A 144,179-nucleotide genomic window follows, 5' to 3' on the forward strand; every position below is an offset into this window, starting at 1 on the left:
TTGCGGCAAAAAACGCTGTAAAAAATTGCGTGACTTTGAGGTCGCAAAAGTGTGAAAGGGGCCTTCAGTAATTAGGGTATAGTGTACCCCCTTTCAATGCAGATAGACCAGCATGCCCCCTTTCAATGCACAGTGACCAGCGTGCCCCCTATTAATGCACAGTGACCAGCGTGCCCCCTTTCAATGCACAGTGACCAGCGTGCCCCCTTTCAATGCAGTGACCAGTGTACATGCCCCCTTCAATGCAATGACCAGTGTACATGCCCTCTTCAATGCAGTGACCAGCGTACATGCCCCCTTCAATGCAGAGATCAGCCTACATGCCCCCATTGCAGAGACCAGCATACATGCCCCCTTCAATGCAGTGACCAGCATACCATTCCGCCAATGCAGAGATCAGCGTACATGCCCCCCAATGCAGTGACAAGTGTACATGCCCCCAATGCAGTGACCAGGGTGCGTGCCCCCTTCAATGCAGTGACCAGCGTACATGCCCCCAATGTAGTGACCAGCGTACATGCCCCCAATGTAGTGACCAGCGTACATGCCCCCAATGTAGTGACCAGCGTACATGCCCCCAATGTAGTGACCAGCATACATGCCCCCAATGTAGTGACCAGCATACATGCCCCCAATGTAGTGACCAGCATACATGCCCCCAATGTAGTGACCAGCATACATGCCCCCAATGTAGTGACCAGCGTAAATGCCCCCAATGTAGTGACAAGCATACATGCCCCCAATGAAGAGTACATGCCCTTTAATGCAGAGTACATTCCCCCAATGCAGAGATCAGCGTGCGTGCCCCCTTACTTACCTGGAGCAGCGGCGGCGGCGATCGGCTTCTCCTCAGTCCCCCGAACGGCTTCTTTTCCTTGGTCCCGGCGCGTCTCCTCCAGTCCTTCCGGTCCTGCCTCCTCCTCGGCCAGTGGCATAGTGTTTGCCTTGCGGCCAATCAGGAAGCGCGTATCGGACGCGCTTCCTGATTGGCCAGGAGGAGGATCTGTGTGACAATAGCAAATTTTAATTCGCTCTTGTCACACAATGGGTGGGCTCGGGACTCACTGCTCTGCGCCCCGGGTCCACCCTTTGCATCGCCCTATTAGTGCCTCTGGCTCTAATCAGGTGATGAAAAAAAAAATTCCCATTGAACTCCATGTGTCCGGCGCCCCTGCATGCAGATTAGGGGGCAGGACGCATGGATGGGGGGGGCGGCGCCCCTAAGGAACCGGCCGTCACTGGTAGATACTGAAGAGTTACCTATTTCTAAAATCTCTAAAGAACTCTCTTTGTAAGATCTCTGTACTGAGTTTACGGGACTGCACACCTGGTGTGTTCATTATGAGGGGTTCCCACCAGCTCTTAGGTCAGTTCCCAGGTGTGCACATCTGCTGTGCCCAATATGATGGGCTCCAACCTTCCTGCACTGAGTTCCTGGGTTTCTACACCTGCTTTGTCCATTATGAGGTGTTCTCACCATTTCTGCACTGAGTTCCTGGGTTTCTACACCTGCTTTGTCCATTATGAGGTGTTCCCATCATTCCTGCACTAAGTTCCTGAGTCTCTAATCCTGTTGTGTCCATTATGAGGGGTTCCAAGTATCCCTGCACTCTGGGTCTCTATGCCTGTTGTGTCCATTATGAGGGATTCCCACCATTCCTGCACTGAGTTCCTGGTTCTGCACACTTTCTGTGTCTATTATGAGGGATTCCCATCATCCCAGTGCTGAGTTCCTGGTTGTGCACAACTTCTATGTCTATTATGAGGGGTTCCCCACCCCTCTGCTGAGTTCCTGGTTCTGCACACCTTCTATGTCTATTATGAGGGGTTCCCATCATCCCAGTGCTGAGTTCCTGGTTCTGCACAACTTCTATGTCTATTATGAGGGGTTCCCCACCCCTGTGCCGAGTTCCCAGTTCTGCACACCTTGTGTGTCTATTATGAGGGGTTCCCCACCCCTGTGCTGAGTTCCTGGTTCTGCACAACTTCTATGTCTATTATGAGGGGTTCCCCACCCCTGTGCTGAGTTCCTGGTTCTGCACACCTTCTATGTCTATTATGAGGGGTTCCCATCATCCCAGTGCTGAGTTCCCGGTTCTGCACACCTTGTGTGTCTATTATGAGGGGTTCCCATCATCTCAGTGCTGAGTTCCTGGTTCTGCACAACTTCTGTGTTTATTATGAGGGGTTCCCCACCCCTGTGCTGAGTTCCCGGTTCTGCACAACTTCTATGTCTATTATGAGAGGTTCCCCACCCCTGTGCTGAGTTCCTGGTTCTGCACAACTTCTATGTCTATTATGAGGGGTTCCCCACCCCTGTGCCGAGTGCCCAGTTCTGCACACCTTGTGTGTCTATTATGAGGGGTTCCCCACCCCAGTGCTGAGTTCCTGGTTCTGCACAACTTCTATGTCTATTATGAAGGGTTCCCCACCCCTGTGCTGAGTTCCCGGTTCTGCACAACTTCTATGTCTATTATGAAGGGTTCCCCACCCCTGTGCTGAGTTCCCGGTTCTGCACAACTTCTATGTCTATTATGAGGGGTTCCCCACCCCTGTGCTGAGTTCCTGGTTCTGCACACCTTCTATGTCTATTATGAGGGGTTCCCATCATCCCAGTGCTGAGTTCCCGGTTCTGCACATCTTGTGTGTCTATTATGAGGGGTTCCCATCATCTCAGTGCTGAGTTCCTGGTTCTGCACAACTTCTGTGTTTATTATGAGGGGTTCCCCACCCCTCTGCTAAGTTCCTGGTTCTGCACACCTTCTATGTCTATTATGAGGGGTTCCCATCATCCCAGTGCTGAGTTCCTGGTTCTGCACAACTTCTATGTCTATTATGAGGGGTTCCCCACCCCTGTGCCGAGTTCCCAGTTCTGCACACCTTGTGTGTCTATTATGAGGGGTTCCCCACCCCTGTGCTGAGTTCCTGGTTCTGCACAACTTCTATGTCTATTATGAGGGGTTCCCCACCCCAGTGCTGAGTTCCTGGTTCTGCACAACTTCTATGTCTATTATGAGGGGTTCCCCACCCCTGTGCTGAGTTCCCGGTTCTGCACAACTTCTATGTCTATTATGAGGGGTTCCCCACCCCTGTGCTGAGTTCCTGGTTCTGCACACCTTCTGTGTCTATTATGAGGGGTTCCCATCATCCCAGTGCTGAGTTCCTGGTTCTGCACACCTGTTGTACCCATTATGAGGGGCCCCATCCTTAGAAGTTTTGGGTGCTCACACTAACATCAAGTTGGGTGGGAACATTTGCAGTTGGAGGGCAGTAAAAACAGGTGGTACAGCTGCGTTTTTCCTACTCCCCCTCAAGCTGCAAAGACAGGGGTGTACACTTGCTGGTGCATGGCTTTTATACACACGCATGTATAATAATATTATTATACAGGATTTATATAGCACCAACAGTTTACGCAGAGCTTTACAATTAAAAAGGGGACGGTACAATTACAATACAGTTCCATACAGAAGGAATAGGAGGGCCCTGCTCATGGAGCTTACAATCTAAAGGGAGGGGGAGGTGTTACAAAAGGTAATAGCTGCAGGGGATGATCTGATGGTGGTGAATCAAGTAAGAGGAGTAGGCTTCCCTGAATAAGTGAGTTTTCAAGGATTGCCTAAAGGTGGACAGGGTAGGAGCTGACCAGACATACTGGGGCAGGGAGTTCCAGAGGATAGGAGAGGCTCTGTGGAAGCTCTGGAGGCGAGCATGGAAGGAGGTGAAAAAAAAAAATTCATAATACTAACCACAACATACAAAGCCATCCACAACATCACCCCCAGCTACATCGCCAACCTCATCTGCAGATGTCACCCAAATCGTCCTCTCTGCTCCTCCCAAGACTTCTCTAGCAGGAAGTCTTGGGAGGAGCAGAGAGGACGATTTGGGTGACATCTGCAGATGAGGTTGGCGATGTAGCTGGGGGTGATGTTGTGGATGGCTTTGTACGTTGTGGTTAGTATTATGAATTTTTTTTTTCAAATATTTTATTTATGGAAAAGGAATAACAGTCGAAAAGCAAACAGTATTGCATATATGTCAAAAGCGTACGACAAACATAGCATCGAGATGAGAATCAAACTGAATCACTAGGTCAGTGGACAATGAGGTTCCTAGTGTAGCCGTAGGGCCCCGCCCCGTTACCGGGGAAAGGGCTAACATAGCCATCTGGAACCAAAATTAGCCAGACATTACCTCGAACATATGGAAGAACTGTAGCTGGAGAGGTAATCCTTCCCGGCAGTCATTCCCTGATTTTAACAAGAAGTCAGGAGAGATGAAAGAAGCAGAATAGAACTCAGACAAGATAGAGAGAGAGGGCAAGGAGATAGGGATGGGAGGTAGGAAGGGCGGGGGAGGGGGGGGGGAAGAGGAACAGAGGGGTAAGCCCCCCGCATGGACGCCCCCACAGGCGGCTCCAGGTTTAGAGTTAGCCACACATCAGAGACCTGCCCTTGTCAGATAGTACAAAGACATTCCAGGGTGTCCGGGATAGCCCGGTCCGATAACTCTCCCAGGAGAGTCCGGACATCCTGCCAAAAGGTTCGGAGGCGGGGGCAGGACCAGAAAATGTGGAGCATCGTGCCAACCTCACCCTGACATCTCCAACAGAGGTCCGTCGTGTCCGGGAAAAGAACCCCAATCGAAAGGAGCCACCACCCGACATCAGCTCCTCTATTGTCGGCCAACGGGATCCCCTGAGGAAGTGAACGGCATTAGAGATACCCCTGGCTACCAGCCCGCGGAACGCCGAGTCTTCCAACCCTGGAGAAAACTCCGGGTTACCCAAGTGTAGCGGGGTTAAATATGCCTAAAGACACTGTTTGATATGTGGGAAGGAACTAGGCTCCCTCTAGTGGTAGCTGCATGGAATTTCCCGGGCTGTGACTTCCTTTTCACAAGATGAAGAAACTACATCTCCCACGCTGCTTTGCAAGATCCAGGGTGCACGGCTGCACCGCACGGCACTATGGGGGAAGTTATTTAAAGGAAGAGAGAAGCGCGCGGAGGGGGGCTTTTCTGCGCTGGACTCTGAGGAACCAGCGAGCGAGAGTGAAGGACTGGTGCTGGATATTGGGCCAAAGCCTCTTAGCCTGGAGGGACGACGTGGAACCGTCCCATCTCAAGCACGAGGCACATTCCTGGAGGTCATACTGCTGTTTGCAGAGACCGGAAGTCATCCGCCAGAAGGACCTTGCGCGGCTGGCACATAGCCAAAGGACTGAGACCGCAGTGGAAGCGCGCGAAGGGGAAACTTCTGTTGGTGAGAGGGCACATGCCCAATAACTGACTTTATCTGCCGAAGAGATAGTTTTATCTACAGATAGCGGTAGCGCAACAGGAGGTGATAAAACCCCGGGGTTTATCAGCATACTCTCTCAGGAGACTCCTAGACAAACAATAAGGTCTGAAAAGGAGTCGCCAGAGGCTTATCTCTCTTGCAGAAGTTATTGCTCAGTTACGCAGACACCCTGCGGTGACAACTAACAGCTCGTTGTTTTTCTCTCTCTTGATCTTCATTCCTAAATTTGGATTACAAATGAGCTCTATTCAATAACCTTGCTAGCGAAGATCAACAAGAAAGAAGAGAACTCTGGGGGAGGGATTCAGATAGGCCTACCTATCTGGTACTGTGTCTAGCCTTAGAGAAGGAGGAGTGTGGGGGTATTCTTTTATCCTTTTTAAAGCTGTTTTAAATAACCTTTTATGGACTTGTATTGTATTGTATTGTATCTCCCCTATTCAATTTGATATATAGTAAACTAAGTTTGGTTAATTACAATCCTGTGTGCTGTTCCATTGTGTCACCCAGAAGGACTACCATTCAAGAAGGTAACAAGGTATTGTTGCATATTGAAGTATTGTATTCCAATCTGCGTATCCATTTGATAGTCCAGTCCTATTCTGGGTCAGTTGTGCCTGAGGAGGGATCGAGCCAATTTGATTGGGTTGTTAGGCAGGGTGTAGACCCAATAATATAATTAGCAGCTCCTGCGGGGGTGGTGCTACACGTGGGGGCTCGTCCGGGATTTCTACAGTCCTGCAACACAACCCTCTCAGCCCCAGAATCCCCTCCCACGCAGAAATGGATCCTGCCGCTGCTGCTGAGTGGTGCAAGGAAGAGAATGTCATAGTGGAAAATGGCCTGGTGGTTGAAATCAAGGGAGAAGCCTGGACTGAAGAAAAGCTCCTCCCTGTTTTAAGGGCACTATCCACAGACAGGAAATTCTGGGTGATTGACATAAAAACCGACACCACTGCCCCACACACGTATGCACTGTGTGAGTGGAGGAAAGGGGTCCCTGATTATTTCAATGGAAACAGTGTAAAAACTATTGACCAAACAGAACTTTTCCTGATACATCCAGGAGTTCCTACTGCGGGTCCCTCCTCTACCACTCCTGGGGTATCCAGCCAAGAAAAAGGTGTCCAAGAAGGGCATCCTGAGTCATCACCTTTGTCGACTTTTAGCTCAGAACTGTGTGCTGTTCTGGGGGAGATTGTAGCAAAATGTAGTAAGGACTCCTCGAGCTATCTGATGACTGGATACAGGAAGCTCCGGACATTCTCTGGGAAACAGCCTGTGCCTTCAGCAGAAGATGGGTTCGAAGAGTGGTTAGATACCGCCACTCAGGCTTTGGAGGAATGGGAGGTACCAGAACAGCATAAGAAGCAGAGAATCACAGAGAGTTTAAGGGGACCTGCATTAGAGGCTGTACGTAATCTAAAGCTTAGCAAGAAGAACTGCACTGCACAGGATTATTTGGACATTCTGCAAGATGTGTTTGGTCGGACGGAGAACGCGGCTGAACTCCTCTACCAGTTAGACCACTGTTATCAAGAAGAGGGGGAGAAGTTGTCCGAATTCATTAAACATCTGGATAGGATTATCCACCAGATCCTGTTAACCACTTAAGCCCCGGAAGATTTTACCCCCATTCCGACCAGGGGGTATTTTGCGATTCGGCACTGCGTGACTTTAACGGACAATTGCGCGGTCGTGCGACGCTGTACCTAAACGAATTTGGCGTCCTTTTTTTCCCACAAACAGAGCTTTCTTTTGGTGGTATTTGATCACCTGTGCGATTTTTTGATCACGCGCTATAAACAAAAAAAAGAGCGTCAATTTTGCAAAAATAGCAATATTTTTCACATTTTTTTATATGAAATTCCCCAAAAAAAAATTTAAAAATCAAAATTTTTTTACTTTTTCGGCCAATTTGTTTTATGCTACCTATGTTTGGTAAAAAAAAAAAAAAATCGCAAAAAGCGTATTTTGATTGGTTTGCGCAAAAGTTATTGCGTTTACTAACTACGGGAAAGATTTCTGTCATTTTTGTTGTTTTTTTTTTTAACGTGTAATGGCGGCGATCTGCGATTTTTTTTGCGGTACTGCGACATTGGGGCGGACAGATCGGACCCTTGACTGACATTTTTGACACTTTTGGGGTTACCAGTGACATTTCTACAGTAATCAGTGCTATATATATGCACTGTTACTGTAAAAATACACTGGTAGTGAAGGGGTTAACTTTATTTGGGAGGGAGGGGCTGTGTGTATCCCTAGGGGCGTGCTTTCTACTGTGATTGGCTGGGGCTTGAGCTGTATGGACACTGATCAACGGATCTACATACTAGATCCGAGTGATCAGTATCCTAACAGCAAGGAGAATGACAGGTGGCTTGTTTACACAAGCTGCCTGACATTCTCCCTCTCCCCCGCCGATCGCCGAGTGACCGGCGGACATCGGGTACGCCGGTCACACGCGCGGGGGGGTCCGTGACCACGCGGGAGCGGGAGCGCGCCTCCGGGGGTGCGCGCTCGCTCCCTAGACCCTCACAAGCTAGTGACGTAGCCCTACGTCACTTTGCCTGTGAGGGGCTGACTGCCGACGTAGATCGGCGTTAGGCAGTCGGCAAGTTGTTAAAGAAAGGAATAGACCCCCGGAAAATAGATGAGACTCGTGCACGACAGGTTCTGAAAGGGGCTCAACCTTTAGATCCCATTGCCATACTGTTACGAACTCGTCAAGATGGCGGCATTCTAGAATACCCCGACCTGATTCGAATGGTCAGAGAGGAAGAGGTCATGTTGGACAACAAGAAGAAAAGTCGGCAGTTTGACTCAACTGCCCGGGTTAGAGTGATAAGTGTGGAAGAGGGCGACTCTCAAGTTGAACTCCTAAAGACCCAAGTGTCTCAGTTGATAGAAATGGTGTCTATCCTGACTGGTCAGGTATCCACTCTACCCAAGGGGAGTATATCGGAGAGGCCAGATGAACCTGTTAGTCTCAGCACAGATCCAGAGCCACGGCCTGCAAGATTGTTAACTTGTTTCAACTGCGGGGGAGTTGGACATGTTAGAAGGGTATGTCCCAGCTCAGGAAAGGCTGCCACGAAACCTCGCGAGCCAGCGGGAAACTTCAGAGGACACCGGTGAAGGAGTCAACCGGGTGTCCGCCAGTCTTAAGGGACTCCAGGAGTGGTGCAGGATCAGGGAAACCGAGTCAGGGGGTCAGGCCCAAATATAACATCCCCAGTTCTAGACTCCGGGTTACTGAGGGAAGGAAAATCAATGCACGCCGGGTTCAGCGGGGGCCCAGATCAAGGAAGAAAAAGGAGAAGAGGGCCAGGGTACAGAGAACTGAATCAGATAACAAGGCTACATCAAGAGAATTCCCAACTAACTTGGTCGGGCCCTCCCCAGTGGTCTCGGTTCAGGTAGAAGGAATTTACGCAAGAGCCCTCCTTGATACAGGGGCCCAGGTGACTCTTTTGTATAGAGACTTCTATGATAAATATCTTACCCATCTACCTTTGCAGAAGTTGGAAGATCTGGAGATATGGGGTATCGGGACCCAAAGTTTTCCCTATGACGGGTATCTGCCAATCAAGTTGACCTTTGATCCATCAGTGGCTGGTGAAGCGGAAACCTTCGACACCTTAGCGGTGGTCTGTCCTCGTCCACCAGGGGCCAACAAAAGCTCTCTCATCGTAGGAACAAACACTGATCTGGTAAGGCGCCTTCTGATACAACTGGTCCAGGGACAAGATGCTCAGGCGCCAAGGATCCATCCCATGCTACGGCAGGCCTACCAACGATTAGTGTTGGAGCAAGAGACCCCCGCAGAAGGAGTTGGACGACTCTGGAAGCTGGACAGAGCAGAAAAGGTCTTACAGCCAGGAGAGGTGGCCTGTTTTAAGGCTTCTGTTAAACTCACATGGCAACAGCCGGGTCCCTTCATTATCTTTGAATCAGGTCAAAAGGAGAGACAGAGAGGGATAGAAGTGATCCCTGAGGTGATCCCTTTGAAGGTGTTACAGGAAAACCGTGGAAGGGTTTTAGTGAGTGTCAGAAACACCTCTATTACACCGGTGAAGGTACCGGCCAGAGTGCTCCTGGGCCAAGTCAACCCGGCTACCCCAGTTGCCCCCATTGATTTCAAAGAAAAGGAACAGGGTGAAGCGGTTATAGAGGAGCTCTGCTCTGGAAACGCTGCCCTCCCGCCGGAATGGGTGAAGAGGGCCAAGGCACAACTTGCTTGATGGAGGGAAATATTCTCTAAGGACGAGTTTGATGTGGGATGTGCCAGGAGTGCCACTCATAAGATCCGCCTGAGTGAGGACAAACCTTTCAGGGAGAGAGTCCGGCGAGTCCCCTTAGGTGACTTAGAAGATCTACGTCAACAGCTGGCAGAGCTCAAAAAGATCGGGATTATCCGAGAATCCAGGAGCCCGTATGCTTCCCCGATAGTGGTAGTCCGGAAGAAAAATGGATCTTTGAGGCTTTGTATCGACTACCGAACGCTGAACAGAAGAACCATCCCAGACCAGTATACCACTCCTCGAATCGAAGATGCCCTACAGAGTCTGTCAGGAGCAAAGTGGTTCAGTGTGATGGACCTAAAGAGTGGGTATTATCAGATCCCCATGCACCCTGAAGATCGGGAGAAAACAGCCTTCATCACCCCTGTGGGGTTCTTTGAGTTCAATCGCATGCCTCAGGGGTTGTCCGGGGCCCCTGCTACCTTCCAAAGGCTGATGGAAAGGACCGTTGGAGATATGAATTTGATAGAGGTACTGGTATACTTGGATGATGTTATCGTGTTTGGCAGAACTTTGGAAGAACACGAGGAGAGGTTGGAAAAGGTCTTGAAGAGGCTACATGAAGAAGGTCTGAAACTTTCTCCTGAGAAGTGCCAATTCTATCAGTCCTCGGTCCATTACCTGGGCCATATCGTGTCTGGAGAAGGGGTGGCCACTGACCCGGACAAGCTGGATGCTGTTGCTTCCTGGCCGAGACCCACAAATGTGACCGAACTCCGGTCATTCCTGGGCTTTTGCTCCTATTACAGGAGGTTTGTGGAGGGGTTCGCCCAGATTGCCCGACCCCTAAATGAGCTCCTGAAGAATGAAGAAGATGATGTCCCTGAGTTGGTAAAGCCGGTGAAGTCCACCATGGGACCCCGGAAGGCTAAGGAATCCATCCAGGATCAGTGGACCCCGGAATGCGAAGGGGCCTTTGTCCAGCTGAAGGAAACCCTAACCACTGCCCCTGTGTTGGCCTATGCGGACCCCACAAAACCATATGAACTGCATGTTGATGCCAGCCGAGATGGGCTGGGGGGGTACTTTATCAGGAGCATGAGGGTCATCTGCGACCTGTTGCCTATGTGAGCAGAATCCTACTGCCTGCTGAAAGGAATTATCCTACTCACAAACTTGAATTCTTGGCCTTGAAGTGGGCTGTGGTTGACAAATTGAAAGACTACCTGTACGGAGCTGAATTCATTGTCAAGACAGATAATAATCCCCTCACCTATCTGTTGACTACGGCCAAGCTGGATGCAACAGGACATCGATGGTTGGCTGCCCTCTCTAGCTTCAATTTTAGCCTGAAGTATCGGCCAGGAATCGGAAATAGGGATGCAGATGCCCTATCCAGAAGGTTGCATGTTCCACAGGAACCTGCGGAAGAATGGACTCATTTGGCTCCAGAAGGGGTGCGTGCCCTATATCAGGGAACTGAATTTCGATCCCGAGGAGGGTCAAGAGCAGAAGAGATTGGGGTTTCGGCTATCGGAGTACCCAAATGCTACTGCCAGGTGACCCAGGTTGAAGGGGAGGATTTGCCCCGGCTGTCCAAAAGGGACTTGCGGAAGGAGCAGTTGGAAGACCCTTTGGGAAAACTTCTCTTGGAAGCCTTGGAGATCCAGAGCCCTGAGTTGCTTCTAACTGACTCCCCTCAGGGGGCCCGTCTGTTACATAGAGAGTGGACCCGGTTACAGATCAGAGAAGGAGTGGTCTACCGGAGAGGTCCATCTGAAGATCTGGAGGAGAAGTGGCAACTGTTCTTACCAGCTAAATATAGAGAGGGAGTTCTGGCCGCTCTTCATGATAATCATGGCCATCTGGGGCCCGAAAGAACCTTTCGGCTTGTTAGGGACAGGTTCTACTGGCCTTGTATGAGGGCCGAAGTTGAAGGATACTGTCATTCTTGTGCCCGGTGTATACAGAGGAAGACTCTGCCACGTCAAGCAGCCCCAATGGGCCATCTACAAAGCCAGGGACCCATGGAGCTGGTGTGCATTGATTTCCTTTGCTTAGAGCCTGATTTGAGTGGCCAGGGGAATGTTCTTGTGGTAACAGACCATTTTACCAGATACGCTCAAGCATTCCCAACAAGGGATCAGAAGGCCTCAACGGTAGCCAAAGTTCTTGTAGAGAAGTTTTTTGTACATTATGGGTTACCACAACGCCTCCATTCTGATCAGGGAAGGGACTTCGAAAGTAGACTGATCAAGAGACTGTTGGAGATGTTGGGCATTCAAAAGACTAAAACCACTCCCTACCATCCACAAGGGGATGCCCAGCCTGAACGATTTAACAGGACTCTCTTGGATATGTTGGGAACTTTGAGCTCAGAGAAGAAACAGCATTGGGGCAAGCATGTAGCTGCCATTGTGCATGCCTACAACAGCACTGTCAGTGATGCTACTGGATATTCCCCTTATCGGCTGATGTTTGGAAGGGAGGCTCGGTTACCAGTGGATTTGGCCTTTGGCATTTCGCCTGATCATACCTCTTCAGCATCGCATAGAGGATATGTGGACCGACTGCGGAAGAGTCTGAAAGCGGCCTATGACAAGGCCCAGGCTACATCTGATCAACGTGGACTGCGGAATAAAAAAAGTTTCGACCTAAAAGTTCGGATCCATGACCTGCAGCCAGGGGACAGGGTTTTGTTGAGAAACTTGGGTGTCCCGGGAAAACACAAGTTGGCAGACCGCTGGAAGTCCCAACCTTATGTTATCTGTAAGCAACTGCCAAACCTTCCTGTGTACCAAATTCGGCCTGAGGGAAGTGTGGGTCCATTGAAGGCTTGGCATCGGAACCATTTGCTGCCTCTCTCTGAAGCGGTTCGTATGCCCCCTGTGGAAGACTTGTCAGAGGCCCCTTCGACTTCTCGCCGGTCCAGACCAGTTACCAGATCTCAGACGACGCTCCCAGATGAGGGAGAGGGAAGTTCTCTATCTGAAGATTTGGAAGATGAAGAGGAGGTACCCGACTGGTTGTGGTCATCTCAGTTGCCAGAACCCACACCTGCCTCCCTGTCTTCATCTGATTTGGCTGATAGAGGAGCCCTTCGGGCAGAAGCCCCTGAATTCATACCCTTTCATATGCTTCCAGAAGAAGCAGCTGAGGATGAAGATCCTGAGGAGGAGGTTGCACCTTTCTCTGAAGAAGAACTGACCGCTCTTGAACCATCAGGTTCCTCTGTGTTGGAACATGAGGAGGTGGACATAGAAGAATCCTCAGAAGTGCCTGATCCTAGTACCTCTGAGAGCATGCCTCCACGGGAACAGAGGGAAAGGAGAGTCATTCACCCACCTAAGAGACTGACCTATGATCAATTGGGTGAATGTTCGGAAGAAGCTGTTTTTACCTCCAAAAGATCTCCTGACCAGCCTAGCTCCTCCACTGTAGATCTGGTGGGGGACAACCCTAGCTCACCCCCAGGCACAACTGTATAAGCCACCCAAGTTTCGGGGGGTCTGTGAGAGATCATGAGAACAAAGTATTGAAGTAGAAAACGTTTGCATTTAAGTTTGTACATAAGGATATTGGGTTTGGCCATTATAATAAGCACAGTTTTTGATGTTCACAGTTTGGTTTACTTTGTGAGTTAATGTTTGTGCACATTTTGTTGCTCTGACCTCACTATATGTTTTTTTCTTTCTCACCTTTTGATGTTTTTTTTTTACAACACAAACTTTAAGATGTAAGTGTTTAAGAAATTGCAAATGCACATGTGCTTTTTAGGGGAGCACTATATGAAAGCACTAGAAATCAGCACTATATTAACACTGTAGAAATCACTTATTTGCTTATTAATTGCACTTTATCGTTTTACTGTTGCACTGTTATCAGAATACAAAATTGGATACATTCAGATTGACTTATTTCAGCAAAATGTTAATGTTTTTGTTGTATAATGCCAACCTATGCACTAGGGTACATACTGTTGACCTCTTTGGGGACCAAAGTTTCTCAAGTGGGGGGAGTGTGTAGCGGGGTTAAATATGCCTAAAGACACTGTTTGATATGTGGGAAGGAACTAGGCTCCCTCTAGTGGTAGCTGCATGGAATTTCCCGGGCTGTGACTTCCTTTTCACAAGATGAAGAAACTACATCTCCCACGCTGCTTTGCAAGATCCAGGGTGCACGGCTGCACCGCACGGCACTATGGGGGAAGTTATTTAAAGGAAGAGAGAAGCGCGCGGAGGGGGGCTTTTCTGCGCTGGACTCTGAGGAACCAGCGAGCAAGAGTGAAGGACTGGTGCTGGATATTGGGCCAAAGCCTCTTAGCCTGGAGGGACGACGTGGAACCGTCCCATCTCAAGCACGAGGCACATTCCTGGAGGTCATACTGCTGTTTGCAGAGACCGGAAGTCATCCGCCAGAAGGACCTCGCGCGGCTGGCACATAGCCAAAGGACTGAGACCGCAGTGGAAGCGCGCGAAGGGGAAACTTCTGTTGGTGAGAGGGCACATGCCCAATAACTGACTTTATCTGCCGAAGAGATAGTTTTATCTACAGATAGCGGTAGCGCAACAGGAGGTGATAAAACCCCGGGGTTTATCAGCATACTCTCTCAGGAGACTCATAGACAAACAATAAGGTCTGAAAAGGAGTCGCCAGAGGCTTATCTCTCTTGCAGAAGTTATTGCTCAGTTACGCAGACACCCTGCGGTGACAACTAACAGCTCGTTGTTTTTCTCTCTCTTGATCTTCATTCCTAAATTTGGATTACAAATGAGCTCTATTCAATAACCTTGCTAGCGAAGATCAACAAGAAAGAAGAGAACTCTGGGGGAGGGATTCAGATAGGCCTACCTATCTGGTACTGTGTCTAGCCTTAGAGAAGGAGGAGTGTGGGGGTATTCTTTTATCCTTTTTAAAGCTGTTTTAAATAACCTTTTATGGACTTGTATTGTATTGTATTGTATTGTATTGTATTGTATTGTATTGTATCTCCCCTATTCAATTTGATATATAGTAAACTAAGTTTGGTTAATTACAATCCTGTGTGCTGTTCCATTGTGTCACCCAGAAGGACTACCATTCAAGAAGGTAACAAGGTATTGTTGCATATTGAAGTATTGTATTCCAATCTGCGTATCCATTTGATAGTCCAGTCCTATTCTGGGTCAGTTGTGCCTGAGGAGGGATCGAGCCAATTTGATTGGGTTGTTAGGCAGGGTGTAGACCCAATAATATAATTAGCAGCTCCTGCGGGGGTGGTGCTACACAAGACAGGGTAAAGTGGGGACGTCCGCGTGGAGATGGATGGGTGGGACAGGAGGCGACGAGTGGTATCTATCGTCACGCCAATCGTAGGGTGTGCTTGGAGACATCGGGGAAGTTCCCCGTTGACCCACGGCAGTCCCTCCAGGGAGGCAGTGGTCTGCCCCCTTTCCAACTGTACCCACAGTTTACCAGCACTGTGCCTCTGCCAATCAATTAACCGGCCAAGGTGGACCGCTTGGTGGTATCTTGCCACGTCGGGAAGGGCCAGTCTCCCAAAGTGCTTCGGCAAAGTCAACTGGGCACGAGAAAGCCGAGGCCTCCCGTATTATTATGAATTTTATACAATGGGCTAGGGGAAGCCAGTAAGGAGATTTTTCGAGAGGAGCAGCAGTCACGGATTGGATAGAAAGGTGTATTAGTCTAGCAGCAGCATTCATAATAGACTGAAGTGGAGCCTGTGTAAAGGTAGGCCAGTGAAGAGGAAGTTGCAGTAATCAAGGCGAAAAATTACCAAGAAGTAAAAAAGTTGTTTTGTTGTGATGTTAGCCAGGAGGGGGCGAAATCTGGAAATGTTGGGGAGGCAGGGGTGTAACTACAGGGATTGCAGGGGTTGCAATTGCAACCGGGCCCCATGCTCCAAGGGGCCTGTGCGGCTCTCCTGTACACCTGGATAGGGGGGGGGGGCAGCATGTAGAGAAATCACTGTCATACGTTTTCCTCCTGTAGCTGCAGGAGGAAAATGGAGGAGATTGGTTCCTCTGTATGTGGCCCCCGCCGCTCCTCCTATCCAGTTCACTTGTGTTCTGCTATCTCTGGGCCCCTGTATGCTCCCTCCCCTCTCCTGTCAGCTGCTGCAGGGTATGTGTTGCAATAGAGAACTAGGAATGTGTCGGTAAATATGTAATTTAGCAGAACTTGTGAAAGGGTCCTGCTGCGGGACCGTAATAAAGGGCCCTGCAATGAGATTAAAGGGCCCCAGGATCAGTGGGAAGAGGCCCAGGCTTGAAGGGAAGTGCCACGGCCAGGGGCCTGGGGGCCCTTCATGTTTTCTTGCACCGGGGCCCTGAAGGTTCTAGTTACGCCTCTGTGTGGAGGTTAAGGCAGCAAAATTAAAAGAAATGTATGGCTTCCCCCCCCCCCCCCTGATTATACTTACCTAGGTGGATGCAGCATCTGCCCCCCAGCGCCTCTACACTGAGAACCGAGTGATCAAACACCGCCTTCTATCTCCGGCTCTCTGCTCTGCCCCCTCCCCACTCATTGGAACGCTAAGCTGTGGAGGGACGGGGAGCAGCCGGCTCAGGCTCTCAGCCGCTCACTAAATGGCTGAGCTGGGTGTCAGTCCAGGCACCTGGCAGATCCCGACTTCTATTGTTGTGATGACGCGGTGCCTGGACAGACTTCTGTGATGTCAGCAGACAGCGGATTTCAGCCCGCTCTCTGCTGAAAACGGGTCACAGGAGTACAAACCTAATTGCACTCCTGTGATCCATAGGAGATGTATAGACAAACGAGCTTTGGCTGTACATCTCCTTTAAGCCAGTGATTGGATGTGGGGGCCGAATTAGAGGTCAGAGTCTATGAGTACACCCAGCACCCTGGCATGCGTGTAGGGACCAATGGTTGTGCCGTTGATCTTAATGGTAAAGTCATAGGGAGGGCATCGGGGAGTAGGAAAAATTACAAGCTCAGTTTTAGAAAGATTGAGTTTGAGAAAGTAGTGTGACATCCATACTATGTTGCTCAGTAAGTCTGTTATACATGAGATTGAGTTGAGTTGAGGATGGAAGAGATAGATCTGGGTGTCGTTAGCGTAAAGGTGGTATTGGAAGCTGAGGTTATTAACTGGTCCCGGGAAGAGGTATAGAGGGAGAATAGGAGGGGCCCAAGGACAGAGACTTGGGGTACCCCAACAGAAATAGGAAGAGGAATGGAGGAGATGGTGTTGTATGTGACACGGAAAGTGTGCTGAGATAGGTAGGAGAAGAACAGGAAAGAACAGAGAAGGCCAAAGGAGTGGAGTTTATTGAGGATGAGTAGTTGGTCAGCTATGTCAAAGGCAGCAGAAAGGTCTAAGAGTAGGAGTATGGAGTACTGGCTGTTGGTTTTAGCAGTTCTCTCCTAGGGACTACACCCCCCATAATTCCAGGTGATTCCCAGCAGTGTTTCCTCTCCCAGGCTGCATAGCAGCCAATCCCAGTGTTCTCTGCTGTCCTGGGTGGTAGGTGGGTTCTTCTTCTGCAGCTAAATGCATGCGGGTGCAGGTGCTACAGTAACATGTTGCACCCTGAACATGGGTGTAACATGTTACAAAAGGTGAACTTATCCTTTAAAGCGGAGTTCCACCCTGGAATACTTTTCTTTAATAAAAATACCCCCGGGACAGTCAGGGCTAGTACATTCCACAATGGATAGCCTCTGATCTGTCCCGGGCTGCACTTACCTTTTAGGACAAATAATTACCTTGAAAAAGTATTGTCCAGCGCTGCCATCTCAGGTGTGGGCAGCTTGAAGCCAGCGCGATCCTCTTCTGCGTCCTCTTCCGTCTTCTTCGGTCCCACGATGCACTGCACCGGCCCCGCCGTCACTTCTGGTGCGCGCGCGTCATCCCTCCACAGCTTCTGGGCATGCCCAGAAGCTGTTTAGAAGGGAATGACGCGCGCGCGCCGGAACTGACGTCGGGGCCGGTGCAGGCGCAATGATTCCTGGGAGCGATGACGTTCAGCTCCCAGGAATCATTGCAAAGCCAGGAAGTGACAACGGGCCGTGGCCGCCGAGGGGAGGAAGAAGGAAGCAAGGTAAGTATTTTCTTCTCTACGAGGTAAGTAAAAAAAAAAAAAAAAATGCGATTATCCATTTGTTTTTCAGGTGACCCGGAGCGAGAAGATGGAGGTAAGTATAATTTTAGGGTGGAACTCCACTTTAAGCTTTGACAAAAAAAAAACTCCTGAAAGCTGATTGGTTTCTATGCAGAGCTGCAGCAGATGTTGCATGCTCCAGTTTTAGTAAATACCCCCCCCCCCCCCAATATGTCAGAAATGTATGTGTTTATCTCAGATTTATTTATTTTACCTGTGTTGTTCTGTAGGGACCAGATGTGAGACAAAAGAGCTCATGAGATGAGTGAATCACTCAGCAGCAGTGATGTGTGAAGAAGGGGGTGACAGGTCCTCCTCTTGCACCCAGCCCTCCGCACAGGAGCACGTGGCTCTCAGCGTCCCCGGTCACCATGGAGACCACCCGGAAGTGATGAGTGAGCTGTCTATGGCAGGGAGCTGTCTGCAGGGTGAGTGTGTGATTAGATCTCCGTGTATGCTGGGAGGACAGATCGGTGTCTGATTTGTAAGGGGAAAGGATGGCTGGCAGCACAGAATGGGATTTATATTTGGTTCTGCATTGTGCTGCTGCCATTCATTCTCCAGGCTGCAGAATTGCTGGGAGTCTATTGCATCCCTGCACTGCAGAATGATTACATGGATGTGGACTGTAGATCGGGAGAACCATCTGCAGGTGGGACAATAAGATATAGGCTGTGAATGGGATACAGGCTGGTTATAGGATGTATAAATATATATATATATATATATATATATATATATATATATATATACACACATGCTAAATATAGAGATAAAGATATTCGTATATGTCTGGAGCTTTATTATGAGCAGATAAGCAGCTCCTCCTGCTGGCCACTAAGCTGCATTACACTAATCACTATGGCAGAACACCAACAATCTATTGTCTCTGGTCTGTGTATCTTCAGCGATCTGATCTCTGTTTTCTCTTTTCTCATTCAGGGCCATGTCTGGGAAAATGAAGTGGGTGACGGACATCGAGAAGTCAGTTTTAATTAATAATTTTGAAAAGAGAGCATGGGTCCAGGTGTCAGAGAACGAAGACTGGAATTTCTACTGGTGAGGGTTTAAATAGGAAAGAATTCCTGCCTGACAAATGTTTAGATGTATAAATAACAATAGGTAGGTGGGCCCAGTAAAAAAATCAAAGTAGATCAAAACCCAAGCACCAAAATCTCACGTCATTTTAAATATATTCATGCAATTTCAGTCATTTCAAATCTATTTAAATTTACAACGAATATGAAAATAATCTTCTTTTCTTGATTTAAAAAGAAAATAAAATCACTGAAGGTCCTTAACTTGGGCACTTTGTGTTATGGGTAACAGCTCCTTGTCCCTGCCTCCACATTGCTCACATGTGTTGCCCACATAAAATTAAAATGTATACAGTGAGGGCCTATTCATACTTATCTGTTTTGATGCAGCAAAAATGAAAACAAATGTATGTCAGATAGAAATCCCTTTCTCTTCTATGGGGTTGGTTCACATCTTTACAATTCATATTAGAGTGGAAGACAAAGGGAGGTTCTATTGGCCTATTCACACCTACACATGTGCTCGACCATACATGTTGCACACGTTGCAATGGAACAGGGTACATCCAGCTGGAAAGTCTTTTGGTGAACAGCATTATGTTGAAATATCAGAAACAGTTAAATGCAATCACTGTGCTGTGGTAGGTACAGTATGTATATGAAAAGGATGGATTTGGCTGCTGCTATGTATATGCAGTACATCTTACTATTATTTACAATTACAGCTAAGTAAATACACACAGAGACTTTTAAAAACAGTAGAGTCTATTTAGTATGGTAAAGCAATTGTGTATCACGTACCTGGTGACGAATGAAATGTCATAAAGGCCTCTCTTGCACCTCCTGCCCAGCACTCCTGAAGGTAGAGACAGAGAGTGTGAGGGCACAGAGAGGCATGAGTGCCAGAGTAGCTGGCTGGTGAAGTCCGCACTTTGGTGGATGAAGCTGGGGGTTGCAGTTCTAGGAAGAGGATACTGAAGCAGCTTTGCACAGGATACTGAAGCAGCTTGGCACCAGAGCAGGGGATGGTACCAGAGCCGATATGCAGGCAGCGACCAGCAGCAGCCGGATAACAGGGGACAAAGTCAGCAGACAAAGCAAAATCCAGGAAGCAGGCCAAGGTCGGTAACCGCTGGGCAGCACAGTACAGAATCAGCAGGCAAAGAAAAGTCCAGTAAACAGACAGAGTTCAAAGAGATTATGTGAACAAAGTTAATGCAGGAGCAAAGGCGGAGGCCGAGTAATACACAGGTAAGCAGGTTCAGTGGATCAGGAACACAGGTACAAGCTGAAGACCATTCAGCAACTGCTCATGGTGACAGGCTGGTTTAAATAGGCAGCTGGGCGCCAAGTATGCAAGATAATTTGTATGTGCACGTGAGTGTGCGCACAAATGCGAGCACGTTGAATAGGAATAGTACATCTTTGCCTAGAAGTATTAGCACGTGACCAATGCACACACGCACAAATATTAGCATAAGCTCCCACTGGTTTTCTGGTGCTCAGAATCTGGTTTACCGTATATTGTGTCTCTGTAGTCAGTCTATACATACTCACAATCCTTGCTGAGAAATCATTCTCTGAAGTCCACACTAAAACCAACAATTCCAGGAGTGTCGATCTCCTAGGCCAGTCTGCAGATCTTACTGGTTCCTCCCATTGACCTTCACCCTTCATAGGATACAATAGTTATGTGATGGTCAGGAGGATGCAGCGAGAGATGTAGGGCACCCAGAAGATTGACACTTCCAAAAATGTTGGTTGTTGTACAGACTTTGGAGAATTTTTGTTTTTTTTGCATCAGAGAAGAGTTTGGCAGCACAGGCAGCAAGAACAGAGTATTTACTGGTGACCTGTACATGTATGGCTTGGTTTAAAGGTCTGACTATAAAAAATGATTTAAAGCTGAACTTCTGTTTTCATTGCATATCTTTTAGACCCAGTGCCACCATCTGGGTCTCCATGCTTCACTATGTAGTACCGGCAAATAATGGCTGGTGGGAGTCAGCAGGGTGCTGTACATAGCTTCCTGAAAACATAACATCACCCTGCCTCAGTACTCCTCCCAAGAGCCCTCAGCCCTGATAAAAATAGTGGTCTGACTCTAATGCCTCGTACACACACAATGATTATCGGCCGACCGATCGACCGACTTTTGTTTTGTTGGTTGGAATGTGCCTAGACTGCACACGAATTTTCTCGGCCAACAAAAAAATCTACTTCAGAAGTGATGTCATGTGCTGGTTTACTTTCCCTGTGTTTTTTCTTCTCTGAGCATGCCCAGTCTTGCTCATCAGATTTTTGTCTGCCGAAATCTGTACTGACTGACGGAAAATCGGCCGTTGTGTTGACGGCCAACAAAAATTTTATAGCCTGCACACCAGATTTTTTTCAGCCGAAAAGTCGGAGTTGGTTGTCGGAAGCATCATACTAACAAGCCGAAAATCGGCCGATCCGACGTTGGCCGAAAATTCCCGGCCAATAATCGATGCGTGTGTACGAGGCATTAGGAGGAGTTATGCAAATATCAAAATATCTTGATGGATGGATGGATGGATGTCAGTCTGGAGGAATGGGCATTCTAGTCAGACTGTATTTTCATGCAGACCGTCCTAGGTAATTCCAGTATGTGATGCTGAGCCTCCATGATTCAAAGAACTTAAATCCAATGAATGAAAGGAAAGGACAAGAGTCAGGCTGGGGAGGAAACAGGTGGATGATGTTGGACGTCCTCCAGCCAGAAAATGGACAGGCTCTTTGTGACTTCCTGCAGCTTCTAATGCACATTGTGGTGCAGTGACATCAGAGTAAGGAGTTTCAGTACAGGAGAGGAGCCTGTACAACTGTGCAAGACTGAAGGGAAGGCTGAAGTTAAGCTTTAATAGAGTGAATCTATTTTGGCCTTAGGGTAGAAACATTGCTTAATGCAGGCTTTTGTTACTCTTCAAATTGACTTCGATATCCGTTTGGACTCCTTGGATTGGACTGTACTTGGAGGTTGAGGTAACAGAACGCAGAGGATCCCAGCACGGCAGGATCATAGAACTAACCATTAACCCACTATAATATATAACTGTAGGTTTAGTAAAAGTAGTAAGCAACCTTCTTACTTTCCTGATTCCTGTTTCAGGATGAGCGTTCAGACCATCAGAAACTGTTTCAGTGTGGAGACTGGGTTCAGACTGTCTGATGACCAAATTGTCAATCACTTCCCAAACCACTATGAGCTGACCAGGAAGGATTTAATGGTGAAGAACATTAAACGTTACAGGAAAGAAATGGAGAAAGAAGGAAGCCCACTGGCAGAGAAGGATGAAAATGGCAAATATCTGTACTTGGGTAAGTGATTATATAGCTGAACTACAGCTAAATCCAGTTTAAGTACATACAGGTGAAGTGTATTACTGTTACGAAGTGTTGCTAGCCCAGGCAACATTTCCAGACTATAGAAAAAGAGAGGACATACAGAAGAAAATGCCCAAAAGCGCCATATACCATAGAGTATAGAGGTATAGATTGAGTAATTTTTCCAGAAAACGCACCCACAGAGTTCCAAGTAAAAAAATATAAGTTTATTGAATCCAGGAACAAGGGAGCTAAAATAAACAAAAACCTTCCACCACACCACCATAGAAAACTGACTATGTAGTCGCTAAAAACATGCACACCACATGCATCCGCTGCAAAAATTCATCATCATAAATTATCTGAAACTTCTTTTTTTTATTAATATTAGCTGTCCAGTTGCATATCGGTGAGTTCATTATGTTTCATGGATACCCATTATTTGGGGCTATCAGTTTAATATAATTGTCCAAGATAATCCAAACTGATTTTTACCAAGCTGGTCCGAGCCCTTGTTTTGATTGATTTGTTATACATCTGTGGGCAATATTCCATGACACTACCGCTCTCCACCAGTTTTGCCCTTCTTCCAGTCTGAGCACAGAGCACTTGAGGGTGGCAAACAGTTCATCTGTTGTTGCTTTCCCATGGTGTTACTCTGCTCATTAACTGGATTTTAATTTGCTCCTTGTATGCTATAAATATTCATTTGTTCAGATAATTTATGATGGTGAATTTTTGCAGCGGATGCATGTGGTGTGCATGTTTTTAGCGACTACATAGTCAATTTTCTATGGTGGTGTGGTGGAAGGTTTTTTGTTTATTTTAGCTCCCTTGTTCCTGTATTCAATAAACTTATATTTTTTCTTGGAACTCTGAGGATGCGTTTTTTGGAAAAATTACTCAATCTATACCTCTATACTCTATACAGTATATGGCGCTTTTGGGCATTTTCTTCTGTATGTCCTCCTCTTTTTCTATATATGCTTCTTTGCCATATGAGTATCACTCTGTTGACTTAATTTAGATTTTACAAGAGTGAGCAGGTATTATCAATCAATATTATTGTGAACACTAGCTTGGCTTTCCAGCAATTCTGCTTTTTTCAACCGGACTAACTATGTAACTATTCTAACTGCCTGTAAAAGGAAGATGCTTATACTTACCTATTCTGAGGGCACTCCAGTCCGGTTACATGAACTTACATGATAAATATTGCAGCGCTAAATAAATTAAGTTCAAAGTAAATCATTAAAATTTAATACATTTGTTTGTATACTAAAGTATATAGTGGCAGATGAAAAAAAAAAGTCCCTTGAAGTAATATCCAAAGAAATGTGATTTGTTTAACCACTTTACTACCGGAGGATTTTGCTGTCTTACGTCCAGGCCACTTTTTGCGATTCGGCGCTGTGCGACTTTAAGGCTACATTCACACCTGAGCGTAGCGTTTTAGCGCGATGTTTACCGCGATTTTACCACGATTTTTGTGCAGGCGTTTTTAGATTGAATAGAGACCAATGGAAAACGCCTGTAATCTGCCCAAAAAGAAGCTCATGTACTTTTTTGAGCGTTGGGCGTTTTGCTCAAAGCGTCAAAATGGTCAGATGTGAACAGGGGCCATTGAAATGAATAGGATTTGTCTTGTTGGGCGTTTTGAGAGCTGATCCTAGAGCAGAAAAACTCCCCAAAAACGCCCCAAAACGCCTACATGTGAACGGAGCCTAACTGAAAATTGCGCGGTCGTGCGACGCCTTACCCTAACTAAATGTACGTCCTTTTTTTCTCACAAATAGAGCTTTCTTTTGGTGGTATTTGATCACCTGTGCGATTTTTTACTTTTTGCGCTATAAACAAAAAAATAGCATTTATTTTGAAAAAATAACAATATTTTTAACATTTTTTTTATATGAAATTCCCCCCATAAAAATGTAAAAATCAAATTTTTTAAAATTTATGGCCAATTTTGTTTTCTGCTACCCATGTTTGGTAAAAATGAAAATAAGCGTATTTTGCTTGGTTTGCCCAAAAGTTATTGCGTTTACTAACTACGGGAAAGATTTCTGTCATTTTTGGTGTTTTTTTTTTTAACGCGTAATGGCGATCTGCGATTTTTTTTTTTTTTTGCGGGACTGCGACATTGCGGCGGACAGATCGGACCCTTGACTGACATTTTTAACACTTTTGGGGGTACCAGTGACATTACTGCAGTAATGAGTGCTATATATATGCACTGTTACTGTAAAAATGACCCTGGCAGGTAAGGGGTTAATTTTATTGGAGAGGGAGGGGTTAAGGTATGCCCGGTGCTTACTAACGTGTGGGGGGGGGGAGGTGACTGAGTGACACAAGGACAGATCGCATGTTCAGCTATGCTGAACACTGCAATCTGTCACTCCCTGTCACTTAGGAGATCCGCCCGCTCTGTTTACACAAGCGGGCGGATCTCCAAACTCGATTCCCCGACGATCGGGAAAGAGCAGCGGCGATCGCCGCTGCTCCTCCCCTGGCCCGACTCCCGCTGTGACTGAAAACAGTGGGAGCGTGCCTCCGGCGGCGCGCGAGCGCCGCCTACAGGGGGAGGAGTCCAGCGACATAGGTCTACGTCGCTGGACGATAACGAGCCACATTGCTGCAGTAGCAGTAATGTGAGCAGTGGCCAAGTGGTTAAATCATGGGTGTCCAACTTTTTGGCTTCTCTGGGCCACATTGAGTGTAGAGAAATTTTCTCGGGCCCCATATAAAATATATACTATAGTTAAGTTATATAAGTAATAAAATGCCGCTGCGCCCTTCCCGCCTGGCGGCACCCCCCGCACTAATTTTAACACAACTAGAGGATGATCAAATGGAATCGGTATACGGAGGTTTACTTCTTCTATTAAAGGAACACTCTAACCACCATGACCACTTCAGTTATTCAGTGATTTGAAGTGGTCATGGTGGTAGGAGTCAGAAACACTGCACATGCTAACATCCCCTCCCCTCCGAGGCAGCCTCTGCCTATCGTTAGTTGGAAGCCACTATGGCCATGCCCCGACCTGACTTCCTTCCTCCCCAGCAACAAAAAAAATTGTCAGGGGGCAGTGGGCCGCATTGCCTGGGGTTCTGGGCCGCATGTGGCCCCCCGGGCCGCAGGTTGGACATGCCTGGTTTAAATGAATATCCAACTGGTGCACCTCCATGTTATAGGAGTCTAGACAAGCGTTTAAATAATGATCCAGCACTCAAAGTGAATTCCTCAGTGGTTAGACCAGAAAGGAAGGTAACATCGCTGGCCAAACAAACCTCAGGTTTTCCTCAGACGTGAGCAAAAGGGAAGAAAAGGGGTCCACATAGTGTAAAATCGTAAAACACTTTTATTTTGAAAAAAGATTACAAAACACAGCAATCCAGTGAATAGTCAGAGGTCAAAATGGTGGTTCCCAGGACAAAAACGACTTGTATACAAACTCAATTGGCATGGTTAGTTCAGAAATAGACCACGTCCTACATGTTTTGTGTGACAAGATTAATTTACTGCATTGTATTTATGGAGAGCAGCACAGTCAACCTAGGCTGCACTTCTGCTTTAGACTACAAACCACTTCCCCGCTCCTCATTCTTATCACATAGTAATTAGGTGTTTTAAAGTATGTTGTTACGATAGTTGGGCAAGCTGAATTCTTGTAGGATCAACAGGTATTTATCTGTGCTTGAGCTAAATGTACTTAGCCTGAGAAAAGAAAATGAATGCAGCCACTGCATCGGTTTACCTGTCTTGGTGTAAGGGGTGTAGAGATTGTGTACATCAGTGGTCCTCAACTCCGGTCCTCAGGGCCCACTAACAGGCCAGATTTTAAGTATTACCTTGGGGAGATGCAGACTAGAATACTGCAATCACTGAGCAGCAAATGATATCACCTGGGATGTATTTCAGTTATCTTGCAAACCTGGCCTGTTAGTTGGCCCTGTAGGCCTGGGTTGATGACCACTGGTGTACATTGTAACTTGTCCAGGAAGGCACAGTCAAGATAGACTTCTACACAATAATAAAGATTCTCCTGCACCATTTTTATTAGAGTTCAGAGCAGTGCTCAGTGAACTGCAGCTTCTGTGGACACCAGGCCCAGCAGTAGCAGACAGATGTAACAGACATAACGGTCTACAATGGCTTAGAGAGGTAGGAGGAGGCGGCGTCCAAGGAAGTTAGAAGAAGGGACAAATGGGCCAGTTCTTGGCTAAGCTTAGGACTAAAATCACCAGGCTAGGTATTCCATCACTCTTTCTGGCGAATGTTCATTTACATTGGCTAGAAGAAATAACAACAAAATTGGTCTGATTCAACTGAATGTTTGTTAGATGTAGAACTGTTGTGTTTTTCTCCTGAGAAAAAATGAATGAAAAAACAATTCTGAACTTTGCTTTCTAACTTGATCGGATGCTACTTTTCTGAATAATAATAATAATAATCACTAGTCGGGGAGAACTCGAGGAGGTAAGCTTTGTATTTTTACTAACAAATGTTGCTACACAAACCGTTTTCCAGCTTGCAGTCACTGTAGAATATCTAACATATAAAGTGGGCCACATGAGTTTACAGTAGTGTTCATTATTGCCATCTATGTTCCCCCAAGCGCTAAGGCAAATGATGCACCGAAGGAACTTCATGATAACCTTGCTCATTTAAAAAAGTCACCCAGAGGCTCTCTATATGATTGCTGTGCTGCAGTTTTAGTCATGTCAATGTGACAGAGTTTCTACCAAAGTTTAATTAGTATGTCACTATTGCCACCCGAGGAGTGATCACACTTTATTGAGTATATACAAATAGACAGGGGACATATAGAGCTATCCATTGTCCATTTCCATCATGTTTGTTCCTGCCTACCACCCCTTCCTAAAAGTTAGTAAACCTACAACTAAGACTTTTATGGTGTGGCCGAGTGATGCTGCGGCAATGCCATAGGACGATTTTGAACATATACTAATTGTCACATCTTTAAAGAGGCAGCAAGGTATGGACCTGGAGGAATATGCATAATTTGTAATGGGCTTGTTCTGGAAATTCTATAGATCAGCAGCTCCTATTCTTATATTGATAAGTGGTTCCAAATTAATTATTGGGGCATTGGGAGCATCACAGATTACATGGACAGAGATGCCTAATGTCCAAGAGATCCTTCTCTTCCTCTGAGCACTTCTTTTTATGCTAGTTTTAAGTATTCCAACACTTCCCCTGAATCCAAGTTCGCCCCTCCACAGGGTAAGCTGTCCCTCAAGGTGACTGTAGCAAAGGTGAGGAGGTCCCTGCAGAAAGTTACCCCTGGATAATATAACCAGGCCTGATCCTTAGGGACTGTGCATACCAGTTTTTAGGGGTGTTGTTGGGCATCTTTAACACCCTTTCTAACAAAACTCTCCCCATGTCATAAAATTGCTACAATTGTTCCCATTCCAAAGAGCAAAACAGTCTTCTATCTAAATGACTATCACCCAGTAATTCAGTAATTATAAAGTGCTCCAAAAGGCTGGTAATGGCACACAAAAAAGAAGACAATTGACTTTAGAGTGGCCCCCAATCAGTATTCATACAGACAGTGCTGATCCATTGCAGATGCTATCTCATTAGTAGGTTTACTTAACTCCTACCTACTTGGAGAATAGGCATTCTTATGTTAGACCTCTTTCTTTATCGTACATCAGGGGACACAGAGCTGGTAATAATAACTATTTGGGTTATACACCACCTATAGGTGAATGGACACTGGTAAGCAATAGACACGAAGTTCCTCCTATATAACCCCTCCCATACAGGAAGAACATCAGTTTTTTTGCTAGTGTCTTGAAGGTGGTGGTCATGGCTGTTAAAGCTCTCCAAGTTTCGTGTTGTCCCAGAAAAAGGGGCGATCTAATCGCATCCATTCAAATGGCTAAGCGCTAAAAGGATGGTACCCGAGCCTCGGAAGCCGAAGACCAGAGGTTCAGCCCAGAGGCGTAACTAGAACCTTCAGGGCCCCGATGCAAGAAACCATGAAGGGCCCCCCAGACCCCTGGCCGGGGCCCTTCCCTTCAAGCCCGGGGCTCTTCCCACTAATCCTGGGGCTCTTTAATCTCATTGCATGGCCTTTTATTATGGTCCCGCATCAGGATCCTTTCACAAGTTCTGCAGTGGGCCCCCTTCCTGCAACCTTGGGGCCTCCCCACAGTGGTGAAATGCCAGGGCCCGGTCGCAAGTGTGACCTTTGAGATCCTAGAAGTTCACCCACTGGTTTGCTACCGGGCCCCCTGGAGCATGGGGCCCGGTAGCGATTGCAACCCCTGTAGTTACGCCCCTGGTTCAGCCTGTAATGTAGAAACTCAAATTGACCAGCGCTATGGGGTGTATAACTGTAACCGTTTAGGTGTGAGCTGCCACCAACCTACCCCTGGAAGACCAGGGGTCAGACAAATGAGTGAAAGATGTTGTTGGTATATGGCGCTACCTTTTCAAACCAAAAAATGGATGCACTCACGTGCTTTGCTCAGTATTGATAGCGTATAAAATTAAATAAAATTCATACACATATAGCTAGTGTATTTTAATAGAAGTAGATAAAGTGCACCGTGCAGTTTAGATCAAAATGAAAGTGCAAATATTGCCTATATAAGGTGCTAAGTTTTTGTGCAAATAAAGATTACTGTACCAGTGTTCAAAGTATTTTATAGGCTTTATTAGTAAAAAAGTGCTTATTTAGTGTAAGTAGTACAGATAAAAGGTGGGTAACTCCAAGATACTGTGAAAACCTCTATCTGGAGGTTCTATAAGTGCACTAAAAATCAAATTATACACATAGATCTGAGAAACAAAATCTATATATACCCCAAATTGGGGTTGGGATTAAAACTGTGAGATGGTAGGAAATTACTCCCAGTGCTCTAACTCAATCGTGAATGCCAGTTGCTAGCGGCGTGAGATACCGTTCGGTGGGGGTGCTGATAGTGCCTATACCCGTGGCCCCCCAACAGGTACTGCACTCACCCTTCCGATTCCCCCTTTTTTCTGGTTTGAAAAGGTAGCGCCATATACCAACAACATCTTTCACTCATCAGCCTGTAATGTGGCCCTTTTGGCGCTGGACCCTGGGAAATGTAACCCTGGTTAAATACTTACCCAAGGTGATTTCAGCAGGGTGCTCTACAGTTCCAAGGGAGTGGACCCCATATAACAGGGGGACCCATTCCTTGATGGTCATGGACGGAGCTCGCTGTAGTAGGTGAAGTTTGGGTCCTATTCAGGATCCTGCGGCGGGACGGGTAAGTGTTCCTTTTCCGTTTTTGCAAAAAAAAAAAGATGTTTGTTGGGAAAGGAATAGCACAAAATTTTCTTTAGCCGCAGTACTGTTTTTCTGCCACAAGATGGCGCTCTTTGGCAGGTTTGTTTGTCTGCATTACAGATCTCGGTCAGCTTGGTCCATGTGCTAAAATGCGCGTGTTCCCCCTGGCGCATGCACAGCGAGGAGCGGCGCTCGTGAAGTTTTTTTCAACTGAATGCTCCTCAGGCAGAGGAGCTTAGGATCTCTTGCTGGATAGTCGGCTGATCAGGGGAAGCGTTGCATGTCTAATAATATCTGTTTGGGCATGTTGTTACAGTACATGGCAAGGAATAGGGTGTTTTTTTTTCTGTCATAGCTTTTAATGCTGGATCACAGTAGATCTACCTTGGTGCAAACTTTTTTAATTCTGGGTCTTCTTTATGTTTAAAGCAATGTCTTTCAGAAAAAGAAGCTGGGGAGCAGCAGGGAAAGGGTCAAATACCCCCGCACCAGGAATAAATTCTCCTAGTCCGGTTCCCACTGCATTTTCTTCCTCAGAAATACCTGAAGCTACTGGCCAATCTGAGCCTTTACGTCGTCTATCAGATATTGTTGCTACCTCTGATGCTCCTGTTTCTCCCTATGTTACTAAGGATGACTTGGCATCTGCCCTGGCTAGCCTAGAGGGTAAAATAGCTGGGTTGATTTCTTCTGTTTCTCAGGGTGGGAAGAAAAGGGATAGATCCCCTTCTCCTGCACCTGGGCCCAGGAAAGAGGTAAGGCCTATAGCCCTAGATCCTACGGGGGCTTCTGGTCTAGAACCAGATTGGGCAGTTGAAGATGATGAGGAGGTAGCCATTGGTGACATGGAGGAGTCACAGGCTGAACATATTTCTTCTTCAGAGGATTATGATTGTGAGGAACATCTTATGGCATCTCAGTCCCTAAGATTGCTGACTCAATCCCTTACTGAAATGGTGCGGGTTGGGTTTGAATTGCCTCCTTCGGCGGTATCTGAGGCCTCCTGTTCCTCGCTAGGCTCTTTATGTCCCCAGCAGGGTGTTCAGGCCTTTCCTTTTCACCCCCTGCTGCAGCAGATGGTGTATGCAGATTGGAATTTTCCTGACAGGTTGTTCATGCCTCCAAAGAGATTTTCTTTTGCTATATCCTATGGAGGAGAATTTCAAGAAAAAGTGGGCTGTGCTGTCTGTTGACGCTGCCATCTCCTCTGTGAATAGGAATTTAACCTGTCCAGTTGATCATGCCCAAGTGTTTAAGAATCCAGCATATAAGAAACTGGAGTCCTTATTTAAGACTTCCTTTGCTGTTGCTGGCTCTGCTGTTCGGCCAGCTATTGCAGCTATATATAAGGGTCCGTTAGTCATTGAAGGACCCTTTTAAGAGGCTATCTAAGGCTCTGCCTATTCGGAGTGAATCTGCGGATGTTTCAACAGAGATCTCTCGTGCTTAAGGATTCTATCCAACAAGTATCCCGGGTGACCCTCCTCTCTGTTATTATGCGCAGAGTTCTGTGTCTGAAAAATTAGTCTGCAGAAATGCCTTTTACAAAATTGTTGACAGCTTTCCCCTTTTATGGGGAACGTCTTTTTGGTGAGGATCTGGATAAATATACCCACAAAATGTCGGGGGGGGGGAGTGCATTATTATCTGGAAAGAGAAGGAATAAAAACCCGTATTTTAAGACTCCGAGTGTCACTGTCCCTACCAATACAGCATCATTGATGCAGTTTCGACGGCCTCAGCCGTCAGGTTTCAGAAGGCTTCAAGGTCAAAAGAAGCCCTGGGTCCAAAAGCCTGGTAAAACAAGTTCTAAGTCCACCATATGAAGGGGCACCCCCACTCACTCGGGTGGTGGGAAAACTTTTACAGTTTTAAAAAACGTGGGAACGAGTGGTTTAAGACAGGTGGGTCTTATCCACTGTAGGTCGGGGCTACATGATGATAGTTTCGAGAGTTTTCTCCCTATCGGTTTCTGGGCTCAAATATTCCTACATGCCCAGAAAAAATGAGGCCCTTGTTCCAGGCCTTAGAACACCTGTGGATCCAGGGTGTAATTGTGGAGTTTCCAGTCAGGGAAAGATTCACAGGGTTTTATTCAAACCTCTTTACAGTGCCAAAACCAAATGGCGAGGTGAGACCCATTCTGGATCTCAAGGCTCTGAATCAATATTTGACGGTATGGTCTTTTCCCATGGAATCACTCCGCTCGGTAGTAGCCTTTCTAGGAAGAGGAAACTTTATGGCCTCCATAGATATCAGGGATGCGTACCTTCATTTGCCAATCTTAAGGCCCCATCAAAAATTTCTGCATTTCGCATTGGGCGGTGCCATTTCTAATTGTGGCCCTGCCTTTCGGCCTTGCTACAGCTCCTCGAGTGTTTACAAAGGTTTTGGCGCCGGTGTTGGCTTCTCTAAGGGCTCAAGGCATCTCAGTAATAGGATACCACCACGACCTAATGCTCAAGAATCATTCAAGCCCAGGTCTGACACAAGATGCGTCTCTTACAATCCAGTTCTTAGAGAGTCTGGGTTGGATTATCAAAAGTATCAACAGAGAAAAGTTGGCCTTAAGGCCTGTTCAGGTCCTGAAATATCTAGGTTTAGTTTAAACACCGCTCAAGCAAAGATTTTCTTGCCATCAGAGAAGGTTCTGGCTCTAAAGAAGCTAGTTTGGTTCGTAAGAGGGAAAAAGTTTCCCTCCATTCGACTGGGCATGAGGCTGCTAGGCAAAATGGTGTCCTCCACTCCAGACTGTTTCAGAACAGTATTCTTTCAGCTTGGAACAAGAAGGTCCAAGCTTTTGATTGCCCAATGTTCCCTCCCCCCAAGGGTAAGGCGGGATCTGATGAACTCAATTAAAGGGACTCTTTTCTGCCGGTAGCCTGGAAAGTGGTAACCACAGATGCCACCCTTCTGGGCTGGGGTGCTATCCTGGAGGATCTGTCTACCCAGGGTACGTGGTCTCGGGCGGAAAAGATTTTACCCATCAATATTCTGGAAATCCAAACTGCCCGTTTGGCACTGAATTATTGGACGTCCAGACTACAGGGATGTCCTGTCAGGATTCAGTCAGACAACTCGACCCTAGTGGCTTATACCAACCATCAGGGCGGCACCAGGAGCAAGTCGATTCAGAAGGAGGTGAACCATATCCTATCATGGGCAGAATATGTTCCATGTCTGTCAGCAATATTCATTCCAGGGGTGGACAACTGGCAGGTGGACTTTTTAAGTAACCTGCAGCTGTGTCCAGGGGAATGGTCCCTACACCCCGAAGTGTTTTGGCTGATCTGTCAATGTTGGGGTACTCCCGATGTAGATCTGTTGGCATCCAGGTTCAACAACAAACTGGACAACTTTGTTTCCAGATCCAATAGATGCTCCGGTGACTCCTTGGTCATGGTTCAATCTAATTTATGCATTTCCACCAGTTCAGCTTCTACCTCGGCTGCTGAACAGGATACAGGTGGAGGGGAAACCGGTGATCCTGGTGGCCCCAGTGTGGCCCAGGAGGTCTTGGTACACAGAAATTGTAAGGTTAGCAGTGGGGAAGCCATGGTTGCTGCCATGATCTGCTATTTCAAGGTCCCATATTTCATCCTGCTTTACGGTCGTAGAATTTGATAGTCTGGCTATTAAAACCAGAATATTAAGAGACCCGGGGGGTCTCGGCTTCGGTTCTGGCCACATTGATCAATGCCAGGAAGCCTGTTTTCTAGGAAAATCTATTACAGAGTTTGGAAAGCCTATATCTCTTGGTTTGAATGCAAGAAATGGCATCCTCGAAAGTATGTTATTGGGAGAATTCTTGCCTTTCTTCGGTTAGGGGTGGACTTGAAATTGGCATTAGGAACCATTAAAGGACAAGTCTCCGCCTTGTCAATTTTTTTCCAGAGACCGTTGGCTACGCACTCACGTTCTATACAGAGTGTTTCGCCTTCCCTGATTTACCCATTCCCACTACCTTCCAAAAAAATATATATATATGATCGACATCGGTTTTTCATTGTGGATACCGATATTATGGCCATTGGTATCGGCCGATATGGCCTGATATTATGTACATTTGAAGTTTTGGGGAAAAAGACCATTTTTGACACAAATCTGGTACTGAACATGTTAATTTTTGTTTAATATTTAATGGCTGGCTTGCTGGCACCCTGTGATAGATGGCTGGCTGGCACCCTGTGGTGGGTGGGTGGCTGGCTGGCTGGCACCCTGTGGTGGGTGGCTGGCTGGCACCCTGTGGTGGGTGGCTGGCTGGCTGGCACCCTGTGGTGGGTGGCTGGCTTGCTGGCACCCTGTGGTGGGTGGCTGGCTTGCTGGCACCCTGTGGTGGGTTGCTGGCTTGCTAGCACCCTGTGCTGGGTGGCTGGCTGTCTGGCACCCTGTGCTGGGTGGCTGGCTGTCTGGCACCCTGTGCTGGGTGGCTGGCTGTCTGGCATCCTGTGGTGGGTGGCTGGCTTGCTGGCACCCTGTGGTGGTGGGTGGCTGGCTTGCTGGCACCCTGTGGTGGTGGGTGGCTGGCTGGCTGGCTGTCTGGCACCCTGTGGTGATGGGTGGCTGGCTGGCTGTCTGGCACCCTGTGGTGGTGGGTGGCTGGCTGTCTGGCACCCTGTGGTGGTGGTTGGCTGGCTTGCTGGCACCCTGTGGTGGTGGGTGGCTGGCTTGCTGGCACCCTGTGGTGGTGGGTGGCTGGCTGGCTTGCTGGCACCCTGTGGTGGTGAGTGGCTGGCTTGCTGGCACCCTGTGGTGGTGGGTGGCTGGCTTGCTGGCAACCTGTGGTGGTGGGTGGCTGGCTTGCTGGCACCCTGTGGTGGTGGGTGGCTGGCTTGCTGGCACCCTGTGGTGGTGGGTGGCTGGCTTGCTGGCACCCTGTGGTGGTGAGTGGCTGGCTTGCTGGCACCCTGTGGTGGTGAGTGGCTGTCTTGCTGGCACCCTGTGCTGGGTGGCTGGCTGTCTGGCACCCTGTGGTGGTGGGTGGCTGGCTGTCTGGCACCCTGTGGTGGTGGGTGGCTGGCTTGCAGGCACCCTGTGGTGGTGGGTGGCTGGCTTGCAGGCACCCTGGGGTGGTGGGTGGCTGGCTTGCAGGCACCCTGGGGTGGTGGGTGGCTGGCTTGCAGGCACCCTGTGGTGGTGGGTGGCTGGCTGGCTGTCTGGCACCCTGTGGTGGTGGGTGGCTGGCTGTCTGGCACCCTGTGGTGGTGGGTGGCTGGCTGTCTGGCACCCTGTGGTGGTGGGTGGCTGGCTTGCTGGCACCCTGTGATGGTGGGTGGCTGGCTTGCTGGCACCCTGTGGTGGTGGGTGGCTGGCTTGCTAGCACCCTGTGGTGGTGGGTGGCTGGCTGTCTGGCACCCTGTGGTGGTGGGTGGGTGGCTTGCTGGCACCCTGTGGTGGTGGGTGGCTGGCTGGCTGGCACCCTGGGGTGGTGGGTGGCTGGCTGGCTGGCACCCTGGGGCGGTGGGTGGCTGGCTGGCACCCTGGGGTGGTGGGTGGCTGGCTGGCACCCTGGGGTGGTGGGTGGCTGGCTGGCTGGCACCCTGTGGTGGTGGCTGGCTGGTATCGGGCTGCTGTGGGTGGGTGTATGGCTGTGATACACTCCCGCGTGACTAGTGCCGACTCCAGACGAGGCTGTCCAAGGCGAGGGAGGCTGCCTAAGAAGGCAGAATGATGGCAATATCTAACTTTCGGGGCCGATTCCGATATATTGGGGAAAGTGCATATATATAATATACAGTATAGGCTATTACTTCTCTGAAAATGCTTGTTGTATTGTATTGTTTTCTATTTTTTTTTTTTTAATAATTTTTTTAAGTTTTTAAGAACAATAAACAGTGGCGAAGATGAAATCCAAAACTCAAATTTTCATTTGTATAATGATATTACCATAGAGAAGACACTCAAGAATGCATAATACATTGAAGTGCTCTACAAAAGCCGTGAAGTACCAGGAAGAGAAGAGGAAGGATGGAGATACAAGTGTCATCGGGCTCTGGAGATTTTGCTTATGCCGTGTGAAACATGAAAACATCTTGAAGTGGAGAGAGAGAGAGAGAGGCAGAAAAGAGAGGGGAAATAAGGTGAAGTGGAAGCAGTTAGAAAGAAGGATGGGAGCAAGTCAGGCAGGACTGGTAGGGGGGTAACGCCGCTCTTAGGAATCGAGGCACTGAGGTCATTATCATTAAAGGTCCAACAATCTGTGGTCAAAGTCAGGCTGTAGATAAACCACAGTTCACAAATATGGCGGAATTTGGACATATTGCCATGAAACCTAGCATTCTCCATTTTCTTTTTTTTTTTTTTTGGCTTTACCAAGCCCCAGTGACCCTTGCAGCAAGTAAAACACATGTACTTTTTTGGTTCAAATGGTACAGCCAATCTTGGGAGAGTCAGCACATTCTCATCTGCACAGTAGCTCCGCTGAGAGCTGAACAAGACACCATTCCTAATTCCATTTTGCATTTTCCTGTCTCTTACAGACTTTGTGCCCGTCACCTTCATGCTCCCAGCAGATTACAACCTGTTTGTGGAAGAGTTCCGGAAAAACCCTTCCAGCACCTGGATAATGAAACCTTGTGGGAAAGCTCAAGGGAAGGGAATATTCCTGATCAACAAACTCTCCCAGATTAAAAAATGGTCCAGAGACAGCAAGACCTCCTCGTGAGTAACCCGCATCATTCCAGATGCATTTATGACTCTTGATTTGTTAGCTCTGTTTTTATATGTAAACTGTCACCTTAAAGTAGAACTAAACCCATCGATCTAACTGTTTTTCTAAAACCATTACATTCAATGCATGAGAGGGATACTTTGTTACTCTTACTCAGAGTTGTATAAGTACTCGAAACCCATACTTGAGTAAAAGTACAAGTGCTCGATCAAAAAGTGACTTGAGTAGAAGTGGAAGTGCTCGATCAAAAAGTGACTTGAGTAGAAGTACTAAAGTATTCAACATTTTTTGTACTTAAGTATTGCAAGTAGTTTTTTTAAAAATTTTGCTACTCAAGTACTGAAAGTAAAAGTACCAGTAGTTTTAAAAGAAAATTGCTACTCAAGTACTGAAAGTAAAAGTACAAGTACTGTTTTGTAGTTATTCAAGAAAGAAGTCAAAAGTTTGAACATCATATTGTTTTTTATTATTTCAAATGCAGCTTTTATTTATACATACAGTAGCATTTATTTTCGTATGCGCTGATAATACACATGTTTTGAGCTTCATGAAACCTGCCATCTACTGTTCTGGCAGTGGTAATTTTTATAATTGTAACGAGTAACTATGCAGCACAAAAAAAAAATATTGGAGTAGAAGTATTGAAATCATTGAAAAAATGTAGTGAAGTAAAAGTGGAAGTAGGAGAAAAAAATTCTACTCTAGGAAAGTACAGATACCGCCTTTCGGTACTTAAGTACAGTAGTGAAGTAGTTCTACTTAGTTACTATACATCTCTGCTCTTACTTTTTTTTTTTTTTTTTAATTTAACCAGCGGGTCGAGCAGGAAAAAAACAACTCGGTCCCCCCATCCACATATATGAGGTGAATGAGGGAATCGTCCCTGATGAGCTATTGTGTTCTGACAGCGAAGAGACAGAATACATTGATCAGTGCTGCAGTCTTATTACCTGCGCAGCTGATAGAGCAGGAAAAGTCCAACAGGACGGTTGTACAGAAGGTGATTGGTAGATCGAATTCTGTACAACCACTGTGCCCATACATGGATAAAAAGTTGGCCGGTCCCTGCTGAACCAGGCACATTTTGATCCATGTATGGCTGGCTTTATCTTGGAGTGTGACTGTAAAATGATAATAGCTGTAGTAAAGTTCTAATCACTTTCATCTATAGATAACCCAATGTTTATTTTGATCACCTTTTGCTCTGATGCATTCCTGAAACTTTTACTTGTTAGTCTGATTGTTATTACTCCTGTACATAATAACTATAAAAAAAAATAAAAGTAGTTTTCCACAAATGTTTTTTTAAGTTGAACTCCAGGCAGAGCGCTAAATATATACATTTTTTTTATCTGAAAAAAAATATAGATTATACATTAATCAGTTTTGTCTGCCACAGGAAATGTTCTTCTGAGATTTACACAGCTCTGCTCCATAACATAGGAGAGGGGGACGTAATCTTTTCCTTCTGTAATTTAGTCATACTAACAGGTCTTATCTCTCCCAAGCTTGAGATTGGACAGTGAATAGAGAAACACCAGTCTGATAAGCTCATCTCTTTGTCACTCTGCTATCTCCTCCTATTAGCTTGTTCCTTGCACTTCAGCACAACTGAATGGCTTCTTGTGCTGCTTCTCCACGTCCCAGTCTGAGCTCTGCTGTACAAGGGATTGCAAGAGGCTAATACCAACTCAAATTCAGGCACTTACACTGCTTGCATTAAAAAAAATAAGGGCTGTTTTAATTTAAAAATATAAATTGATTTATGCCTTGTATTCTTTATTTGTCTGGAGTTCAGCTTTCATGAATTAGTGTTATTTTTGGTGATCATTTTAGATACAAATAGTCCTAAATCTCTGATTTTTGTTTAGGTTTGTGTCACAGTCTTCCAAAGAAGCCTATGTTATCTCTTTGTATATCGACAATCCTTTGCTGATCGGAGGGAAAAAATTTGACCTGCGCCTCTATGTCCTTGTCACCACCTATCGACCGCTCAAGTGTTACATGTAAGAGGTTTTATATATGATTTTGATTATGATCAGTGGGGACTCTGTCATCCCGAGGGATTTTTGACAAAGATGAATGTAAAATGTTTCATTTGTTCTATCATTATCACACCCCAACAGGTGAAATCTGATGATCACTTCCAAAGCTCCTAACTATGCACTCAATCCTAGAAAAACTGTAAGCACTCAAGTTAAAGAGGAAGTAACCCCCCCCCCCCCACAAAAAAAACCCTGTAAGACAAAGGCATAATGAGCTAGTATGCATCGCACATGCGCGGGAGTGATGTAATCGCGCCTCTGGCTAATCAGATGGCTGGAGGAAGCGAACCAGGAAGGCCAAACATGTCGGACGGCACTGCGGGGGCTTCGTTCTAAGGTAAATATTTCATAATGAGCTAGTATGCATCGCATACTAGCTCATTATGAAATATTTACCTTAGAACGAAGCCCCTGCAGTGCCGCCCGCTCAGCGACAGAACGGCCGACATGTTTGGCCTTCCTGGTTCGCTTCCGCCAGCCATCTGATTGGCCGGAGGCACGATTACATCACTCTCGCGCATGTGTGCGGGAGCCGCCGTTCACGGCACAGGGCTCTGAAGCATCGGCACGGGTGGCCGTTCCTTCAGAGCGCATGCGCCGATTACGTCATCTGCTGCATTAACAGTAAATATCTCCTAAACGGTGCAAGTTTAGGAGATATTTACAGTACCTATAGGTAAGCCTTATTAAAGGCTTACCTATAGGTACAAGTTCTAAGAGAGGGTTTACAACCTCTTTAATGTAAATCACCTATATAGTAAGTTAAATCCTAAACCTGTTTTGCGCTATAGTAAAAATCCTCATCCACTTGCAAAAGCTCTCCAGTAATGTATAAAGCAAGCAAAAACTGCCAAAATGTGTGATTCAATATAAAGTGCAATAACAAAATAGTCCTTAAAAGTAAGTGAATGACAGTCCACATAAAAACACATTTGTTTCTTTCCACAAATAGATTTTCCAGCAATTGATAGATGTGCAGATTGCACCACTCCCGTGTTCACTCAAATTCACCCCAATTCACCCCAAGTGGACAGAGCATCACAAGTTCCGATGGACCCTAAGGCCCTTTCACACAAGCTTTCTGGTCATGTCCACTTCTCCGTTTTTCAGGCAGACCTGATTGGAAGCTCCATGTGGGTCTATGGGCAGGCTAACATAAATAGACTTATACACATATAAAAACAATGCCACGCTAAAATTGGTGTATAAGGATCCAACATGTGTTATAACACATAATAAAATCACAAATCTCTATTGTAAATACTATGTATATACATGTATGTAAAAAGTAATAACAATTAGCAAAAGTGCATTGTAAAAACAATAGTGCAAAGAAGTCTTTCAATATAGGTCCAAAAGTGCTTCCACTTTTCACTAAAAGAAAGTGCAACAGTGCAAAATATACCGCTGAATGAATAAATCAAAGTGTCCAAATCCGAATGATGAATTCCATATAGAAAAGAGAGTTCTGTGAACCAAACTGGAAAGAAGGAAAGGATACCTCCAGTGCTCCAATCACCAAATAGGAAATCTTGGGAGCGCTTACCAGAAATAGTGGACTCCATTAGCAATGGCAAAGAGTCCATTGAGCATTGGGTATAAAACTCGCTGAAACGACCATTGATGTATGGTCCCTCTTTCACTGGATCAGGTGCTCAAAGAGATAAAGAAGCTCCACATAGTGTAATAACGTCCAAAAACTGACATTTATTGAAATGTAAAAAACGTACATTTTCCATAAGAACAGCAAGCATTAGATAAGATCACATGTGTCTCGAATGGGCACAGTGTTGAGGAGAAAGCTCACTATAACCCTGGATCCTGAGCCGGTCCGGAGAATAAAACTGAAAAGGACTACGTCCGTTTGTGTTTTTCCCGGATTGGAGGTAGCCTGATGTATAGAGGCTGAAAGAGAGACGAACCCCGCCTGCAGTCACGGGGGGGGCTCTGGTGTTGGGAGGCAGGTGATTAGGAGCATGTTACATGTTACATCCTAAATATGGGTGTAATATGTAACAAATTCCTGAAGTTGAACCTATCCTTTATTGCAGGGGCAAGGCAACCTTTCAGAGGTTGAGATCTACTTGTACAACATGAAGGAAATCAAAGAACCTCTGGGGCACCAAGAGCAGTGTCTTCTGACCCCCTTTACATCACCCCCCCCCCCCCCCCCCCAAAGTAGTATCCGCTGCTCCCCTTCACATCACCCCCCAACAGTAGTGTCCACCTCTGACCCCCCAAAGCAGTGTCCTCTGCCCCCCTCATTCACATCACACCCCCCCCCCCCTCACTGTAGTGTGATCAGGAGACAGCATATTTCTGGATGGAAGGCAGAAGCGGGAGCTGCCAGAATTAACTTTTCATAATAACAACTTTGTGATTGGTTGCTGGGACAGCCTAGCAACCAATCGCTGAGGCAGCTCCCGACAATGCCCCCCCTTCAGCACTATGCTGCCTCCCGCTCTCCTGCCCTGCAGTAAACATGAGCGAGAAAGAGAGCGGCTGAGGCTGGGGGGAGGCAGAGCCATGCTCACCATCTACATGTCAGCTCCCCATGGTCGAATGGTAGATTGCGATCGATAGCTTGCTGACCAATACTTTAATGTATTACGATGCCTTTCATGTCTAGTACTGAAGCCATATACAGTGACATTTTTACCTTGTCAAACGACAAACCTTTATCTATATACAATGGGGAAAATAATTATTTGATCTCCTGCAGATTTTGTTTTCCCACATACAAAGAAATAAAGGGTCTATTCAGTGTTTTGGCTGAGGTTTTCATCCAAGATTGTACAATACATGGCCCCATCCATTGGTCCTCAATGTGGCAAAGTCAGCCTGTACCTTTAGCAGAGAAACAGTCCCAAAGCATCATGTTTCCACCTTTCTGCTTGACTGTAGGGATGGTGTTCTTAGGGTCATACTCAGCATTTTTCTTCCTCCAGAGATGTCGCTGCCCATGCAATACAGACGGCCCCCGGGTTACAAACATCCAACTTACAAACGACTCCTACTTACAAACGGAGGGAGACAACAGGAAGTGAGAGGAAATCTCCCCCTAGGAAGGGAAATTCACTCCTGTAAGAGTTCTCATGGGAAAAAGGTGACTTCGCTGAAGCTTTATCACCCATCCTTGTTTCCACAACAACCCAAAATTCTCAAAATCCAATTGTCATAGGGACAGAATTTGAGGTGAAATCTTCTGAACAGGGCTAGAGACAGCAAAACAAATGGTACAGGGGTGTTACCCTTCCCTATGCTATCCAAAAACTTAAACATTATTCTTTTGGCTGAAGCTAAACTTAAAAAATGTACCTGTTCCGATTTACAAACAAATTGGACTTAAGAACAAACCTACAGTCTCTATCTTGTTTGTAACCCGGGGACCGCCTGTATGCCTCAAACAATGTCAGCAGGCATCGAAAAACCACGCAGGAGGACCTTTCAAACAGTGTTATCGGGGTCTTAGGGCTGTTTTGTCCTGTATTTTTCTCCTTTTCATCATCATGTGTTTTAGTGATGAACACCTTTTAGTTACAAAGATATGAAAAATGCGTCATCATGCAGAATATAACAGCCAATGTTTTTTTATTATCCGTTGCAACAATAATAATGTGCTTCTTTGTAGGTACAAGCTGGGATTTTGTCGGTTCTGTACTGTAAAATATACCCCAAGCACTAGTGAGCTGGATAATATGTTTGTACATCTAACAAATGTTGCTATTCAGAAGCATGGGGTAAGAACCCTTTTTTTTTTTGTCTTAGTGCAGTTTTTTTTCCCTATCCAAACTTTTTTTATTTTTTTTGTTTTAATTTGTTTTGGATAGGCTGGAGAATAGTTTGAACTTGTTATTTTTATTTCTTCTTCCTGGGTACATTTCTCCTCATTTCCTAGCTAGTGGACAAGGTGTCAGGGGGACAGAAGCAAAATCTCCCCCAGTAGGTACAAAGATAAAACACTTTTTTTAGTAGGACATAGAAGGGTTGGAGCCTTCAAAATTCTATATAGCTTTCTGTGGTTTCCTGTACCATTGGAACTCATTTCTCTAAAGCTGAATATCACATACCTTTGCAGACCCAAATATTATATTGTAAATGTGCAGTGACCTCACCACTATGCTGTACATAGCCTGTGCAGGGAGCAGAGCTGTGGGAGGGAACCAACAGGCCACACCCATTACAGGCTGCCTGCAGAAAACTACAGGAAGGGCGGAGACAAGACCATTCACCTTGTACAAGGAGAGAGAACAGCAGTGACTGGTCCTTATTACAGGAAGCTCCTGCACAGAGGCAAAGTTTTATACTGCATTACTGCACAGATCTGGAAGAAATACAAAAAGTACATTGAGATTCAAGTAATGGTACACATGCTTCTTGTACTTCAATAATATTTACTTATCCCGGAGTTCAGCTTTAATTTTTTATGCTAATATCACAGAGCAAAAAAGCAAGGGACATTCTCCAAATAGTCACAGACAGCAATAATCTAATTGAAGTTTTATTGCATTTCCTTTCTATCCATACTAGAAATCAAAAGTTTTTGAGAGTTGAACTCTGTAGATGTAAACCCTAACAGAATGCCATTTAGTTTGCTAAAGTACTGTGTATTTGAAACAATGGAATTTTTTTTTTATTATAAAATACTTATTAATAAGTATTTATTTTTTCATCTTTTGTGTCTTGGTGCTGATGATCTCCTGCAGCCTCTTTGCTGTCACTTCCTGTCTACATACATTCCAGTGATGGCTGCATGGCATTTCTCAGGGCAGGTTTCCTGATGGTGGCAAGCACTGGAAGCCCGTATGATTCGGTGACAAAACAGAAATGCAATCGGGAGGCTGGGAATGAGCATTGCCATCCAATAACAGGAAGTGTCTAAACAAGAACCTTTATAACAGGGTCACCAAGTATTCATTTTTGTGAAAGCTGCAGATTTTAAAATATTGAAAATGACTTATGATACGCTATGAACATGTTAAAGCTTCTAGAAGATTTGCTGATTAGGTTTACATCTACTAAAGTGAACTTTATTGTCTTTCCATGTAAAACAAAGTATAGGTTTTATTATAGAACTCCACTAGGTGTTACTTGTACCTGATATGCCTGTATATTGTACAGTAAGTCCGATCCTTTCTTTTTTGCTTGAAAACTTTTGAATTGTTCTTGCATGTTTCACTCCACCTGATAAGCAAGTTGTAGCTGAGAATGTCTGAACCAGGAATAAAGTGCTTAGTTCCAATGGTGCACTGGAGCTTCATGAGCTGTACAGGACACTACTACTCCTTGATTCAGTGAAGAAGGTGGCACAGACACATACTTGGTGAAGGCTTTGCCGTTTTTCATTGGGCTTTGGGATTTTTTTTTTCATACAAAAGTTCTGATCGATGTCAATTTTTCAGTTGGACCCGATCAGACCTTCTCTTCTCCTCTATGGAGTACCAGATGTAAATGGACTTGTGTCCGTTACATCTGCCTACCTCCAGGTACAATTCCATTCAGCAAAAAAAAAAAAAAAGCATAAGGGGATATATCCCCCTCCCTCTGGCCTGATCAGATCAGAGGGCAGTTGGGTATAAATGGACAGCTGGTTCGATTACATCCAGGTGCCCATAGAGCAGAGTGGGCTGTGTCCGCTGTGCATAAGCAGAGCGGGTACGGACCTGTTATCTGGCTGCTCTCCTCTGCTCAGCTCAGCAGGGGATCAGCAGACGGATCCTCTGCAGAGCAAAACTTGATCAAGCCCGTGTAAAAGGGGCCTATATCAGACCTACCCAGTACTTGTAATTCAGGGGTTTCCAAACTATGGTCCTCCAGCTGTTCAGAAAATACAATTCCCATGAGGCATTGTAAATCTCTGACATTCACAGACATAACTAGGCATGATGGGAATTGTAGTTCCTGAACAGCTGGAGGGCCATAGTTTGGACACCCCTGTTGTAACTTGAAGTCTTTTCCTTGCCAGCGCAGCACATATTTGGTATTATTTTAAATATAATGTTTGTAGATTACCCACTAGAGGGAGCAGTCTCTGCGGACAGTGTGCCGTTAAAAACAGCAACATTTCAGTACCCTAGACATAGATAATAATTTAACCCTTGCAGTGGGGGGGGGGGGGGAGCAGGGGTGTCAGGGGGCAGCTCCACTGCAAAGGGGAGATATTTTGTTTTCCCTGGAGGTAGGATTTAAGATAATCGCAGTTGGATGCAGATTGGATGCATATTGAAATCACAGGAGTAATTTTTTTTAATACCATTTAATTACAGAATGACTTGTGAATCAGTTAAATATATATATATATTTTTTTTTACATTGAAATATTCTTTTACAAGATTGCAAGGAAGGATAAACGCAAAATATATCTAAGATACGAGCTGTAATAATACAATGTTTTACAAAATGAGGGAAATACAGGAAGCTGTAACATCTTCTGTAGATGTGATGTCCAACTAGCGGGTAGAATTGATTGTTAAATCAAACTCCAGTACATTAGGACCAAGCCCGAGGCTTCTTGCTGGGTTATAACATGTTAGTGTCTTCTCTAGGATGACTACAATCACATCCACGGTGGGAAATGGACGGTCAGTAATTTGCGTCTGTACCTGGAGAGCACAAGAGGACGAGAAGTCACTGATAAACTCTTTGATGAGATTCACTGGATTATTGTGCAGTCCCTGAAGGCAGTGGCAGTAAGTATCTTCTTTAATGTTCTGTGTGTTTGAAGCTTCAGGAGCCAGACTGTATAAAGGGAGCTCTGTGCCAACCAGTAAGACTCTGCATTTCTTTTTGCCAGACCCTGCTGTAAATATTAAACAGAAAATTTGATTGGTTGCTCAAGAAACCAATAAATTGTTCCTATTAAACGTTGATAAAAATTTTGTTTACTGTAACCTCACCTTTTATTAACAGACCTCACCTGAAACTAACTTCTGTAGAAAAAAGATGTAAAACTCTGGCTGGAAATAACACTTCACAATTAGACTAATTTATGATGACCTTGCATGAAATAAAATGAAATTCTAACTGTAAAATTTACCTTGTCAACTCCGCTTTGGAAAGCTGTTTAAAAATGCTGTGGTTTACCTGGGCATTCAGAGAAATGGAAACTGATAAGGCAATCACTTGTTGGTTTGCTGGTCATGTCATTTTTTGGAATGCCCAGCATTCTCCCTCTTTATGCAAGCCTAGGTTGAAGTGAAGGAGCTAAGCCTGAATCTAGGGCTTAACTATAGCTATAGCAGAGCATGCAACTGCTTTGGGACCAATAGCACAGGAGACGCTGCAATGTCTGGCAGTTGCTGTGAAGGGCATGCACATGTTTTTATCACTAGAAGAATTACCTTTGAGGTGGAGACTAGAGAAGCAGGGGTCCCGTAATAGTATAGCGATGGAGCCCTACATGGGTGTGCTCAGCCCATTGCATTAGGGTGTGCACCCCAAAGCTCAAACAGATGTGTGCATATTGTGAGGGGATTAGCTCGGTGGCGGGTGTGGATGACCCCTTGGGGGGGTTCGTTACACAGGGAGATAGCCGAGAAGTGGTTGCAAACAACAGTGTATGGTTTTATTCTTGCAATTTTCTTCACACAAGTGCAAGCCTCAGAAACATCAAAAATAAAATAAAACACAAAATAAATCCTTGCCACTGTGGGCGGCTACCTTCTCACACACAGGAACCTACCTAAGGAGTCTGTCCCCAACCTACTGTTGGACAGACTTGGCTGATCATACAGCAGACCATCAATAGTACATTTATTTTCTCTTCACACAGCACATGTTCTGTTAGGGTGCTGGTGGTAACCTGGCGACAGAGATAGGCCCCGATGTCCGCTAGAGGGCGGAGCTTAGACGGAACCCCCAAGGTAAGTGACACAGGCTAGCCTGAGGTGCGGAGTCTAAGTATCCACCGGTTTTCGCCAGAGCCTCTAGTGGTGAGGATGGAGTTTGCTGCGTGTGGATACCAGGTCGCGGTCCTCAGGGTCGCCCCACCAAGGGTGAACCGATCAAGGTCCGAAGGCGGGTAAACAGACAAGGGAGATCCGAGAGAATGGTCAAACAAGCCGAGGTCAGGACGGGCAGCAGACGAGCGGAGTCAGGAACAAGCCAAAAGGTCAACAGGAAATCAGCAGCAAACAGGTCACAGGTTCAGGAACAACGGCAGGAGCTGAAGACAAGACAGCACTGAACCTGTGTGCTGATCCAGCTTAAATAGAGCTCTTTCTAGATGAGAGGGGTGGAGCCGGAATAGCCTGTGAGTCTTAACTCATCATCTGCCAGAGCCTTCCTGACAGGTTCCTAACATTGCCCCCCCCCCCTTAAGGGCAACCTCCGGGTGCCCAACAAGCTCTTTTTTTGTGGATGAGCACGAAAAAATGCTTGGATTAGGTCCGCAGCATGGACGTTCCGTTCAGGCTCCCAGGAGTTCTCTTCCGGACCATAACCCTTCCATTTGATGAGAAACTGTAGCTGGTTGCCTCTCTTTCGACAGTCCACCACAGCCTCAACCTCATACTCCACATCTCCATCCACGAACACAGGTTCTGGGGTACCTGAACTTCTACCAGGGAAGTTATCAGGGATCACGGGCTTCAGTAAGGAAACATGAAATATGGGATGGATCCGAAGGGTATCGTGTAGGGATAGTTCATAGGACACATCATTGAGTTTCCTTTTAACTGGAAATGGACCAATAAATCTGGGAGCCAGTTTCTTGGACGGACAGGCTAGGCGGAGATTAGCCGTGGAAAGCCAGACCCGATCGTCAGGTTGAAGAATCAACTCTCCCTTCTTTCTCTTGTCAAAGATCCTTTTGGACGCAGTTTGGGCCTAGGCTAAGGTCTCCCGCAGAAGGTTATTATTCCGGGAAAAGAAGTTGACGGTGTCTTGGACTGCAGGAACTCCGGATTCACATGGAATATCTGGTAAGAAGGAGGGATGAAATCCGTAATTAGCGAAGAAGGGAGATTGGCCAGTAACAGAGTGCTTGGAATTGTTGTAGGAGAATTCTGCAAATGGTAACAGGGCTACCCAATCGTCCTGGACAAAGGTGGTAAAGCACTGCAGGTACTGCTCCAGGGTTTGGTTTGTCCTCTCAGTTTGTCCGTTGGTCTGTGGGTGGTAGGCTGAGGACATAGACAGCTCGATCTTTAACAGTTTACATAAAGCCTTCCAGAAGCGGGACGTAAATTGTACCCCTCTGTCAGAGATGATGTTCCTGGGAATCCCATGGAGTCTTATGATCTCCCTAATGAAGATCTCTGCAGTTTCCCTTGCAGAGGGAGTACCCTTGAGGGGCAAAAAATGGGCCATTTTAGAGAGTCGATCTACCACCACAAAAATGGCAGAGCACCCTGCAGAAGGTGGAAGTTCCACGATAAAATCCATGGCAATTGTTTGCCAGGGCCGATCAGGGATGGGAAGAGGTCTGAGAAGGCCCCATGCCTTACTTCTGGCGGTTTTACACCGGGAACAGGTGGTACAGGAGAGTACATAACTCCTGCAGCTCTCTTCCATGTCAGACCACCAAAAAGAACGCTGCAGGAGGTCAAGGGTTCTATGGACGCCAAAATGACCGGCCAGAGGGTGATCATGACAGGCAGCCAGAATTGCCGTTCTGACCTCGTCCGGGACGAAGATCTTGTCTTTAACCCATAACAAGCCATTCTTGTGCACCAGGGGTATTCCGGGTGGACCAGGAATGTGGGCAGAGGCTTGCTCAAGACGGGCCTTCAGATTTGTGAATAAAAGTAGGAAGTTATTTTCGGATAGGATGGTGTCAGGTACTGAAGTTTCCTTCGGGCTATCAAACATCCGGGACAGGGCATCCGGTTTAACATTTTTAGACCCAGGCCGATAGGTGATATGAAATGAAAACCTTGAAAAAAAAAGTGCCCACCGTGCCTGACGGGGTCTCAAACGTTTTGCAGATCTCAGATACTCAAGGTTTTTGTGATCCGTAAAAATAAGAATAGGGTGTACAGCCCCCTCAAGCAAATACCGCCACTCTTCAAGTGCGGCTTTGATCGCCAGAAGTTCCCGGTCCCCAACATCATAATTCCTCTCTGCAGAGGAGAGTTTCTGGGAAAAGAAGGCTATCGGGTGTATCAAGTCCTTGGTTCCCTGTCTTTGGGAGAGGACTGCCCCGACAGCAACTTCAGAAGCGTCAACCTCGAGGAGGTAGGGTAAGGTGGGATCCGGGTGACTCAACACAGGGGCTGACGTGAAGAGCTTCTTAAGGACCAAGAAGGCGGACTGGGCTTCGGGGGTCCATTGAAAGCGAACACTCTTCTTGGTGAGCTGAGTAATGGGAGTGATGATATGAGAGAAACCCTTAATGAACTTTCTATAGAAGTTGGCGAAGCCAACGAATCGCTGCACTCCCTTTTTGTCAGATGGAGGTGGCCAATCCAGGATGGCAGAGACTTTCTGGGGATCCATCTCTATACCCTCTGTAGAAATTATTAACCCCAGAAACGGGATGCTGCTCCGCTCGAATTCACACTTCTCGGCCTTAACATAGAGACCATGCTGACGGAGGCGGCCGAGGTCATTTCGAACATGCTCGCGATGTTGCTCCAGGGATGTAGAGAAGATTAGGATGTCATCTAGGTAAACTATGACAAAGATATCCAGCCAATCCCGGAAAATATCGTTCACAAAGTGTTGGAACGTAGCTGGGGCGTTGCAGAGGCCAAAAGGCATCACAAGATATTCGAAATGCCCGAACCTGGTACGAAAAGCTGTCTTCCACTCATCGCCTTCTCTAATACGGTCTAAGTTGTAGGCCCCGCGGAGATCCAACTTAGTGAACAAGACAGCAGATCTGAGCCGCTGAAAGAGCTCGGGAACCAGAGGGAGAGGGTAGCGGTTCTTAATGGTAACTTTATTCAAGTCTCTGTAATCGATACAAGGTCGAAGGGAGTGATCCTTCTTTTCTACAAAAAAGATACCTGCCCCTGCCGGAGAGGAGGAAGGACGGATAAACCCCTTCTTCAGACTTTCGTCCACATAGTCCTTTTAAACGTCCAGCTCACGTTCAGATAGTGGGTAAATTCGGCCAAATGGGATCTCGGCTCCCGGGAGCAAGTCGATTGGGGCAATCATATGAACGGTGAGGAGGTAAGGTCTCAGCTCCTCGCTTACTGAAAACATCCAGGAAGTCGTGATATGCCTTGGGTACAACAGAACATAAATCAGGCTCAGATTCGAGACAGAACAGAGTTTGGGGGGACTTGGATGGAGCGGGTAGACAGGAGTTCCTGCAGTAAGGAGATGGGAACTGGACGGCTCCTGTGATCCAGTTGATTTGCGGGTTGTGTGCCTGCAACCATGGCAATCCCAGGATAATGGGAAATAAGGGAGATGCGATGACATCCAAACGTATCAATTCCTTATGGCCAGATGGAGAGACCATTGGAAGAGGAAGGGTTTCTTGGGTCACGGGTCCAGACTTGATGTGGGAGCCATCGGCCAGGAAGATAGTGAGGTCCTGGGTCTTGGTCTGGAGAGGTATGCCTTGCTGCCCCGCAAAGGAACGGTCAATGAAACAACTGCAGGCTCCCGAGTCAATGATTGCTGTAACCTGGATGGATCCTTCTGGGAGTTGCAAAGACACAGGAAAGGCTAAGTGGGAGGTAGAGGTAACTGATGCCATACAACTGGAGGGCGAGACTGGCAAAGACTTATGGTGTTTCGCTGCGCAGGAGCGCACATAATGGCCAGCTTCTCCGCAATACAGGCAAAGATTACCCAGCTGGCGGCGACGTCTCTCCTCCGGAGACAAGACAGGCCGCATAACCCCAAGTTGCGTGGGTTCAGGAGCATCAGGCATGGCTCTGGCGGGAGCAGGGCTGGGAGAGACTGCCCCAGCGGAAGGGAAGTGTACAGGAGGTGCTACTCGTGGCAACATCCAGGCTGGCCGAAACTGCTGCGTTGATCGTTCCGCCCGGCGTTCTCAGAGCCGACGGTCGATTTGAATGGCCTGGGAGATCAAATCCTCTAGTGCGTCGGGGATGCCCACCTGGGCCAATTCGTCCTTCAGTGCTTCGGACAAGCCTAGACGGAACTGGTACCGGAGTGCAGCCTCGTTCCAGGAAGTGTCGGAACTCAGGCGACGGAAGTCCGTGACATAGTCTTCTACGGGTCTGCGCCCCTGCTGGAGAACGTGTAGCGCAGCTTCTGCGGTGGAAGATCGCTGTGGATCATCATAGAGTTGGGCCATAGCCTCAAAAAATGACAATAGAGAGTTCAAATGGGGGCTACCCTCTTCAAGGAGCCGATGGGCCCAGGACTGGGGTCCGCATAGTAGCAATGAAATAACAAACCCCACCTTGGTGGCCTCCAGGGAGAAGGTCCGGGGTTGCAAGGAGAAGTAGAGCTGGCAGGCATTGCGAAACGCTCGGAATTTACCCCGATCTCCGGAATATTTTTCAGGGGTAGGGACCCGAGGTTTCCGGTGGCAGCATCACTACTGTGGGGCTGGAGGCCGGTGCTGCGGTTGCGGCTGCGGCAGCGGAGGAGGGAGCAGATGGCGCAGTGGAATCTGCCGTGAGGGTTACAGAGCGTAATCGTCCCTCTAACTGTGTATAGCCATCCTGAAGCGTCCTCACGGCTTGAGACAGGGCTGCTAGGTGTTGGCAGATCTCCTCTAACGGTGAAGCCTCTCTTGCAGGTTCCGACATGGCTGTCTTGTACTGTTAGGGTGCTGGTGGTAACCTGGCGACAGAGATAGGCCCCGATGTCCGCTAGAGGGCGGAGCTTAGACAGAACCCCCAAGGTAAGTGACACAGGCTAGCCTGAGGTGCGGAGTCTAAATATCCACCGGTTTTCGCCAGAGCCTCTAGTGGTGAGGATGGAGTTTGCTGCGTGTGGATACCAGGTCGCGGTCCTCAGGGTCGCCCCACCAAGGGTGAACCGATCAAGGTCCGAAGGCGGGTAAACAGACAAGGGAGATCCGAGAGAATGGTCAAACAAGCCGAGGTCAGGACGGGCAGCAGACGAGCGGAGTCAGGAGTCAAAAGTTCAACAGGAAATCAGCAGCAAACAGGTCACAGGTTCAGGAACAACGGCAGGAGCTGAAGACAAGACAGCACTGAACCTGTGTGCTGATCCAGCTTAAATAGAGCTCTTTCTAGATGAGAGGGGTGGAGCCGGAATAGCCTGTGAGTCTTAACTCATCATCTGCCAGAGCCTTCCTGACAGGTTCCTAACATGTTCATTGGATTTTCCCTTCACATAGAAAACATCCATTTGTTTTTTCTCTTCACACAGCAAATGTCCCTTGGATTTTCCCTTCACATAGAAAACATCCAAGACCTCACCTTGAGAAGTCTTCACTCTTTTTACCCTCCTCAGCGCACATTGCTTCAGGAGGTATTCCTCTCCCATGCTCACACAGCTTCAGGAGGCACCCATCTGACTGTCCTCCTCTACTCACACAGCGTCAGGAGGCAGCAACCAATAGACTTCCTCTGGACAAATTATAGAGGCCTTAATTTCCTCATTCTGAATAGCTGAAGGTTTTTCAACTTCCTTACACCGTCCTGCTGGCTACCTCTGCAGCCGACACGCTATAGTAATTGGTGAATTGTCTAAACCAAGCAGACATGTATCTCCTGTCTGTGACAACATCCACAGATTTAACTGACTTCCTGTCACAATATGTATGTATGTGTATATGTGTGTGTGTGTGTATATATATATATATATGTGTGTGTGTGTGTGTGTGTGTGTATATATATATATATGTGTGTGTGTGTGTGTGTGTGTGTGTGTGTGTGTGTGTGTATATATATATGTATGTATATATATATATATATATATATATACCTCAGGAAGATAAAGCAGTACTTGTCAAATTAGGAGATACTGGACCCTTGAAGCCCTTCACACCAGGGAAATACTCCTGACCTACACATTATTTGGTGCACGCTTATTTTGGTTTCTTTGCCTTGGGAAAAATCCCTCAAGGCCCCCATCATACCAGCAGGGATACTATACAGCCAGCCAGAATGACGGTGGAGCGCCCCTACTGGACACTGATGGGAACAGATGGTACACTTGATCTTACCCAAAAGCGATAAAGAATGGATCTAAACCCTAATTAGATGAAATGTAGTTTGCTGAAATACTGGATATCCTAAACCATTACCATGTTTTCATTCTTTGCATTTAAATTCTTTCAATCATGTAGACTTGGCATCACATGTGGTAATTACCTAGAACAGTCTGTTTGCAAATGCAGTCTAGCTGGGGACGCCCACTCCTCCAGACACCCACTTATCAAGGCATTCTGATATTTTCATAACTCCTCTTTAGAGAGGTGTGGAGACAGGGAGCTGTGATGTTTTTAGGAAGCAATGTGCAGCACTCTGATGACCCCTCCTACCAGCCATGATCTGCCTACATTGCATAGAAAAGCACAGATACATAGTAATAACATATTTGGTCTAAAATAAAGTATGTAATGAAAATGGAAAGGTTTACTAAAAAATTTGATGATGGGGGAAGGATCAGGCAATGCAAAATTTAAGCAGATTAAATTCAACTTCGCTTTTATAAATGTTAAAATGACATTGTCATGGTAGGTAAAGCTTATTTAGTGGCTGGGATCAGGCCTGCTTTAATTGGAGATTACAGATCATTTAAAGACCTATGTTTAGTAGAACCATTATATTTTAGACCTGTGGAATAATGATCTAGATGTGTTACGAGGGATATAGCAGTACTTATTTTATAATTGAGTGTACTCACCCGCCACTTTATTAGGTACACCTTGCTAGTACTGGGTTGGACCTCCTTTTGCCTTCAGAACTGCCTTTACTTTTTCATGGCATAGGATCAACATGGTGTTGGAAACATTCCTCAGAGATTTTGGTCCACATTAACATGATAGCATCAGGCAGTTGCTGCAGATTTGTCAGCTGCAAATCCATGATGTGAATCTCCCGTTCCACCACATCCCAAAGGTGCTCTATTGAATTGAGATCTGGTGACTGTGGATTGTCACATGGGGCATTATCCTGCTGGAAGGAGCCATCAGAAGATGGGTACACTGTAGTCATAAAGGGATGGGACATGGTCAGCAACAATACTCTGGTAAGCCATAGCGTAATTGCTCATGCCTAAAAGTCATGCTTAATTGGTACTAAGGGGCCCAAAGTGTGCCAAGAAAATATCTCCTACACCATCACCAGCCTGAACCGTTGATACAAGGCTGGATGGATCCATGCTTTCATGTTGATTACACCAAATTCTGACCCTACCATCTGAATGTCGCAGCTGAAATTGAAACTTCTCGGACTAGGCAACATTTTTCCAATCTTCTATTGTCCAATTTTGGTGAGCCTGTGCGAATTGTAGCCTCAGTTTCCTGTTCTTAGCTGACAGGAGTGAAACCCAGTGTGGTCTTCTGCTGCTGTAGCCCATCTGCTTTAAGGTTTGATGTGTTGTGCATTCGGAGATGGTATTTTGCATACCTTGGTTGTAACGAGTGGTTATTTGAGTTACTGTTGCCTTTCTATCATGTTGAACCAGTCTATCATTCTCCTCTGACCTCTGACATCAACAAGGCATTTTTTTCCACAAAACTGCCGCTCACTGGATATTTTCTCTTTTTCGGACCATTCGCCGTAAACCCTGGAGATGGTTGTGCATGAAAATCCCTGTAGATCATCATTTTTTGAAATATTCAGACCAGCCTGCCTGGCACCAACAACCATGCCACATTCAAAGTCACTTAAATATTCTTTATTCTCTATTCTGATGCTCGGTTTGAACTTCAGCAAGTCGTTCTCACCACGTCTAGATGCCTAAATGCATTGAGTTGCTGCCATGTGATTGGCTGATTAGCAATTACCAAGCAATTGAACAGGTGTACCTAATAAAGTGGCCGGTGAGTGTAAATATTATTTATATATTATATATATATATATATATATATATATATATATATATATATATATATATATATATATATATATATATATAGATAGATAGATATAGATCCATAGAGAGATAGTGTTTATTCAGTTGATCAGAGACGGTTACCGAGGTAAAATTTAGATTGCATTTTTACTTGGGAGGATTCACAAGCACTTTATATATTTAAAATTAATGGTCAACATTTTTTTGCCATTGTCAATTTTTTTAGCACAAGGTAATACTAGGCACTTAATTGATAATTAATAATTAATGTGTTATTGTGCCTATCAATAGCAGCATTAGTCAGTAGTAGCACCTCATTCACCATCTCTAAAATCTAGATTGTTGGGGGATGTTAACACTAGTGATCGACCGATATCGTTTTTTTAGTGCTGATACCATTACCGATATTTTGGTCATCAGATATCGGTATCGGCCGATATTGGCCGATATTTTCGGACATTTAAAAAAACATTTTTTTTTATTTATTTTTTTTCACAGGTACTGTTGTAGAGGGATCTGGGGGTCTAAAAGACCCCAAACCTCTCCTCTACACTTAAAAGTCATTTTTTTTTAATTTGGCGCCAAATACCCGGAAGTGATGTCATTCCGGGTTTTTACATGGAGACCCGATCAGAGCTGAATGTGGCTTTGATCGGGTTTTCTCTTCGGCGGCCGTGCAGGTAGGATACCCAGGTCTCCCGTTGGGACGGGAGACCCGAGTGAGCCGTGTAAGGCAGCGGAAGGGAGGAGGGGGGGGTTACGTCCTCTCCCACTCCATGTAATGACAGCTGAGCGGCTTCTCAGCCTCATTGGTTGTCATTACAAGACAGCCCACCATCGTCTATGGACACTGGTACCGGGGTGTTGCCTCTAGCTGCAGGCATCACTCCGGTACAAGCACTTTCCTGAAATATCAGCAATATCGGTAACCTCAGGGGCCGATTCCAATATATCGGGGAAACTGCATATCGGTGTTGCCGATAATCGGTCGATCCCTAGTTAACGCTACACTTTTTATTGTTTTGGATAGGAAAGGTTAGACCCTCCGTCAATTTTTCATTGCAGTCTGTGTCTCTGTTGAGAAGATTCACCCTCTCTATTTTTACTGGTGACTGTAACCATCTAGAAAAAAAGTGAGAGGGGTTCAAAATGCAGAGTTCCACTTTAAAACCCATGTTATTTCCTGTCTTGAAGACACAAGTGGAAGTGAGAGAAAATATGTCCATAGTAAGATAAATCCCCTCCTAGCTGTTGCCAGAGCCATTTTCCCCACTGAAAGATTCCACCTCAATTTCTGACAACTCATGATTTTGGATTATCACTCACGCTCAGTCTCGGTGACACCAGTACAAAAAAGGAGTGAAGCTCCCTAACATGCACGCAGACAGCAATAAAACCTGACAGGGGTTCTAGTGACCCTAATAAAAATGTTGTTCTTTATTAATGCTTATATTGACAGCTTTTTCTTTCCTTTTAAAAATGCCTTCTGTTATTGTTACTAAGCCAGCAGTTTCTGGGAAGTAGAAGCCTCTTATTTGTTGCCATTGGATGGGATGAGTGATATTTATTGTCATTGGATTTGACATGGCTTTATTGTGACTGCCAGCAGATGGCGGCACTGGGGCAGTGTTATCCCTTTAAGAAGTCTGGCATGGATGTAGAATATGAAGACCGCTTACTAGCACAGACAATTATGCGGCTGATGGTGAACAGAATGTAGAGAGTAATTACATGCTACTATGCGGGCTGCACTACCCACAATTTTCTGTGGTTTTCTGTAACCTAAGTACATGTGTTTTCTGACAGCGGAGCCGTTAGACTACAGGGCATAAAATCAGTTTTCATTTCTGGACTGTAATCCATGAAAAAGAAGTAATATTAGTTGAAATTTGACTTCTTTTTCAAAGGCTTTAAATTCTGAAGGGTCGTGCCTGACCACTGAGGCTGGGATATAACATAATATATTCTGGGAAATGGGGCTGAAAAAACGATAGTATATTTCAGTGAGTGTTCATCATGTGCTATTACACTGAACATAATTATAGACGCAACACTTGTTTTTTGCCCCCATTTTTCATGAGCTGAGCTCAAAGATGGAAGACTTTTTTTCTATGTACACAAAAGGCCTATTTCTCTTAAATATTGTTCACAAATCTGCCTAAATCTGTGTTAGTGAGCACTTCTCCTTTGCCGAGATAATCCACCCACCTCACAGGTGTGGCATATCAAGATGCTGATTAGACAAATCTGCCTAAGGGCTCTTTCACACGGTCCGCTCCGTCGGCGGATCCGTGTTGCTCAGCAGGGATCGATCTGCGATCCCCGCTGAGCCGGGCGGATGACAGCTCCGTCTCCGCTTGCAGAGTGGAGAGGGAGGTGTCTCAGCCCCCGCTGCCCTCTATGGGGGATCGGATGAGAGCGGACCGCTTGTCCGCTCTCATCAGATCCGATCCGATCCGATTACTGAACGGATGGAAAAATAGGGTTTCCATCCGTCCAGATTTCACGCACAGGATCGGATGCGGATGGCAGCGGGTGTCAGCGGAGGTGTCTCCGCTGACACCCGTTGCCCCATAGAGCTGCATGGTGGATCCAATCAGATCCGCCTAAAAAACTGACAGGCGGATCTGATCGGACCGCCCGTGTGAAAGAGCCCTAAATCTGTGTTAGTGAGCACTTCTCTTCCCCCAATACAATAAAACTGCACATTTTAGAGTGGCCTTTATTGTGGCCAGCCTAAGGCACACCTGTGCAATAATCATGCTGTCTAATCAGCATCTTGATATTCCACACCTATGAGGGGGATGGATTATCTCGGCAAAGGAGAAGTGCTCACTAACACAGATTTAGACAGATTTGTGAACAATATTTGAGAGAAATAGGCCTTTTGTGTACATAGAAAAAGTCTTAGATCTTTGAGTTCAGCTCATGAAAAATGGGAGCAAAAACAAGTGTTGCGTTTATAATTTTGTTCAGTGTATGTATGTAGGGTTATGGTATGGGCAGGCGTATGTTATGGACAATGAACACAGGTGCATTTTGATTTTATTGATGGCATTTTGAATGCACAGAGATACCATGACGAGATCCTGAGGCCCATTGTTGTGCCATTCATCCACGACCATCACCTCATGTTGCAGCATGACAATGCACGGCCCCATGTTGCAAGGATCTGTACACAATTCCTGGAAGCTGAAAATATTCCAGTTCTTGCATGGCCAGCATACTCACGGGACATGTCACCCATTTAGCATGTTTGGAATGCTCTGGATCGGGGTATACGACAGCCTGTATCCAGGTCCTGCCAATACTCAGCAACTTCGCACAGCTATTGCAGAGGAGTGGACCAACATTCCACAGGCCACAATCCACAACCTGACCTCTATGCGAAGGAGACGTGTTGCACTGCGTGAGGCAAATGGTGGTCACACCAGATACTGACTGGTTTTCAAACCCCCCCCCCCCCCAATACATTAAAACTGCACATTTTAGAGTGGCCTTTGCTGTGGCCAGCCAATGGCAATAATCATGCTGTCTAATCAGCATCTTGATATTCCACACCTGTGAGGTGGATGGATTATCTCGGCAAAGGAGAAGTGCTCACTAACACAGATTTAAACAGATTTGTGAGCAAAATTTGAGAGAAACAGACCTTTTGTGTACATAGAAAAAGTTTTAGATCTTTGAGTTCAGCTCATGAAAAATCGGGGCAAAAACAAAAGTCTTGCGTTTTTATAATTTTGTTCCGTGTAGTATGAAGCTTTTATGAAAGACATTAAGGGCGCATTTACACCAGGCCAGTTCACATCACCACATTGCAGGGACGTGTGCTGAAAACATACAGCATACAGTAGTTCTTTCACCAGCGCAGTGTGACATAATTTACCATCATTTTTCATAAAATTTTGTTTAAAAATAATAAAAAAGGAAACACTACAATGTGCCAGGATCAGAGCATTGACACCATTGCATTACAGGTAGTCAACACCAGCTTAGGAAGATTTTCAGGTTCATCAGGTGCAATAAGTATCCTCAGGGTAGGTATATTAAGAGAAGAGAAAGACCTCTCATTGCGCCGTCTTAAAGTGGTTGTAAACCCACTTTAAAGTCTTTTGCCTATAGGTAAGCCTATATTAAGGCTTATCTATAGGTGCTATAAATATCTCCTAAACATGCATAGTTGATTGCAACTATGACAGTGATTGCAGCCGATGACGTCATCGGCGCACGCACTCTAAAGGAACGGCCACCTCCAGCACGCATGCGCAGGAGTGATGTAATCGCGCCTCTGGCCAATCAGATGGCCGGAGGATGCAAATAACGAAGCAGGACCCCCGGACATATTGGCCGCCCTGTTGCTGAGTGGGCGGCACTGCGAGGGCTTCGTTTTAAGGTAAGTGTTTCATAATGAGCTAGTATGCGATGCATACTAACTCATTATGCCTTTGTCTTACAGGTTTTTTTTTCTCATTTTTTTTTTAATGAGGGTTTACTTCCTCTTTAAGGAAATTAGTTTATTAAAAGTAAAGGTTCACTTACAGTTTAAAATCTTGCTTTCAATCTTGTATCGAGCAGGGGACACTGTGCCACGTCCCACGTTTTGTCAGCAAACGTCTGACGTCATCAGGGATCACGTTACATTACCCCATTACATTAACCAATGTGTCTTAATTGGTTAGTATGTCAAGATCACACATTATTTTATAATGCCATCTAGTGATAAATGTAATTACCATACGCATGGGTGGACTGGGTTGGATCAGTAACAATAAAAACAAATATTTTACAATTAAATATACAGTATCTCACAAAAGTGAGTACACCCCTCACATTTTTGTAAATATTTTATTCTATCTTTTCATGTGACAACACTGAAGAAATGACACTTTGCTACAATGTAAAGTAGTGAGTGTACAGCTTGTATAACAGTGTAAATTTGCTGTCTCCTCAAAATAACTCAACACACAGCCTTTATTGTCTAATAAAACTGAAGTCTGCTCTCTGCTGATGTCACAGATGTCGGTCCAGGCACTGCGTCATCACGACCATGTATTTGGGATCTGCCAGGTGCCTGGACCGAAACCCGGTTCAGCCTCTCGGTGAGCTGCTGAAAGCCTGAGCCAGCCGCTCACTGCCCCTCCACTGCTCAGCGCTACAATGAGCGAGGAGGGAGAGGAGCGGAGAGATGCTGACTGACAGTCAGCAGACCTCTGCTCGGAGAACTGTCAGATCTTCTCAGTGCAGAAGCGCCGGGTAAAAAGTATAAATGGGGATTTATTCCCATACATTTCCTCCTTTAAGTAGGCAGATTAGATTCTGTTTATAATATAATTAAAAAAACAAAAATTTTCAAATTTTGTCCTTCGAGGGTCATGAGTTGGGAACCTATGTTCATTCCTCTTCGTTTTTCCCAGTTTTAATTTTTTTTTTCTCTTTTCTCCCGCTTTATTAATCGCATTATATGTGGTTTGTTTAATTTTTCATTGATATTTCATATTATAAATATTTGTGTTCATTTTTGTTCATAGGTGATTCACTTTTGTATGTGAAATGCTTTTATTTCCTTATCAAGACACATGGGGTACTGATCACATCACCTAGCACCTGTGATAGGTGGGGGGGGGGGCTCCTATTTAATAAGTGTCCATTCAGTATTCCCCCTAGGTTTTGAATAAGCACATTGTCAGTTTGAAACACATTAACCATTCCATGGTCTGTGTCCTTGTCCTGGTGGCAGTTTTATACATAATTCAATAAATCTATTGGACCAGCCGAGTGTGCAGCCAATTTCTTTCCCAAGCTGTATACACATACGGGAGTCAAGGCTAGCACCCAGTCCCACCTGTCCTCAGGATTACACCTCTTACCTGGAGCAGCGAATTGGCATCTCTGTTTTCCCAGGGAGAGTCCCAGACAGCCAAGACTCTCGTGCAACATCCCTGGATCAAAATGGGGCTCAGGTAAGTATTAGGGGGACTGGGAGGGGCCGCTGCACACACAAGGTTTTTTATCTGAATGCATAGAATGCATTCAACTAAAAAAACTTCTGCCTTTAGAACCACAGGGCTGGGGTTTGGGAGTTATGTTTACCATATACAACATTGCCTGTACTGTTCTAGCACATTTCAATATCAGTTATAAACTAGATTTGCATGCCGTCTACCGTAACAAAAAGGTTTAAGATCTCAGGGCTTGGATGATACATTGTATGTTCATGCACTTTTAAAACTGTACCTCATTCTGTCCCCTGAGTGTCAGTTTACACTATAGCGATGTCAGACATTGCATGTGAGTCGCACCGCACTGCTCTGCAAATCACATGCGATGTCTGTGCGGACCAAAGTCGTGCAGGACCCTTTTTTTTGGTCCGCGCCAGAATCGGATTGCATGAGTGTTCACACTGATGTGATCTGAATCCTGCCCGAATTGACCGTTCGCACTGCGATATGCGAACTAATCTGTGGGTGTCATTAACTTTGTATTGACACTCCCAGCAGTTCGCATATGGCAGTGTGAACTGCCTGAGAGTCTGGTGTGATGGGGGAACCTGCAGTGGATTTGCAGGGTTCCCGCATCACACCAGTGTGAACCGGCACTAAATGCACATTGGAAGCTATCCTTAAAAAAAATAAAAATCTGCCTTTTATAAAGAACCCTCTATATAAACCTGCTCCATCCAAAGCTAAGATATCATGGCAGTGGAGTCTTGGAACACTGTGGGGTGTATTAGTAAAAAAAAAATGAATAGCTGTTTGTTCTTCAAAACTCCATGTAAATTTGTTCTGGGAGAAAGGTGCAAAAAATGGATTTTTTTTTCCAGGCTATATTCTCTGCAATTCAAATGTGCGAATGTGGAAAATTCTGCCCAAAACTCCATTCACACCTGAGCGTATTGTTTTCAGGCGGTTTTTTTTTTTTTTTTTTGGCTTTTTTCAGGCATTTTTTGCAGGTGTTTGGAGGCAGGCACTGACATCTAACAAAAACGCTTGTAATCTGCCAAAAAGTAAGCTCATGTACTTTTTTGCGCTTCGAGTGTTTTGCTTCAGGCTAAAAAACGCTTATATGAGAACAGGGGCCATTAAAATGAATAGGATTTTGCTTGTTAGATGTTTTGAGACTTTAGAGGTGAGCGTTATACGAGCTAAAAAACGCTCAGGTGTGAACAGGGCCTTATGGCTACTGGATGGTGCTGAAGAACATACTTATTTCCAGTGATAGTCAGCTCCATCTAGCAGCCATAATGTGAAGGTAATGACTCTAATATGAAAAAAAGGATGATCCTCAGCATCGTTTAGTGGCCATAATGCCATATTTTCCATATACACATTTGAATTGCACAGAATATAGCCTGGAAACATTTGATGTGGCCTATTCCTACAGAAAGCATTTACATGCAGTTTTGATGGACAAATGACTATGCAAATTTGTTATAAATACACCTCTATGAGTTCTAGCCGTGTGAGAGTTCAGTGTCAGATGGTGATGTCATTGAGGGAATTATTTTTCCCCCCTGCAGTGCTCGGGCCTAGGAATTCCATCCTAGGAGGTGGTTACATAATCCATGCCAGGAGGGGGTGGGGTATTTACCGAGGGCACAAACCGGAAGTGTGGCAAAGGTAACTATCAGCAGGGGAAGGGGGTCCTACTTAAAAGAGAATCTGTCACTTTACCATTTACCGTCCTTTCTATAGTGATAACTAAAATATGCAAAAGGAACCCCTGTGGCTCCACGTCCTAGAAAACTGTGCTGCAACCTTGCTGGCTTTCTTCAATGTGGTCAAGAAAGATTAAAAAAAAAAAACGGAGTATTTACTTTCCTTCGGCTGCCTTTGATCAGAGCCTTCGGGGTTAATTATCCATTTTCAAGTTGTGGATGGAAAATTAAACTTTCCCTAAATCCCAGGGAGCCAGTGCTGGCTAGAAAGGCTAGCCTCTGTCTGGTGTGTTAACCACAATCCCTTGTCTGCCGGAGCTCTGCCAGAAACAAGAGGAGAGGCATCTAGAACAACCTCTCATCAAATGACTGCGATATATAACTTACTGAGGAGCTACAAGTCCTAACTAGTGCAGCAAAGTCATGGAGGGACTTGTAGTTCTTCAGCAGCAAGGAAGAAGCTTTGAAAGTAAGACTTTCTCATTAAATGAAGAATGTATACCCAATCACTAATGTGTTATATAAGCTTTGACGTTTTAAAGCAGAGTTCCACCCAAAAGTGGAACTTCTGCTTTAAGTAGTCCTACCCCCCCCTGACATGCCACATTTGGCATGCCATATTTTTGGGGGAGGAGCGGGTACCTAGTTTTGACAGGTACCCACTTCCGCTCGTAGTGCTGCGGCGCCCTGAGCGAAAGATCTCCTTTCCCCCTCCCTCCCTGCAATCTTCTTGGAGCTGTCAGAGGTCCCAGAAGATTGCCAGCCATTCAAGACACACAGCGCGACTCTCGTATGCGCAGTGCGCACCCGAGTGTGAAGCCGCAAGCTGTCATAGCCAGGTGCCCCCGGGTGTGAAGCCGCAAGCTGTCATAGCCAGGTGCCCCCACTAGTGATGCCGGCACCGCCGAGACCAGAAGGAGAGGATCAAGGATTCGGGTGGCCGCATTGCTGGATCGTGGGACAGGTGAGTGTGTGTTTATTTACAAGTCAGCAGCTACACTTTTTGTAGCTGCTGACTTTTAATAAACACAGAAAAGGCTGGAACACCCCTTTTTTAAAGTGTATGTCAATGAAAAATATAGTAACATATGCAGTACATCTCTACAGAAACATTTAATTTCCTACAGAGGCGTAACTAGAACCTTCAGGGCCCAGGTGCAAGAAACCATGAAGGGACCCCTGGGGCCCTTCCCTTCAAGCCTGGGGCTCTTCCCACTGATCCTGGGGCCCTTGCGGGACCCTTTCACAAGTTCTGCAGTGGGCCCCCCTTCCTGCCATCTTGGGGCCTCCCCACGGTGGTGGAATGCCAGGGGATCCAGTCGCAAGAGTGACCTTTGCGATCCTGGAAGTTCACTCACTGGTGTCAGTCGCTTTTATTTTTTGGTATTTTAATTGCATTATTTTTTATCATTTTATTTTATTTTTTTTACAATGTCACTGACTATGACTGTCCATTCAGAAAAGGAAGGAGCTGGCAGCACAGTAGGGGGGGAGGTGGGACCATGGGAGCATACAGGGGCCCAGAGACAGCAGAACATAAGTGAACTGGATAGGAGGAGTGGTGTGGGCAGCATACAGATGAACCAATTTCCTCCATTTTCCTCCTGCAGCTACAGGAAGAAAAAGGAGGACAGTGATTTCTCTACATGCTGCCCCCACCGCCCCTCCTATCCAGGTGTACAGGAGAACCGCACAGGCACCCTGGAGCATGGGGCCCGGGTTCCAATTGCAACCTCTGTAGTTACGTCCCTGATTTCCTATGATGGGCTGACAACGCACAGCTTTTTTGTGGTATTGGCCCTGCCCAGTGGTCTTTTGCTAAACTACTGAATCCCTCCCACTATCCTCCTCTCCAAAGCATAGGTTCTAATTGAGTTAGGCCTCATGCACACTGGACGTTGTTACAGCTGCTGTTTTTGGCGTCAGGTGTTTTTTTATCTGCAGCCAGTAAACTCCCCAGTATGGCATCCTATGTGTACATGCACACCTAGGCTGTTATCAGTGTTTTTTGGCAGGGGCATTTCCTGGCTGGAAAAACAAACAAAAAGACCTAATGGTTTAAAAAAAGGAGTTTTTCAGCTGTAAAAATGCTCTAACCCTGATAAACCGCTGAAAAAATGTGGCTGTTCAGTGTTTATCAGTGTTTTTGAGCCATAAGCTTTTGTGGGAGTATAGTTTTGCTAAAAAAAAATGCTACAGCTGAAAAACTGCTAACAAAAACGCTACTGCAAAACCCATTCTACAGCCACAGCTTTCTACAGCTAACACTACTGGCTTTTTTTTTTTTTTTTATATAACGTCCAGTGTGCATGAGGCTTTATAGTCTTATGGCTGGAATACACGATTAGAATATCGCCCGATCATTTGACCACCGACTTATGAAAAAGTGTTCCTTGGTTGAAACCGTTGCCAACATACACAGGCCGAATATCGCCCGACCGTTTGACCGCCGACCATCGAAACAGTGCATGCGTGACGATGTTCTACAGATTTTAAATGAATGACATTAACACCAACGTATAGAATATCGTTCGTTCGCAAACAAAACGACAGAATTTTTCGTTTTTTTCAAACGGGATTTTTCGTTCACAATATCGATATCGGTCACTGATGGCTGGGCATTAACGAGGAGAATATCGGCCGATCCTTCGCTGAACGGAAATTTTTCGGCCGATTTTCTTATCGTGTATTCAGGCCATTAGATGAGAACTGGGAGAGCTGGGAAGCTGAAATGGAAACACAAACATAGTTATTTTCTGCCTGTAAACTACTTATCTCCCAATGTAATTCCCCATGTAATGGAGATAAAAAGGCAGACATGTTTGAAGTCCAGCCTGGGTGGCCCTGGGTAGCCCTCTATTGATACAGTGGAGGAATGACTGTAGACCTCCAGAGACCCCATGTATGTAATTCACAGGATCACTAGGTAAAAAAAAAAAAGGGAAACGCCCACAAAAGGAAAACTACTGCAGCCTCCATGTTTTAGGATTGGTAAGCTGCAATATATCACATTTTTGTTTTGTGTATTAAATGCACTTAACATAGAGCTTTGCCAATAACCTGCCCTACCCAACCAAATTGCTATTTGGAAATAAAGAACAAGGTCATTACTTTACTCAATCTTCTCTTCTGCCAGCATGCAGAAAGATTTACAGCACAATTAACTGCAGTCAAGTCTGATTGGCTGAGTACTGGCTCTCCCTTACATGGCCTGTTCTGCAGGGGATTACAGGAAGCTAATATAAAGCCAGATACTCATACTAGCAGTATATAAAGATAAATGTAACCTTTTAATATCTATATAGATGGAATCAATAATAATCTTTTACTATTGCCTGAAGTCCTGCTCTAGGTACAGTTTTATCTCGCAGTGATGCCTGGCCAGTGAGAGGTTAATGAATGGCCATTGATGTTATTCCTCAACATGTGAGATCAACGTTGCTTATTGCTCTGATGTTCAGGCTGAGTCACAGCTGCATGTGATGTGGTTTACAGTCTCTGCGGAGTAATACCGGGGATCACATTGCACTCAGCACATGGAAACTGCTCTGCAGGACACAAATTTGAGTTTAGAAGTTCCCTAAAGAGCGGACAAGGTTATTTACACTTTTAGAAGTGCTTTAGATGGAATGTTCTATTCTAGATCTTGTTTTATTATCTCAGAATTGCTGCTGTTCATCCACAGGGATGTAGAGAAGTGGCCCCTCCTGAAGGATGGAAAATCAAACATTTGACAGCTGTCGCTGAAACAGGAGGTGGCAGAAATCTTCCACTGGGGACACCTGTTTGGCAAATCTAAGAGAATATTTCCCCACATTATAGAGAGATTTCCTCCCGTTTCATGTTACATCTGCATGATAGGAAATGAAAGGCGAATCTGCCTAAGGAGATATATCCAAAAAAAAAAAAAAAAAACTGCCAGGTGTTTTATCTATTCTATATTCTATGTAGTTCAGGTAAGGTCCTCTGTGTTAGCAGGATCATCCGCTCCAATCACTGCCAGCACTTGGGAAATGTGGCAGAATACATTATAAGCTACATTTATGAAGAAATTTGTTGAATGTTTTGTAACAGAAAGTAGAAAATATTAGTTTTTTTTTTTCGTTTTATATAATAAAAAATACCAAACCGAGTGGTGACCACATACCATCCAAAGAAAGCTCTATTTGTGTGAAAAAAATTATATACATTTAAAGTCGAAGTTTAGGCAAAAACTAACTAACTTTAATCCTACTCTATGATACATTCTAAGACTAATATATCTAACCCTATAAAGCAAAAATCGCTGTAGTTACCTGTTCTGCAGCCTCTCCAGTCCGGTTCAATGCTGAGCTGTCAGCGGCACCTTAACTGTGTGAGAGTGTGCAGGAGAAGCAGCCGACGATGGGAGCCCCAAAGAAACTCTATGGGTGATGCCATTTCCCCAGAATTAGTTTTTGCCTAAACTTTATTTGCGTACAGCGTTGCATGACCAAGCAATTGCCAGTTAAAGTAGTGCAGTGCTGAATAGCAAAAAATGGTCTGGTCATGAAGGGGGTAAAACCTTCCAGAGGTCAAGTGGTTAATTTGATTCCTATTCCTGCACAAAAGGGCAAAAAGTATCTGTGGGGGAAAAATAGTGTGATAATATGCTCACCTTTCCCTGTCTTTCGTAGTTTGAGGAGTGACAACCATTGGCGTCACTCTGGGGGTGGGGACTACACCAGGGTGACAGCTGCCAGAGGGGTGACACCCAGGTCTGGCCACTGCATTGCCTCTGCCGCTCACTAAGTCAGCAGAGCAAAGAGCAGGAGGCAGAATGAGAACACGGGAGAGAGACACAGCAGTGCTGAATAGACAAAAGGAGTTGCTGGAGTTAATTTTCCATGTTAACCAGCAGGTAATTGGTTGCTAGTTGGTCCTAGCAACCAATCACCATCTTGTTAATGAGAAAAGTTAACTCCGGCAGCTCCCGCTGTCTATTCAGCACTACTACTGTGTCACTCTCCCGTGTTTTCATTCTGCCTCCTGCTGCTTGCTCCGCTCTGTTGTGTCTCCCGCTCTGCAGGCCCAAGTAAGGTAGGAAGGGGCAGAGCTGCATGGGGGGGGGGGGGATGGGGGCTGAGTAATGTAAAGGGGTCTGGAGCTGCAGGGGCTGTGTAATGTAAAGGGGTCAAGAAGTGCAGGCTGTGTATTGTAAAGGGAACCAGAGGTGCGGGGCTGTGTAATGACTTAAATCTGTCCAAACAAAAGTCTAGCAGACATCCCAGGTATGATAAAGTTTGAAACACAGAATCATACATTTTAATATAATAATAATAAATTTCATCAAATTCTTCATTGTTTTTGAAGTGGAGATATTTTATTATGAGGGAGAATCTGTGCTCTGACATGACCGTGCCAAAGAATGAAGTGGCAAGTAATGTATTGGTTGTCCAATACCCCTTCTGCAGGGGTTTCCCCACCACTCCCTGAAGAATTATTAGGCCCAGAAATTTCCAAATGTGATCTTTGGTCACTGGTTCCCACTTTCTGCATCTTGAAAACTTCTGATGCGTAGCCAATTGTTGCTCTTTGTACCGGTTTGTCTGGGTAACTATTTTTCCAATAACCTCATCGGTCAGAAATAATTGTAGGTGTGCCAAGGGGTTGTCATGGTCAACATCAACTTTCATACCAGGTGCTCCAGTAAATGGGAATCTTGGGGGCTCTGCCTGGTCTGTACCGCAGTCAATAGAGCACCATGTTCTCACATCGCTGAGCTGAGTCGCAGAATCGTCGATGTCGTCACTTTCAGTACCTGATGACGAATTTTCCCACTAATCACTATCGCTCAGTTCTTCAAATAATTCCCATTCACTGTTGCTGTTTTCCAGTTCTTCCAAAAGTGCTTTTGAGCTAAAAGAACGCTTTTTGGGCACCATGGACATTCTCAATTTTCCAGGTACAAAGAACCGCAAAAAGTACAGGCAGAGCATTGGAAAAGCCACTAGGTGAAAACCTGCAGTGTAATGGCCTGATACAAAGTTGTAATCCTAACAGATTACACTGTATCATGTCATTTGTTTTATTTATTTTTTGAATCTCCCGCCGGTTCCACGCCCCTGCGCCCTCAGGGAAGGGAACCAGAAGACAGGTGACAGCATCGGCCGGATCACACAGCAAGGACAGCGGGAGGATGGCAGGGGATCACAGTGAAAGGTAAGTTTGATTGTGGGGTAATCCTGAGTGTTGCTCGGGGTTACCGCTTTTGGCACTGTATATTAACCCTGAGCCACACTCGGGAATACTGCCAGGGAGGTTAAAGGAAAATTGGACGTTGTGTTCACATACAATAAAAATTTTATAGACTTCACATTCAGCTTTTGTCGTACGAAAATTCGTAATCGGCTGTGGAAAGCACCATACTAACAATCTCAAAAATTGGCAGATCATTAGTCGGATGAAATTTTACTTCCGATTTTCTTATCGTGTGTTTTGGGCTTTTACAGTTTGATTTCTTTAGAAAACAGCCATAGTCTGAGTAACAAAGCCTGACCCCTGCCATCATGCTGCAGAGAAGGGCCCCTGCTTTCTGTATGAAAGCAGTGATCTCTCTGCATAGGTCCAACAGGCCACCTAGTGAATCAGACCCATAGCTGTGCATTCAGCTTATGTTTCCTGCTGACTGGAGAGTTCTAGCTGTTACTTAACAGGGTATGTGTCAGATCTCTGCAGAGAGACCACTGCTTCCTCACAGAAAGCAAAGGTCCTTCTCTGCAGCATGCTGGCAAGGATCAGCTTTTCTACTCTGGCTGTGACCACTTTCTATGGAAAACAAACTCTATACACCTTTCATTTTAATGCCCTCGGAATGTATTAAAAAAAAAAAAAATGGGGGGGGGGCGATGTGTTGAAACACCGGAATACTTTCTCTACAATGCCTCAGCTAAATTTATGTAGGTCAGCCTAACCAAACCAATACATGCAAAAAATGTCCCACAAGGTCGTGGGGAAAAAAGAGGTTATATGGCCAGGTCACTATATAGGCAGAGAGGCAAATGAATGATTCAGTGTATTTAATAATCCTGTATTAAAAAGATGTAGCAATGCATGGACATGCAGGTATCATAGATATATATCAATACTATGTGCAGTGACATTTAACAAAGAAGATGAGACATATACACAGGTAATTGCTACAACTGGCCGGTGGGTTTTGATCTGTTGACAGGGATACAAAATATCCACAGCTGCTGCTGTATGATTGCCTTTATTAAGGAAAAATTCCCTAGCAAAAAAAAGTCCCCCTGGAAGCTCGGACACCAAAGAGAAGTCCATATATTTATGAAAATGTGTCAAAGCAGCAAGGAACTAAAAGAGAACATGGCACCAAAACACCATTGATGCAAATACTGGAAGGATTGTTCATTGACAAAGTTACACAGTATGTACGCAGGCAGACTGTTGCACAATTGAGGTGAGGTTTTCAGAATGCCGTATGTTAATGTAGCAGTGTGATGATTGCTAACTGGTAACAAACAGCTGTAAACTAAATAAAGTGCATATTATTGATGGTTATCAAGTATTTGAAAATCTTCATGGCGGTCAATGAACGTCAGGTTGTACACTGTGTTGGGAGTTGGATACTGGTTAGTAATGAACTGATGATTTCCTATTTGTATCCTGGAGTATCTCTGATACTAATCCCTTTGTGACAGTGTATCGCTGTAAGAGCCGGTTCACACTATTACGACTTGCCAAGCGACTTGGTCAGCCTGGCAAGTCGCGCACTGTCGGGTCCATTGAGTAGTACAGGACCGGTTCTAATAGGAGCGACACAAGTCGCTCCGACTTAGAAAAAGGGTCCTGTACTACTTTGGGACGACCTGGAGGCGACTTGCATAAGCATTCATTATATGAAGTCCATGCAAGTCACGCCGAAGTCGCGGTGCACGCGACTTCACAGGTTGCCCCCGAAGTTGGAGCGACCTAATGTGATTGGGGGCTGAGGGTTACTGTGTCAGCAATGGATATATTGATGCAACACTGTTACTGTTTCTGTATAACGGGCAGGGGAAGCATGTGGAGGCTGATGGTAACTGGAAAGTGCCTGGCCGTGCAATATACTGGAGTCAAGTGTGACAATAACAGGAGTTGAAACAAATAGTTCATCCTCTTGCATGGCGCTCCATTACCTTACAGCCGCTTCATAATGCTGATCCCTCAAATTGCTCCTTAATGGAGGTGAAGTCTCCTTAAAGCGGAGTTCCGGCCTCAAATACCTTTTTTAACTAAAAATACCCCTATAATACTAATCCATCGCCCTTTACAGAACTGCTATTCTCATACTTACAAGGAGTACAGTATTGGATTTTAGTCAAAATTTTACTTTAAAAACGCTGTCTGGGCGTGGCCATCTTGGATGTGGGCATCTGAAGCCGCAGTGTATTCTGCTGTGTCCTTCCTGATTTCAGGGAATGTTCTGGGAGTTCTTCCTGATTCCAGCCTCCTGGGAGTGATGACAAACAGCTCCCAGGATACAATGCAAAGGCGGAAGTGATGTCGGTGGCCGTGGCCACAGAGGGGGGAGAAGGAGGAAGTACAATCAAAAATGTCCTGAAAATAAGGTAAGGGACCCCCGAAAAAAATGCCCAATTGTTGATCAGCATAGCGAGCACTCCAGGAATCACTAAAGTTGCAAAATAGTCCGGAGCTCTGCTTTAAGTGCTGCATCATGCTTGCACCCCTTGAAAGAATGCCTGTTGTGTTGTCCGCTGTAAATTCCTTCCTGGGAAGCTCAAAGGCTTATGTTGGGACCTCGCTCAGTGTCCGCCATTCATCGGGGGTTCTTAGAGAAGACACCGCCGCTAGTGACGTCAATGTGTTTGGCGTTTGAATGGCGTAGCTTCGTCTGGACCATTCTTTTTTGCCTGGGAATTTTTCCTTAATAAAGGCAATCTTACAGCAGCAGCTGTGGATATTTTTTATCCCTGTCAACAGATCAAAACCCACACCGGCCGGTTGTAGCAATTACCTGTGTATATGTTTGTTTTGTCTCATCGTCTTTGTTAAATGTCACTGCATATAGTATTGATATATATCTGATACCTGCATGTCCATGTATTGGTACATCTTTTTAATATATGATTATTAAATACACAAAATCATTCATTTGTCTCTCTGCCTATTTTGTGATCTGGCCATATAACCTCTTTTTTCTCCATGACCTTGTGGGACACTCGGAATGTATTTAGCTGATTTAACTGACAGTTAATTTGGGCTTTAAATGTGATTCAGTATTTTGTCTTCATTGAATTAAGCTCTTATTAGATTTCCCAAAAGTGTTTGTTCGCTTTGGTATCTGTTTTTTATTATTTGCTTTGCTGTTTTTCCTGCTCTGCATCAATTAAAGTTGTCATTTATTTTCTCCAGCCGGTGATGAATAATGACAAGCATTGCTTTGAGTGTTATGGATATGACATCATAATAGATGACAGATTAAAGCCGTGGTTAATCGAGGTGAGTGAGTTTTTTAGATTTTGCGTGATTGAGACCTTTGCAGTTCATTAAATGGGAGTTAGCATAGCTCGATCATTTAATATTAGCACAGACCAATAAGTGCCGGTTCACACTTGTGCGATGCGAGAAGGCTGCGAATATGCAGCCTTTTCCCGCATCGCATCCGCACATCTGGCAGTTCACACTGCCATATGCGATACGCAGGGGGTGTCAATTAAATGTTAATGACGCCCCCAGTTTGATCGCATATCGCAGTGCGATCTGACAGTTTGCACAGGATCGGATCGCACAAGTGTGAACCACTGTGCGATCCGATCCTGATGCAGCTGAAAAAATGCCTCCTGTGCGTCTTTGGTGCGGGTGCAGTGTGAATTTCAGCCATACAAAGTGTATGGCTGAATTCGCATCCGCACAGGAGATTGCATGTAATGAAGGAGCAGTGCGCTCCGAATTACATGCGATCACCGCAGCCGCACATATGTGAACCGGCACTCAGGGTACATGTAACAAATCACATAAGACTTGTTTTACAAAATGATCAGAGTTTTTATTTTAGACATGTGACTGTAATTTTCAAATCTCTGTGGATTTAATGTCTCTCAATCCTCGGTTTCTGCTTAGTAAACTGACACTTTAATAAAAAAAAAAATATATATATATATATATATATATATATATATATATATATATATATATATATATTTGCCTTAAATAAAACAATTGCTACCCAAGCTCTTTCATGTGACTTAAAAGAGAAGTTTTTTTTTTTTTTTTAATCCTACTTGCGTACGTGAATGCAGCATTGGTCCAACTCTGCATCTGTCCCCTGCCGGCTCTAAGACTGAGAGCCGAGCGATCAAAGCTGATCGCTCGGTTCTCAGTGCTCCGTGAGCAGAGAACTGGTGACTGTCAGTCATCGGCTCTCTCCTCTGCCAGTGTATATGTTAAGGTGTATGTAAGTGTATAAGCACTTTATTTTGTTTTGGATCTAGTACTAAGGATTAAATTACATCTAAGGGCTCCTGTATGACAGTCTAAATAAGTCCCAAATCCAGTTATTATAGGGTCTGTGCATAAAAACATTGCTGTGCAGATGCACAAGAAAAGATCACTAAATGGTTTGTAATATAATTATCTCCTACAACCATCAGCTGCATCATCTTACCATAATGTGGCATTTTTCTAAAATACCTCATTCAAAAAAAAAAAGAAAATAAATAGGCAAAACTTTTTTTTTTTCATTTTGAATAGAGTAAGGGAGGGTTATAACCCCTGTAAGGTTTATTTTTGCCATCTCTGTCCAACTGGGAAGATTTCCCTTCACTCCCTGTCCCATAGCCAAACAGGAATTGAGAGGAAATCCCTGCAAATTAAGGGAATTTCTTGGGGACCCCCCCAGGTCACTAGAAGTGGTGTCCCCACTGGAAGATTTCCCCTCTATTACTTTTCTGAGGACAACCCAAATTTTTGTTTTTTTCTTTTGCTTTCAGTGATAATGACAGGGCAAATAGAGAGGGTGAATCTCCCTAACTGGGACACACAGAGCAATAAAAGCTGACTTGTTCTAATCCATCTCCCCTCTATCCAATACAAAAAAAAAAAAAAGGTTTTGCCTTTAGTTTACTTTAAGACATCCGTAAGGTCGAATTTGTAATACATGGACCCCTTATGGCGCTTTTCCACTGCATGGAACCGTACCGGTTCGGCACGCTTTTGTGCTTTTCCACTGCGGTACCGCATGGTATAGGGTCGGAACGGTTCGGTACGGTACGGTATAGGTTTGCTTTTCCACTGCATGGAACCGAACGGTACGGTACGGTACGGCTCTGAAAAAACAGTACCTACTCGATTGTGGTTCCAACAGGTACCAAACTGGTACCATATCCCACAATCCTTTGCATGCAGTCACTACTAGCCACTGATTGGTCAGAGAATCCCACCCACCCCGTTGTTATCCCACCCACTTAACTTTAGTACTACTTTAGTGGAAAAGCAAACCTATACCGTACCGTACCGAACCGTTCGACACTATACCATGCGGTACCAGCAGTGGAAAAGCAAACCGGGCCAAGCAGGGCCGAGTAGAGCCGAGCCGGTACTAGCCGGTACTTGCAGTGGAAAAGTGCCATTAGTGATGCACAAACCTCATAAAGTACACCTAAAATCTTCCTTTACCTTCCCTGACTGAGCCAAATCCTCCTCCACTTGTATCTCCCATGCTCCCCCTACCAGACACTGCAGCTCACAGTGGGAGGATTTAGGCAACAGAGGCAGTTCTGTGAAATCAAAAAGCAGTAGGTGGGACTAGGTGTAGCCAGCTACATGATTGTGAATCCAGAGTGCCAGTCCTGATCGTTGCGCCCCGGCTATATATTCCCTTCCCACTCTAATGTAAGCAGATACAGCCTACATGGAGAGCAACAACTGGGCTCTGAATTTAGGAGCAATGCAGCGTCATTGCCACCCCATCACAGGAAGTGGCATTAGGTGGCCTTTACTGGCAGGATCAACAAGTATCTGTGGGACATTGCAGGAGGCCTAACTGTAGATGTATTTACAGCTAGGTGCTGCAGAATGTATTTTTTTCTTTAATGGAAAGCATCAATACAATTTTAAAACCCCTGTCAGTTTATTTTTGGCTGCTGCTGTTTTGTTGGCAAGAATCCCCTTCCTTTTCATGTTCGAAAGATGCAGAAGGTAAGCGGAAACATCTGTAAAGAGAGGGGAATTCCCTCTTTAGACTAAAATACATAGAGCAGCGCTAATTAAACAAAAATCAAAACATGATATTGGCATATGATCATATAAAGTCCATATTTTTTTAAATCACAGGGAGTGTAGTTGAAGAATTTACATGTAATCACCACAAAGTGAATCAACACAAGATGAAGTGAAATCCCAGCCACCACACACTGACTCTTACCAGAGGATGGCGGGGATAGAGCAGCAAGCGGTTATGGGACCGCTAGAACCCTCTCATATCAGAATCTCCATAGGATATGCACAGCCTTAAAACTCTCCAGTCTCCAAATATACCAATGATATAGTACACAACGGATAACCAAATTCTCCTTGAGTAGTTATTGTACCTCATAGATCAGGGAGAAATTGAAAAGAAATAGGCCCATAGTGCGTTATCCTTTAAAACCAACTGTTAGGGTGCTGGTGGTAACCTGACGACAGAGCTAGGCCCCGATGTCCACTAGTGGGCGGAGCTTGGACGGAACCCCCAAGGTAAGTGACACAGGCTAGCCTGAGGTGCGGAGTCTAAGTATCCATCGGTTTTCGCCAGAGCCACTGGTGGTGAGGATGGACTTCGCTGCGTGTGGATACCAGGTCGCGGTCCTCAGGGTCGCCCCACCAAGGGAGAACCAATCAAGTCCGAAGGCAGGTAAACAGACAAGGGAGATCCGAGAGAATGGTCAAACAAGCCGGGGTCAGGACGGGCAGCAGACGAGCAGAGTCAGGAACAAGCCAAAAGGTCAACAGGAAATCAGCAGTAAACAGGTCACAGGTTCAGGAACAAAGGCAGGAGCTGAAGACGAGACGGCACTGAACCTGTGTGCTGATCCAGCTTAAATAGTGCTCTTTCTTGATGAGAAGGGTGGAGCCGGAATAGCCTGTGAGTTTTAACTCATGCTCTGCCAGAGCCTTCCTGACAGGTTCCTAACACCAACACTTTTATTAAAGGCTCATAGGGTATGCACTCACCCAGATACAGAAATAAAGGCAGGTAATAGACATCAAGGACGCAGTTTGGCAGCAATGTTGTTTCCTATGGACAACCAAAAAAATGGCCAACCTCGGAATTTCTGGGTGTGATGCAATGACATTCGGCTAGCTCCTCCCGACGGGTTTCGTCTTTAGACTAGTGTCCTCTTTGGCAGGTTTACCCCACACGTCTTGCTCTGGTGTCAAATTTTGCCTTTCCTCTTTACGCTCTGTTTTAGTGACCGTATTCGTCAGAATAAGTAGAGGGGTAAATCTACCTAGCGGGCACACAGACCGCAATAAAAACTTGGCAGAGTTTCTAACCCATCCCCACTTCATCCAAAACCAAATAAATAGTTCTGGCTTTACATAGCCAGTTAAATGTCTTCATTTTATTATTGCATGCTGTGTGTCACACCCCCCACCTTCCTTTACTTTAATTTTACACACAAAGTTAATATGTAGAAGTTCCTTTACCTTGAAACCCACAAAGCTGTTGAGAGGTTTTGGTAAATTTTTGTGTTCTTTCTGCATTAAACAGGTCAATGCCTCTCCATCTCTGACGTCCAGTACAGCCAATGACCGCATTTTGAAGTACAATCTCATCAACGACACTCTTAATATAGTTGTTCCGAACGGAGAGATCCCAGACTTCAAATGGAATAAAGTGCCCCCCAAAGAGGCTCTTGGAAGCTATGAAGTCTTGTAAGTTGTGATGGTCATACGGGGGGGAGAATCATTACTGGTCCTGAATGGGCAAATGCAATACTGCCCCGTACACTTAATGCTGTTAGCCCTTTCATTTTCATGTCCTCCTTCACTACTGTTCTATTCAATTTCTGTATGAACAAGTTCTAGAAGCTTCAGTGCATATGCCACATGTGAAGTACCCACACTTGTTATGGATCTGTCCTGTTCTAAGCAGGAGTGCCTGTGAGGGTAGCATTGCAAAGTAAAGAGGTGGCAGGGTCAGTTCCAGCAGATGCTTTAGCTTGCATTCAGTTTAGAGTGGTGCAGAGTTACACTGGTTGTAAACCCCATTCATGCTAAGCACATATATCTGTAATGTTTACTTATCTCTCTCCAAAGCTGTAAGTGTAATTTCTCTCTGGTTCTAAATTCCTCTGTTATCAGGATGAGTTACTTCGGACAAGTTCTCCGACACATGAGATAGCATGAGCTCAAAATTTGTGTCTAGGAGGGAGCTCAGAGGGGGGTAAGCAGGGAGCTTGTTTATTCAGAATACACCTCTGCATGTTCCTTTGTGCCTCCGCCTATGTGGAGGGGGGGTTGGGTGTCCCTTTGCTCCAATCAGCTCTCATACAGTGTAAGTCCAATCTCTCCAGCCACCCCTATGTACTGCTGAAAGAGGAAACAAGATTTTTAACACAATCTGCACTTTTCAAATAGTAAAGAAAGGGGAAGACTGCAGATACACAAGCCAAACTTGTGTAGGATGATTTGTTTCATCTCTGTGTATTATCTGATGCTATGATCTTCACTTTACAACCACTTTAAAGCATTTGTTACCCCAACACTTCATATTCCTAATATGTGCCTGCTGTACTATGTACATGTATGAGAAAGTATCCTGTTCTTTTTGTATGGCTTCCTTTATGTGAAATCCCTGGCGTTCCCCTTTGTTTTCTAAAAAAACTGACCACACTAGGCAGGAGAGCACATCGTGGTCAGTTCTCTAGCTATGCTGGGAACTCAGCGTACATTCCTCCAATGATCTGACTTGTCCTGACACATCCCCACTGTACAGCCATTCACTGGGAATCTCAGTGTGCTGCTGCTACTTCTCCTCCCCCCCAGCTTTTATGCAGCTGAGAACAAAGGGAATGTGATCACTTCTAAAATAAAAAAGGGAAAAAAGTATTTATATTGGTTTTTTGATATCTACACAAAAATGTTTTGCCTTTCATTTACATTTTAAACTGAATGGGCTGTTTTACAAGGTGATTGTTTGCATTCACTTTAAGTAAAAACTATACTAGGCGGTGCTTATTTGTGTTCAGCTTTCTGCATTGGGGGGGGGGGGGTTAAGCAGTCTTATGGCACCCAAAAGTTTGACAATTTAAAGCAGAGTTCTGGTCCTCAAGTTTTTTTGGTCCACTTTATATGCAATCTTTAGATAGTGTTATTAATTTAGTCCTTTTTATTTATGTTTGAATTTAATAAAAGTACCTGGATATCGGAAGCTGGCAGGGTCCATCTCCACTGTGGGCATCTGAAGCCCTTTTGTATCTATTTCCGGCAATCAGTGCAGGTGGCTACCTAGCATGCACCTCCCGATCTAGCGCCTGCATCGCTCCTTCCTCCTGACAGTACAGTGCCCGCATCACCTATTTAGTGCCCACATCACTTCTTGCTTTAAAATACCGCTGTTGTTTGGAACTGAGTGGCTCTACTTCCTACCTGTAGATGCTTCTTGTTGAAAATGGCGCCAAACTCCTCCCGTTTGTGTAATTTCCTGACGGGAAATAACGCAAGATTTTGGCATTAGGCGACTCCCATAGATTCCTGGGATACATGACGCCGATATCCCAGGTGTCCATGGAAAGCGCTTAATGAAGTAATTGCCTAGGCGGCTGGAGCAGGAAGTGCTTCACAAAATCAAGAATTACAGGTATTTAGAAAAAAAATGTAATAAAAATAGTTACCATTTAAAAGCGAATGGAGGATGGGGATTGTATTAAGAGCAAGTGAAAAAAAATGAGTGGAACGCTTTAAGGCAGGGGTCTTCAAACTATGGCCCTCCAGTTGTTCAGGAAATACAATTCCCATCATGCCTAGTCATGTCTGTGAATGTCAGAGTTTTCCAATGCCTCATGGGATATGTAGTTCCGCAACAGCTGGAGGGCCGTAGTTTGAGGATCCCTGCTTTAAGGTATTGGATAAGAGACAAACATTTTCTTTATATTTAAATAACAAGGCAGACCCAAAATGTAACCTCAGCTGGAGGAGAGAATCACAGCTCTGACCCTGACTTTCAGGACCCTTTGGCAGGTGGTCACATAACTGGCTGGATTGTGTGAGCTGCAGTTTTTCCACATTAAATTATTTCAGGGGTTCTCTTTTTGTAACTGAATTAAAGTTAGTAGGATGGGTAAGCGTGCTAGGCTGTTATTTTACTTTAGGTAAATTCTGTTTATCTTGAGTATTAAAAAGCTATTCTTTATGTTCTTTTTAATCCGGTAAATAAGAAATTCTGAATATGAGTATTTTACAACTGCCCCTTTTAGCCAGCTGCTGGTACACTGCATAGAAGCTCTGCTTTACAGCTGTTGTGCTAAAAATAGATCTTCATGACTCAGAGGAGGGTCACACCCATCCCTCCTTTCTTAGCAGATGTAGGAACTCCTAGAGGTCCATTTATAAAGGTGCAATGCAGTAAGATCTAACTGTGGCTATACCACTGCTTAATAATTACTGGAGCATTATAAAGATTAACATTTTATTCTGCTTGCTTTGGGACTCTGAAGCAAGTGGAACGCCATTCATTTCAATGAACAGAGTGAAAAAAGCTAGGAAGTGGAGAGCTCTGATGAGTCGTGTCACCGACCTCTCCTCCAATCACAAAGTTCTCTCTGCAGCAATATTCAGAAAATTATGTGGAATACATGTTACAATCTATGGCCTGCATTTTATGAATGACATGTAGAATGTAGGTGTGGCATAAACACTGCGGTGTACAGCAGATGGCGGGATCTGATCTCTGCTCTGCATATGCCCCTTATTTGATGCTGCATTAAGTAAAACTAACCCTAAACCACAAAATATAATATATTGCAGCTTACCAGTCCTTAGATATGGTGGCTGCATTTGTTTTCATTTTTAGGCCTTTATTCTATATCCTGGGAGTAGCGCATTTCCTGTCCCTTCATATCTACACTCTTTTCTCCACTGTATCACTGGAGGGGAGTCCTTGTTGTCACCCCGGTGGGTGTCAAACTTGTCTGCCTTTGTTCATCTCCATTACATAGGGAATGAGGAGATAAGGATGTTTTTGATTTCTGTTTAGTTCACAGGAAGTAACAAAGACACTGCATCCCTGCCAAGACCAACAGGTATTTTCTGTAGTTGCTGAAAATGTTCTTAGCCTAAAAAAAGAAAATGAAGAAATGCAGCCATTACATCTAAGGACTAGCAAAATATTACATTTTTTTTATTTTTGGTTTAGCTATCCTTTAAAGATTTTTTTCTATCAATAAATAAAAAGTGATATTCATTTATACACCTAAAAATATACCACAGCTCGCCAGCTGCCAGAGGCCGGACAGTGAGACATTAAAGGGGAATTCCTTTCCTAACCATAACTATTCCTAAAAACGAACCATTACCCCTCCTTCTGTCTATTCTGTCTACCCTTTGTAAAAAAAAAAAAAAAAAAAAAAGTGTTTTCTCTTTAATTGACTAACACAGCTCTCCAGGATTCTTAACCATTGGGTTATACTGCCCCCTACAGGAGTAGGACACTAGTCAGATAAAATAACTTGGCTACCCCTATGGGCAGTCCTTGGTTGTATACTCCCCCTCTCTGCTATAGGTCTTCAATTTTTTTCTGCCTATCCAGGAGTAAGAACCTAGTTCCCTGCTGGGATCTCTGGTCCTGGCAATTTTTTCCTTTTTAAATGGCTTTTTTTCTCCCGTTTTTTTGTCCTGTGAGATCTACAATCAACTGCCGGACTGGGCGATGGGCTGGATAATCTAGATCCAGTGGTCACCCCAGTCTGGCCAGCGAGTGCGCGCAGACCACAGCTCCACGCTAGGTCGGCTGCGACATAGCCCCACTGAACGGGGGCTGGACTGCGAGTTTAAAGGCGTTGCAAGGTCGCATACGACCCGGTCTCAGCCTGAGTCGCAGCGTTCCTCCTGTCCAACAGCCCCCCATTTCGATGGCGAGGAGGTTCTGTAGCTGTCCCCCTCTTCCCCTGGAGGGTTTTGGGGTGGATGTAGGCCCCTCCCTGGGTTCCCCTCCTTCCCATCAGACTCCCCTGAATACTGTTGGTACCTGTGGGTCATCTAGTCATCTTTCCTTTCAATGTGCGTCTGTCCCCATACCGACTGCAAGCTCTCTTTAGAGCGGTACAAGACCTGCTGCTTTAGGGTTTTTATTCAAACCTGTTCACGGTCCCAAAGAAAGAGGGCAAGGTACGTCTGATTCTGGACCTCAAGGCCCTGAACTGTTTTGTGAGGGTACAGAAATTCAGTCCATTCACACTGTAGTGGCATTCCTACATCAGGGGAATTTCTTGCCTCTATCGACTTCAAAGATGCTTACTTGCACATTCCAATATATTCTGGATACCAGCGCTTTCTTCGTTTTGCTGTAGGAGAGGAGCATTATCAATTTGTGGCGTTACCCTTTGGTCTTGCCTCCGCTCCTCGGGTCTTCACGGAAGTGTTGGCCCCGTTTCTGACGTTGCTACGTCAGCAGGGGATTGCAGTACTGGGCTATCTGGATGACCTTCTTTTGCAAGCGGAGTCCTCTGCTGCATTGATGGACGACGTGGAGATCACTATACAGACCCTGAGGGAGGTCAGTTGGCTTCTGAATTACCAGAAGTCTGCTTTGCTTCCATTCAGAAAATTGGATTATCTGGGTCTGACTCTGGATTCAGCTCTAGCCAGAGTGTTCCTCCCTCTGGATAAACTCCAGCAGATGATCATCCCTCCATACTTGCAAGCGGGTGCTGGGCCTGATGGTATCTACCTTCAAGGTTGTTCCGTTTGCACAGTTTCATACAAGGTGCCTGCAAAGGGAGATCTTTGTAAAATGGTTCAAGTGTCTGAGGTCTCTGGATAATCCGATCTGGCTGAGCTGGGAAACCAAATGGTCTCTGGTCTGGTTGCTTCACTCTCTGGCTCTTCGACAGGACAAATCTTTTCTCCCCTTGTATTGGACAGTGGTCACCATCGATGCCAGTCTGTCCGGGAGGTGAGGTGTCCTGGGTCTGAGCTCTGCTCAGGGTGTTTGGACACTGGAAGAGTCCAGACTGACAATCAATGTCTTGGAACTCCGGGGGGCGATCAGGCTGTGCCTGGATCACTGGATGGATCAAATCGGGGGGCTTCCAGTGCGCATTCAGTGGGACAATGCCACCGCAGTGGCTTATGTCAATCACCAGGGTGGAATAAAAAGTGTATTGGCAGCCCTGGAAGTAGCCGGCACTCTCTGGTTTGCAAAATGCTTCATTCCAGCTCTCTCAGCCGTACACATTCGGCTCAAAATAAAGGTACTGAGGTTTGTGGCATGGTCTCGGGATTGTCTGGCGGATGCCACAGACACTCTGGTGGCCCCGTAGGGCCAGTATCGTCTGATTTATGTTTTCCCTCCTCTCAAGCTTCTGCCATGGCTCTTGGGCAGAATAAAGGCAGAGGGGATTCCAGTCATTCTAGTGGTCCCAGACTGGCCTCGCCAGTCTTGGTACACCGACCTGGTGCAGCCTGTTGCCGATGTCCCTTGAAGAATGCCTCTCAGGGAGGTTCCCTTGTCCCAAGGGCCAATCTTCCATCCTGATTTACAGTTGCTGGCTTTGACAGCCTGGCTGTTGAAAGCTAGGTGCTGAAGGATAGAGGTTTGCCTGGGTCGGTGATTCCGACACTGATGAAGGCTAGGAAGTCTACTTCTAGGAACATCTGCCATCATCCGTGGAAAGCTTACATTTCATGGAGTGAGTCGATTGGTGTTCGCCCTCATTCTTTTTCAAAGGCTCGGATTTTGACCTTCCTTTTAACGGGGTTTGTAAGAATTGGCCTTCAGTACTATCAAGGGCCAGGTGTCAGCCTTGGCAGTCTTCTTTCATCGACCCCTGGACACACTCCCTGGTGTGTACCTTTTATTCAACGGGATTGACATCTGACTCCACAGGAGCGGTCTTCTCTACCGTCCTAGGATCTGAACATGGTGCTTTCAGTTCTCCAGAAGCCTCCCTTTGAAAATCATAGGGAGATTCCCCTGCTTATGTTGTCCCAGAAGGTGGCTTTTTTGGTGGCTATCACCTCTGCTCGCAGGGTGTCGGAACTGGCGGCGTTATCTTGTCGTACCCCTTACTTGGTGGCCCACAAAGATTCTTCTCCCATGTCCATCGTTCCTTTCTAAGGTAGTCTCTGATTTCCATTTGAATGAAGACATCGTGTTGCCTTCCCTGTGTCCCAGGCCGAAACATCCTAAGGAATTTGCGTTGCATGCCCTGGATGTGATTCGGGCGATTCGGGTGTATCTGGCAGCTACGGAGTAATTTCAGAGGTCAGACTCACTATTTGTGATCACGAATGGTCCAAGAAAAAGGCTGTCCACTTCTTCTGCGACCATTTCAAGATGGATCAGACAGACGGTCACTCAGGCCCATACGATCAGGAGTCAGGTCCCTCCTTTCCCTGTCACGGTGCGCTACACCCGAGCGCTTAGTGCTTCTTGGGCCTTCCCTCATCAGGCATCAGTGGCGCAGGTTAGCAAGGCGGCTGCTTGGTCGTGGGTGCACACCTTCACTAAATTCTACAAAGTGGATGTGTTGGCATCTGCGGATGCTTCCTTTGGCCGCAAAGTTTTGCAGGATGGTGTTTCCAGTTCGAGGGTGTATTGTTCAGGTTGGGCTCCGATTTTTTTTTTTGAGCTCCTGTTACCTTGATGGCTATCCTTGGGAATTTTTTTTGTCCCACCCCTCATGTTTGGCCCTGCTTTGAGACATCCGAATGGTTCAGAATCCTGGAGAGCTGTGTCCATCAATGAACGAACGAGAAAATGGGATTTATGACTTACCGTAAAGTCTATTTCTCTGCGTTCATTGAGGGACACGGCACCCACCCCTCTATGGAGTTGTAAAAATTCTGACACTGCTTGTTACAAAACTGAAGACCTATAGCAGAGAGGGGGGTGTATACCACCAAGGACTGCCCATAGACGTAGCCAAGTTCTTTTCTCTATCGCTCATTGACAGACGTAGTCTTCTTGATTCTCAAGAGCTGGGTTATGTTGTCTCCGCAGGAGTAGGACTAGGCAGAATGACAAAACGTTCTGGCTCCACCCTAGGGGGCAGTCCCTGAGGGTATATCCTCCCTCTCTCTGCTACAGGGAATCAGTTTTTTTCTGTCTAGTCAGGAGTAAGGACCTAAGTTCCTTGCTGGGATCTTTTGGTCCTGGCAAGACTTTTTTTCTTTAAGAAAAAGACATTTTTTAGGTAGTTTTCTCCAGTGTTTTTTTCCTGTGAGATCTTCAAGCAAAAATGCCGGACTGGGCGACACTTGTGGTCACCCCAGCCGGCCTACGAGCGCGTGCAGACCAGGCATTGCGCTTGGTCGGCCGCGACATATTCAAGTAAGTATGCGGGGCCGGGCGACGGGCTGGATGTGAGATCCAGTGGTCACCCCGGTTTCTGCCTAAAAACGCGTGCAGACCAGTGCGCTGAGTCGGCCGCGACGGAGTCCCAGTAAAGGGACTGACTTTGCGAGTTAAAAGCTCGCTTGGACGCCAGGACCAGAGAGTCGAGGCGTCCACAAACCCCCACCTCGGTGGAGAGGGTATTATGAAGAGAGGGTGCCTGTCGGTTCGGTATGGTGAGTAAAACGTTCCCTTTTTTTCCTCATTTATGAGGCAGTATATATTATGGGCCCCTCCATATATGATCAGTATATATCTGACACTTACAAGTCCCCCTTGTAATACAGCATGTGTTTGTGGGAAGTGGACTTGGTTCAAGAGCTAACACTCTACCCAGCAGACTGTAACATTACAGCAAACATAGGAGGTATAATCCTACCTTATGTGCAGTGTATCTCTGTAGATCCATATGTCACCTCTCAGCAGAGTGCAGGTGGATGTGCTGGGAAGACGATATCGGCGGTCCGCCGCCATTTTGCCGTAGACCGAATGTATGTATGTCCTCAGGTCACGCCGGCCGCCATGTTTTTGGAGTCTTATGTCTCTTCTATGGGGGCGGCCATGTTTTGTGAGCCCAGCTTCCTCGTGGAGGGCTGGGAACGCCCGAAGGCGTACACAGGGGGCGGAGCCACGCCTTCTGCCCGGGAAAAAGCAAACAGCTCCTTCCAGTCTGTGTAAGACAGACGCTGGCTGCAGTTTGTTGGAAACTGCACTGCATCGGTTGGTGAGCCTTGGGGGTCCCTCTCTCTCTCTCTGGGATCGAGAAGCAGGTACTCTGAGGGGCGCTATTGCGCTAGGGGGAGACACACAAAAAAAAAAAAAAAAAAGAGTTTTTTTGTTTATTGCTGGCAAAAAGTGTCCTGTATTAACATGGACCCTGCCACTCATGTATCTCCTCCGGATCCCCTCGAGGGGTCTGCGGGATCCTCCAGCACCCCATTGACAATTGAATCTTTGTCAGCCATTATGGAAACTTTTGTGTCCCGGGTGGAAGTGGCTTGTCAGGGACAGGGCGCAAGAAAGCGACCCCCGCCTAACCCCTTATTATCTGAAACCTCGGATTCAGACTCTGAGCCTATTTCTGCAGTTGCAGGTACTTCATCTGGTATTGGTGTCTCGGGTCCTGTCTCTTCAGACAGTGAGGAGGATGTTTCGGCATCTGCCATAGCCCGAGAGGAAGCGTTAGTAAACGCACTCATTGTATCTGTTCAAGAGACTTTAAGGTTACAGGGTATTCCATCAGAAATAGCTGAAACTGAGATCCCTTTTGGGACTAAAAAGCGCATCAAAGTGGCAAAGGTTTTTCCATTGCCCAAATGTTTTGGCAATCCAATCGATGAAGAATGGCGTCTGCCAAAACGCACTTTTAATATTTCCAAACGCATTGACAGGCGTTATCCGTTTGAGGAAACCCTTATTAAGAAATGGACAGAACCACCTGTGGTGGATTCACCAATTGCTAGATTGAATAAAGCCACGGTTATTCCTTTAGAAGACGCTCCGTCTTTTAAAGATCCAGTGGATCGCAAGATAGAAGCTATGTCTCGCACCATGTTTTCCTTGATTGGATCAGCTTTCAGGCCAATAATTGCTATTGGTCTGGTTTCGCAGGCTGTAACTGAATGGACCAAGTGGTTACGCCGGGACTTAGAAGAAGTCCCTCAGGCGGTATCAGATTTGTTGGAACAAATGATACAGGGGTTACAGTTTGTATGTGATGCGGCGTTAGACGCCACTCCATTAATGGCGCGAGCATCAGTCTCAGCAGTGGTTCTCAGGCGTACACTGTGGCTAAAAGGTTGGATAGCCGACCAAGGTTCCAAAAAAGCATTGGCTAATATCCCCTTTTCAGGAGAACGTCTATTTGGAGCCAACTTAGATGAGATCATTAAGGACATCACCGGTGGAAAAAGCACCTTTTTACCGCAAAATTTTAAAGGTAGAGGAACTCGTCAAAGACGAGGGCCTTCTTTTTCTGCTCACAAGAGGTTTTTTCGTCCAGCGGGTGAAAAAACGAAGTCCTCCAAGGTTCCTACAGGAGGCGTCAGGGGTCGTTGGTCGGGCAAGCAAAAGCCCGCCCCCTCCAGACCTGAAGATAAACCATCCAAAGCCTGAAGGTGCGCCCCCACCCATAACTGGGGTGGGGGGACGTCTTCGCCGGTTCCCGGATCCATGGCTTTCCAGAATCCCGGACAAATGGGTTTGCGAAGTCATAAAGTCAGGGTACAAGATCGAGTTTCGATCTCTCCCACCGGCGCGATTCTTCCCTTCCAATATCCGACTATCTCCGGATCGTCTAGAAGATCTGCGGAGAGCAGTCACAGATCTACTACAACAAGGAGTGGTAGTCCACGTTCCTTGGACAGAACGGTTTCAAGGGTTTTATTCAAACCTGTTTACAATACCCAGGAAAGAGGGCAAAGTGCGTCCAATTCTGGACTTAAGAGCACTCAATTCTTTCGTCAACATAAGAAGATTCAGAATGGAGTCCATTCGCACGGTAGCAGCCTTCCTGCATCCAGGGGATGTCCTAGCGTCCATAGACATCAAGGACGCCTATCTTCACATTCCCATTTTCGCAGGACATCAGCGTTTTCTACGCTTTTCCGTAGAGGAGAACCACTATCAGTTTGTGGCGTTACCTTTCGGTCTCGCCACGGCTCCGCGGGTCTTCACAAAAGTGTTGGCCCCAATGTTGGCACTTCTGCGCCAAAGAGGTATATCGATTCTAGGTTACCTAGACGATCTTCTGCTTCATGCAGAGTCTCCTCAGACCTTGCTACAAAACATAGAAATTACTATGATTTCTTTACAGGAATTCGGGTGGCTGGTGAACCAGCAAAAGTCCTTTCTGGTTCCCACCCAAAGGCTCGAATATCTGGGTCTAATTCTAGACACAGTCAGGACAAGAGTGTTTCTTCCGGTAGGGAAACTTCGAAAGATTCAATCAGCAGTCCAGTTGTTACTGTCCAACAGCTGGTCTTCCCTTCGGACTTGCATGAGGGTTCTGGGGTTGATGGTGGCTTCATTCGAAGCAGTCCCATTTGCCCAGTCCCATACCCGAATTCTTCAGCAAGAGATTCTCCTCAGATGGAATCGGAATCCGGAATCCCTGGACAATCAGATACGATTGAGCAAACAGACCAGAGAGTCTCTGGTTTGGTGGCTTCGGTCTCCAATGCTCAGCCAGGGAAAGTCATTTCTGCCAATATATTGGACGATAGTGACCACGGATGCCAGTCTATCCGGATGGGGAGGAATTCTCGGGCAATTATCTGCCCAGGGACTTTGGTCCCCGGAAGAATCCAGATTACCGATAAATGTATTGGAACTGAGAGCGATCAGACTTTGTCTGATTCACTGGACCGAGCAGCTCCAGGGCAGCCCGGTTCGGATCCAGTCGGACAATGCCACGGCTGTGGCTTATGTCAATCACCAGGGGGGCACCAAGAGTGTCCGAGCGGCAAAAGAAGTGGCTTGCATTCTTCGCTGGGCGGAACGATTTGTTCCAGCAATCTCTGCGGTGTTCATTCCGGGGGTGGAGAATTGGCAGGCAGATTATCTCAGCCGTCAGACCCTGGATCAGGGGGAATGGTCCCTCCATCCAGACGTTTTCCACCAGTTGTGCCTACGGTGGGGCACCCCGGATGTGGATCTGTTGGCATCACGATTCAACAGGAAAGTTCAGAGATTCGTGGCTCGCTCCCGCGATCCTCTAGCAGAAACCGCAGACGCACTGATCGCCCCGTGGGGGCAATACCAGCTAATATATGCCTTCCCTCCTCTCGCGTTACTGCCAAGACTTCTTCGCAGGGTAGAGGAGGAAGGAATCCCAGTAATCCTGGTAGCTCCGGACTGGCCTCGTCGAGCTTGGTACGCCGACATGGTCAGACTGGTGGCGGACGTCCCGTGGAGACTTCCTCTCAGAGAGGATCTACTGTCTCAGGGACCGATCTTCCATCCTGCTTTACGATCGCTGGCTTTAACGGCCTGGCTATTGAGACCCAGGTGCTGAAGGACAAAGGTTTGTCAGCTTCAGTTATTCCTACTCTAGTTGAAGCAAGGAAAGCGACTTCCAGAAAGATTTATCATCGCACATGGAAGTCCTACATTGCATGGTGTGAACCTTTGGGGTTCCGTCCTCGGTCTTATTCGATTAGTCGAATATTGGCTTTTCTGCAACAAGGGGTTGAGCAGAAACTGGCCTTGAGTACTATCAAGGGTCAGGTCTCAGCATTAGCCATCTTCTTTCAGAAGCCTTTGGCTACTCATTCCTTGGTGCGGAATTTTATCCAGGGGGTGCGACATCTGGCTCCGCCAGTGCACGCGCCGTTACCCCCCTGGGATCTTAATTTAGTGTTGTCGGTTCTTCAGAAACCTCCCTTTGAAGATATTAGGGAGATTCCTCTACCCACGTTGTCCCAGAAGGTGGCCTTCTTGGTGGCTATTACTTCTGCACGCAGGGTGTCAGAGCTGGCCGCATTATCTTGTCGTTCACCATATCTGGTGGTTCATAGAGATAAGGTGGTTCTTCGTCCGAATCCATCCTTCCTACCAAAAGTGGTTTCAGAATTTCATCTGAATGAAGAAATTGTATTACCTTCCCTGTGTCCTAAGCCCAGTCATCCTCGGGAATTTGCTTTGCACTCCTTGGATGTGGTCCGGGCGATCAGGGTATACTTGAAAACGACAGACTCGTTTCGCAAGACGGATTCACTTTTTGTGATCCCAGATGGACCCAAAAAGGGGTTGCCTGCATCTGCCGCGACCATTTCCAGATGGATCAGACAGACGGTAGTGCAGGCTTATTCTATTAAGGGTCGGGAGCCCCCGTTCCCTGTTAAGGCGCACTCCACTCGGGCACTTAGTGCGTCATGGGCCTTTCGCCATCAGGCGTCAGTGGTCCAGGTGTGCAAGGCGGCTACCTGGTCGTCGGTACATACCTTCTCTAAACATTATAAAATTGATGTAATGGCATCGTCTGATGCCTCATTTGGCCGCAAGGTTTTGCAGGCCGCAATTTGAGGAGACCAGTGGTCTACCTCGAGGGTTTTTTTCCGTTGGAAAATTTTTTTCTTTTAGTCTCATTCTTTGTTTATAATGAGCCTTTAAAACTTCTAGTTTGGCACCGGTTGGGCCTACTAGATTGGATTTGATTTTGTCAATCCCACCCCTCATTTGTGGCACTGCTTCTGGATGTCCCAGCTCTTGAGAATCAAGAAGACTACGTCTGTCAATGAGCGATAGAGAAAAATGGATTTTTGTAAGAACTTACCGTAAAATCCTTTTCTCTTAAGCTCATTGACAGACGTAGTACCCGCCCCTCTATCATTGAGTTGGGTTGGGTTAATTTCTCTGTACTGCTTTAAACAGAACTGATTCCCTGTAGCAGAGAGAGGGAGGATATACCCTCAGGGACTGCCCCCTAGGGTGGAGCCAGAACGTTTTGTCATTCTGCCTAGTCCTACTCCTGCGGAGACAACATAACCCAGCTCTTGAGAATCAAGAAGACTACGTCTGTCAATGAGCTTAAGAGAAAAGGATTTTACGGTAAGTTCTTACAAAAATCCATTTTTTTTCTGCCTAGTGTCCTACTCCTGTAGGAGGCAGTATAACCCAAAGGTTCAGAATCCTGGAGAGCTGTATCCATCAATGAACGCAGAGAAATGGATTTTACGGTAAGTCGAAAATCCCTTGTGTTAGTAAGCGGCTGGCTGCAGGGGAGCCAGCCACTCATTGGCACAGGGAAGTCAGAGCTGTGGGATGAAAAATTATAAGTGTACAGATCTTTTTTACACAGGGTAGACAGCACAGGTAGCAGGGGACACATTTTTAATAACAGTTATGTTAGGCAAGAATTCTACTTTAATCTCTGGTATGGATGGTCTGATTGCTACTGAATTGTTTCTTTCTGTGTCACAGATCTAAACTTCGTTAGCGATATTTGGGAAGTGTAATGATTCAGAGATGAGAGGTGCTGAGTGCTCGTGAAAAGCCCATTGCACCTGTGACAGATAATTTTCTAGTGTACTTAAAAAATCTTTGTATAATCGATTCAGCAAGAGAGCACTTGGGAGGAAAATCATTCGGGAGTAGAACTTGGCAATGAGATCAGACAGTTCTAGAATCTTTTATAACAATCATGGAAATTTAAATGATTGTAATGCTGTTGATTTTAGTCACTGTGGGTGATAATTTGACAGAATAGAGATGCCTATCTATGAGCAATAACATGTACATGCAAAGACTGGTAGTGTTTAACCACTTGAATACCAGTCTGCAATACCCCTTAATTGCCAAGTTATTGTTCAGTGATGTGATAGTTTGACTGACACTGTCTTTTTTTTTTTTTAATTACCTGTTTAGTTGAAGAAGAATTTTCAAGTTTTACAGGAAAAATAAAAGAATAATAATAAGAAAACAAAAGCGAGATAGACAGGCATACCATAGGTACCAAAAATCACCACAACATGAAAATGTATAGGTGACCAAACATGAAGTAGCGAATAAACAGCTTCCCATGTAATGAAAACAATAGCTGGGGTGACCCACTTAGAGGCCACAGCAGTGACCCCAGTGTAGGCCTGCCCATACAAAAACATGCAATACTACAAGTAAAAAAAAAAAAGGGCTAAGGGCTACAGTGGGGGGAGCTGAGCGGACAGTTAACTTCTGGCTGCTTTTTGCCCCTGATCTAAGGGCTATAGTGGAAGGAGCTGAGATCTCCCTCTGATATCAGCTGGGAGGTCATGTGACTGCTATGCTGTCCGCTTAGCCCCTCCTACTGTAGCCCTGAGATGAGGGGAGGAGAGCGGCCGGAGGTCATGTGACCGAACAGAAATGATCTGAAATAAGGTATTTAGAGGCATAATTTTATGCAAACATTTACACTATGTAGTATAGCTTGATAGAACAGAGGGGATGGCAGTAATCTTTCTTTGATTTTACTGCCTGCTACTAATAGTGGTGGGAGGGGAGGGGCGGGGCGGGGAAGAGATCGCTCACACACAGGAGCTGATTGGCTGGAAGGGAGGGGGAGAGAGGAGAGCAGTGGGATGATGGAGGCATTTTAACTTACATTGGGATCATTGATTGGCAGCCATGTTTACCGTGGTCAGTTTACATAGGGGGACACAGGAACAGGCAGGAACAACAAGGTTTTTTTATAGCATAGAAAGAGACCGATTCGACACAAGCACAATGCTGTTTAACCTGCAATAAGAGGACAGGATCTTCTTCTTTTTTTTTTTTTTTTTTTTTTTTTTTAAGGGTTACAATTTCTCTATAAGGGCTAAGTATTCATCCCAAGCATCCCATAAAGCAGTAAACTTTTATTATGCTGTCTAGCTGTAAGGTATTTCATGGATCTCACTACTCTAAGCCACTGCAGGAGGGCAGAAAACATTGGGGCGGGGGTGGTCTGTTTCCACCGGACAGTAATTAGACATTTAACTGCAGTGAGTATGTGCGTCATCAATTTTGTTAGGTTTTTCTCTAGCTTCCGCACTAGGAGGCCCAAAAGATGCGTCAGTGGGTCTAGGTGGACAGCACTGTTAATGAACTTGGAAAGGAGCAAGTTAACCTCTTCCCAGGAAGGTATCATTTTTGGGCAATTCAATAAAATGTGGAACAGAGATGCCACCGCCGAGTCACATCTCCAACACCTATTGGAAACAGTGGGAAAAATTGTATGTAGGAACCCAGGGGTATGGTACCACAGAAACAAAATCTTATATGCGTTTTCTTTATAGACCATGCACTATGCATCTGCCAGACCTCCATGGAGAGTTAATGGCCCAGCAGCGCTTCCCATTTCAACAGATAAGGATGTTTAGAAAATGGTTCTGCTGTTAAAGTAGCAAGGATCTGATATGTCAGGAATCACAGATTTTCTAGAGGGACCTTCTGTACAAGTTCTCTCGAATAGAGCCAGATGGGTAAAGACAAGTTCTATTGTAAGAGACTATGCATAATGTCAAATCTGCAAATAACTATAGAACGAGGAATTTTGAAAGACCATATTTATCCCGTAGTTTGAAGAATGGCAACTGCCAAAGGGAGCAACGATCTACTATATCCCTAAAGTTAAATAACTAATTTGTACTCCAGGAAAGCACCATAGACTTGGACAGACCACTGTATCCAAAGAATGAGGTTAACAAGGACATTGTAGAGGTCAGGTGAAATGTACTTCTGGTGTGTAACCAAATATATCTAGTGATTTGTAATGGTGCTAGCAGAGTAGTGCCTAAATTTGCATTGAGAACCCCACAGAAAAGAATTATAAATGGGCCAGCCATACCTTTTTACAAGTGGTGGTCTTAAACCAATGCCCCCCCCCCCCCTCAAAACAAATCCAATCATTTTGTTTCAGTAGCACTTAAAGGTCTTAAAATGCCACTGACCACCAATGGTGGGATTTTAATCTGCTGATCCTTTTATTTTGCTGTATTAACCCCTTCAACTTGCCTCCTGGCTGAGGTTTAGGTAGGCTTTAATGCCCCAGGCTGGCACAGCTTCTCTATTATGTGACAGCTTTGATTGGCTCTCACAGTGGGAACATGATCAGGTGCATGTCCCGACAGCTCCTGTTCAGAAACCATGACTAAGAGCTGTCGCTGACAACTGGCTCTGTGTGCTAGGAATGCACAGTGGGTACACTCTCGGCACACAACCTCCAGGCTTCCAATGGCGCATATGTGTTTCTTGGTGTTAAAGCTTACCCTCTTTGCCACCGCATATATGTGTTACACGGTCAGCAAGTGGTTAACAGCCAAAGAGGAGCTTATTTCATTGTGAGTAGGCTTATTCTTTGTAAACATTACAAGTTGTATGAAGATGGTTAAAGTGGATCTGTAAGTACATATTAACATGTAGTGTGTTTGGATGTATAAATAAAGAGTAACAAACAGGCAGAAATACATACTGTACCTTTCTTGGAGAAAATGCTGTGTCAAGCTCTCACTAGCACTGGTCAAATAGCCAAAAGACTAGGCCACTGGCTCATGTTTTTATCGTGCAGAGTTCTGATTGGCTGATCTCACCTTTAGGAAAAGTCATGTGACCAACACGGAAGGGCACATGAGATGTTTTGAAGGTAGGAGTTTGGGGGAAATTTCGGAGAGTGTCATGTTGGGGGGGGGGGGGGTGTTTTTGGGGAAACACCTGATCGTCAGTGGGGAGATATACAAAATAAAGTTCTTTAGCATGACAATTACTGTCATTTGGTCAAACTACTGCAGTCAGCTAAAGGTTCTTTTATATTGTGTGCTGTATTATACAATATCATTTTATTCTCTGTTTATATCCTAGGTACGATGAAGAAGCAGCGCAAGCTGATGGGCTAGATCGAGACATGAGGAGTCGACCTGGACAGGCTTTTGGCGTTAAAGGAAGTCGGGCAAGGGACTCTGGAAGATCTGCGCCTACAACATGGAAGTAGTTTGGAAGTGCTGATCATAATGCATACAATACTCAGAAATTAAAGAAAAACTCCAATAAAATCAGCAACAGGGTCTCCTCAAGTAGTCATAGTGGCCCCTGTATACCTGCAAAAAAACTTTTTTTTTTCCTACTTTGATGCAGTCAAAGCTTGGATCTTTTAGAGCATTCTGTGCTCCAGCAGGTTGGCTGTTTACTCTGAAGAGTGTAGTCCAGGTTTCACCTTCTAAGAAATGCTTTATGCTACCAGAACTCTATTGTCCCTGTATACTTCCATCATACCCCACCATTGCCCAATTTATCAGACTTATGAAAAATTTAATCTGGTAGGGGGTGATATGAGTTTAACCAGAATGTCTTTCTGTCCATTTTGGATAAGGGTTTATAAATAGCAATTTACAATCTTTATATGTCCTAGGTTTTAAATAAGAAAAAAATTGGGGAAAAATACAGTTTCCTACGATGTGTTATAGAGCAATGTTTACATACACTATGTGGCCAAATGTTTTTGGTCATCTATCACAACTGTTTGAGCTTGTTGGACATCCCATTCCAAAATCATGGATGTTGAAATAGAGTGGACCCCCTTTGTAGTTACAACAGCCTCCATTCTTCTGGGAAGACTTTCCACAAGATTTTGAAGTGTGTGTTTTTAGGAAATTGTACCAGTTTGTGAGGTCAGGTACTGATGGTGGATGAGAGGATCTGGCTCACAATCGGTCTTACAGTTCACCTCAAAGGTATTCTGTAGGGTTGAGGTCAGGGATCTGTGCAGGCCACTCGAGTTCCTCCACACCAGACTCCCCAAACCATGTCTTTATGAAGCAGGTTTTATACATCGGGGCACAGTCATGCTGGAACAGAAAAGGGTCTTCCCTAAACTGTTACCACAAGGTTGGAAGTGCACAATTTTCTAATATACCTTTGTATGGTATACTATTAACTGTACCCTTCACTGGAAACATTTTAACTTAATTGGGGGTTGAGAGGGGTGTCCACATACTTTGGGCCATATAGTGTATTGATTGCAGACCCAGATATTTATCTCAATATGTGATGATTTCTGGGTAGTATGGCTCAGAGTTTACCTTACAATGGTTTTCCTTTACAATATAACATTGTGATGCTCTAAGGGAAAAAAATAATCTATGCACGTGGTTAGTGTAGGATATGATGAAGTTGGGTTTGAGAAGATTGGACAGCTCCATTTTGGAGGATCTGTGATTTCATAATCCCTAAATGTCATTGCACATGCTTATATTCGCATTTGATGCTCACATCAAAAGAGCAAATGGCATTCAACATATTTCTTGGGTCCTAGGGGTTAATGAGAGAGGTGCCATTTTTTTTTTTTATATATTTTTTATATTTATTTTACTTATTTATTCTTTTTTAATTTTTTTATCTTATTTTCAGCAGACCACTTACAGTAGTGATATATTGCTCCCTGTTATCGACAAGCATTAGACTGCTGCAGTGTGCAAGGGTATGGAGTGCAGAGCTGGATCAGCTGCACACTGCTCCAATATGGCCACCATAATTTAAACCAAACGTGATGATGGCAGAGATGAGGCCCTGAATTTTCCATGTAATCATGATAACAATATTATGTGAATAATTCCATATTCTTGCCAAGTTCAGGGACGATAGTGCATAATGTTATTCCTGTTGATATATGAAGTGTTCTAAGATACTGTAATTACACACCAAAAAAATAAAATGTATCGGTTCTTACCTGGCACAGAGATGTTTGTAGCAAATTACTTGAAAATGTTTATTTCTGACTTAAAATAACCGACATATGTAAAATTCATTGTCCACTTATTAGAACTTATTTAAAAAAAAAAAAAAAAAAACATAGTACAAGGGCAAAACATTTACCTGTAAGGAAAAAAAGGTTAGTTTTGGGGTACTCATTGTCCCCCACAATCCTTTGCCCTGGAAGGATTGTGACGTCAAATACTCCAAAGCTCTAGTACATGGCAGTTTTTAACTTATCCATGACCAGAGGTCACTGAAGCCTAGATGCCCAGACCAAACAGTGTCTGTAAGTGTTGGTAAACTTGTCAATAACAATAACTCTTACCTACATAATAATTTTCTCATTTTCTTTTTTTTTTTAAGGATTTATAAATATTTTTTAACTCAATTATTTACCCTGCTTATGTTTCATGTTGAGAAAAATGTTTTTAATATATATAGTGATATTTGGGGGTTATTTAGCTTAAATGTAGAGCTTACCAGTGAGCTGAGTCCACGCCAGTTGTGCCGTTCAAGGGCTTGTTGGCCCACTTTTATTAACCACTTCAATACAGAGCAGTTAGACACCCTTCCTTCCCAGACCAATTTTCAGCTTTCAGCACTCTCACACTTTGAATGACAATTGCTCAGTCATGCTACACTGTAACCAAACAAAATTTTTATCATTTTTTTCACACAAATAGAGCTTTCTTTTGGTGGTATTTGATCACAACTGTGTTTTTTTTTTTTTCGTGATATAAGCAAAAAAAGAGCAAAATTTTTTGAAAAAAAAACACTTTTTTTTAGTTTCTATTATAAAATTTTGCAAAAAATTTATTTTTCTTCATACATTTGGGCCAAAATATATACTGCTACATATCTGTGGTAAAATGAACCCAAATTAGTGTATATTATTTAGTCTGTGTGAAAGTTATTGAGTCTAGAAGCTATGGTACCAATTACTGAAAATTGATCACACCAGATGTACTGACGGCCTATCTCCTTTCTTGAGGCCCTGAAATGTCAGGACAGTTCAAATACCCCCCAAATGACCCCTTTTTGGAAAGTAGACAGTCCAAGGTATTTAGTAAGAGGCATGGTGAGTTTTTTGAAGTTATAATTTTTTCCCACAATTCTTGGGAAAATGAAGAAAAAAATATTTTTTTCTTTTTTTCCCCACAAAGTTGTCAATTTATAAGCCATTTCTAACACATAGCATGTACACAGCAAAAATTACACCCCAAAATACATTCTGCTACTCCTCCTGAGTATGGCGATACCACATGTGTGAGACTTTTACACAGCCTGGCCACAAAAAGGGACTCCACATCCAAGTAGATCCTTCAAGCGTTCTAGGAGCATAAATACACATAAAACTTTCTTACTACCTATCACACTTTTGAAGGCCCTAGAGCACCAATACAATGGAAAAGCCCACAAAATGACCCCATTTTGGAAAGCAAACACTCCAAAGTATATTCTATGAGGCATTATGGGTCATTTGAACATGTCATTTTTTTCCACAAGTTTTTGGAAAATGTGGGAAAAAATTAAAACCTATTTTTTTTACACAAAGTTGTCAATTTATAGGATATTTCTAACACATAGCATGTACATAGCAAAAATGACACCCCAAAATACATTCTGCTACTCCTCCCGAGTATGGCGATACCACATGTGTGAGACTTTTACACAGCCTGGCCACATAAAGAGACTCAACATCCAAGAAGCACTGTCAGGCGTTCTAGGAGCATAAATACACATATAACTTTCTGACTACCTATCACACTTCTGAAGGCCCTAGAGCACCAAGACAATGGAAACGCCCACAAAATGACCCCATTTTGGAAAGCAAACACTCCAAAGTATATTCTATGAGGCATTATGGGTCATTTGAACATGTCATTTTTTTCCACAAGTTTTTGGAAAATGTGGGAAAAAATTAAAACCTATTTTTTTTACACAAAGTTGTCAATTTATAGGATATTTCTAACACATAGCATGTAAAAAGCAAAAATGACACCCCAAAATACATTCTGCTACTCCTCCTGAGTATGGCGATACCACATGTGTGAGACTTTTACACAGCCTGGCCACATAAAGAACCTCCACATGCAAGTAGCACCTTAAGGCGTTCTAGGAGCATAAATTACACACATCATTTTCGGATTACCTATCACACTTCTGAAGGCCCTAGAGCACCAAGACAATGGAAACGCCCACAAAATGACCCCATTTTGGAAAGCAAACACTCCAACGTATATTATATGAGGCATAATGGGTCGTTTGAATGTGTCATTTTTTTCCACAAGTTTTTGGAAAATGTGGGAAAAAAATTAAAACCTTTTTTTTTTTTACACAAAGTTGTCAATTTATAGGATATTTCTAACACATAGCATGTAAATAGCAAAAATGACACCCCAAAATACATTCTGCTACTCCTCCTGAGTATGGCGATACCACATGTGTGAGACTTTTACACAGCCTGGCCACATAAAGAACCTCCACATGCAAATAGCACCTTAAGGCGTTCTAGGAGCATAAATTACACACATCATTTTCAGACTACCTATCACACTTCTGAAGGCCCTAGAGCACCAAGACAATAGAAACGCCCACAAAATTACCCCATTTTGGAAAGCAAACACTCCAACGTATATTCTATGAGACATTATGGGTCTTTTGAACGTGTTATTTTTTTCCACAAGTTTTTGGAAAATGTGGGGAAAAAATTAAAACCCTTTTTTTTTATACAAAGTTGTCAATTTATAGGATATTCCTAACACATAGCATGTGCACAACAAAAATGAAACCCCAAAATACATTCTGCCACTCCTCCTGAGTATGGCAATACCACATGTGTGAGACTTTTTCACAGCCTAGCCATATAGAGGGGCCCAACATTCAAGGAGCACCATCATGCATCCTAGCCACTTGCCTAGGCCTATTTTTGACATTTGGTGTTTACAAGTTAAAATCAGTTGTTTTTGCTAGAAAACTACTTAGAACCCCCACACATTATATATTGTTTTTTAGCAGAGACCCTAGAGAATAAAATGGAGATTATTGCAATATTTTTTATCACACCGTATTTGTGCAGCGATCTTCCAAACGCAATTTTTTTGGAAAAAAATCACTTTTTTTAATTAAAAAATAAGAAACCAGTAAAGTTAGCCCAATTTTTTTTCATAATGTTAAAGATAATGTTATGCCGAGTACATAGATACCCAACATGTCATGCTTCACAATTGCGCACGCTCACGGAATGGCGACAAACTTTGGTACTTAAAAATCCCCATAGGCGACATTTTAAAAATTTCTACAGGTTACCATCTTAGAGTTACAGAGGAGATCTAGGGCTCAAATTATTGCTCTTGCTCTAACGATCGTGGCGATACCTCACATGTGTGGTTTTAACACCGTTTAAATAGGTGGGCGGGGTTTCTGTATGCGTTCGCTTCTGCGCGCGAGCTAACGGGGACAGGGCGCTTTAATTTTTTTTTTTTTTTTTACTATTTATTTTATTTATTATTTTTTATTTTTACACCGTTTAAAAAAAAAAAAAAAAAAAAGATCATTTTTATTTCTATTACAAGGAATGTAAACATTCCTTGTAATAGAAAGAGGCACGACAGGACCTCTTTTTTGTGAGATTTGGGGTCACAAAGTCCTCAGATCTCACAAGTACACTAAAAGATAGGAAAAAAATAAAAATAAAAAAAATAAATAAATAAAATGAAAAAAAAAAAAAAAGGGACCTTTAAATCGGTTGCTAGGCAACGATGTTTGCCGTAGCTCCGGTCCTCCAAGACCATAGAGTTGAGTAAGGGCAAGCTTGCCCTCACTCGACATCCTGTCTGTGAGGATCCGGGACCGGATTGTTTTCCCCGCTGCCGGCAGGTCCGGTAAGTGGGGAAAAGGACCGGGACGCGGCTCACCTCTTCCGCCATCCCGGAAAGGTGATCCCGCGGCGAATCCGCCGCTGGGACTACCCTTATCGGAATGCCAACCGTCCACCGTTTAAAAAAATACCAGGGTTATGGCAGCTATCTGCTGCCATAACACCGGTATTCAGGTTTAAACGGAGGACGTATAAATACATTGGCCGGTTGGCAAGTGGCTAGGGACATAAATCACACACATAAATTCCTGACAACCTACCACATTGTTAAAGGCCCCTAACACATCGCATAATACATACCAAAATATATTCTGCTGAGCAAAGGATAAACAAAAAAATTACCTGTGGTTTTAGCAGTGCAGTGGTTCAGGCAGCAGGCAGGAACGTAGACAGCGACAGTGAAAGGATTGTCCAGGCAGCAGGCAGGAATACTGTCCATAGTCAGTACAGGCAGAGATATTGTCAGCCAAGCCAAAGCATTGGTCCAAGTAGTAGGCAGGGATATGGTCAGCAGCAGAAAAAGGATTGTCCATGCAGCAGGCAGGAATACTGTCCATAATTAGTACAGGCAGCAGGCAGAGATATGATCAGTACAGCCCAAGTATTGGTCCAGGCAACAGGCACATGTTCCATAAAAAGTCCCGGGTCAGTGCAGGCAGGGATATGATCAGCACAGCCAAAGTATTGGTCCAGGCAGCAGGCAGGACCATCAAGTTTAGGGCCTCGGTCGGGAAAGAATGGGGACAGGGGTAGAGGCTTCTCCCACCCAAATCGCTTTGAAGCCTCCGGACTCCAGACCCTGTTCTGAGTTTACAAACCCAGAGAAATCCAAAAACTGGTTTTCTCATATCAGAACACTATTCTGAAGCCCCTCACAAAAGTGAGACCCCTGTGTCATTTTGAATCCCACTACTACAGTAGCAGGGCGAAGGATCAGTCTAAGGAGCAGGCAAAAACATGGTCGTAACAGGCCGAGGTCAGTGCAGGTAAAAGGCAGAAATAGACGGTAGGCTAAGGCATAATCAAAAAACAGTCCAGGGTCGGTTCACTTGAAAGGCAGAAACATGGCGGATAAACAATGCAGACGGCAGGCAGAGGCATAGTCGATAAACAGTCCAGGGTCAGTTCACTTGAAAGGCAGAAACATGGCGGATAAACAATGCAGACGGCAGGCAGAGGCATAGTTGATATACAGGCCAGGGTCGGTTCACATGGAAGGCAGTGATATGGTTGGTTGAGGCAGCAGGAAAATATTCAGCACAAACATTGAAAAAGGGAAAATGGCAGTCTGACTGAAATATGGGCTAAAAGTTTAGGGCAGTGTGATATATTTTGAAGCATTCTCCAATGCAAAGGCCAGGTTGGGAGGGACAATCGGGACAATGGAAACTGGTGTCTTTCCTTACTCCTCTTTTGCTACACACCCGACACTTTTTTTGGCGTCTTCTTCCGGTTTCTGAAGGTGGGATATGGAAAGGGAAATGGCGCTCATGAAGTCTGCTGACACAATCCGAACGAATGATTTCTGGGGGGGATCCTTGCTGGTAAATGAGGGCAGTGGCAATGTCTTCAATAAACTGGAGGAAGGGGATTGGTGTTGTTGTGGACAAAGGCATTGTACGTGGCCAAATGGAAAAAGTACACTGCAACTTTTTTGTACCAAAAGAGGGTCTTTCGTGTCGGGAGATAGGGCTGCAGCATTTGATCATTTAAGTCCACCCCCCCATGTACTTATTGTACTCGAGGATGCAAGCAGGCTTTTGAAAGGGACTTTGAACGGGACCGCGTCGTCTTCTAATTTCCACTGAGGTGTCATCGTGGATGGTGGACATGAGGTAAACGTCCTTACTATCCCTCCACTTCAAAGCCATTACTTCCTCGTTTCTTAGGCTTGCGGATTCCCCGATTTGTAAAGGAGTGGTGACCAGACTCTGCGGAAAGCCCTTCCTGTTTTTTCTTACTGTACCGCAGGCCAAGGTTTTCTTCAGGTACAAGTGGCGGAAAAGGGGCAAACTGGTGTAATAGTTGTCCATATAAATATGGTACCCCTTTTGCAGCAATGGGAAGGCTAGGTCCCAGACAATCTTCCCACTTACTCCCATGTACGTTGGGCACTCAGGGGGCTGGAGCTCAGAGTCTCTGCCTTCGTACACGCGAAAGGCGTACACGTATCCAGTTTGGCTTTCGCAGAGCTTGTTTAGTTTTAAGCCGTACCTAGCCCTCTTGCTGGGAATATACTGCTTAAATGCCAGCCGGCCTGTGAAGTGAACCAGTGATTCGTCCACAGCGATCTTTTGGTCAGGGACATAGACTTCGGGGAACCGTCTGGAAAAGTAATCAATTAGGGGGCGAATTTTGTAGAGTTTATCATAATTGGGATCATCTCGGGGAGGGCACTGGGAATTATCGTTGAAATGCAGGAAGCGCATTATAATTTCATAGCGGGACCTGGGCATGACTGATGAATAAAGTGGCATATGGTGGATGGGTTTGGTGGACCAATAAGAATGCAGCTCGTTTTTTTTTGTAACCCCCATATTGATTGTAAGGCCCAAAAACACTTTGAACTCTTCTACTGTTAGGGGTCTCCATTCAAAAGGACGGGAATGATATGAGGTGGGGTTGTTCTCTATGAATTGTTGGGCAAAAAGATTTGTTTGGTCGACGATGGCTTGAAGGAACTCCACAGGGAAAAATAAATTAAAAAAATCAATTAGAGCAAAATTTTGGGTGTTGACCTGCAAACCTGGCTGTGCTGTGAAGGGGGGGATTGTAGCTGACCCAGAGCTAGAAGGCAGCCACAATGGGTTTGCCAAGGCATCCGGAAGCTGCATTTGGGCTCTTCTTCTTTGGGGCTGGTGTGAAATTCCAGTGCTTGTACTGGGCATTTCCTCCTGGGGTCCAGCACCGTTGGCGTTTGCCGATTGGCCATTGGCGTTGTTGGTGTCTGCCTGGTTTTCAGTGCGGCGTCTTTTAGGCCGAACTTCTTCCTCCTCCGATTCAGTGCCGGATGTAAAGCCTTCAAAGGGCTCAAATTCGGAACTGGATTCAGAAAGGGTTTCCGCGTCGGAAAGTGAGAGCTCCCCGCTGCCGTCACTCATCATGGATATCATTTCACAGGCCTCTTCGGCAGTGAAAACCCTTTTGGACTGTGACATGGTAGCTGTATGGAGGGTGACAGGTACTCAGGTACTTTGCTGGGCAGGTGACAGGTACTCTTGTACTGATGAGCAGGTGACAGGTACTCGGGTACTCTTATGGGCAGGTGACAGGCAGGTGATAGTAGTAGTACTGATACTGTACTGATGGGTACTGGTGATCAGTACTGATACTGATAGGTACTGATGAGTACTAATGAGTACTGATGGGTAGTGATTGGTACTGATGAGCAGGCGGCAAGTACTCGGGTACTTCAGGCGGCAGGTACTCTGATGAGCAGGTGGAAGGTACTCGGGTACTCTGATGAGTAGGTGACAGGTACTCGGGTACTCTGATGGGTAAGCGACAGGTACTCAGGTACTCTGATGGGTAGGCGACAGGTACTCGGGTACTCAGATGGCCAGGGGACAGGTACTCGGGTACTCAGATGGCCAGGGGACAGGTACTCGGGTACTCAGATGGGCAGGTGACAGGTACTCAGATGGGCAGGTGACAGGTGCTCAGATGGGCAGGTGACAGGTACTCTTTATTTGCTGGGGGCGATCAGGGCACAGTAATTCCACAATACTCTGGTAATGCTGTAGTAACTCACTGTTTGTAGATCTCCTCCTCACACTGGATCGGTGTGTGAGGAGAAGAGCCTGGTAACAGTGAGTTACCCACATCTTTGTTGACATTTGTGACCGGCTGTGATTGGACACAGCCGGTCACGTGGTAAAAAGCCAATTTCATTGGCTATTTACCAAGATCGGGGATTGGCTCTGTCCGGGGGACGAGCCTCGTCCCCGATCGCTGCTCTGAGCGCCCCCGGGGGCGCGCATTGCAGAGAGAACGAGCGGCTCGCGCTTGAGCCGCTCATGTGATCGGCTGTGATTGACACAGCCGATCACGTGGTAAACAGCCAATTTCTATTGGCTGTTTACCTTGATCAGGGATTGGCTATGTCCGAGGGACAAGCCTCATCGCTGATCGCTGCGGTGCGCGCCCTCGGGGGCGCGCAGTAGCAGCTAGAACGGGCGGACATCATATGACGGCCGCCCGGAACGGTAAAGCCATCCTGCCGGCGTCATATTACTATGCGCCGGTATGGATGTGGTTAAAGAAAAAGGGAAAACAGTCCATCCAGGATTCCCAACTTTAGACAGCAATAAAGAAATTATAAGTGAAAAATACCAAGCCACCTGGCTCTCTGGTCAGCACTGCGGCTCAGGCTATGACCTTGGTCCTCTTGACCCTATAATAGTGTCCCTGTTTGGTACACACTCTGTACCTCTACTGACACTCTTTCACAGCTTCCTTGCTGCTCCACTCCACAGTCTTGGGCCCTCCATTTGCTCTGTCAGACTGCACCGTGCAGACATGCACACTTCTCCCCTGCTTGCCAGGACTCCTCGGGAGGGTGGAGCCCAGTATCCTGGTCCTTTCTCTATTAAAAGACCCAGCCACACCTGAACCATCAGTGTCCTAGCTAGTCCTAAATCTTGGTCCCAGGATTGGAGATTTCCTCCCACCCAGATCGCTGTGAAATCTCCAGGCTCCAGGTCCCCAACTGGACTTTACAAAACAACGAGGCCAGTTTCCTCCAAATAAAACAATCCTCCTGGAGCCTCTGAACCTGCCTTGTTGACAATCCTGGGCGACATACCTCCTCACAGCTGACTGCACTGTCACAAAATAAATATATATATATATATATATTATAATAATTTGAATTTATATATTTTTTTTTTACACAGTACAGCACTGAGAGAACACATTTATAACATTGGAAATAAGACATACCCTAGATTAATGCTTTCTGTTGCCACAAACCACAAACTACCTAAGGGCTCTTTCACACGGGCGGTCCGATCAGATCCGCCTGTCAGTTTTTTAGGCGGATCTGATCGGATCCTCCATGCAGCTCTATGGGGCAGCGGGTGTCAGCAGAGACACCTCCGCTGACACCCGCTGCCATCCGCATCCGATCCTGTGCTGAAATCTGGATGGATGGAATCGGAGCAGAGCGGATCTGATGAGAGCGGACAAGCGGTCCGCTCTCATCCGATCCCCCATAGAGGGCAGCGGGTGCTGAGACACCTCCCTCTCCGCTCTGCAAGCGGAGACGGAGTTGTCATCCGCCGGCTCAGCGGGGATCGCGGATCGATCCCCGCTGAGCAACACGGATCTGCCTACAGAGCCCTAAGAGTGTTAATCTACAGATCACAAGCCTCTAGGCATTTGGAGGCTTCTATCGCTGACCTACCCTCATAAAAATACTAGTAGACTGGCTGGTATGTTGATCCAGTGTCTTCAGTATCCGAGAATCTTTACCCAGAACAAGAATACAGAGACAGATTTGATTTCACTCTGACTTTTCAATCTGCATACCTGTTCCAGGTCAGTGTCTCAAAATGAATTGAAGCCAGAGACAGCTAGGTATCTAGCATTCTCAGTAGGAAGTCAACATTGGCAGGCTCTATATTTTTCATGGTACGGGTTTCCTTTAAAGAGAACTTGTCCGTTTTGATGTAGGTTTGAAATAGTATAATACATGCTTTTTGCCAAACGTGGATAGTCTAAGGGCGTTTTCACACTAGTACTTTTGGTGTGCACCCGGGTTCGATTGACGTCAGAATTCGGTTCTTTTTGAGGATGTGAACACCGTCTTTGAACTCAGGTGCGCACCCGCGAACCGTACCAGAGTCCACTTAAAAAGGGTGGTCTGGGGTACGGTTCATGTGAACTCCAGTACTGTTCGCTGCTGATAACGCAATCATACCAAAGCGAGCAATTCTATCTGTTTTGGCACCTTCTCGTTTACAGCGGTTGCCAAGCAACATGAGTATGCGCCGGCTGCAGCTTGATGACGCAAGCGTACCGCGGTTCCGATACAAAAATAAAATGTGAGCACAGTCCATTGGGGCAGGGGGAGGGGAGAGCAATCAAACTCGGGTTCGGACCAGGCAATCACACCAAGTGTGAAAACACCCTAAAAGCTACTTCTTTATTAAATGTATAGTCTTTACTTCTTCCTTCTCTTTACATCAGTCATCTTGTTATTCCTTTTTAAAGCTTACCTCTACAAAGATCAGACTAAGGCTGAGTAGCCTACAGACATGGGAGAACATAGCCAGTTTGATGAATGTTTGTATGTCTGTAAACCCTTCCTGATATCCCTGGCTGAGCCTGATCTGGAGAGGAATTGATTAATTTCCAGACAAGCAATATTATGTTCTGCAAAACAAATAGTCTCAAATATAAAAAAAAGGTTCAAAACAAAACAGGGCAGAAGTATTCTAGTTTCCCTTTAAATGCTAGATAGCAGGTTAATGAGACTAAAGAGATTTTCCTTCCAGTTGGAATACAATTTCTATATGTCCCAAGGACTTGTCCATGTCCGCTTACATAACAGATGATCCCACCCGTACATACATCACCTCTCCAGCTGCTGCTGTATTTTCTACATCGGTGGTTTCAGCCTTTTGATTTTTTTGACGTTTATCTGCAGATACAATCTGACATTTTTGTAATATGTATTCATTTGTGTAGCTCTGACATTATCTGCAGCATTTTTACAGAGAACAGTATATCAGAACATCTGTCTGTACCCTGAAGGAGTTAAAGTATATCTAAGCACATTGAGCTTAATTCCAGGTACGGTTTGTATTGTACTGTCCAGCTTGGATAGATGTAAGTTTACATATTCTATAACTGTGGAATCACCATGGAAGCTAAGAATCACTTCCAACAGTGATCTCTGCAAACTTCTGGGTCCCATGCGAGCGTCTGCCCTGGTGCATAGTAACCACAAGGGTTCACTCATTTAGCACGGCAGCCATTCAGAGAATGCCTTGGTTTTTTTTTCCCCAAAAAATGCAAAGCGTTCTCCGTTTGGCTTAGGTGGAATAGCAGAGCAGTGACATCATGATCTCTACTTCGCCCAATCAGAGAACACTTTGCAATCATAAAGAAAAACACAAGGCATTCTCTGAATGACAACCTTCCTGAGCAAGGGACCCCCTGTGGTTACAATGCAGCAAGGCAGCTGTTTGGCTCGGGAGTTGGGACCTGAAAGACAGTGACAGTTACTCTAGAACTTGTTAAAACTGCAGTGATTCTACACTTCCACAGCTGTCCCACAAGTACAAAATATGCATATTTACATTGGCCCAACGTATCTATGCAACACAAACCATAACTGGGATTCAGCTTTAAAGCTGAACTCAAGGCATTTAACAAAATGCTTTCTGTGCATTTTTTGACAGACCAAGCAGAAGGAAAAAAAACAAAGTTCATTGTTAGACTTTACATAAATGTTAACTTTTTTAGTAGTCTGTTAATTGGTTACTGGACCTTTTGATTCTGCCAGGATCAGGAGCCTACTTGTTATCTATCACTATACCAACACAACCACTGTCTCTGCCTCTCTTTACATCATTTTCTTGGGCACCAAAGGTTCTACAATGCATAAATCCATATTCACCGGGAACAAGGCCAATTAAACAAAACAAAGATTCCTATAGGTTTTGTGTTCCGACTACATTAACAAGTAGGATAATTGCAATTAGGTTAATTGGGAAATTCATGAGAGTCATCTGCTAGCTGAGTTTGATTACAGAGCAGCTGCAAGACGCTAAAAGAATCTGAACATGCTATACTCAAGTGTCTGTCACCTACACACTGAGCATGAGAAAAATAACAGGGTAAAAAACTGATTATCTGGCAATCTTCAGAATATTTCAAGAGCTCTTTCCTACTATATCACTGCTAACTCCTTCACTGCAGTAACTTCACCCCCAGTGCCCAACCGACAAATACTTGTACTGCTGCCGCCACCCAATGTCCCTGTATAGCATGGGTCTTCAAACTATGGCCCTCCAGTTGGTAAGGAACTACAATTCCCATCATGCCTATTCATGTCTGTGAATGTCAGAGTTTTACAATGCCTCATGGGACATGTAGTTCTGCAACAGCTGGAGGGCCATAGTTTGAAGGTGCCTGCTGTATAGCATGCCACAAAATAACGCCTCATTTCTTCACTCCTAATGATGAACCTTGCACCCCTAAAAGACAAATATTGCACCCTGTTACAAATCCCTACCTTACATAGAAACCATGATCAATACCATTTAAAGGAGAAAACTTTAACACATTCCAAGTGAGGGGTAAATACTTCTTGAAAAAGGGGAATAAAACTTCTTAAAAAGGAAATTGAAACTGTTATAGTCAACCTAATTTTTTCATGTACAGTATCTCACATTTTTGTAAATATTTTATTATATCTCTTCACGTGACAACACTGAAGAAATTACACTTTGCTACAATGTAAAGTAGTGAGTGCACAGCTTGTATAACAGTGTGCATTTGCTGTCCCCTCAAAATAACGCAAAACACAGCCATTAATGTCTAAACGGCTGGCAACAAAAAGGAGACTGGGCTGCAGGGCAGTATTCCAACATGATAACGATCCTAAACACACCTCCAAGATGACCACTGCCTTGCTAAAGAAGTTGAGGGTAAAGAGAATGGACTGACAAGCATGTCTCCAGACCTAAACCCTATTGAGAATTTGTGGGGCATCCTCAAATGGAAGGTAGAGGAGCGCAAGGTCTCTAACATCCACCAGCTCTGTGATGTCATCATGGAGGAGTGGAAGAGAACCCCAGTGGCAACCTGTGAAGCTCTGGTGAACTCCATGCCGAAGAGGGTTAAGGCAGTGCTGGAAAATAATGGTGGCCACAAAAATATTGACACTTTGGGCCCAATTTGGACATTTTAAATTTGTTGCTAGAAGTTTAGACAATAATGGCTGTTTGTTGAGTTATTTTGAGGGGACAGAAAATTTACACTGTTATACAAGCTGTACACTCACTACATTGTAGAAAAGTGGCATTTCTTCAGTGTTGTCACATGAAAATATATAATTAACTATTTACAAAAATGTGACTAATTTTTGTGAGATACTGTATGCACCTTCATAATCTGATGTTTTAAATAATTTTCATATTTTTTATTTTTTTTTACAGGCAAACCTTCAAACTGTCATTAAACCCAGATTATAAAACATTCTCATTACATGCTATATAGAGTATTCGTACTCCTAAAGCCACTAAAGCATTTGTTTTGTGGAAAGTGAAATATATCTGGTTGATCCTGCCTTCAGCTGTCCCTTCCATCTTCCCTGTGTCCCCAATGCAGTCTGAGAATGTGTAGACCAGCTGGTGTCCTCTATTGAGCATGCACATATTTCAGTTCCTTTCTAAGTTCTTCATTTCCTGTTTTTTCTTATCTGTGCAGCCCACATGACTTTAGAGTCACACATGTGGGAGTTTACACAGTGGTATAAGACGCTCCCCTCACTCCCTCCTCTCCCATGTCCTCCTATTGCTAAACACTATGGGGACAGGATATAATAAATATAGTAAAAAAAAAAACAGCAAAATACAATGGCATGGTTAGTATGATTTATGTGAATGAATTATAGCAAACCCTTCTCTTTTTAGTATCACTTTATTCATTGTTATTTCACGATTCTCTGTTAGCACAACTCTTTCTAATATGGAGGCCTAGTACCTGTGGTGTAGTTTTGGATTGCCCTTGCAAATTTAAATTTTGTCTCTTTAGTCTATGCTAGGTGAGAGAAAGGGGGGAGAATTTTACTCTTCAGGCCCATTCAGTTATGCATGATTTGATACCTTGCTATGTGGATCTATTCATAACATTAACTTGTCTGTCCCTAAAAATTGAAAACACTGAGGTCAGGTTCACACTAGCTGTGGCCACGGCTCCCAGCAGAGGGTCTGGTGCATCCCTGTTCTCTTTCAGGTGCGAATCAGGTCTGAATTTTTGCCTGAATTTGAACCTGAAACGGAGCCAAAGAAATTAGTAGAGCGTTCTCCCCTGCTGAGCTGTTGTGTTCTGACAGGGGGAACGGCCACCCCGGCCATTGGCAGAGAGGGCTGATCGGGAGTTTGTCGGCTGCTGGTTTTCCCAGGATGCACGTCCGACAGAAGCCTGCCCAACTGCCGGCTTCTGTCGGACGGGCTGGCTTGCACATGGGCCTAATGTCGGCTGTTTTGGAAACGCCCGATGTCGGCCGGCTTTCAGCCTGTGTGTACGGGTCCTTAGGTCTGGTCAAAAAATTGGCTATTCAGAGCATAATCGTAAGCCAACCAGATGATTAGCTGGGCATTTTGCCTCGCTTTTGCCACCAGCTGGTTGTAAACAGTAAATATAAAGCAAAACCTCCATAAACAAAATGTATAATTTCCTGATTAAAACAAAAAAAAAAAATAAAAAGATTTTAAAAAATGATGTTTTTAGTGCTGTAAAGAAATCAATATAGAAAATATCATGAAGAAACACTATACTTTCCATGTCATTGTAGTAAATAGACTTTGCCCTGTATTAATAAACACTATATAACACTTGTGTTAACTTTCTCTTTTTTCCTGTTCTGTGTTGATGAGTATTGATATAACAGTTTCACCCTGAGCACTGAAGGCATGTGAGGAATGTTGCTGCACAATGATTTTACCTTGAACCTTATGTGTACACAGCCAGGCCTAACATCAGCCTATAGAAATCAATTTAAACTAAAACATTTTTTCTTTTTCACATTTTTTTATTTTATTTGGAAGACTGATTCCATAGTATCAAAAACAATGGTAAGAAATTTTTGATATGACATACCATTATATGGAATACACATTAGACAAAACCGGATATGTAAGATAAACAGTATATTCTCAGCCAACATAAGTCCAAAATAGAACATTCAATTGCCTCGTCAGAAGCTGGGATCAGACATAGAACTGGTCACAGTTAGACAAAAGGAACTGCCTTATCATTATTTTTATTTCTCTTTCAAAGAAAAGCATATATGCATAGAAATAGGAAGAAAAAAGGAGGACTAACAAAAGAAGGGGGGGATGGGAGGAAGGGGGGTTGCAGAAAGGTGTGAATATTATGGCTACCTTTCAGCTGATCTTGCCAAATCTCAGGGTATTCCCCATAGGTATTCAGGGGTAATCCTCAGTCAGCAATTTCACTCTCAAAGAGGGCCTTCCCTTCTTTAGATTAGACAAATATATTCCACAGCGTCCAGGTCTTGGAATAGCATTCATGTTGATGCCCTGAAGTGAGGAATAAATCCTCCATTTTATTTATGTCTTCTGTCTTTTTGAGCCAGTCGGTGACTGTGGACGTTTCCAAGTAAGAGGAATGCATGCTTTGGCAGCGTCAAGGATATGGCGGATGACAGACTTTTTGTAAATTTTAGCTGGGATAGTAGAATCATGAAGATGGAAAAAGACTGAGTATTCAGGGACCAGATCATCTATTTTTATTATTTTTGAACAAATCTTCTGACCTCTTTTCAGAAATTCTCGAGGTTGGAACAAGACCAAATGATGTGTAACAGTGTTCCCCATTCCTCCTTTCATCTCCAGCAATGGTCAGTGGTATTTGGGAAAGATTTATGTAACTGTGACAGTTTATGATACCATTGTGTTAAAATTTAAAAAGTTTGTTTCCTATACCTTCGTGCATATAGAGGATTTAAACGTAAACTGAATGATATGGTTTCACTGGTCTGAGCTAAAAGAGCAGTCTAGATCAGTCTCCCATTTAACTAGACAAGGTAGCTGATGGTTTTGTGATCAGCAGATTATAAATTGTGGAGAGTACATGAGACATTATACCGTTAGAAAAGAATTCCTCGAAAGTAGTGGGGTGGCGAAGGTAGTTATTCGGAGAGGGTAAAGAGTGTAAAAAATGATGTAGTTAAAGGGCTCTCCAGAAATTCAAATGGAAGGTACCTGAGCAGCTCGTAAGACAGTGGTGTCCAAACTTTTTTCAAAGGGGGCCAGATTTGATTAAGTGAACATGCGTGAGGGCCAACCATTTTGCCTGACATTTGAACCATTAAAATAAAATATATATATATACACACACACACATATATATATATATATATACAGGAAATAATAAGCATCAGTACTTTATGAATAAAATCACACTTGCTGAAACAGGCAGTAGGATTGTAGAAGTGACACCTCCTCGGTCAGCTCCATACATACATACATAAACATACATACACACACTACACACACATACATACATACACACACACACATAAATACATACATACACACACACACACACATACATAAATACATACATACACACACACATACACACACTCACATATATCACACTTACAGAAACAGGCAGTAGGATTGTAGAAGTGACATCTCCTCGGTCAACTCCACAGGATCCTTGGTCGGCTCCTACAGGTGGCTGTGTGCGGTGAAGAAGAGAAGGCATTCTGCACTCCCGCGCAGTCGTGGGCAGCACTGGGCAGAACGAGACGAGCGGGGGGCGAAGCGGGACTCGGCAGGACTCGGGAGCAGCCGAGCTGCCGAGGGAGACCAGAGGCCCCGCCCCCGAGCCATCGCATTGGCATCGGGGCGGGGATGTTTTGGAGGCATTGACAAAAGTCAGCAGTGTCTCGGGGCCGTACAAAACTAAAGGACGGCCGCAACTGGCCCGCGGGCCGGACTTTGGACATGACTGTCGTAAGAGAACACACTGACAGCCAGCCACCTGGTACCAAAAAATGGGAGGCCTGATAGTGACCAGAGTCAAGTAAAGCTTGAAAAGTCTTATCTTGGGAACCTGGTGTGAATTTCGGATTTTCCAATACTGGGAATAATGGGGAATCAGAAGAGGAAAGAGAGGCTTTAGTAAATAGTTGCAAGCAAATTCGTATTGTGAGATCTATGAGAGGGTGAGTTTTCAGAGGACCTGGCAACTTTTGTAGCACCATGGTGCCCTAGGAAGAGGGATATCACTTTGGGCTTGTTCTAATTGAGGCCAGAGCTTGACATTGCAGTGATGACACCAAACAAAAAGCCTACTCAGGTAGGTTGCTTGATGGTATTTATGTATATCAGGGACTGCCAACCCCCATATTGTTTGGGAAATGGGAGTTGGTGTCTATGAAGTCGAGGCCGCTTATGAAATGAATAAGTAAAGAGCAGACCTGTTTGAAATAGTGGAGAGGGATGGATATCCGTAAGGCCTGAAACAAATATACACATTTGGGGAGAATGCTCATTATCATTATATTGCAGAGGCCAAACCATGAGTGTAAGTCGGTATGCCATTTGTCTAGTAAGGTACCAATTTTTCTTAAGAGTGGAGGACACTGAAATATTTTACTGCCTCAGCAGACCATGTGTATAATCCTTCATACAAAGATAAAAGGATTAAATTAATGTATTGGTAGTGAGGCCGAGTGACTGGTATGCTGAGCTTTTTTGAAACTGAAAGTTTATGGCAAAGGTTAAAATAAAACATATGCAGTACATCTCTGCAATACATGCAAACTCCCTATACTGTATACCATTTATAGATCCTACAAGTACAGAAAGTTCCAGAAACTGACAACACACAACATATTTGAGGAGTGAGTGGTGTCAGCCCTGCCCAGTGTCTTTTTCTAAACTCAACCACTCCCACTCTGCTAATCTCAACCACTCCCACTATCCTTATGCCAAAAAATAGAGCTGGGAGGGTGAATTAGACTCCTGGAGATAACACAGGACACTGTATGTGCACAAAACACAGGACAATCCTGATTTTTTGAGAACTGATCAACAGGTATTTTTTTTGCACTTATCAAACAGATATAACAAAACCCTTTAATGTTTTATATTTACCAGATCAAAATGGAGCAAATAAGAGAAGTTTATAGTTAGGGTTTGCATGCCGTTTAAAGAAATAGAGGCATATTTATGAAGATATATTGTATACGCAGGAGGGAGGGTTCGGTGTTTCTTCCAAAAAGGTGAACTAACCCTTTAACGATGACCTTCAGTCCAGAGCTGTTCCATGCAGTACTTTTTTCTGTAACTAAATATCCCCTGTCTTCTAGGCTAAAGTTGAACTATAGGCAAAACTTTTTTTTTTTTTTTTTTACATTTTGGGTAGAGTAAGGGGAGGGTATGACCCCTGTTAGTTTTTTGTCATCTGTGTCCCATTGCGGAGATTTCCTTTTACTTCCTGTCCCGTAGCCAAACAGGCAGTACGAGAAAATCCCTTCAGATTAAGGAAATTCCTTGGAGACCCCTAGCTCCCCAGAACTAGTGCTTCGTTGGTAAATGTCCCCTCTATTATTTTCGGGGAACAACTCAATATGTGGTGTTTTCTTTTGCTTTCACTTTCAATGAGAATGGTAAATAGGACAAATAGTGAGTATGAATCCGCATAAAGGGGGTACAGACAAAAACTGACAGGTGTTCTAATTCCTCTACATCAGCATAAAAAGTTTGCCTTGAGTTATACTTTAAATGATTGCCATCATCATTCAATCAACTTTTGCTAAGTGCAGACTGTCATGGACCTGCCCCCTGGGAACATATCATCAAGCAACCTGGGCTAGGAGTATTAAGGCAGGCTATACATTATTACATTTTTGTTTTTGTTCAACCTCCAAAAGTGGCACATCTCTTGTTTCTGTAATTGGATACAGCCACTCTTTGTGACAATTTTCTGTCTGGCTACTTCGATTTTTTAATCAAGGACAATTGAAGGATGTCGGGAAGGAGGGGGCCAACCACTAAGCAAATTTTGGCCAGTTCATCAGAACCCTAGCGAAATTCAAACAGTGTATGGCCAACTTTTCTGCACTGCAGGTAGGCCAACAGTAAGGACCACTACCATCACCACCACCGTAGAAAAGGAAAGACCCGAAACATTAACAGCTGTATGTATACTTAGACCAACGTTTTACTTCCTAGATCTCTTAACCTGTTGATAATTTTGACATACAGTTTTCACTAAAAGTAACCTCCTGCCTCTGTATGTTTTTCATCAGGCCCCTAATAAATACCCTTTTTTTTCTGTACTGGAGTGCACCTTTAGGTTTTACAGCATTGTCTAGCTTGGAGCCGTGACGTTTTAATCACCCTGCTATTTTTACGCCACTTAGTGACAGATCAGACTTAATGTGCATCCTGCCTTCGTACAGCTGAGGCAGTTTATCAAGATTCCAGCTCAATCTCTGATGTGATCAAGAGACATTTTGTTCTGTAGGCTGCCGGTGATGGGGAGAAGTTCACGTTCGCCAGGAAGATGGCACAAATGAAATGAGCAGCTGAAAGGCACAGATGGCTAAAGAGGCAGGACATTTACCACTAGCTGGTAAAACAGATAACAGAAGGCCTGGAAAAAGAAGGAGAATGTCAGTCCAAATACAACTCTGGGATATTAGAAATAGGGGGGGGGGGGGGGCTTGAAACAGCAAAAAATTGTTGCTTTAGTATCTCTCCAGAACAAACACGAAGGGCACCATAGCAACCGAATAATATTTCACTTTTTTCCAAGCAGATTTTTTTAAGACAGCTTTAATTTTTTTTTTTTTTTTTTTTTTTTACAAGCACTTCCAAAATAACAATAAGCTGCACCTTCAAAGACAACCACATTAGCTCTGATACTTTGTCCTAATCTACATCAGATAAATGAATGAGAAACCTTTTAAAGCAGCTGTTATTAAATGTAATTGTTTTAATTAAGAATTCATTGTTCAGGACCCATTCACACTTATGTGTTGTGGCAATGAGTACTAAAATGCATGTATTACACAAGTTGCCAAAATGCATGGAAAAATGCCAGCTCTATGTGTGGTTCATTGTGAATGGCACCCCAACACAGTAGAGCACAATGCATATCGCCCTACCACAACACCTATACCAAGAATTGTGGTGTACTTTGTTCTGACTTAGGGGTCAGGCACTTTTTTTTTTTGATGCATTGTCAGCCTATTAATGATAAACCTTTAAAAACCTCTTGCCGCCCATTTAACACATATTTTCGGCAGCAAAGAGGGCAGCATAGGATTCTGTGTGGAGAGCACGCTCCCTGTGCACAGTACAGAGACTGAGCAGTCAAAGACAGCCCTTGGTCTGTAATAATAATCAGGAACCAGCGGGACCAGCTCCCGATCCTGTGACCACTGTTACAGCCAATCACAGTGGTAACAAGTTTAGGCAGACCTTCCCAACTCCTGGGTGTAATAACCCAGTTAAAGTAAGAAGGGGGGGGGGTGTGGGACTTTAAATGAGGCGAACGGTGGGAGTGCTGTGCGTCTCCATCCCTATTCAATTGATAAAAAAAGGGAAGGTTGGGACTTTGCATGAGAGACATGACACAGCCGGCATGGAACAGGAACAATTTACACATTTATTGGTACACAAACATGACATGTAAATTTGTACAATGGTCAAAATATTGAGAGAGCTGATAAATAGTTCCCAAGTCCAAATACATAAAAATCAGCAAGGCGAAATTCCAGATGGTAGTAGAGTCATAAAATATATTCACAGTATCACATATTCAAATTCCAAGTAGTAGTAGGATATAAGGTGTACTTCAAAACATCGTAACCTCAACGCGTTTCGTGACCCATCGCCACTTCATCAGGAGTGGATGTATGAAAAACTCTAAAAAAAATATATAAGAAAAATGGCATAACGATGTTTGAATAAAAAATTAAAAAGGGGGAGGCAAAAAAAGCCCCTATATACCCAAACTTACATATCAGCTCAGATAGTATATGGTATGGGAAATAAATATGGCCCCAAATATCCCCACCGGGAGTGTATTGTGTGTACCAATAAATGTGTAAATTGTTCCATGCCAGCTGTGTCATGTCTCTCATGCAAAGTCCCAACATTCCCTTTTTTATCAACCCAGTTAAAGGAATGCCAGGACAGACAGAAGTGGGTTAAGACTTCGCACTCCACAGAAGGAATCTCCTCCTTTTTTAAATGTAACTTTTTTTTGTTTGCACATTGTGGCTTGCACCCCATTCTTGCCAGGGCAAGAATGATGTGCTGTGCTCCTGTTGCCTCATGTGTGTGCATGGCACATATCCCAGGAGGCACGGACTTCCATTCATGGAAGGCGGAGGAGGGCTGGCAGTGCATTATCAGGGGTGGCTGCCTGGACTCCAAAGAAACAGCCACCTCCCGATTACAAAAGAAATGGTGGTGTAGGGCCCAGGTGGCCAGAGTGGAGAAGTGAATTTCAGCAGAATTTGCTGGACAAGGGAGTATGTGATTTGAGGATGAAGGAGAAGAGGGAACAGCCATTTTAGTTATAAATAAAATATATTTTTAATATAACAATTGCATTGGTAATCAAGCGGATGGTCAAAATGAGAACATCATTTTCCACCTCTTCATTTGCAAGATTGCTATCTCGGCCTTTGAAGACCTGTTCAGCTAAACAACTACTGGAAGTAACAAGCCTATGTGAACAACTATTCTGCATTTCAATCAAGATTTGACTTCAAAGAAACTTTAGATAGATAGGTTCCACCCTTTGTAAAACATATAAATTGTATTACCAGTATCTAGCCAGTTACAGCAATTGTTTTACAATCTAACACTATGTTGCTGTATTGGCTTCAATAGTCAAAATGTTACTGAAACCCATGAGTTTTGGGGTTCCCCCTACAAGGACAAAGCAGCATTAAGCAAGAGGGGAAAAATAAATAAAATAAATGGAGGGGGAGGGGGAAGTTCTTCTTTAACATATGAGCATTAACGCAATACACAGGAACGCTTTGGTGTGACTAGGCCCTCATTGTGTAATGCTATTTACTTCAATCATGCTAGCCAGAAATTGACACAATATCTCTGACATGTTAAAGTTTAATTCCAACTTAAACCTAACTAACCTGAAAAATGCATGTAAAAAAAGACACAACTATTTTCAGCTCCCTCTGATCTAGTCATGTGATCTGCCTCCCCTGTGTCAGCCAGCGGAGGTTACAGGGGAGAGAAAGGAGTGCTGACAACTGATGGGCCGTAGTTTGCCAGTACAGGGGAGAGGGGGCAAAAGGGCCACAAGCCCTGGACACAATGTGCTAGCATGCAGGGAGGGTGTGCCAGTGGGTTGCCACAGTGTCAGTGAAAACGAACACTGCTTGCACCCAAGACACTTGCTCACATCTCCTGTGGGGTGCCCCTGGGTCCCGAGCGCAGCGATCACCAACACTGTAAAAGCTGGCATCATGCTGCGTGAAATCTCAGAGCGCAGAGGGAAACTTGCCCTAGGCTTCTCTTCGGCTCTGATGTGTCTTATGACAGAGTCCAAAAGGGAGCCTGGGAGGAAAGAGATCTCCCAGTGCTAAGGTCCTGGTATCCAAGGTCTGTGCTTGGAAAGGGGATAGGAGATGGGGGGGGGGGGGGGGTAATAAGATGATTTGTGCTGGGGAGATATTTGGAGGAGAAGCATTTGCACAAGAGGGAGGGAAATGTGTGCTTGGGGAAGGGTTGAATAAAAGGATTTGTGCTAGAAGGAGGGGCTTAGGGGAGAAGGAACTTTCCTGGGAGGGAGGATTTGTGCTGGAAGAGGGGATTTCGGGGAGGATTTTTTTTTCACTTCCACTTGCAATATCACTTAAAGTTTTATGTAAAATCCTTTTTTTTGTTTTGAATAGAGTAGGAGAGAGTTTACAGTAAATCCATTTCTTTATTAAAAGTTATTATTTATTGTCTGTGTCTCTCTGGGGGGAATTAGCTTAACTTCCTTTCCCAGACACACAACGGGAAGTTAATGAAAATATCTCCAAAGTGAGAGGAGTTCCCCTCTTAGACAGTTGTCATTGAAACACATTTTCCCATTGAAAGAATTATGCACACCTTTTGTTCTGGGGACAACTCTAAAAGTTTGGATTCCCATCATAGGCGTGGGCACACACTAATCACCCTGGTCTGAGTAGATTACATCTGCAGCTTGGCTGCAGAGAAAAGGACTGGGGAATCTCTGTCCTTGGTCCCTTTCTCTCTCTCAAAAGTGAGACATCAGGGGTGATTTTTCACCAAATGGGGCGCCTAAAAAATACTGTAAAAAAAAAATAATAAAAAATGATTGCAAAAATTAAATAAAATTATAAAAAAAGTAATAATTTAAAAAAATAAACTAGTGCCATAAATCTCTTCCCTACTGACATTGTCTGCTGCTCTACCAACACTGTCTATTGCCATATATATATATATGTGACGAGACCCTTGCTCGCTCGCTTCAGCTCTCCCGACACTCCTCTGTTTCTAGTGAGTCAGCTTGCAGATCGCATCGTCTGATGGTTCGGTCAACCAAGGATCCGGGATCCGAACTACAGCTATGTGCCGTTCGGAATCCATTCGAACAAACAACAAGCGGGCTGTATGTAATGGCACTTTTCCACTGCAAGTACCGCATGGTACGGTGTTGGAACGGTTCGGTATGGTACGGTATAGGTTTGCTTTTCCACTAAAGTAGTACTAAAGTTAAGTGGGTGGGATAACAACAGGGTGGGTGGGATTCTCTGACCAATCAGTGGCTAGTAGTGACTGCATGCAAAGGATTGTGGGATATGGTACCAGTTTGGTACCTGTTGGAACCACAATCGAGTAGGTACTGTTTTTTCAGAGCCGTACCGTACCATACCGTTCGGTTCCATGCAGTGGAAAAGCACACCTATACCGTACCGTACCGAACCGTTCCGACACTATACCATGCGGTACCAGCAGTGGAAAAGCATAAAAGCGTGCCGAACCGTTACGGTTCCATGCAGTGGAAAAGCGCCATAAGTTCAAACAGGAAGACAATTTATTGGAAGAACATAGCACACTTTTATACAGAATTTGGAACATCCTGCCCCCAACAACCGCCCTCCTACTGGTCAATTGCAAAGTACTTGCCGTTCCCCTTCAGGTCCTCTTTAGCCATGCAAATGAGGACTTGAAAATGAGTCAGCAGGGATTGGTCCAGCTTGGATAGCTTGACCAGAAGGACTGTTATGTGTAATGAGACAGAAGACCCAGGGGGCAATCAATGTACACAATAGCCAGACACAGAACAATGGTTCCCTAACGAGCCCCCAATACACATTACTCTGAGTGTCAATACATCCCTTAGCAGACAGCAGGTGAGTTCATTAGCACACCCAACAATAGGTGAATGGAAAGCCACTTCAGACAAAAGCAACATTGTTAGACAGTCCGTCTCCTCATTGAACTTCCTGGAATGACCATATTAGGAGTTGTACTTCCTGGCCAGAGACCTCATGGCAAATGGGAACAAATGACCTTGCTGACAAATATGAAGCAATTCAAACCATCACCCATCTGTCCTTAAATTCCAGTGACGGTGAACACCGTCACAATATATATATATATATATATATATATATATATATATATATATATATACACACGCACGCATGTTTAAGCTTTGCAGTGCACACTCTAGAAACATAGAATGTGTCGGCAGATAAGAACCATTTGGCCCATCTAGTCTTCCCAATATATCTGAATCCTATGAATAGTCCCTGGCCCTATCTTATATGAAGGATAGCCTTATGCCTATCCCATGCATGCTTAAACTCCTTCACTGTATTTGCAGCTACCACTTCTGCAGGAAGGTTATTCCATGCATCCACTACTCTCTCAGTAAAGTAATACTTCCTCATATTACTTTTAAACCTTTGCCCCTCTAATTTAAAACTGTGTCCTCTTGTGGTAGTTTTTCTTCTTTTAAATATGCTCTCCTCCTTTACCGAGTTGATTCCCTTTATGTATTTAAAAGTTTCTATCATATCCCCTCTGTCTCTTCTTTCTTCCAAGCTATACATGTTAAGGTCCTTTAACCTTTCCTGGTAAGTTTTTTCCTGCAATCCATGTACTAGTTTAGTAGCTCTTCTCTGAACTCTCTCTAGAGTATCTATATCCCTCTGGAGATATGGCCTCCAGTACTGCGCACAATACTCCAAGTGAGGTCTCACCAGTGTTCTGTACAGCGGCATAAGCACTTCTCTCTTTTTACTGCTTATACCACTCCCTATACATCCAAGCATTCTGCTGGCATTTCGTGCTGCTCTATTACATTGTCTTCCCACCTTTAAGTCTTCTGAAATATTACTCCTAAATCCCTTTCCTCAGATACTGAGGTCAGGACTGTGTCAAATATTCTATATTCTGCCCTTGGGTTTTTACGCCCCAGGTGCATTATCTTGCACTTATCCACATTAAATTTCAGTTGCCAGAGTTCTGACCATTCTTCTAGTTTTCCTAAATCCTTTTCCATTTGGTGTTTCCCTCCAGGAACATCAACCCTGTTACATATCTTTGTGTCATCAGCAAAAAGACAAACCTTACCATCAAGGCCTTTTGCAATATCACTTATGAAGATATTAAACAAAATTGGTCCCAGTACAGATCCCTGAGGTACCCCACTGGTAACATGACCTTGTTCTGAATGTTCTCCATTGACTACAACCCTCTGTTGTCTGTCACTCAGCCCTGCCTAATCCACTCAACAATATGGGAGTCCATGCTCAATGACTGCAGTTTATTGATAAGTCTTCTATGTGGGACAGTGTCAAAAGCCTTACTAAAATCTAGATATGCAATGTCTACTGCACCTCCACCGTCTATTATTTTAGTCACCCAATCAAAAAAATCTATAAGATTTGTTTGACATGATCTCCCTGAAGTAAACCCATGTTGTTTTTCATCTTGCAATCCATGGGATTTAAGATGTTACACAATCCTATCCTTTAATAGGGTTTCCATTAATTTGCCTACTATTGATGTCAGACTCACTGGTCTATAGTTGCTCGATTCCTCCCTACTTCCTTTCTTGTGAATGGGCACGACATTTGCCAATTTCCAATCTTCCGGGACGACTCCTGTTACTAATGATTGGTTAAATAAATCTGTTAATGGTTTTGCCAGCTCACCACTAAGCTCTTTTAATAATTTTGGGTGTATCTCATCAGGACCCTGTGACTTATTTGTCTCCACTTTAGACAGCAATCTTAGAACGTCTTCCTCTGTAAGGACACATGCATCAAACGATTCATTAGTCATCCTTTCAAGTGGAGGACCTTCTCCTTTTTCTTCTGTAAAAACTGAACAGAAGTATTCATTAAGGCAGTCGGCTAGCCCTTTATTCTCTTCTACATACCTTCCGTCCTTTGTTTTTAATTTAGTTATTCCTTGTGTTAATTTCCTTTTTTCATTTATATATCTGAAGAATGTCTTATCCCCCTTTTTTATAGACTGAGCTAGTTTTTCTTCTGCCTGCGCTTTAGAAGTTCTTATAACTTGCTTGGCCTCTTTCTGCCTAATCTTGTAGATTTCCTTATCTTCATTGCTCTGGGTTTTTTTTATAATTACAAAATGCTAGTTTTTTATTTTTAATGATTTGGGCCACTTCTGCTGAGTACCACAGTGGTCTCTTCCTTTTTTTGCTTTTACTGACAAGTCTAATGCAATTTTCTGTTGCCTTCAATAATGCACCTTTTAAGTAGTCCCATTTCTCCTGGACTCCATGTAATCCGTTCCAGTCTGATAAGGACTCATTTATGACTAATTTCATTTTTGAAAAGTCTGTTTTTCTAAAGTCTAAAACTTTTGTTTTTGTGTGGTGTGACTCTTTCACAGTTCTTATATTAAACCACACTGACTGGTGATCACTAGATCCCAAGGTTTCGCCTACAATTACATCATATACCGAATCCCCATTTGTGAATACCAAATCCAAAATGGCCTCCCTCCGGGTTGGCTCCTCAACCACTTGTTGCAGAGACAACCCCAGCAGGGAATTTAGAATATCTGTACTCCTGGTAGAACTTGCTATTTTGGTTTTCCAGTTTATATCTGGAAGATTGAAATCTCCCATAATGATAACTTCTCCTTTCATTGTCATTTTAGCTATTTCTTCAACTAGTAGATCATCTAGTTCTTTAACTTGACCAGGTGGTCTATATATCACACCTACACGAGTTACTGCATGATTAGCAAACTGCAACGTAACTCAAACTGACTCTATGTTGGCTTCACCAACTTGTATTAGGTTAGATTTAATGCTATCTTTCACATACAGGGCCACTCCTCCTCCTTTCTTGCCTTCTCTGTCTCTTCTGTATAAAGAGTACCCTGGTATGGTTATGTCCCAGTCATTTCTTTCATTAAACCATGTCTCCGTAACAGCCACTAAATCTACATTCTCAGATGCCATTATTGACCCAAGTTCATTGATTTTTTTACCTAAACTGCGAGCATTTGTAGACAGGACTCTGAGCTTATCATTTCTTAACCTCTGTGCTTCTGACCTGTTCTGGCATTGTTTCGGGGGGCAATTGGACTCTAGTGTTTTCACTCTTTTGCCCCCCCTTCCTAGTTTAAATACTCTTTCGCAAATTCTTGGAGTTGTTCACTAAGTACATTTGTTCCCTTGAGAGAAAGATGCAAACCATCTTTTTTGTACAGTTCCTTTCTATTCCAAGTAGAGCTATCATGAGAAACAAAGCCAAATCCTTGCTCTTGACACCATTTTCTAAGCCATATGTTGAACTCCTTTATGCGCCTCTGCCTATCATTCTGAACATTATGCACAGGCAGAACTTCAGAAAATGAAATGGTGGATGCAAAATCCTGTACGTCATTACCAAGTATGATAAAAGATTTTTTCACCTCTGACACTTCATTGCAAGCCAGGTCATTTGTCCCTAGATGGACAAGAACATCCACGTCCCCTTCCTGCTTTGCTTGCTTAACAATATTAATAATGCGTCTTCTATCTCGTCTAGCAGTAGCACCAGGGAGACATCTCACAAAACCATTTTCTTTAAGCTCCACACTTCTTATGATTGAATCACCCAGCAACAGCTGCTTCCTTTGAGACTTCACTTTATCTTTTTTGTCCTTGGCTGCAGTCTTGCATACATTAGACATAGGAGTCGATGGTTTCTCACCCTCTGTGCTTGAGTCCATATCCATGTTGTCCTTACATTCTGAGAGTGCTGCAAATGAATTATGGAGAACCACCGACTGTGGGACATGTCTTCTATCCACCACTCTAAGTCTTCCAGAACCTACAGTAACCCATCTGCCATTTCTGGGGGTCCTCTGTGGCAGTGGCATTGCAGCAGTCCCAGCTGGAGTTTGTTTAACAGATACTTTAAATATCTCTAATGCATTAGGCTGCGCACCCCTATGATTCCCATCACTTTTTGTTTCAGAGACAATGGTCACTGTGACAAAGAGAGAAGGAGAATCTACCTGGCTGACACAGAGAACACAGATTTCTGGGTTTTGATTTGCTTAGAGACCTTACAGGGTCTTTTTTTTTTTTTACATGCTTTATAGTGATCAAACCTGTTTGATTAAACCTTTTTCTTCAATTATACATACCATTTGTCCTGCAGTCTTCAGGGTGTTCCAGTGACATCATAGATCCTTTCACTTTTCCTCTGTCTAGTCTAGGAGAACTAAAAGTCCAGTTTGATGTGATATGTCCATCTCAGCCTGGCCTTACTAAAACAGGTTGGATGATGCTGGATGTCATTCATACAGGAAGAGGGTTGGCACCTGATTAAAGAACACTGAGAGTGTAAGGGACAACACTGAAGAGGAGGTGTGTATTTCAGCAAGTACTGTTTTTAAATTTTACAGCCTAAAATATTATTTAAAAAAGATTTTAGTTGTGTTTTCATGCATATTAAAATGATATATGTTGCACATATGCTGAAAGTATGGTCAATAATTCCAATGTGCGAAGGGATCGGACCGGGTGAAACCAGAATTATTTTTATTGAAACCGTTTCTGCAAATACAAGGACATCAGTGAGGTATGATTCTGAGGGACACAGCACTTCTATTCTGTTTATACATACAATTACACATCTATATATATAATAATATCAACATTTTCATATACAGGAATAACGTCTTCATAGAAAATAATAACCAATTAAACATGTGCTGAAATGTTGTTACTCCTTCTGCATCACAGTGGTCTCATAATACAATCTAATATAAGATATAAACACATAACACTATAATAATCACATACCTGATACACTGTAGTCATGTGATGCTACAGTGTGACCCACTAACATTTGTGCAGTATGTTATTTAATCACACAGTAGTGACAGGAGCCTTTACTGATCACAGGGATGTAAATTAAATTGACTCTGCCCTGTTTATAACCATAAATATACTCCTTCTTACCTGCAAATACAAGGACATCAGTGAGGTATGATTCTGAGGGACACAGCACAGCTATTCTGTTCCCCCAGAAACAAAACGTCGAACTTTTAGTTCCTCCCATGCCTTGCTTGCAGTTGTGCTTTGTGCTGCCATCTACTGGTGGTTTCATAGAAATGCCATAAAACGGAAATGTGTTGTTTTTTTATGGAGTACCTGACATCCCTTACATATACAATAGCATTGGTGACACTTGAACAGGTCTTAAGCACTCTTTAAAGTGTGATTAAACCCAGAACCCCGCATTGACTATATCTGGTCTCCTACAGTACACAGAACATGGAAATGCAATTATTTTAGTAAATATAAACTGCTAAATAACTTTTCTCATCAGCAGTATATAGCAGTCTTCTTACTTTTATCAGTACTTGGTTAATGCTTGTGTGGAGTTTTCATACTGCAATGACTGTCCTATCAGAATGCAGGACCCCTGACCCTCTGTCTGGATAGTGCTGATTGGCTCAGTGCCGACCACCTGCACCCTCCCAAGAAAAAAAAAAAAACTCTAGCAATACACAACAAACTGAGCATGTGCAACCAGACTCCAGTAACTCTCTTATTCGGACATGGTATGGGGACAACGCAAGAAGAGGGTGATCTGTGCATACAGGATCAAACAACCTTTTTACACAATGCAGAGGATTAACTTCTTAGGTTCCACGTGAGTATATCAAGCATGTTTTACTGCATATACAGACTGATTTTACTGTTGCGGATTTAGTAACACTTTAAAGGGTAATTCTGCTTTTGTAGAAAAAAAATCACAAATTAAAAAAAAAATAGCAATAATACAGCATATACATTTGTGGCACAAGCTATGTTATAATTGAATCCTATTAAAATTACCTTTCCCTTTTAATCTGTAGCTGTTGTGGCTTTCTGTAAAATTCAATGCAACATGGCAACCTAGAGGCCATATTGCAATGAATTTTACAGTAAAGTCACAACAGCTACAGAATAAAAGGTACACAGTTGGATCTATGAAATGACACCAGAAATGTAATTTTCTGCTTGTGTGATTGGCTCATCGATTTTCCTAGAAGTCTGCACTAAGATACAAGTCAGATTTTAGGCAGCATTATAAAATAATTTTTGGTGTAATATTCCCAAAAGGTTAATTACTTTTAAAGGAATGCAGACCCTACCACTCTCATCCTCACTGCAAGTACATCAGCTGAGAAATAATGGAAATGTCAGTCCCATTCAGAATCAGCATTCAAAAGAGAAAAAAGAACAAACTGCTTTTTCTTCAGAGCAGAAACAGGTAAGAATCTGCAATAAAGTTTATGATCTTTGCAATGACATCGATCACCCAGAAGGGTTTTATTTTTCCTCAATAAATGTGGAGTTTCTCTTTAAAGAGGAAGTAAACCCTCCTCTGACACTTGTACCTATAGGTAAGCCTATAATAAGGCTTACCTATAGGTACTGTAAATATCTCCTAAACATGCACCGTTTAGGAGATATTTACCTTACATGCAGCCAGTGACGTCACTGGCGCATGCGCTCTGAAGGAACGGCTGCTGGTGCCGTTTCTTCAGAGACCCGTGCCGTGACTGTCGGCTCCCGCGCGTGCGCGGGAGTGACGTCACGGCGGCTCCGGCCAATCAGATGGCCGGATGCCGCGATCCCGGAAGACGGGCGACTGGACATGTCGCCCATCATAGAGGTGAGCGGACAGCATGGCGGGGGCTCGTTCTAAGGTAAGTATTTCATAATGAGCTAGTATGCGATGCATACTAGCTCATTATGTGTTTCTCTTTCAGCTTGTAAAAAAAAAAAAAAAAATTTAAGAGAGTTTACAACCTCTTTAAGGTGCCCTAAATGATATTGCAGCTTGCTGAGTTAAGGTCAGTAAGGGCAATTTACTAAAGCTGGAGCAGAAAGAATCTGGAACAGCTGTGCTTGCAACCAATTACCGTCTAGCTTTTTATTTTAAAAACGTATCTGGACAAACTGAAGTTAGACTTACTGGTTTACTATACACAGCCTATTAATATATGTCTATTGGTTTACTATACACAGCTGCTCCAGATTCTGTCTGCTCCTGTTTTAGTAAACTCCCCCAAATGTATTTTTAGTATACAGTATACTGGCCCATTAGACATGAGCGGACATTTTTCTCCTCCTCAAGATAAGTGTAATTGGCATCCTCTGTCAGCACTTCTGCCCGCCTCTTCTCATCCCTCTGTATTGGCATAAACACGTAGGGTTGTGTAGCCGCCTCTAGTGTGTGCTAGATGTAAGATAGGTTTTTATGTAGTATAGGTTTGTTAGTGTAGAAAAATTTAGTTCAGCTCAGGACCAAGTCTGAGCTGTGAATCTGGGTCAGGGTTCAGTGAGTCAGGGCTGGATGACCCATCCTGACAGCTCCTTTGGTGCCTGGCCTAGAAGGCTGTAACAACTTCTAGAGCTGGTGGGTGGAAGTTAGGAGGGGCTGTTTGGAATATTTAGGAGGGCCTCAGCCAATCCCCAGAAAAAGGGCTGGCAGGGGGCAAGACTTACCAGGGGCAGTTGGGTGGAAGATTGAGATATAGTGCTGTGAAGGCTTTTGGTGGCCCTGAGGGGTGCCCTTAGTCTGGGGGGGGGGGGGGGTTGACCTTGAGCAAGGGCTCGGGTGCTGGTAAGACCCTGCCACAACACCCAGGGGAAGCCATTCCTTGAGGCACAGGAGCAAGTGTTAGGACAGTGTGAGTACAGCAGGACTACTGGGGACTTACAAGGTGGGAGACTGCCACATGTAGCCAGTTCTCCCTGAAGATCACGTTATACCAAGTCTTCACTCCTTCCCTGGGATATCTCCTGACAGTTAGCCAGGTGGGCTAGTGAAGAGTCAGCTGGGTGGGCTGGTGTGAGACAGTCTGGAGCAAAGTTAGCCTGGAGGGCTAGTGAAAGGGACAGCCACAGTCAGGTGGGTTGGCAGCGCCTGAAGAAGTGGCGCTGGGACCAGTAGCCACAGGAGGAGTATTACAAGCTGATCACTGTATTCTGCTACACAACAAGGGGCTTTGAGTTCCTGCCTGCAAAGGGCTATTGCGAAAATCGTACTGTGCGTATCAGATCCACAAACAGTGATTCAGCTGGAGTTGCAAGCAAGTAAATTGCTGGAGAAGTGTGACCGACTGCATAGAGTGTATATAGACCATGTATAAGAAGATTGAAGTTGTTGCCAAGTTTTTTGCTGAAGGGAAGTGGGCATCCCATAACTTCCCATCTGCATCAAAGTACTTAACCCTCAATAAACCACAAAAACAAAGTCACAGACTGTTCTCTGGAGTGCCTGTGAAAATTTGCTGTGCAGAGTGGAGAATCCCAGTTTACTTTGATCTCCTTAGGAGGTGCGCTACAGTTGGTAGGGCTGCCCTAGCAAGTTTATAATACACTCTGCAACAAACAGGAGATTTGCTGAACTAGGGATGGTTGGATCATTACAGATTTGATTACCCTCTAACATCTATGGGTAGCCTTGCTATCATATAATCAATTGCAGCCAGATTTAGCAAGCTTCTCTCATGCTCCTTGGCTGGGCAGTAGCCTCTTCTCTGATGGTCTAACATGCAATCACCCCCTCCTATATTTACCATAACTGCCTCCATTTAATGGATTCCAGAGTTACATGTGCCACTAGGATCTTCAGTATTCACCCCCTCCAGAAGTGTCACCCAGCTTCCAAGTTACTGCTCCTTGATAAAGATAAAGAGATAAAGATTTCATTGAGCAGAGGAGGGCAGCACTAGGGTCGTCAGTTTAAATCCCAACCACGGCACTACCTGCCTGGAGTTTGCATGTTCTCCCTGTGCCTGCTTCCTCCCACACTCCAAAGACACGCTGGTAGGTTAATTGGCTTCTGTCTAAATTGGCCCTACTATGTGTGAATGTGAGTTAGGGACCTTTGATTGTAAGCTCCTTGAGGGCAGGGACTGATGTGATTGTACAATATATGTGCAAAGTGGTGCGTAAATTGACAGTGCTATATAAGTCCCTGTAATAATGGTAAGTATAAAGAGGGAGGGGGGTGCATAACAGGGCAGGGTGTACAGCAGGCTTCCAAAAACATTCTCAGAAGCCCCCTCATTCCAATCCGAGGATACTAAACTTCTATCAGAATAAAAGATAAAAGTGCTGGCTGCCATTTTCTACTACCTTCTAGAAAACTTTAGTGGGCTCTCAGTAAAACTTAAGCAGCTTGTTAAAAGTGAGAATGTTTTTAACCACTTCCCACAAACTAACGTACCTTTACGTCAACTTGAAGAAGTGGTTGTACCGGGGTGATGCCTGCAGCTGCAGGCATCACCTCTGTACTGTTTTTTAGAGCCGGCGGTCGGCTTTCTGGGGATAACAACCGATGCGGCTCAGCAGCCACTCGGTCGTTATCCCAGAGAGCGGAAGGGGAGGTCCAGGATTTTCCCTTGCTGGTTGGAGTCCCAAATGAAGCTAGATTCGGCTTAGATCGGGTCTCCGATCATGTAACCCGGAAGCGGCGTCACTTCCGGTTTACTCGGCCGCCAATGGCGCAGATTTAAAAAAAAACTGTCAGTACTCAAAAATGCCGAGTTCAGGGTTTTGAATACTTTGAAGTGCAGCGGAGTGGTCTGTGGTCTTTAAGACCCCAGATCCCTCCATAAAGATCACATTCCTTTGCGACAGCAATAAAAGTGGTCAGATTTTTTTTTTTAAAAAGTGTTAAAAATAAAAAATAAATAAATTTTAAAGCACCCCCGTCCCCGTGAGCTCACGCATGAAAGAAAACGCATGCGTAAGTCGCGCCCGCAAATGAAAACGGTGTTCAATTCACACATGTGAGGTATTGCCGCGATTGTCAGAGCGAGAGCAATAATTCAAGCAAAATACCTCCTCTGTAACTCTAAACTGGTAACCGTAAACATTTTTAAAGCGTCGCCTATGGAGATTTTTTAGTTACCGTAGTTTGTCGCCATTCCATGAGTGTATTTTTTTTTTTTCAAAAAAATTAAGTTTGAAAGACGGCTGTGCAAATACTGCACAAAAAAAATATTGCAACGACTGCCATTTTATTCTCCAGAGTCTTTGCTAAAAATATATATCTAATGTTTGGGTGTTCTAGGTAATTTTCTAGCAAAAAATACTGTAAACATCATGTGTCAGAAATAGGCTTGGTCCTTAAGTGGTTAAAAAAAAAAAAAAAAAAAGTATTAGTTTTGTAGCTCAATAACAATAGTATGCAAACTGCATCTCTATCCATGAGCTATCCAAGATATGAGTGAGTCACAGTCATCCATAGATACAGTGCCTTGCGAAAGAATTCGGCCCCCTTGAACTTTTCGACCTTTTGCCACATTTCAGGCTTTAAACATAAAGATATAAAACTGTAATTTTTTGTGAAGAATCAACAAGTGGGACACAATCATGAAGTGGAACAAAATTTATTGGATATTTCAAGCTTTTTTAACAAATAAAAACTGAAAAATTGGGCATGCAAAATTATTCAGCCCCCTTAAGTTAATACTTTGTAGCACCACCTTTTGCTGCGATCACAGCTGTAAGTCGCTTGGGGTATGTCTCTATCAGTTTTGCACATCGAGAGACTGAAATTTTTGCCCATTCCTCCTTGCAAAACAGCTTGAGCTCAGTGAGGTTGGATGGAGAGTGTTTGTGAACAGCAGTTTTCAGTTCTTTCCACAGATTCTCGATTGGAATCAGGTCTGGACTTTGACTTGGCCATTCTAACACCTGGATATGTTTATTTGGGAACCATTCCATTTAGATTTTGCTTTGTTTTGGATCATTGTCTTGTTGGAAGACAAATCTCCGTCCCAGTCTCAGGTCTTTTGCAGATTCCATCAGGTTTTCTTCCAGAATGGTCCTGTATTTGGCTTCATCCATCTTCCCATCAATTTTAACCATCTTCCCTGTCACTGCTGAAGAAAAGCAGGCCCAAACCATGATGCTGCCACCACCATGTTTGACAGTGGGGATGGTGTGTTCAGGGTGATGAGCTGTGTGGCTTTTACGCCAAACATAACGTTTTGCATTGTTGCCAAAAAGTTTGATTTTGGTTTCATCTGACCAGACAGAGCACCTTCTTCCACATGTTTGGTGTGTCTCCCAGGTGGCTTGTGGCAAACTTTAAATGACACTTTTTATGGATATCTTTAAGAAATGGCTTTCTTCTTGCCACTCTTCCATAAAGGCCAGATTTGTGCAGTATTCGACTGATTGTTGTCCTATGGACAGAGTCTCCCACCTCAGCTGTAGATCTCTGCAGTTCATCCAAAGTGATCATGGGCCTCTTGGCTGCATCTCTGATCAGTCTTCTCCTTGTATGAGCTGAAAGTTTAGAGGGACGGCCAGGTCTTTGTAGATTTTAAGTGGTCTGATACTCCTTCAATTTCAATATTATCGCTTGCACAGTGCTCCTTGGGATGTTTAAAGCTTGGGAAATCTTTTTGTATCCAAATCCGGTTTTAAACTTCTCCACAAGAGTATCTCGGACCTGCCTGGTGTGTTCCTTGTTCTTCATGATGCTCTCTGCGCTTTAAACGGACGTCTGAGACTATCACAGTGCAGGTGCATTTATACAGAGACTTGATTACACGCAGGTGGATTCTATTTATCATCATTAGTCATTTAGGTCAACATTGGATCATTCAGAGATCCTCACTGAACTTCTGGAGAGAGTTTGCTGCACTGAAAGTAAGAGGGCTGAATAATTTTGCACGCCCAATTTTTCAGTTTTTTATTTGTTAACAAAGTTTGAAATATCCAATAAATTTCGTTCGCCTTCATGATTGTGTCCCACTTATTGTTGATTCTTCACAAAAAATTACAGTTTTATATCTTTATGTTTGAAGCCTGAAATGTGGCAAAAGGTCGCAAAGTTCAAGGGGGCCGAATACTTTTGCAAGGCACTGTACCATAATATAACCAGACTATACCATCAGACAAAAAACACATCGCTCAGAACAGTGGAGACATTAGGTAAATGGAAACATCCATCAGATGCACAGGCTGCGGTGATCTCTCCAAACACCATAGGATACAATACCAAGCAAAAGACAGCCGGCAACTCTGTTTAAATCTTCTAATTCTTTATTGTCACCCCTCAGTGAGTAAAAACAAGGTGGCTAATGCATTTTGGCAATGAGCCTTGATCACAGCTGTGAAGTGCAGTGGAGTGGTCTGGGGAAAAGGAAAAAAAAAAAAAAAAAACAGGGGGGTGGGGGTGATGAAAAAAAGGGGAAAGTTTTTCTACAGGGAAGTTGGCCAAACTGGTCAAGAGGCTGAATAAAAAGTGTAGGGGTTTAGATGAGTCAGAGAAGTCAATCTAGGTATACCACAATTCTCAGAACTTTGTGAAACTTTCACGAACGCTGGCTATTAGCTCTTCTATCCTCATAATGTTGTTCAATTCAGCTAACCATTCCCTAATTGTAGGGACAGTGGTAATCTTCCAATGTCTAGGGATCAAGGCACGACCTGCTAGAATTAGAAAGCGAAACAGGTCCTACTTTATTTTCTTAATGGTCCCTGGTATTATTAACAGGAGAGCTACTTCTGGCATTTCTGGACAGGTTCTACCCATACTTGGGTGATATAACTAGAATACAGATTTCCAAAAGGGTCTGATCCTGCAGCAGGACCACTATAAGTGGAGGAGCGTACCACCTGGCTCTCCGCATCGCCAGCATCGGTCAAGAATCAACGGAATAATCTTGTATGATGTAGCTTGGTTCCTATACCGCCTGCTCTAGACATGTGCAGAATGAAAACAATTGAATGAAAAAAATTGTTTTGTTTCGATTAGTAATTGTACCAGTTGTGAAAATTTTTAACTGATTCATGACAAATGTTCCCATACATGTGTAATAATATCACTCACCCACAGGTGGTTTGGTGAGCTTTGACATCGTGTGTAAAGATGGCTGCTGCATATCCAGTTGACCATATGGTTTTGGGGGAAGTGCAACATGTCTTGCTGACATCACTCACAAAACAACCTGTGAGTAGTCAGCAGGAATATTTACATCCTGTGGGTGGGCACTGGTCTACAGGACTATAAATAGTCTCTAGCATGGGGGAAAGAGAGGTTCGTTTTTGGAGCTGTGGAAGGAAAGCATCGGTCCCCTCCACACAGTCAGGTTGTCATCCATGCCCTCTGGATGCCGCGACGTCTCTCCCATCTGCTGGTTTGCTACCTGCATTCTCAGGGAGTTTCAGCGGCCTTTTCTACAGAGCCCCTGCTCTACCAGTGGCCTGATCACCTCCCCGTGGACACCTTCATCTGTCGGGCAAGTAGACAGGCATAGCCCTTGTTGCTGTTTTTCCATCCAGTTGTTGTGACATGTTATAAGCCCTGTTTTAAACTTTTCGTTGGTTTTATATGTCTGTCTATCTGTGGCTAATAAAATACTTAATTTTTTACCAAATTTTTGGTGTGAAGTGTAACAGTTTCATATTGATCCATGGCACATTGATCATCCAATCACAAGCCTGACCCTAAAGCCCCGTACACACGCAACGATTATCGGCCGACCGATCGTCCGTCCTTTGTCCAGAGTGGTGTTTTGTTGGTTGGAATGTGCCTAGACTGCACACGAATTTTCTCGCCCAACAAAATTCTACTTCAGAAGTGATGTCATGTGTTGGGTTGCTTTCTTTGTGTTCTTTCTTCACTGAGCATGCCCAGACTTGCTCATCAGATTTTTCCCTGTCGAAATCTGAACTGACTGCACGAAAATCGGCCGTTGTGTTGACGGCCAACAAAAATTTTATAGTCTGCACAGCAGATTTTTTTTTGGCCGAAAAGTCGAAGTTGGTTGTCGGAAGCATCATACTAACAAGCCGAAAATCGGCAGATCGGTCGTTGGACGAAAATTCCCTGCCAATTTTTGACGCGTGTGTACGGGGCTTAAGTGCTCTCTGTTCTTGATGCTGGCTTTGGTGATTCTCTGTCCCAGATTTGTATGAGCAGCTATGGATTTCAGAGTTTAATATTCCACTAGTCCCTCTCAACCAGGCACCTGATCATTTTTGTGGATTGCAATTATTCAGAACTGAGTTTAGATCCGCACCTGGAAGCCAGCCGTCCTTCCTGACTCAATGAGCTGCTGGTGAGGGATTCCCTGCCCCACAGCTGACAATAAAAAGATGCTCATGATATCATTGAACTATTCTGGTCCTATCAAATCAATGACAGCAGCTTTGTCTGTAAAACTTGCCATTAATTCCCCACTCAAGACAAAATCTATCTTCCTACAAACCCCTCTCTCTCTCACCCTAACCCATCCTGACAGGCTTACCTTGTGAAGTCAACTACATTCCCCTAAGTTCCCTGATCGGATCCCACACATTTCTGAATGCAAAGACCACTAATCCAGTGCTGCTATGGCACCCAGAACACACCAAAAGTGCAGGAAAATGCACATGAACGAGTGTAAACGCAATGCACTGAAAATGAATGTACATGCAGAAACGCAGTGTAAATAATCCCTAACATTGGGAACATTCGGATTCCTCTGACCAGGGCCGCTGATAGGGCAGTACAGCCAGCCCTCCTGCACTTGGTCCAGGCTTCATCATTTCAAAGGGGGGGGCCTGGGCACCTGCCCGAAGCCTGGACCCAGTGCAGGAGGGCCAGCAATACTGTCTTAATGCTGACACTTGTGCAGTACTGCTGTCTTCTACTTTTCTTTCCTTCCTCCGGCTGCACTGCTGGAGGATCAGTTCTACTATCTGCATCCCCTTCCCCGTTGTCTGGGACCCCTGTGTGCCCCCTTCCCCCGAAGTGCTGCCATTTTCCCTCCTCTCCTGCAGGCAGATGCACACAGGTGGGTTGTGTCAGGATGGTAAGTGTGGAGGAACACACCACCCTGAATGAACACAGAGAGCAATGGGGTGCAGACATTGCCTTCACTTGAATGGGTCCTGTGTTTAACTGAGGTGTCATTTCTACTATGGCTGCAAAGCATTTCATCACAGGCGTTGCATTTTAGCAAAAAATATATTTTGATATTTTCAGAGGAGAGGAGGGAGTCCCAGTGAAGGTAGGCTGTACAGGGACCCGTGATTTCTTTAACCACTTACCGCCCGCCCGCCGTCATATGACGGCGGGACGGTGCGGCTATTATCCTGGGCGGACGTCATATGACGTCCGCCCATTCAAGCACGGCAGGCGCGCGATCGCGGGCGCGCCGCCGTGCACTGCCGGTGTCGGTGTGTCCCCGGGACACAGCCGGTCACCGGCAGGGGGGAAACAGCCAATAGGCATGGCTGTTTCCCACGTGATCGGCTGTGTTCCAATGACACAGCCGATCACAATGGAGGCGGCCGGGAGATGACCGCGCATGCGCGATCGGGAGCGCGCAGCGCGGTCATGTCGGTGGCACTGTGTTCCGTAGGAACACAGCTGTCACCGGCAGTAGTAAACAGTCACTGACAGTGACTGTTTACTATGTGATCGGCTGTGAATCCATTCACAGCCGATCACAAAATGTAAACACAGAGCAGTAACTCAGTGTTACTAGCTCTTCTCCCCTCATACAGCTTCCAGTGTGAGGGGAGAAGAGCTAGAAATAGTGAGTTACTGCTCTGTACACATGTAAAAAGTAAAATCACACTAAAATCACACTAATAAAGGTCCCCACACAGTCCCCAGCCCCCCCCAATGTCACCTGTCACCCAACAGTCACCTTATCAGTGCCCAGAAATTGACACCCATAACGTTCACATGTGAGCGCAGCGTTCGCGGGCAAAATCACCACGATTCTGCCCGCGATCCGGAAATCATTGCAAATTGCGGGACGCCTGTGCGTTGCCCGTGATTTGCAATAGCACCCCAAACGCTGTGCGATGTTGCCGCCATTTCCGCCTGCCGAATCGCAGTAACATCGCGCAAACATCGCATGACGCCCAAAAAAGTACAAGAGTTTCTTTGGGGCGTGATGCGTTGTTTGCGTGATGTTACCGCGATTCGGCAGGCGGAAACATCGCACAGCAGGCAACGCACAGGCGTCCCACCATTTGCAATGATTTCTGGATCGCGGGCAGAATCGCAGTGATTCTGCCCGCGATCGCTACGCTCACATGTGAATGTAGCCTAAAGTTCACCGGTCACCAGAGACTGCCAACAGTACCGCCGTGCACCATCGCCCGTCACCTGTCACCCATCAGTGACCATCGCCCCGTCACCTGTCACCCCATCAATCACCGTCACCTGTCACCCCATCAGTCATCGTCATCTGTCACCCCATCAGTCATCGTAACCTGTCACCCCATCAGTCACCGTCACCTGTCACCCCATCAGTCATCGTCACCTGTCACCCCATCAGTCACCGTCATCTGTCACCCTATCAATCATCGTCACTTGACACCCCATCAGTGATCGTCACTTGTCACCCCATCAATCATCGTCACATGTCACCCGGTCAGTGATTGTCATCTGTCACCTCATCAATCATCGTCACCTGTCACCTCATCAATCATCATCACCTGTCACCCCATCAGTCATCATCACCTGTCACCCCATCCGTCATCGTCACCTGTCACCCCATCAGTCATCGTCACCTGTCACCCCATCAGTCATCGTCACCTGTTTGCCATATACATGCAATCACTTACTGACCGCCTAACGACTATATGCGTCGGCCATTAAAAGCTAAATACTGGGGTTATGGCAGAAGATAGCCCCCATAACCCCGGTATTTTTTGAAACGGCGGGCGGTCGGCTTTCAGATAAGGGTGGTCCCAGTGGCGGATTCGCCGCGGAATTACCCTTACGGTGCAGGGGAAGAGGTGCCCCCCCCCCTCCTGCCGCGTCCCAGACGTTTTCCCAGCTTACCGGACCCGCCGGCAGCGGGGAAAACTATCCGGTCCCGGATCCTCAGAGACAGGAAGTCGAGTGAGGGCAAGATGGCCCTCACTCAACTCTATGGTCTTGGAGGACCGGAGCTACGTCAAAAGACGTTGCCTAGCAACCGGTTTAAAGGGCCGCTTTTTTTTTTTGCTTTTTTTTTTTCCTCTTTCAACAATTTTTTTTTTTTTTTTTCTTTTTTAGTGTAGTTGTGAGGTGTGAGGTCTTTTTGACCCCAGATCTCACAATAAAGAGGACCTGTCATGCCTATTTCTATTACAAGGGATGTTTACATTCCTTGTAATAGGAATAAAAATTATCAAAACATTTTTTTTTTTTAAACTGTGTAAAAATAAAAAAATAATAAATAAAATAAATAGGAAAAAAAAAAAAAAAAAAAAATTAAAGCGCCCTGTCCCCGTTAGCTCGCGCGCAGAAGCAAACCATACGCAAGTCCCGCCCACATATGTAAACGGTGTTCAAACCATACATGTGAGGTATCGCCGCGATCGTTAGAGCGAGAGCAATAATTTAAGCCCTAGACCTCTTCTGTAACTCTAAGCTAGTAACCTGCAGAAATTTTTAAAATGTTGCCTATGGGGATTTTTAAGTACCAATGTTTGGCGCCATTCTGTGAGCATGCGCAATTTTGAAGCATGACATGTTGGGTATCTAATTACTCGGCGTAACATTATCGTTCACATTATGGAAAAAAAATTTGCTAAATTTACTGTTTTCTTATTTTTTAGATCAAAAAAGTGATTTTTTTTCAAAAAAATCGCATTTGGAAGACTGCTGCGCAAATATGGTGTGATAAAAAATATTGCAACGATCTCCATTTTATTCTCTAGGGTCTCTGCTAAAAAAAAATATATAATGTTTGGGGGTTCCAAGTAGTTTTCTAGCAAAAAAATGATTTTAGCTTGTAAACACCAAGTGTCAAAAATAGGCCCAGTCTTAAAGTGGATAAATGGACAACTTTGTGTAAAGCGCTACTTGGATGTTAGGCCTATGTATGTGGCCAGGCTGTGAAAAAGTGTTACACATGTGGTATCGCCATACTCAGGAGGAATAGCAGAATGTATTTTGGGGTGCAATTTTTGCTATATACATGCTATGTGTTAGAAATATTGCATAAATGGACAGCTTTGTGTAAAAAAAAATGTGTTTTCATTTTCTTTCCACATTTTCCAAAAACTTGTGGAAAAAAATGACATATTCAAAAGACTCATTATGCCTCAAAAATTATACGTTGGGGTGTTTGCTTTCCAAAATGGGGTCATTTTATAGGGGTTTCCATTGTCCTGGTGCTCCAGGGCCTTCAAAAGTACGATAGGTTGTCAGGAAATTATATGTGAAATTTGTGCTCCTAGAATGCCGGACGGTGCTGGTTGGATGTTAGGCCTCTGTATGTGGCCAGGCTGTGAAAAAGTCTCACACATGTGGTATCGCCATACTCAGAAGGAGTAGTAGAATGTGTTTTGGGGTGTAGTTGCAAGTATACATGTGCTGTGTGAGAGAAATAACCTGTTAATACGGCAATTTGTAAAAAAAAATAAAATAAAAAAAAAAATCTTCATTTTGCAAAGCATTGTGGGAAAAAATGACAACTTCAAAAAACTCACCATGCCCCTTATTAAATACCTTGGAATGTCTACTTTCCAAAAAGGGGTCATTTGGGGGGTATTTGTACTTTCCTGACTTTTTAGTGTCTCAAGAAATGAGATAGGCCTTCAGTACATCAGGTGTGATCAAGTGTGATCAATTTTCAATGATTCGCACCATAGCTTGTGGACTCTATAACTTTCACAAAGACCAAATAATATACACTTATTTGGGTTATTTTTACCAAAGATAAGTAGCAGTATAAATTTTGGCCAAAATTTGTGAAGAAAAATTACTAATTTGCAAAATTTTATGACAGAAACAAAGAAAAATGCGTTTTTTCACAATATTTTCAGTCTTTTTTTATTTATAGCACAAAAAATAAAAAACCCAGTAGTGATTAAATACCATCAAAAGAAAGCTCTATTTGTGTGAAAAAAAGGACACAATTTTTGAATGGGTACAGTGTTGCATGACTGAGTAATTCTCAGTCAAAGTGTGAGAGCGCTGAAAGCTGAAAATCGGTCTGGGCAGGAAGGGGGTGAAAGTGCACTGTAGGTAAGTGGTTAAGCAGCCCTGCCTGTGGCAGCCAGGGGCTAGGGCAGTAGATAGTGCTTGTTGCTCACAGCAGCCACCCAGCAATTCCTTTCTCACCCCCACCCCCCAAATCCAAGCGTATTGGTCATTACTATCGACACATTTTCCGGTCCAGCACTTTCCCCGCATAATTTCCAAATGTCATTTCACACCCGCAGCGCCCCTGGCTCTGGGCGTTCTTGTCGCTGGGTCACGTGCCTGCGTTCCACGCCTCACCTTTTCAGTCACATGACCGCTGAAAGCGAGGCTTGGATACTGTTACCCAGCCTTCGTGTGACGGCTTGGGCGGCCTGTCGCGTCAGCCAATGGAAGACCCGCAGTCGTGGTATCTGGGTGTGGCCGGTTCAGGCAGTAGAAGCTCCCGCCTGACAGGGAAGAAGAGGGGAGCGGCGGAGCCGGGGAGTACACGAGGTAATATTACTGTGGGGTCACCAGGGAGGGGGCGAGGTGACTGGACACTGACTTCCTGCCGGGTCTCCTCGGGGGAGGTGGACAATGACTTACTGTGTACGACTGGCATCTCTCCTGTCACATTCACTCAGGTGTGTGTCCTTCCTGCATCCAGATGTGTGAGGACACCGAAATCCCTGTGTGTGCTGTACATTCACCCCACACACTCTCTACTTCTCACATACATCACCCTATCCTATACCATGTATACTCCAGATATACTCCGCTCTGTATATCATCACCCCATCCTATACCATGTATACTCCAGATATACTCCGCTCTGTATATCATCACCCCATCCTATACCATGTATAACACCCTGTATATCACCCCATCCTATGCCATGTATACAGCACCCTGTATATCATCACCCTATACCATGTATACAGCACCCTGTATATCATCCTATACCATGTATAACACCCTGTATATCACCCCATCCTATACCATGTATACAGCACACTGTATATCACCCCATCCTATACCATGTATACAGCACACTGTATATCATCACCCTATACCATGTATACAGCACCCTGTATATCATCACCCTATCCTATACCATGTATACTCCATATATAGACCGCTCTGTATATCATCACCCTATCCTATACCATGTATAACACCCTGTATATCACCCCATCCTATACCATGTATACTCCATATATAGACCGCTCTGTATATCATCACCCCATCCTATACCATGTATACTCCATATATAGACCGCTCTGTATATCATCACCCCATCCTATACCATGTATAACACCCTGTATATCACCCCATCCTATACCATGTATACAGCACCCTGTATATCATCACCCTATACCATGTATACAGCACCCTGTATATCACCCCATCCTATACCATGTATAACACCCTGTATATCACCCCATCCTATACCATGTATACAGCACACTGTATATCACCCCATCCTATACCATGTATACAGCACACTGTATATCATCACCCTATACCATGTATACAGCACCCTGTATATCATCACCCTATCCTATACCATGTATACTCCAGATATACTCCGCTCTGTATATCATCACCCCATCCTATACCATGTATAACACCCTGTATATCACCCCATCCTATACCATGTATACAGCACCCTGTATATCATCACCCTATACCATGTATACAGCACCCTGTATATCACCCCATCCTATACCATGTATAACACCCTGTATATCACCCCATCCTATACCATGTATACAGCACACTGTATATCACCCCATCCTATACCATGTATACAGCACACTGTATATCATCACCCTATACCATGTATACAGCACCCTGTATATCATCACCCTATCCTATACCATGTATACTCCATATATAGACCGCTCTGTATATCATCACCCTATCCTATACCATGTATAACACCCTGTATATCACCCCATCCTATACCATGTATACAGCACCCTGTATATCATCACCCTATACCATGTATACAGCACCCTGTATATCACCCCATCCTATACCATGTATAACACCCTGTATATCACCCCATCCTATACCATGTATACAGCACACTGTATATCACCCCATCCTATACCATGTATACAGCACACTGTATATCATCACCCTATACCATGTATACAGCACCCTGTATATCATCACCCTATCCTATACCATGTATACTCCATATATAGACCGCTCTGTATATCATCACCCTATCCTATACCATGTATAACACCCTGTATATCACCCCATCCTATACCATGTATACTCCATATATAGACCGCTCTGTATATCATCACCCTATCCTATACCATGTATAACACCCTGTATATCACCCCATCCTATACCATGTATACAGCACCCTGTATATCATCACCCTATCCTATACCATGTATAACACCCTGTATATCACCCCCCCTATACCATGTATACACCACTCTGTATATCATCACCCCCATCCTATACCATGTATACTCCATATATACACCACACTGTATATCATCACTCCCATCCTATACCATGTATACAGCACATTGTATATCATCACCCCCATCCTATACCATGTATACACCACTCTGTATATCATCACCCCCATCCTATACCATGTATACAGCACTCTGTATATCATCACCCCCCTATACCATGTATACAGCACTCTGTATATCATCACCCTATACCAAGTATACAGCACCCTGTATATCATCACCCCATCCTATACCATGTATACAGCACCCTGTATATCATCACCCCCCCATACCATGTATACAGCACCCTGTATATCATCACCCCCCTATACCATGTATACAGCACACTGTATATCATAACCCTATCCTTTACCATGTATACAGCACCCTGTATATCATCACCCCCCATACCATGTATACAGCACTCTGTATATCATCACCCCCCCCCCCCATACCATGTATACAGCACTCTGTATATCATCACCCCATCCTATACCATGTATACAGAATCCTGTATATCATAACACCCCCCCCCCCATGCCATGTATACCCCATATATACACCACTCTGTATATCATCACCCCATCCTATGCCATGCAAACAGCACCCTGTATATCAAAACCCCCCCTATACCATGTATACAGCACCCTGTATATTATCACCCCTCATCCTATACCATGTATACCCTATATATACACTACTCTGCATATCATCACCCCCATCCTATACCATGTATACAGCACCCTGTATATCCTAACCCCCCTCCCCCCTAAACCATGTATACCCTATATATACACCGCTCTGTATATCATCACCCCCATCCTATACCATGTATACAGCACACTACATCATAACCCCCCCATACCATGTATACCCCATATATTCACCGCTCTGTATATCATTACCCCATCCAATACCATGTATACAGCACCCTGTATATCATAACCCCCCTCCCCCCCCTATACCATGTTTACCCCATATATACTGTACACCACTCTGTATATCATCACCCCATCCTATACCATGTATACAGCACACTGTATATCATAACCCCCCCCCCCCTATACCATGTATACACCACCCTGTATATCATCACCCCCATCCTATACACCATCATATATGCAGCTCATCATCACCTCATCCTATACACCCTGTTTGTCTGATCCCCCATAATTCATATACATCATATATAGACCCTGTACATCCTCTCCTCTCATCCTATACAGTGTAAACATAATATTATTATTATAATATATCCATCCTGTTTGTTACATTCCTCATATACATACAATGCATATTTATATAACAATGGAATCTATGACACGTCCTATGACACACGCTTCCCATTCAAACATTCTGTACACTGTGTGCCTCTCTATATTATATGTACTATTTAGATGGAAGGTATTTAAATTCAGTATTCAGTATTTATTCAGTATGTACATTACATAATGTGCAACAGCGAAGATATACAAAGTCTAGTCTCTCCTTTTGACTCTGTAAACTGTATATCTATCCAAACCGCTATTCTGGTCTCCTCTGTATACACTGTTTCATTTCATACAATTCTACATATTGTATACCCCATCTATATGGTGTACAGTCTACATCACCTTTACAATGTACTTGTACATCTACACCATCTATGCAATATGCGTGTACAGTAAATGTTTGTTTTACCCCCTTCTATTTACACTGTACATTATCTCTTTATTAAATACTGTATACTGCGTCCCACATCCATCTTTAATGTCTGCAGTTTATCAGATTCATAATCCATCTAGTTATCCATCACACTGTATATTCCATATGTTCTCTATCTGTGTCCCAACCTTTCTGTATATCTTCCTCAGTATTTGCTCTGTGTGTTCTATCCATTCAGTGTATATATTGCATATTTTACCTCTTCTCTACAGATGGAGTTTACTTCATCCATTCTGTGTACACAATGATTTACCATCTCTTATTTTACATATTCATTATTCCAGCTGCTTCTTAATTGCCAATGCTTTGTATCCCATCTATTCAATGGAACGATTCTGTTTCACTCTCATCAGAGTGCTTTTATGTATTTGTGTTTTTCTTTTTTTTTTTTTTTTTTTAAATATGTGCTTTTTGTCATGCTGTTCAAATTTATACATTGTATGCTTTCATTTTATATTGTTTACATCTATTTTTGCCTGATGTGGTTTTCCTAATTGTTTGTTTGTTATAGATTTATTCATATACAAGATGCATGATGATCCTTATGTAAAATGATTAATATTATTCAGCTTCTAATGTGTATATGGGAATGAGGAGGCAAACCTGTTATACATTGTTGGCTGGAATGTGCAGGTTTAATATGTTGACGTGGAGAGGGGCATGCTATGCAATGTTATTGACTTGTGAGGTTATTGACCTAAGCCATATATAATGCCACCGCTGAATCGATCAGTATGCAGTACACAGGAGTGCTGTTAATCTTGCTCTGTATAGTGTGTGTGTGTATATGTGTATACTGTATATATGTGTGTGTATATGTATATATATATATATATATATATATATATATATATATATATATATATATATATATATATATATATATATATATATATATATATATATATATATATATATATATATATATATATATATATATATATATATATATATATATATATATTATATTATATATGTATGTATGTATGTGTATATATATATATATATATATATATATATATATACTCTCTATATCCCCCCCCCCTTTTTTTTTTTTTTTCTTTTTCCTCTAGGTATGTTTAAGTGACTTTGGAGCACACAATGTTTGCTTTTCTCTGTGAAGGAGACCGTGATGTCCTTGTTTGAGTATTCTGACTGGCAAGCAGTATTGGGCCAGAATGGTGTGATTGTTAAAGCTGAACTTCAGGCAGAAAAAAAGTATATCATACAGGTTATATAGCGGGGGGGGGGGGGGGGGGGGGGAGAATTGACACAAGCAGCCAGTAAAGTGCACTGCAAGCATGCTATTTGGGGGAGCGAGCGGAATTAATGGCTCATCACTTTGCTGCTGCTTTTCGCTGTCAAATCACAGGGGAGGGGGGTACCTGTAAGTGAAAGTGAAACTTTTGCTTAGAAAGATCTTGTTCCCTCCTGTTTAATGGTGCCCATACAATAGATGAAACATTTTTGAAAATCTGTCAATTGGACAGTTCGTATGTTTTTCGACCAGTTAATGGGCATAAATCGGTATCTATTGTGACGTTTTTGAGCCAAAAAAATGAAGGACAAGTTTGGAAAATTTCTGCTGAATGAACGATAAATTGAACGGTTAATGTGTTTCTCGTTCAAACTGTTTGCAGTAGGCATATGTGACAAAACAAACGAAAAACATATTCATTTATGTCCTTTGAACGATGTATCAATCAAAATTTGATCGTTGCGTGATGCCAAAATCATTTGCTCTCACGGCTGATTGTTATTCAAAAATGAGTTTGAAGGATTTTTCTTATAGTGGATGGCCCGCATGAGACAGGGCTGTGTTGTGGGACAGAGCTTTGTTAATTGGAAGGCCAGAAGTACAAATCCTTTGGCCAGTAAAACTGCTCCTGAGTACATATGTTAGCGGTTTGTCTGGAGTTCAGCTTTAATGCTGATCACACGTGTGCTGTATCTTATGGAGGTCATGCTGCACACACTCACAATATCTGTACTAAGCTGACCCCTGCAGCAGATGTAATCCAAAAATGTAAAATATTACCATCAGACAGGCTCTTTATTTATTGTCACATGATCCCAAATACACAGAAGTACCCACTGTTTTCTCTCTGCCGGTGACGGAGCAGAACAGACAAATAGGGGAATTCCCTTGATGTCCCCTTTTTTAAATACTAGTTGTGTGACTCTGGCTTCAGTGCTTTCTGAGTTGCTGACATTAAATAAGTATGCAATCTGCAAAGTCAGAACTCCTGATCTGCTTGCTTGTTCGGGATCAGTAACTGAGGTAAAAACATAAAATCCTTTGGCTCAGCCTGACAATCAGGCAGCTTGAAGTTGGATATATATTAACAATGGCGGCAACCTGATTTCTTTTCACATGGTTTAATTTAAAGCCCCCACTCATCTAAAGAACATATCTGTGAGTTTACTCAAATGCAGTACATATGTAACTAACTGTTCTTCTAGTCTAAGTGTCCATTCACACTGGTACGACTTGTCAGGCGACTTGGTCAGCC

The 144,179-nt window shown here is 44.4% G+C and overlaps 1 protein-coding gene and 1 pseudogene across 2 annotated transcripts; one reads left to right on the top strand and one right to left on the bottom strand.

The window, feature by feature from the left end:
* The first annotated feature begins 18,590 nt into the window (after positions 1–18,590).
* TTLL1 (TTL family tubulin polyglutamylase complex subunit L1) lies at positions 18,591–92,897 on the top strand. Its single transcript, XM_082256539.1, has 9 exons — positions 18,591–18,731; positions 21,840–22,048; positions 35,829–36,009; positions 37,891–38,025; positions 41,696–41,804; positions 44,610–44,753; positions 71,036–71,122; positions 75,375–75,538; positions 92,532–92,897. The coding sequence occupies exons 1-9, from the start codon at positions 18,619–18,621 to the stop codon at positions 92,659–92,661; spliced, it is 1,272 nt and encodes a 423-aa protein (XP_082112665.1). The 5' UTR covers positions 18,591–18,618; the 3' UTR covers positions 92,662–92,897.
* A 20,592-nt stretch (positions 92,898–113,489) lies between these two features.
* LOC309552751 lies at positions 113,490–123,372 on the bottom strand (annotated as a pseudogene). The gene is made up of 3 exons: positions 123,355–123,372; positions 121,949–122,458; positions 113,490–113,602 (listed from the first exon to the last, which is right to left on the bottom strand). The product of its transcript is annotated as an uncharacterized misc_RNA (transcript).
* Between the last annotated feature and the right edge of the window lie 20,807 nt (positions 123,373–144,179).

The sequence above is a fragment of the Pelophylax lessonae genome, assembly GCF_965119305.1.
Source record: "Pelophylax lessonae genome assembly, chromosome: 4".
In the NCBI taxonomy this organism is placed as follows: Eukaryota; Metazoa; Chordata; class Amphibia; order Anura; family Ranidae; genus Pelophylax; species Pelophylax lessonae.

What these genes read in the sequence shown, in the direction of transcription:
- TTLL1 (XM_082256539.1), top strand. Translation starts at nt 18,619, where the DNA reads ATGTCTGGGAAAATGAAGTGGGTGACGGACATCGAGAAGTCAGTTTTA. An exon ending in GAAGACTGGAATTTCTACTG is followed by an intron (nt 18,732 to 21,839) that starts GTGAGGGTTTAA and finishes TTCCTGTTTCAG; the next exon opens with GATGAGCGTTCAGACCATCA. An exon ending in CGACCGCTCAAGTGTTACAT is followed by an intron (nt 38,026 to 41,695) that starts GTAAGAGGTTTT and finishes GCTTCTTTGTAG; the next exon opens with GTACAAGCTGGGATTTTGTC.